This window comes from Atractosteus spatula, chromosome 15 (assembly GCF_055471065.1).
Source record: "Atractosteus spatula isolate fAtrSpa1 chromosome 15, fAtrSpa1.hap1, whole genome shotgun sequence".
Taxonomy (NCBI): Eukaryota; Metazoa; Chordata; class Actinopteri; order Semionotiformes; family Lepisosteidae; genus Atractosteus; species Atractosteus spatula.
The window spans coordinates 4,580,129-4,699,214 of record NC_142720.1 but is presented as its reverse complement, the minus strand read 5'-3'; the positions used below and the strand labels follow the sequence as shown (position 1 = coordinate 4,699,214).

The window sequence follows — 119,086 nt, the reverse complement described above, 5'->3', positions numbered from 1 at the left end:
ATCCTGCACTGGTCCACACTGGGTCTTTCGCACTGGCTTCTCTGACATAAGTTTCTCTCAAGGTCTCGGCTGCACAGACATCTGCCTCATCACTGGGACAGATTATCATCATCCAATACACTTTAAACATCATCTTGTTTAAGAGACCCTCCTTCATCCCATATAAATAACACTGGATATTAAACTGTGTATTTCATTCTTTCACTGCTGTTAAACAACTGTTCCGTGATTCTTAAGAAATAGTGTACTATGGTACACATGAACTAATCAAGAACTATCCCTGTTAAAATTCCCTTAAACAATATTGTTTTGGAAATTCAAAACATCGTTCTTGGAAAAGCAATTTCTGGAATGTTTCAAAAGATCTTGTTGCATTAAATTGTTCTGCCATATTTCTGTCTAATTGAACATCTCATCTCATTCTGGCTCCTTTGTCTCGGCTGCGACACTCGGCTTTTCTCTCTTTGTGCTGCTTTTGCATCCTGAACTTGCTGGATACTTGCCGTCGCCGTTTTTCTGCTCTCGGCTGTAGGCTTCCTGGATGCATGTGTGATCTCAAAAGGGATCTGTCATGTCAGCAGCACTGATTGAACAAAACAATGGCTGTAATTACTGGCTCCATTAAGCTCTTTACTTCTTTTTTTTCCTTCCTTGTTTAAGCAGTGTGTAACTGTCAAGTCTGGGAGGAGTCCTGCTTTCTGTGAAGAAATCTATTTTCCCGAGCACATATTCCAGCTATCTTAGACTTTCACTACGTCTGTCATCAACCCCAGAGCAGAACCTGCTGCAGATAAGATGCAAGTAGAGCTGTGAGCTGAATGGATCAAGAGGGAAAAGCCCTGTCTTGTGGTTGTTCGCAGGGCACAGTAATTTAGCGGAAGGTGTCATAAGCTCCTCGATCTCAGGTACAGGTTGTGAAAATGAGGGGAGGCCATTCAAACCATCTAGTCTGTTTAGTAGTTAACAACTGACCCAAGGATTTCATCCAGCTGTTTCGTGAAAGACGTCAGGATATTGGCTTTGTTAACATGTCTGGGTAGCTTCTCCTAGACCCGGGTAAAAAAAAAAAGTGCTTCCTGTTCTTGGTTTTAAATGCACTAATGCACTTCCACGTAGTTGGTGCTTGTGCCCTCTGGTTTGTGTTTCCTGTTCATTTGGAAGAAAAGTGCAGTGTTGACTGTATCTGGTTCCCTTTTTCTTCTCTGTTGAAAACTGAAAGGGTTCAGTTCTTCTAGCCTCTCAGTGTTGGTGACAAAAAAGACATTTCCATTTATCTCACCAGATATAGTAATGGTATCAAAGTGCAGTTCTGGAAAATACTGCTAGGTGGGGTTATAGCTGGGTGGACTTTCCTCTATGCCCCAGAATCAGCTGTTTTGCATCCTGATGGAGTGTTTCAGAAGTCAAAATGCTTGATTATCTCATCTTTCCTGCTGCCAGACCTAATCTACAGGCCAGCAGTTGTGAAGTGTCTCGTATGGCAGTTTGTGCATTGCAGTGTCACAGAGGTTCAGCACTGAAACCGGCCATCTGTCAGCGATCAACTCAATTCAACACCCACAGGAGATCTGTAACTGACAGCTCTGCCTCATCGTCATCTGGGGAATTAGAGAAACTGCCAGCGCTGGATCCTGAGGGTAATGGCAGAAAAAAATGTAGCTAACACGCGAAGGAACAGGATGGATTTATCTCTTGAAATCACACGAGCCAAAAACTCATCTCCCGGCTCCATCAGCTTTGGAGGTCAAAGCTTTTTGAAATCTGCAGTGCTGAAATTTGATTTGGTGATCTTTTAAATGTTGGGGGGGGGGGGGTATTTTTCTTTAGTGAAGCCAGGCAGCAAGCCAGAGATAATGCCGTCACAATAAAACTATATAGCTGATTAAAAAGACTCCCGCAGGCCTCAGGTCTTAAGGTTGACAAAAGTCTGCTGTAGGACAGATTGAAAAGGAAAGGTTTTTTTTTCTTCATTCCTGAACGTAGGTCAGTGCTATAACCCATGGACCAGCACAGAAGGGAGGAAAGAAAATTGCCCATGTCCCTTGGAATGTGTCGGAGCTATGTTTCATTTTCCTCTATGAACTCTGAGAGCTGGCGCCAGTTAAGGCTTCAGAAACAGCTTTTGCTAATGACGCTGCAGACATGCAGGTGTTTGGCAAGCTGGTAAAGTCAAGGCTGATGCTGAGCCCACTGTCCTGGTAGCACCAGGTCAGTTACGTCCCATTACGTGGGAGTCCGCAGCCTGAGCTGGCCTGTGACCTTGACCAGACTCAAACCAGTGATCTTTCAGCTGCATGAAGCTGAGCTGGCTTTCAAACACTAGTGTGTGCAAAGTTGCTTTAACTCAACACAATTACAAAGGAATACACTTAACGGCACGCGTGACGGAACTCGGACCCCAACAGCATTTACAAAATCCATAAACATTTATTAGAAGTGTGCAAATTTGTGTAAAGTCACATAAACAAAACATGGTACATAAAAGAGAATCCAGTGCATGAATTAATCTTCTTATGGTGGCGCGTCTTGCATGAGTTAAAATTAAATCTTGAATGGCTGCACATGTAAAAAACACACTCTGCCTTGAAACATTATCACTCATTTATCCACTTCGACAACTATGACACAGACACACACACATAAGAGCATTTTTTTTCACAGCACATCACAGTTTCTCTTCAGCTTTTGTTTAATATTTCACCGTTTCTTCATAATTGATTTTTGTGTACAAACATTTTTACATCTCACAGACCAGAGTCAATGACAGAAAATTGTAGGTGTGCTTGAAAATGGGGAAAAAAAAACAGTTTTTGGCCCACTGCTTGTAGGAAGATGCCTGATGGAATAGACATTAGAATAAATGCAATATGGTCTAATTTTCATACAATATAAATGCTATTTTAAAACAGCTTTTAAGAATTTGGCCAAATTTACCTTCTCTATCCAAATACCATAATAGGAGGTTCTTTATAAGTGCAACAGTTTTGTTTAAAACAAAAAAGAATTGCACAAGTATTTTGTTGCCACCCAATAAGGAAATTTCAAATCATTAGTAAGTCAACCTAGTTACTCAAGACGATTTCAATTGGAATATTTGTGGAATTGTTTTCAGAAATTCTGGTCGCAGATCATTTTATTTCCAATTTGACCAAAAGGACATTACTAACTTTCCCAAAAGCTGTGCTTCACCACCTCAGCAGGGACGGGCCCTTGTAACCTAAGGCCACGATCTTGAGTCTTGGGTTCCTCTGTTAAATACAAGCATCAGATAAAGCAGATGGAAGCTGACAACTCTTACATGAGTCTTTCTGGAGATGAAGACTGTTGAGCTCGCTGGTGTCACTGCAATCAGCCTGACTCAGAGGCACATGAACACACTAGATGTTAGGTATCTGAGATGGAGATGCAAGAATAAACATTTCTCACTAAAATATAGAGAGACTTTGAGCAGGAGACTGCAACCTCGTGCCTGAAGAGCCACAGTCCTGCAGGCAGTTTACATTTTTGGTGTGAGAAGACTTGAAACTCCTACTAGTGAATTAATCTGAAATGAGTTTCAGAGAAACATTCAGGTGGGCTAGCATGAAAGAGCCAGTGTACAATCACGATGCTCAGGAGAATCTGCATTGCTGATATCCCTACATCCCTGAAACAGACCTCAACTCAAAAGAACAAGCAGTGCCGGACATCAGATTAACCTTTCTTCAAACTCTGAAGTCATTGTTAGCCTCTTGAAGGTATATGTGAGTTTTTTCAACACAGTAACAAGCTAAAAGAAAAGCTTTACTGTTACTTTGATGGGGGATAAAAGAAATCTGAATATTTTAATTTGCAACACATTATTTTCAGTTAAGTATTGGATATTAAAAGCCCACTTCTCTATACACTTAAGATATCAAATTTGAATGCCTTGCTGTTGAAACCTGTGAACAGTACCAGTAGGATTAAAGCTTCTTTGTTCTTATAAATGTTGCACAATTTTGAATATAAGCCACACTCCACTCCATCAGTAGAGCACCTACTGAAATGTGTTTTTCCCTGGTAGTGGATACATTCAATACAGCTTCAGAGCTTGTGCTAGGCAGGTCCTTGAGGTGTTAAATGCAGCTCCTGCCTCTACCCTCTTGGGTGAAGGTTTAAACTGGTAAAAAGTGCACATGTTTGTAAAACAGGGGAATAGCTTCAGGAGACAATGGTCTTCTGCGAACGGTTTAAAGGACAAAGTACACAAAAATCAACAAATTACTCTACTGCCCAGGGATAATATAACAGTAGCTAACCACACAATGTCTGTAGAAACTATCATTTTAAAAATTAAGGGATTACCTACAGAACACGCTGTTCCTAGTAACATTTTTGTGAAGATTCACGTACATCCAAGTGTCAGCTATGGTCAGAGTTTTAAAAAGTAGTCATCTTTATTTTAAAATAGCTCTCTTTGTGCTTTCAGGTGTCACACTCTACTGCAGCATTAACTATAGGTCTGACAACTCCTGCGACTGCTCTTTAAACTGTGGGCCACTAACATCTAACTGTCAAGTCATGTTTTAGTTTTTCCAGTGTTTAAAGGTTAAATAATAATAATAATAATAATAATAATTAATAATAATAATAATTGCTTACACTTATATAGTGCTTTTCTGGACACTCCACTCAAAGCGCTTTACAGGTAACGGGGATCCCCTCCACCACCACCAGTGTGCAGCCCCACCTGGATGATGTGACGGCAGCTATAGTGCGCAGAACACTCACCACACGCCAGCTCTCAGTGGGGAGGAGAGCAGTGAATCCAAACAGGCCAAACAGTGTTTAAAATAAATCACTTAAAATGAGTCTTGGATGATTTTTCCTTAAGCACAGCAGAGTGCAGAAACATTTCAGTGGTTTGCAGCCCAGGCTGTATCTTTTCTTTGCTGTTTAATTTCCAATAGCAATGCTTTGAATCACTAGAAAACTGTTATTGCTAATGTTGTTTATGCATCTACTAGTGTGTTGATTTAATGAAATTGCAAAGCAACCATCAAATTCTGCAAGGAGAATGAAGAACGATTCTTCTCTCATAAAAGTGCAAATTGCTTTTCTACCCGTTATGTTTTGAGTTTTCCAAAATTAAAATTTTGAGCGTTTCAAGCCTCAAGTCTGAAAAAAGGGATCTTTAAAGAAACAGCCGACCAGGTGACATTATGGGAATTCACTGCATCCTCTGTTATCTCTTTAATTAAACCCACTGGAGTTCTGAAGATTTAGGTGGAGCTAATTAACATCAGAGTGCAGCTTGAAACGTATTTCAGATTTCAGTCTTATCAGTTTTCCTACATTGCTTTGGTGTTAATTAGCAGGAACTGAGCACTGGCTGTAATTAAAGTGTATAATATACAGTAATGTGAACATTTTTAAAACAACACAGGCCTGATGAGCTAAGCTTTTTATACCAAAGTCCTATAGCACTTGCTAAACAACAAAAATATTACCTTGACAGGACTGAGGTAATACACTTTGGACCCTTCAATTCCCTGAAATATTTTCCTGGAGAAAGCAGGCTAAAACTTTCATTGCTGTTTTGCATACAGAATTGTGAATATTATGCAGAGATGAACTATGAACCGGGTCCTGTTCGTAAAACATCGAGGAACGTTTTCCAAGCAGTCCCTTTCAAAGATCATCTGCAAACTCAGGAGATAAGGATTCCATCATCTTAAAACTTTCCTCCAACACACAATCCGTCCTTCTTTTTGCAAACTCATAATGAACCTCAGCTATTTTGCCAAAGCTATATTTAAGATTTTTTATTAATTTTTAGAATTAGATTTAAGTCTTTTCTTGCCGCATTACTTCGATCTAGATTTTTAAAAGCAGGACAGGTTTTAAAAAGCTATTTTTCTTAATTTCTCTCTCTCTCACAAAGGCTTTTTGAGTACACCACAGTATTGAAAACACAAAATGATGTTTTTTATGAACATAGAGAAAAGAGAACCTTTGTACTGAATGTTATCATGGGATCCAATTCCAAGCGTGTTCTACTTGCAGTCTTTCAGAGCATTTCAACGATGTGACAGTCACACACAGGGACAAGGGTTTCTTTTGCTTTCAAATTCAAATACAATCTCGTGTCTTATCCTAAAGAAATCTATTCATCCTGTCCACACTTCCTATATTTAGATATCCTATATGTAAATCAGTGATATATCTTTGTAATTAAATACATTCTTTGTATTTTCTACACACCGCACAAAACATCACATGCCACCTCAGTAGCCTACAGACACACACACTAACAGGGGAAAGATTTTTTTTTTCCTTTCTACGTTTCTTATATTCTTGGACAGTGACTAAGATGGACCCCGCTCTGCCTTTTCAAGAATTCACAGTGATTGTAATAAAAACAGCCCTTCAAAAACCGGCCACAGCAGGCAATGCAGAGTTCAATTTCTTCCTTGGGAATTTCAGGGGCTTACACAAAGCAGTCAATGCACTTGTGCCTGTCAATTCACATTGACATTTCCTTCCTTCTTCTTAATATTGTTTATATCTGCAAACAAATCGAGATCCATCCCCACAGCCCTGTACTCTGCACTGTACCATAAGAAGGTCCTTGAGCAATCTTGAACAGCAAATGTTGGAAACGATACACGGTTCAGCTCGAAACTCTCTTGACGATGCCTGTAGTCGCAAAGCATATCTTTCCATTTTTGAACGCTGACATTCTCTTCTGAAGACCGTGAAGCTATAAATCATCAAAAAAATGTATGGCCTACCGTCTACTTCACCTATAGTATACAGTATTTGTCCACCACTGGTCCTGGATTTGGAGATGCTACTAAAAGACAAGCTTTAGAATTAAAAAGGATCGCTGTGAAGAAACAATTCTTACAAAGGAAAAATGCCTTTTTACATTTGGGAAGAGTTAACTGCTTTTAATCAATAAAGAACAAAGTTTTCTATTTAAAGACCTTCCCTGACTTGACATTACTGATGACCAAATGGAATAAAGTATTCCATTATGTATAAGGCGAAAAAGGGTTAGGTGCATTTAATTTAGTTTTAAATTGTCCCTGAAGTCACAGCACAGCACAGCTGAACAGCATTTACACAGTGTACAGCCAAAGGGGGAACTTCATACAATCAGACATTTTTTGATTTTGTAGTTTGAGAGCTACACTCAAGCTTGTCAATGCGGACGATTAAAATGCATGAAACATAACACGACCCAGCCACTGTGATCTTCAGTCCACATGCAATCACTCGTTACTGAATAGTCCTAATACTTTTCTCCGTGGGTAGTATTTGAGTTTAACTTTTACTACAGTTTAAATAAATTGGTCGCCTTTCATCTTCTTATCTGATCAGCATTCGATCAGTATATCCTGTTTTCTTAACTTGCTTAGCAAAGTCTTTGACAACTACGTGATTCCTTCAATGGCGAGATGCTGAGACGGTATTAGACCTCTGACACACAGACTTCCATTTGCTCAGCTTAAGAGGTTCTTGCCCTTCAGAGCGATGGAACCCTTCCAGCATTCATTACTAGATTAATTTGCAGCGCAACAGCCCACTTTCAGTGGGGTCCCAGAAGGTTTTTTTTTTGTATTAGAACAGTGGCCATGAGCCAACAGACGTTTTTAGTTCTTAGCAAAAAGATCAGCTGCTGCTGCTCCATAGCCCTCCTGCTCATTTACTCGGGCCTGATAAGATTAGTCACCCAAATCTTTTTTTTTTTTAATCTAGCATCTCCAACTTGTCATTCCAATCAACATGAAAGCAGTGTAGGAGAATAATGTAAGTTTTGGTGAAGCCGGAGAACGAGCCTGGGGAAAGCTTTGTTGTTTTGAATGATTTATGCATTGGATTTTGCGTAAGACTGCATTAGAGGCCCTCCAAAAGCATTCGCCCACAAGCCCGAGCAGCAGGGGGAGATCGGAGCTGCTCCCTCACACGTCTTTCTTTCTGCTGCTTGGTGAGAGAAGGTGCCACACTCCTCCCCAGTAGCATTCGGCCATATCAGGTGACCCCTTCATGACACCCACCAATATCTGTGGTGGGTGTGGGGGCACAACGCAAACTAAGGTAAAGACTCATTTATTCAGATTTTTGTTTCCTGGGCCGTGAAAAGAAAAGGCATGTACTCTAACCTGCAGAAAGCCTTTGAAATGTAGAACGATGATCTAGGAGGGGAAGAAAATAGAAGTCACCCCCTCATGCTATTCTGTGAACGAGCCTGTAAATTTATTGTATCCAGCAGCAAATGGGACCCATCCCTCCCCACCCCCTTCTCTTATTAATTATCTGGATTGATCGGCTCTGCCCGAGACCTCAGAGGAAGGGGGAGGGGTGAAGTGACCTGTGACCAGCTCCAACGGTGACAGGTCAGAAAGAAGGTTGACTGACTCTTTTCTTTTACAATCACTTGAGTGCGTTTTACTGTACATACATTTCTGAGAAAGGGGTTGTCCGGAAAAGGGAAGTGATAGCACGACACTCCAAATGCCCTCGGCCGCTATGAAAAAGTTTAGAAAAAGTGCATCCATGAATCGTGTTTCTGCATATATATTTACTGTGAGCTGACCCTTCCGGTCTTGGCTCTTTGATAGGCCTGCCTGCTTTGTTAACACACTAGACATCATTTAATATGGATATAGATTATATACACTCATTTACACAGACGGACACAGGCGTGGGCCATTTCCCCCTACATATTCCATGAAAGTTCCCCAACGAATCTTTTTGTTTTACAACTTGAATTTAAACACATAACCAAAGTGTGGATTCAACAACAACAACAAAAAAAAAAAGTGAAACAATGTGATTTCATGTCAGTTCTCCATGCAACCTGCTCGCTCACTGAGGCTCAGTCAGGTCATGAGGCCTAACTGTGGTGGAGTTGGATGGGCGCTGAACATCAAGGACAGTCTGCGTCTCGTTTTCCTGAACGCGTTTCAGAGAACGCCCCTCCATGTTTGGAATCGGGAAGAGCTGCCTTCCTCTCTCCCATCTTCCTGATTTCCATCACTGACTGCCTTCTCTTTCCCCGTGGTGTCGGCCCCCTCTCAGTAGGTGCAGGTATGTGTGTGGGTGTGGGTGTGTGAGAGAGCACGCTTACCTGGGGGGGTGTGGGTACATGTGTGTGTGTGTGAGTGAGTAATGGTCTGGGGGCTGGGAGTCAGGTCTTCACTGTGTGGGAGAACAGTCCTCTAACCCCAAGAGCTCTCGCACCAGTCTCTCCCCAAACTGGGCCCTGCTGTAGCGCTTCACGTGGTAGGCATCTGACATCTTGTACAGTATATAGGCGTTGTTGATGGCAATGCTTATCGTCAGCCAGAACACCTGCTGCCAGGTCTTGTTGGGCTTGTGGAAGATAAAATATCTGTAAGAAAACAATTCCAACAGAAAGAAACAGGATCTTTTACCGAAACAATCCCGCAGCACGCCAATCTAGAACACTGGCAAAAGATTTGTCCTCTGGAGATGTTGATTAGTATCTGGGAAAATGTGACATTATTCTCCAGGTTCTCCAAATCTTTTGACGTTTCTGCATCTCGAATGAGTCACACATTCTTAATGATCGCCTATAAAAGCCCTTAGAAGAAAAATCGGATTGAAACGTTAATTAGGTGTCTTAGTGCTCTAAACTGGACCACTAAACTAAACTTCAGAAACACCCTCAGGTCCAGGAGCACAGACATCTGTCACATCTGCTTTAGGTGTTCACACTGTATTTAAACATCTCATTTGGGGGCAAAATGGCATTCAGTGTCATGTGCAGGCACATAATTAATGCTTTTGATGTGAGGCTGTGTTAAAAATGCTTCAGCATTTTAACACAAATGCTCTTAGTACATGCAGGGTATCAGTAGGAGTCACTGGCAGTGCTGTAAATGGCTTGGTATTTTTTACTGTTCCTCTAGGGTTTCCCTCCAGCAGTCACAGTTGTTCACTTCTGCCGGCAAAATTCATCCATAATAAAGGGCATCTCCGACAGTCACTAATGAACAGCTCCTGCCTGGTTAAGACCTTCCTAATTAGGGACCTGTCTAGGAAATCTGGGCCAGGCATTAACAGCTGCTGTGTGCAGCTGTTCTCTAGTTGGGAAAAGGGGTCTTTGGTGCCATTTTTTGACATGCAAACTTGAAGTCATATAATTACAGAAAGCTTTTTTTGGGGGGGTAATTCTGGAAAAAAACAATTGACTTTTGTTCATTAGCACTTGACTTAATTGCCCCTCTTCTCAGAAGATGATCACTTTTCTCACAGAAAGACATTTCTCTGATGGATTATTTTTATTTATAGTACATTTTTCCTTTTATTTTTTACCTGATTAAAATATATTTAAACAATGCTTTATAGAATTTTATTGTGTTTTTGTCAGCACATATTTGCACTCTAAGACTCTAAGCTATACACTATATGAGTAAATGTTTCTAAAGGCACAGGGTTATGTTTTCTAAATTGTTGCAGTACTTTACACACAGAGTGATCATGTGGATAGCATGTGCTACTGCACGTATAATTCTTCTGTAATCATGGGCATTTATTGTAAAGTGTGACTGTAGTCATAAACGTCACTCACTTGCTGTATTTGTCATCATATTTGCAGATGTAGCTGAGATGGGCTGCAAAGGCTTCCACTGCTAAGGGACAGGGGATTTCACCACTTTTCCTCTTAATGATCATTCCTGATTGGGACACAAAGACACACTGAGTTAGAACAGTAACAGGTAAAGAGGTTTATCAACTATCTAGGAGCAAGGTGTTTCTCTGTCACAGACTCCCCCAATAACCTGATTGTCACACGAAACTTCCTCAGTTTTAGGAAATTCTTTCATAGCTTCATTACATGTAATGAACTGGGAGTCTGGAACAAGGAACCCAGCCATGTTGAAGCCAATAGCCTGGTTATTTCAAGACGTAACTGGCTGAGATCCTTGGATCAATTAGCTACCATCTACCACACAGGCTAGAAGATGAGCCAAATGGCTTCCTGTCATTTATAACCTTTTCTTTTGTTCTAACTTGCAAAGGTTTCACACCATCATTCCAGGTTTGGCCAGCACTCCAACGTTTTTAGCACTGCTGCACCTGCTGACCTGCACACAGTACATTGTAACAGCAGGGTTCCCTCCTGCAGTGAATCCAATTTTAAAAGTGTAAAAGGGGATGAGAAAAATAAAGAGAGAAAAATTCTACAGTAAAAAGAGAGAAAACATGAACTATTTGTTTTTATCGTACTGTAGTTTTGGATCTTTCACAACTCAGAAATGTGATCTTTATGGGAATAGAGATTTTTTGGGGAAATAAGGGATCTTTGACTGCTGAAGTTTTATTACATGGAGGGAAGGAACTGGACATTTAAAAGCAGACATGACTGAATCAGCAAATCCGGCTTCTGAGCCTCTGGGTAGAAGGTTACTGACAGAAGGAAGCAGATGCAACATGCAATGCCTGAATGTCTTCCGAGCATTATTAGACTTTGCATGAAGGTGTGCCACATATCCCAGCCACTGCTTCTTTCCCATGGCTAAAGGGGACCTTAAGTGAAGGTCAACACACTTGTTTCCAGAGACACACCTGGGCAAATCCAGATCCCATTCTTCCTCCAAACAATTTTAATTTCAAACTGGCGTTACGCCACTGAGAGTGCCTTCTGACTGAAGTGGGACTGCCTCTGAACTCTGTGCACTGCACTCAACCTCATGACACATGAAAATAATGCAGAGGGGGGAGTGAATCTGAGCAGCACGAACAGCCCTGACCAGGCGGAAGCAAGTGGAATGTTAAAGAGGCTTAGCTCCGCTGCTGCCTAATCTGGACAAGCTGCTGCACTGAGCCGAGACGAAAATCCATCGCTGGAGCAAACCAGGTAGAGCTAAAAAATCCAAAGACAGAATGTTTTCTGCTGTCGTCCTGCTGAATTGCTGAGATTGAGTATGTTTTGATGTGGGATTCTGCCATCTGGAATGTGAAGGGGGTTTAACTTCATTAAGCCCTTCCTGTTCAACAGTAGGTGGGTTTTGGTTTTGCAGTGAGGGATCGCGGTAACAGGAGATAAATCATACTGTATCTACAGATGAAGGCACATGGGGTTTGGGACTACTGGAGCCCATCTACATCTAGGCTGATGTCCCATGTGTTCCACAGGGCTCGGGCTGCACCTCTTGCCCGTTGGAGCAGCTGAGGAAGCCTGAGAGCTTTGTCATTAGACTGGCACAGGTCAGATATAGCGTCTGCTTCTTGTGAAACTGCTGGGGTGTGAACATATGAAGCAGATTTAGGAACAAGAGCTTGAAATACCAAATTTGCCCTGAACACAGCATGCTGAAAAAAAACAACAACATTGACCCTGGGATTCTAGCTGCTCACGAACAACACCCTAATGGCTTGGCGCTTCACAGAACCTGCTGCTTATTTGGAAACATGTCCCTCCTCAGTTATCACCACCGGACAGGGGAAGTCACCTTGTTTGCTAGGCGAGTAGGCGTTGGTGAGGAAACGGAAATGACCCTTGTTGTACCAGCAGATGAGGGACATGTTGCCTTTCATTTTGGTCCTGTACTGCCCTCGCCGCTGGGGCACCTCAGGGTTCACCAGCATGGACTGGGGGAGCCCAGTGCAGTCGCTCTTCCTGGAGCTCAGGAGGCCGCAGCAGTAGATGTCTGGGGATAGAAGGAGCTCATCATCTCTTGTTTTCATCTCACTTCTATTCTTGGAAGAGCCAGCAGACGACACCTTAGCAATCATGCCCAGTAAAACAGCCTCACACTTTCTCATTCTGTTAACAAAACATGTTCAGGCCAATGTAGACTCCATTGAAGAAGAGAAGGGTGTTAGTCCACCTCATCGTGTGTTGGTACCTACAGCAGACAACATAACTCACTGCCCCCCCACAAAAATTAAATCTAGCAAAAATTCCAGATGTAGTATTGAATGGTGCACATTCAAATCTTAAAAATTGCCAGAGTGACCGATATAAACTCTCACTTCCACAAACAGAGCTAATCAACCTTGATCAATTCATTTTTGAAGCGCACTGTTTGACAGTGGGCTTCAATACCAAACACATCCTTTCAAGCCTCTCAAGAAGTCTTTTTCTCTTCAGTACTGTGTCACAGTTTAAAAATGTAAGTAGAAGTGGTTAAATCAATATACCTCAAATGGGAGGCTCACAACGTCTGTAGAAGGAATAAACAAAATCACAATTACAATTACAGTATAAAAAATAAGGAAATAAGGTTCTGTGAACATCCACCTCAGTCTAAGCATCTCTCTATCTAGAGACAAAGTCGGGTTTGTTGGAGAAAATAGCTGGAGATTCTAAGGTTTTTTAAAAAATGCTTTGATATAAAATGGTTTCAGTCATCTTATGAATTCTGAAACCATCTCCTCTCCAATCAATAATCTGCCCTTTGGCATTGATACCTAATGTGTGCAGGATCTCCCACTGAGCCAGAGGAGAGACTTCAAACCTGCTATCTTGGAAAAGGGAATCTGGATCCAATATTAGCCTGAAGAAAGAGGTGGCTCGGCACACAGCACAGGCAGGCACTGACTCCCACTCATTACCTGATGAGCTGTGGGTCCGAGGAGGAGCAGATGCTGCAGTGACTGATGACAGCCGAGGAGGAAAGCATTAGATGATACATCACACCTCCATTCGTATGCTTAGTTTTGGAACAAATGGGGTTTCTTTTTTTTAATGGATAGAAAGCATGGCTTTTCACCAATTAACAAAGCCCTTCAGTGCAAAGCTGAAAATTCTTGCACACGCCTCGTGGGCTCACAACTCGTTTGCATCCTGTCTCATGTTGCCTGCTACTTTACCATCAGTTCCCTTCACTTTCCTCGCTTTCTCTGGAAGCCATGCGGAGACATTCACTGAACTCATCCCACGTTTTCCTATGTGAAAAAGCGTGACCTGATTTTCTGGCCATTAAGTAAGGGTGAACAGAACACAGTCACCAAGAGACAGGTTTGGGACTTGAAAGTGCAGAGTAGGTCAAAGTTTTGATCCAAGCCAGCTTGTACATTTTGCAAAGTTTACTGGAGACAAGACAAGAGTGGAACCAATGCTGCCTGGACGTAAAACCCTTTTTAAAGGGCATCCCAACCGGTACGTGCAGAACTACAAGTGGCAAAGCACGAGGGCGCAGTGCTCCTGACCTTGTTTCTCAAACTCCTCGAACAGGCCGAGGCTGGTGATGCTGGGCCCGGTGAAGATGATGGAGTTCTTTCCAGCCAGGTTCTTGCACAGCTGTTTGGCCACCAGGCTGTGCAGCTGCGGTTTGTTTTTCAACGTGTCCAGCCCGTCGGGGCCTGAGCTCTCCTTCAGGTGCACATAGATCTGGAAGCAGAGGGGGAGATGAAGAATAAGTACACAGCCGAGACTGCCAGTAAGAAGGTCAGGAACCTGGTGGAGTGGTGTCCTGACATTAATCTCAATGTCAGCAAAACCAAAGAGCTGGTTGTTTATTTCAGAAAGCAAAATAGGCATCACACCCCTCTTCACATCAATGAAGTCGCTGTAGAGATAGTTAGCTGATTCAAGTTTCTGGGAACCTTTAATACTCACAGCTTAACATGGTACCAGCACATGTAACTGCAGCTACAAATGAGGCGAAACAGTATTCTTACTGCATTCCAGATGTGCACAATGGAAGTCTATTACAGTGTAGTTTAACATCAGCTCGATCTCTGACTGAAAGGATTTATAGGTTGTGATCAGGTCGGTCCAGTCCATTATGGGAGTACAGCTCCCCTCTATTGTGGACCTTTTCACAATTCACACTCTCAGGAAGGAGAAATCATTCTGGTTTCTCACATTTCTCTCCCCTGCCCTCTGGTAAGTGTTACAGGAGCATAAGGCCACGATCCTGCCGACCGAGAGACAGGGTCTTCCTGAAAGATGTCAGATTATTGAACTCTACCTCTACCACTGACTCATACTGATATTTTTTGCACACTGCATGTGTTTTATTCAAGTTCAGTTATTTCATTTCGTTGTTCTGTTTAAGTTGCTGTTTCCTTCATGTCTTTGTGTTTCCTTAATGTCATCGTATTGGAGCGTACAAACAAACAAGCATTTCACTGCCCCTGTGCATATGACAAATAAACTGAACTCTGATATATTGTACATCTTTGGAAGAGTGGCCCTTCATTAGAAGATGCACCTTACTGTACTTTCATCTCTGTAGTGCAGTAAAGACCACTGCACTACAGTGTACAAGGCAAAAGAGGCAAGGCCTCAGGCTGGAAAGAGAAATTGGTTAAAACATGTTCATATTGTGAATACCAGAGCTGATATAGTCCTCCTGAGCAGAAGGTAACGCACAGAACAAAAATAGGATTTTTTTACAGATGGTATTACTAGCTCAGACTGGCTCTGATGCGGCAAATGAACGCATTGAGATGCATGAGGTAATACTGTAGATATCTATAAAAAGAACAGAGTTTGTTCTGTGCCAGCATTGCCATTACATTAATGATAATGTCATTTAGCTTCTTAATCTGTTTTGAATATTGACATATTTTTCTTCATGTCATAGTGGAATTAAGCAACTGTGCTTTTTTGCCATTATTTACAATTTGCTGGATTTGAACTCAAATTGTATAATGTCATTAGCTGGGCAGCGTATTTTTTTACCTCGAAAGCCATAAATAAAAACATTTAATTGTTTGTTTCCAAACTAAGATACAGATAGCAAAGTAACAAGTAATAGGTTTATTCCATGCTGAAAAAAAAGAAGAAAGAGAACACAACGTTTCGGCCGTGGAGCCTTCTTCAGTATACAGATAACCTGGTGACCAGGCCAGCCTAGACACTGTGCTGGCAACAGCTCTTAAACCAGATCGATTATCACTGTTGTGACAGGGTGCAGTGGGAGAGGCGAGCACTGGTAAGATGTCAACACCCCAGTGTGAGGTTAGCAGGTTAGCAAGGACCAAAAATAACACAAAAAGAGTGAAAAAATAAACAAAAAGGCAAAAAGAAAGTGTACCGCTGTGCCTCGTGACCTCCAGGCTGGGCTTACCCTATTTAAAGGGGTCTAGCCTGGGAAAAAAGAGCCGCTAGCAAAGAGGTGACGGGACTGGACTGAACCTATTTAGCGGGGTCCAGTCTGGTGAGCAGGACGCATAAGGCAAAAAAAAATAGGAACTTTGTGCGTGAAAAAGTGTGTGTGTGCCTGCCCCGGTGAAAGTGCATGATGGGACAGTCGGAACGAGAAGAAAACCTTGCATGGGTGCAATCCCTTCCGGGACTGTCAGTGTCAAACTCCCCCCTTCCGGGGGTGTCCCTCCTCGTCCTATTGGGGGGTGTCCAGTGTGCCTCTATAGTACCCGCCCAGCCGGGGCTCATCTAGAGGCCGGGACAGCTGGGACTACAAAGGCGAGGCTCCGCCCTTCTACCAGGGCTCCGCCTCCACACTGGGCACGCCCCCCCGTCATGCCACTCTGTGCACTACTGCTGCTATTCACAAGACAAAGACATCCTGCCTGAAGACATGCTTGTTAAACTAATCAGGAGACACAAAACACAAACTGAATTAATACAGAACAACAAGAAACTGTCATCGGAGATTTGTCCTTTGTCAAGGATGCTTGTCTACATTACAGATGGGAAGGCAGAATAATAGACATCATTCTCTCCATACTGAACGTGCCAAATGAGACTGGGCTAAATACCCTCCTCTCAGTTGTAACCTTTCTTATGTTCTTAAAGGAGAACTGCAACGCTATTTTTATATTTCGGGGTTAGAAAGAACCAGCATTGATGAGTGCATTTCAAGCAGGCTTGTGAATACAGGTCTTTTAGTCCAATAGAAACATTTCTCTCGACTTTGATATGTTTTTGCTGATAAATGGAACTCACTTCCATTTGTTAACTCTGCAGATCACATTGGGGACTTTCTGTGGTGAAATATCTGCTGCACAGCCTGTACTTATTCGCTCGTACATTGCATGAGTCATTACAGTGACTAGTGAGCAGGAAGGGCCGCTTCACCTCACAAATCGTGGGAACTGTCCCGTGACAAGACTAGGGGTTTGCAACAACGTGCGACTTTCACAAAGTTCAAGATTTTGAGCTTCATTCGGAATCCGTCAAATTTTTCTATACCGTCAATGAGTTTATTTTGTTTACCGCAAATTTAATAACTGGTCTGAGAAATTGGGACTGCAGTTCCCCTTTAACAATTAACCACGCATTGCACGTAAAGAGCTTGTTCTGAGTTTAATTAAGAAAGGAATTTGGGGGCAGGACAGCTAAAGGTAGACGGCACAGTGGGGCCACTGTGTCCCTCCCACCTCAGGCCCTCCGGCTCCTGCAGACAACAATAGAGAAGTGGCTTCACACAGGGAGAGATGGCTCCTGCTGAAGCTGTGCCGCCAGTGAGGCTTTAATGCTCCTGCAGACGACTGCACCTGGAAACTCCCTAATGTGCCAATGTGACGAGCTCGGCCCTCCCTACCCCTGCCGGGACTCAATCCCGTCACTCCCAGGCTCCGAGCATGCACAGAGCCACTCCCTAGACAGTGGCTCACTCCGTAACACAAAGGCACACAAGAACACAGGAGCAGCTGAGCAGCTGATGAGTTGTGGCTCACAGCAGTTGTGGAAATGTGTACAGTGCCTTTGATGTATTTTATGCCAATAACAGTGGGTGTTTGTTTAGGGTCTGTGTCTGTTTTTCTATAGAGCTTTCAGCATTTAACACCATCATACCCATAAAACTTTCTACCAAACTCAGGGCTCTAGGTTTAGATACAACCCTCTGCAGCTGGATCCTAGACTTCCTCACCAGCAGACCCCAGACTGTCAGGATTGGCAACCTCATCTCCAACACACTCACCCTTAACACCGGTGCCCCTCAAGGCTGTGTGCTCAGCCCACTGCTTTACTCCCTGTTCACCCACGACTGTACTGCTAAGTTCAGCACAAACACCATCACCAAGTATGCTGACGATACCACAGTCGTGGGCTTGATCACTGACAACGACGAGACTGCCTACAGGGAGGAGATAAAACAACTCGCAGACTGGTGCCGAACCAACAACCTATGTCTCAACATCAGCAAAACCAATGAGCTGATTGTTGACTTCAGAAGACAAGGAAAAGTTCACTCCCCCATCTACATAGAAGGGTCTGCAGTGGAGATGGTGAATAACTTCAAATTCCTAGGCGTTCACATCTCTAAGGACCTTACATGGACACTGAACACCTCCAGTCTCATCAAGAAGGCACAACAGCGGCTGTACTTCCTGAGAAGGCTGAAGAAAATACACCTACACCCACTGATCCTCACCAATTTCTACAGATGTACGGTGGAGAGCATACTGACCAGCTGCATCACAGTCTGGTACGGCAACTGCACCGCATCCGACCGTAAGGCACTACAGCGGGTGGTCAAAACTGCCCAACACATCATCGGCAGGGCCTTACCCTCCATCCAGGAAATATACAACACCAGGAGTCTGAAAAAAGCCACCAAAATTATGTCTGACCCCACTCACCCTGGTCATAACTTGTTTGTTCCCCTACCATCTGGCAGAAGGTTCCGGTCACTCCAGTCACACACAACTAGACTCCAAAATAGCTTCTTCCCCAGAGCTGTCAAGTTGGTGACGCCCCCACTCCCTTCCACCTTATTATGATCTCTCCTAACATCCTCCTGTACCCACAACCACTGTACTCCTACACCACCACACACACATGTAAGCCAAAATTGTACTGTCCCCTCGATAGCCCAGTAAAATTGTAACAGGCATAATAATATTTAATTTTTATTAATTAACCATACTACTTTTAACCATACTATCCTTTTTTTTTTTTTGCACTGTTCCAAGAATTACCTTGCACTGTTTTTGTCCTGTTAAATTTTCTCTGTTTGCGGAATTTTGCACAGTTTTCGATTAGATGTTATTTATGTTATGTTATTACATGTTGTTACTGTTATTGCTATTGTGTAACTGTCTATTGTCTCATCTTCTGTCCTATTTATATACTGCACCTGAGTGACTAATGAGAAACACTTTTCATTATACTATGCACCTGTGTAAGTTTAATGACAATAAAGTTGAATTGAATTGAATTGAATCCCAGTGAGTTCCCCTTTAAGGGCAATCTGCTCACAGGCATTGCAACACTTCATGCAGGACAATAAAGTCACACCCATTTTGTGAAACTGGTTAAGTAAATCCATTATACACCCTGTAAACACAAGACACAATAACACAATGATTTGTCTCAGCTACACTTGGTATTGTTCCATCAAACTCTCATTAATTACCAGTTTGCAATACGCTGTGGGAGGGCTATGTGTTGAACCACTGTACTGCACTTTACTAGGAGTAATAGTCATTCCAGCGTATCAGTCACTGGGAAGAGAAAAGTGCAATTATGTTAAGTGCCTGGGTGGTTTCTCTTCCTAGATGTGGCTGCCAGTTAGACAGAGGTGCAATTCTGCTGTACACAAATGTAAATGATTGCAGGCACTAGTTAACTGAACTGCTTTGAATTTGAGCACTCATTTGAATTTAAGCTCAGATAATAAACTCCCTATGTTCTTGACCCTTGTTTCTTCTAGTAGCTTTTTACATCAAATTAAAACCCAATACACTGTACTAGAACCAGGAGGTTGTGTGAGCAGTCTCATTAAGCTTCTGGTACTAAAAAGAGCTTTGCTGCTGCATTTTGAATTGTTAACATCACTTTATTAACCCTTTACAATTTCTTGCATTAGGAATTTGTCTTTTCGCAGTCTTTCGAAGTCTGTTCTACTTCACAATTGTTGCTGTTTTATCAACATAGATATTTAGTTGTTTTCTATTTACTTCACAATACTACATATATTCAATATTACTGGGTCTTGACGGCTGGAATATATCAACATTTTGGGCACTGCATTGCAACTTTTCCTGTAGTGTGGACAAGCTGTTTCTTTACTGCAGTTCCAGGAACACTGTGTCCATAACCTCACACACACAGCTTTATACTACCTGCTGTTCCACAGCTATGGCAGCACTCAGTCATGGTGCCTAATGCAGCATATGATATGAATAAGGCTTCAGCTTTCCTGCTTCAGCGTTTTCTGAAAAAATGTATACAAATTTCAGATGTACCTTTTCCCAGTTATGTAACTGTCCTAATCTGCGCAGTACTGTTGTTACAGGTTCTTCAGAACAGCAGTTACCCACGATATTGATTTTTAAGCATGCATTCAATAATCAATTCTGATTAACAACCCCTCCCCCCCAAAAAAACCTAGCTGTCATAATCCTGCCTGTTACTCTTTCAGACTTCACAGCTGATAGAAATGCATACTCATGACCAACTGGTTCAGTTCTCAGAGGGGAGCTGTCTTCCCTTCAGTGCTACTCACTTGAGCTGCTGAATGCTGAATGCACACAGCTGACTCACCATAGAGGGAGACCTAAATGAAGTGCACTGCCTATGTCTTTTGTTCCTTACTGTAGCAGAGATATGTTGACTCAGAAAGAACATTTTCAGGTTTTGCTGGTTTTGAACCAATTTCTAGCTAAACTGTAGACAATCAGTCTACAATATTCATATGTTCCTTGTAACAACGGCAATAATGAAACACACCCACTTTTCATGGTAATGAGGTAATTGCGTCTGGCTGCAGTACTGTCTTAGCCCCACTCTCTTATTTTTCTGTTCTCTGATTATTTTTGATTATTTACTGACCGATTTTAGCTTAATGCATCTGAGTCCTCTCGTACATTTATATAACTAGTAAAAGAACTTATACATTTCAATAAACAAGTGCTATACAAAACCTGCATTGAACCTTAGATGTTTACATGGTGTAATACCTTACTTACACTTTGATTAATTGACACACTGCATCTGAATCAGTAGGTATTTCACATTAAGAAACAGTGGTTATGGCTAAATAACAGTTACATGGACGCCAACAAGAAACAAATACTGATAACATGGGAAAAATCATTATACAGGCATGAAGCGTTATTGTTTTAAATTAAAAAAAGCTGTGTAACCACTACCTGTGTTATGATTAACAGAAGACCACCCTTTGTGCTGAGTTTAGGAATGGTTTCCAGATCGTGGGTGACCAGGTGACCAGGTGAAGGCTGGATTTTACTGTTAGCAGACCCAGGTGTGAGGAGACAGAGCAGAGCAATGACCCTCTACATGAGGCCCGAGGAGACACAGAATTAAAAATGCTGGATAATGATGCAAAAGATGAGACGCTGCTGGCACGTCTTTACACAGGAGATCACAAGAGCGTGGAGCAAGCTGCCCAGCCATGTTGTGGAAGCCGATAGCTTGGCTCCCTTCAAGAAACGACTGGATCGATTAGCTGCAAAGGAACAAGTAATGTCACAACCACCAGCCAGCGGAGATCATCTCACAAAAGAACCAACCAGTACCAGCAGCGGGTTAATAATAACAAGCACCGCTGCACGTGTTAATCCATCAGCACACGCTCTACCGTGCGGCAAGCAGCGCTATTTTAACCATCCTAACCCGCTTCCCGCTGCTCGGTATTGAGCCTACTCCTTGAGAGCTCTCCCTGGCGTTTATTCTGTACCTCGCACTCTTCTGGATTCTGGACTGCCCTTTAGCCTTTGGACTGTGGACCTCGCCTCTCGTCTCGGATTGTTTGCCACCAGTGTACTTCCCGGATTTCAACCCACCTTACTCCTCTTGACTACGACCTCGCCTCTTGCTTCGGCTTGTTTGCTTCAATCGTACCTCCTGGATTCTGAATCACCTTTTTCCTTCGGACCACGAACTCGCCTTACGTATTGGACTGTTCGCCTGCCTTGTCATCTACCAACTCCGGCGCCTGCACAGGATCTCTATACCCTTTCATGGAGGATTCCTTACAAGTAAAGGATTAATCCGTGCACGAAAAGAGAAGAAAGGAAGCCTTTTTGCGACAAAACAGCTCCACAGCCGAAACGTTGTTTCCTTTTTTCTCTCTTCAGCACGGATTAAACCTTTACTTGTTCCTTCACAGCCTGCGCATGCTGACGCAGCTCCCTGCTTGAACTTCTGGATCAATTAGCTGCTAATTACCCAACTGCCTAGATGGACAGAATGGCTCCCTCATCCATAAAAACTCTCTTGTTCTTAATAACAACAATAATAATAATTATACACTTTTATCTGTAGGCACATTTTCCAAACTTGCAAGCGCTGCAGGATAACGATGCAGGCGATTCACAGAAGCAGCAGACAGAAACCTCCCTGAGGGCGAGAGTCCCGGTCCAGGGGGGCCGGGGGTCTCCTCTAACAGAACCTCACCTGGCAGATGAAGCCCGTTGCCGTGCACTGCCGCACCCACAGGCTGAACTTCCTCTTCCTCCTCTTCCGGAGCTCCCTCTCCGTGCAGGTGGTGATGAAGACGGGGTCCTCGTCGATCAGGGGCTCGTGCAGCACCTGGGGGGAAGAGCGACACGCTTTCAGAGCCCCTGCGGCAGACAAGCCTTCGGGCTGCTCCCTTCAACCGGCCAAACCCAGGAGACTGAAACACGTCGCACATCGGACCACTTCCCATTCCCAGCAGTGAAAATTCATTGGGAAGAATTATTCCCCAGCAAAGAAAGCGTCACAAACGTTTTTCGTCACTGGATGAAAGTCAAGGAAATATGCCTTGTAACAATCCAACAACTGGCCTGACCTGCAGAAAATACTTGGTACTGAGCTTCAGAAATAGGTCAGACACTGATAATTCAACTCTGTAGTCTGTATTCTCAATTTGTTACCACAACTGGTGATTTTAGATAGGGAGTTAGCTTTTAGATCCTTGCATCACTGAGATTAAAGTGAAATACTGTATATATTTTGATAGTTCATAACTATACAGAAACAGCAATAAACCATCAATCCTTACTCGCAGTGTCAGAATACGAGCCAGAATTATTTCTGTAACTTGAAGGAAGTGTGCTACTGTATATGACATGGTTAAAACACAGTAAAGTTGGTAAACTGTAGTGAAACTGTGGTCAAAGAATGGACATACAGTAAAACATGACTAAAACCATAATACCATACTATTGTAAAACCAGGCAAGAGCCATTAACTTCATTTATTAAACTATTGTTTCACTAGGCTTCTGCTGAACGCTTGACTTACATATAAAAGGCTGGAATATTTTTATCCTCCAGTCAGAAATGTCTGATTACTTGCAGGTGCTGCTAATAATAACTGTGGCTTTGAGTTTCTTAAAGGCACCAGCTTGGATTCGTTTTGTCTTTCTGAATTCTCTTTCTGTGTGACAGGCTGCGTCTCAGCTACCAGCCAGCAGCTCAGTGGGGTACTTCCACAGAGGCAGGGAAACACAATTCGGCTTGTGACCTTGCAGGGGACTTGAAGGGCTCTGCAATCATTCTAGAAGAACAGTGCTTTATGAGGGAGAGATTGCGAAACTTGAAAAATCCTTGTTGTATACACATTCATTTTAGGAGGGAAAAACTATCCTTGTTTTAATAAAAACAGTTTGGCTTTATACCCACAACAGTAAATTATGCTGTGTGATTCCAGAAAAAATAAGCAATTACAATAGTAAAGAATTTCAACAAATAGTGCTTTGTTTTGATTTGCACCAAACTCTATTGATTTGTTTTGTAAAAAGAAATTTTGTTGACTCAAATTTCTCTCAAGTTCTCTCATTTCTATCAAGATGCTCTCGATAACTGGTGCTCACATACAGAAAATTGCCAGTCCTTTTAAATTGAGGAAATCATTATTTACACAGTAAGCCTACACACAAATCCTGAAGTGATAATACATAGGATTTAATAATTGTTGTGGCATTCAATTTTATAACAGTGTCTTGCACTGATTTGCACTGTTTTTTTAGAACTGAGATATAGCTCAGCTTTTCTTGGGAATGTGCTTAGAGTTACTGTCTCCATGGAACTGGATATGCTGTCCAATCATCTTCTTCCCAGATGAGTAAGCAAGACAAACGAACAAACGGTTGTGCTTCTGCTGAACTATTTTCCATCTGTTTTTTTGGAGATAACCAGCACAAATATTTAGAAGCAGGTGGTTGTTTTAAAATAAATTTGCAAGTCACTGTATAATTTATATTTCAGCCTGGGCATGACTTTTGCAAATTCCAATTTATAGAATTAAAGATCCCCTTTAAATGCTTATTTGACAGCTAATGGATTCGGTCAATTTTCCCTCAGGCTTTTATTTGTGTCCGTAGTGTAATGCATCATAAAAACTCCATCACTTTAAATAAACCTTAGTCCTGACTCGGAACCTCAACGCTCAAGTTTGCTCCTGTCGATTCAAGCAGGGCTTTGAGGACCACTGAGTCCCATATCCTAGGACAGCCAAAGCAGCCAACCCTGATAAGCAAGTGTTGCTCAAAAGACGTCCGCGCTTGCAGACAAGCACGCAAGGATATGAGGTCAAACGACGCCGGGGCAGACTTACTGGGAGAAATTTTAATGAGGCAAGAGACGCTTCATTTGGAATTCTGGATTTCTTACAATAAATACAGTTCACTTCTTATTTAAAGATTCTGTCAAAATTCCTCAGCAACCAAGCTGAGATGTTTATGGCTTTTGTTAATAGATTTAAAAAACAGGAAATCCTTCTTTTGGGTCACATTAGCAAACCAACTACTGTGCAGGTGCAGGCACACCCCTGACCCCCTGCAGCTGGAGCTTTGATCATTCCCCAGCTAATGAGCTGTCCTGTGGATGAGAACCATGTGCATCAAAGTCTGCGTGAGCTTGTTTAACACGAGCAGAGGGAGAAGTTGTGGGGGAGGATCAATGAACAAAAACAACATAGTGATGCATATGGGCAGAGATACGGAACCTTGATAATTTCCTTGCACAACATTCTGTTTTGCAGTATTTTACTCTTCCAGTTCTTTATTTAATGAAAATTTTAATCCCCCTGTGGCACACCGCTGATCATGCTCCTCAAAGGTGGGACAGGATGGGGTGTGTTGGGAGCTACCAGCCTCCACAGGGCAGCTGGTAGCAGAAATAAGGACAGTCATTTGATTACAGGGCAGAAGTTGTTCAGTCTATCATCTAGTCTTGAAGGGCACACTGGTAGATTCTCAGAGCTTGCTGCCTCTGTTCTTTTCATCCAGGCTCTCCTGCTTGTTAGCCACCTGAATCTGACCCTCCTTACGATTTCTTTATCTTTACCTGAAGGATGTGCCAGTGCTTGTTGAGAAGCATTACGAAATGCCCACAAATTGTGACGTTTCCATTGACAACACCAAACAAGTCCCTATCTGAAACACCCAGCCTTTTCACAAACATCAGGAAAAGAGAGGAAGGAAAATCTGCGTTTTCTCTTCGCACATTAAATTCACATCACTTGACGGCACCAGTACTTGAATGTATGCTGTTTTAATGAAACTGCTATGTTGGGAACAAACTGTGCTGGGTCACGTTTCAGAAACTTTCCTTAGAGTGACCGAAACTATACGTGGGATTGTAAGCAAAGAGGGGAGAGTATCTCTTGGGAGAGGTGGGCGCTGGAATGGTCCCCTAACAGCAGAAGGATCAACTTGACAACGTACCTGGGTCTGAGATGGTCTAAACGCACATTCAAATGACTGCTTTAGGGAGTCCAGGAAGGGCTGGATCTTGTAGAGGCCCTGGCTGGCCTGGCTGGAGCGGAAGGCCACGATGTGGAAGTACTTGAGGATCTTCTCAAAGCGAGCCTGGGTCATGATCAGCGCGATGCTCTTGTTGCTGAAGAAGCCGCTACTCCAGATGCTGAGCACGGACTCGCAGCGGTGGATGCTGGTGGAGGTGACGTATCCCAGGAAGGCTTTCATCTCCGAGAGCGTCACGTTACACCACCCTTCGTCGCTCCCGAATCGCTCCTGGTACTTCTTGGCGTACATGTTGGTTTGGGTGACCATGTTCTGTATGGCGTTATCAGGGACAAAGAGCTGGAAGAAGTCCATGGCGCTTGCCGTCACTGGCATCTTTTGCGTGGGGCCTAAAATAGAAAATAAAGTTAGACCCTTCTCTTGTGGAAGCAAAACCTACACTCATCTTTCATGAAGATGTCTCCCGTTACACAGACGTTGGATCTTTTCCACATTTTACAACCCGAAATGAGATAATGAGATTTCGGACTTGCAAGATAATTGCATTAAATGTGTAGTTTTCCCTGGTGGCATGAGTGTGCTGTGGTTAGCATTGCTGCCTCACAGCAGAGCTGCTGCCATCGGTAATGTTCTTGGGGTACTATCTACATGTAGTTTGTATGTTCTCTCTGTGTTCTTGTGAGTTTCTGCGAGGTGCTTCATTTCCTCCCACAGTCCGAAGACATATTGGTCAGTTAACTGTCTTCTGTAATAAACGCTGACCCTGGTGTGACTGGCTGTATTTGCGGCCGTGTGGGCCCTGTGATGGACTGGTGTCCCATCCAGGGTGTATTCTGCCTGGTGCCCAGTGCTTCCTGGGTTAGGCTCCAGGTCACCGTGATCTTGAATTGGATAAGCGGTTATCGAAAGTGATGTGATCTGTAGTTTCCTGCATCATCGGTACAATTTGTGCAAGACCTGGTAATCCTGAAACCTGAAACAGATCCAACTTTCTTTGCTGTGCAAAGGAAAGCTAAGGGTTACCTCACTGAGAGCTTGGCGTGGGCTGGGTTTACTATCATGAAAGGATGAAAAAGACAACAGTGTGGGACAACCAAGCCATTGTGATTGCTCAAAGGACTTTCTTAGTTTGATGTGCATTAACCATTAACGTTTTCATTGTTTATTCATTTTATGACTGCTGATAATGCATGCAAATCCAACTAGACCTTATTTTTCCCCAAAATATTTTGAAACTATGTGCAAGCTGTGGTCTCTAGCTGCTGATTTGTGAGTGAATGCAGGGTGTGAGAGAGCACAGGTGACTGCAATTGTCTCCTAGCCTTCTGTCTGCTAAAAGCATACACTTTCATTTGAGTTCAACAGGGCAGCTTTACTTTCCCATGATAGCACTCCTGTGAGTAGAGATGGAGAGCTGTTTATTTAACGAGATAGCTCACTGTCTACATAATACTGAGACTGGGAGAGGCCTAAGCGGGTGAAAAGCTTCTTATTAGGTTTTCAAAAGAAGTCTTTTCCATATTTCAAATTCACTTTATCCTGGATGAGAAAAAGACTGCAAGCTGTAGCATTATGTTATACTTTCACATTTACTTTCAGTGGATGATTATAGGGTTAACAAAGCCACTGCTACGATGTACTTAGTAAGGCAAATGTATTTAGAAATGTAATTATTTAATTAGAGGTGATATTCCTTTCTAATATATCACCAAAGAGACATTCTTTATGATAAATACATAAGGCAAAGACATTACCCAAGTCAGATAAACAACCTATCAATCAAATCTTTATTTGCTCTAGTCTTTCAAAACAGTTTGCCACACAGTGCTTTACAGAATTATACAGTAGTTGAAAGTATTGCGCAAGTAATGACATTACTGTTGGATTACGGGGTTTGTGATTAAAGAAGACATAATGATCCATCATCCTCTGTAAATGAACTAACATTGATCTGTAAATAGAACTAAGCATGTAAAAAGAATAACTCATATCTCAAGTAGACTAATGTCAAGGGAATCATTTTTAAAAATGCAAAACTGCCAAACTATTCTCATCGTGATGTAACTCATCAGAGCTGTTTAATATAAAATGACATCCTTTGTACCAGCCACACACATTTAATAATTAAATCTCGGCTTCACTGCAGTGCTCTCTCTTCCGAGAACCAGTCAGCTCTAGTATTTCGTAGTGACTTTCACACAATTCTCTGAACTCATTCTAGGTAAACAGGGCTCTTGGGAATTGGCCCGCTTCTGCATTACTTCCTCCATTGCTTAAATTGGGAGCTGACAATCGCTGACTTGCACTGATTTGCCTGCACTTGATTCCAGTTCACAGTGCTCAACAGATGCCACACAGTGTCTTTCCTTCTCCACAGCTTGTGATGAGCTCCTCGCTGTAGTGCCATTATAGATGGATTGCATTAGATATTTGCTCTTACAGGACACTTCCTCTGTATCAAAGATCTCCAACCCTTGTTCTGGAGAGCACAAATGTGTATTGGTGCAGGAACTTACCGTAGGTCACCATTAATTCACTAATTTCTAAAGATATGGAACAATTCCATTCTCATCACTTAAATATATTGTATGATTTGTTCAAATATGTATTTATTTGTTAAATATTTTATTTTTAAATAAAAAATAGAACCATTCCTGTAAGCCATATTGAAAAAGGGGTTTTGGAATGATGGATCATTTTATGTAGATTAGAGTAACTATTTGCCAGAACGTGTTTGTTCATACGGGAGTTTAAGATGTGTTTCCTGGTGTATTTGTTTGACATGTGGGCTAGACTAAGGTCACTGGAAATTCCCCAGAGCTGCAGAGAGCAAGCAGCTATTCAGTACAACAGCATCCACAAAAGCATAAGAGCCAAAAAAATACTCTCCTTGCTTAACAGCAGATCTAAGAGACAGCTCCTGTAGGCAGCAGTATTGAGGATTGTTGTATTGTTCTTGTCTCCTATGCAAAAGGTTCAGCTCCCAGCTATGGCACTATTGATGGATGATTAAACAAGGTGTAAAGGGGTACCGATGTATTTTTCGATTTGTTTGTCAACCAAAGTTTGACTAAAATAAACTTCCCACGTCAGATTCTGAATAACCAGATTCACCCACTGTCCACATCCACTTGTACAGATTCTTGAATTTGTATGAATTTCCCTCAATTAGACCCACACCACTTCATCCAAACAGCTTTCAAAATACGTGACACTAAGTGGTTCTTTGATGAAAACATGACCCTAAAATGTCAAGGTATTGCTTATACTCCCGTAACTGTTTTTACCTACTGTATGTTATCTGTGACAGAATTAGTTTTACATTGTTTTTAGTATAAATAAACTCAATAAAGGCCGTATAACAACTCATATTTGACAAAGCTGCTTAAAATGAGTATATTTGAAAAGCCTCTTGAACTATAGTACCATAGCACAGTAATCATCTGAACACTGTCATAATTTTTAATAGATTTTGTTCTCTGTTTTTGCTGGAGAATCCCTGTGACTGCAAAAGCAAGGTTGACTAAGCAGTGACTCAGTGAAGTTCAGAGCATGTTGATCCTATTGAGCCGCCCAGATGTGCTGCACAAGCCAAGAAACAGCTGGATGAGATCAAATACCTACTGCCTATGTAACTGGTTGGAGTTACATTCTTTATATCTTGTCACACTCAGCTTGTGTCGAGCTTATCCTTGGTCCCAGCCTGTCAGAAACCAGTTCACCAGGCTCCTGCCAGCTCTTGGAGTAAAACAAAGGAGGTTCAGTATTGACACTGGCTTCCTGGAATTATACACGAGACGACATGTGATGACAGGTGTTAACATGGTGGTTGGCCGATACAGCCAGGATCTGCCTCGCAGGCCTCAGCTCATTAGCTTGAATGACAGAGACCTTCTTCGCATCTGCAGGGCGGTGGGCTACTCTGGGTTGCTGGCTGTCTTTGAAGTGATTAGCTGGGTAGAGAGTCGTGATGCCTCAACCGAAGCAGAACTTTTACAGAAAGGCTCTTGAGGGACTACAATTAAAACACGGGGAGATGATTACGCACATCAGCTGTGCTTGTAAAAGCGCTGTTATCCCTCCAACACACAGCACTACTTACTCTAAATGAGAATCATGAGAAGCAAGAAATTAATATGCAAAGCGCCTGTTTTGTCTCTAATATTATTAACAGCTGCTGCACATACAGTATAACGCAAGAAAGGATGGATTGCTGTGACCAGAGGGGATAGTTACTGTTTGTTCTTCTTGTAATTTGACCGCTAAAATTCAGTTTCCTAAGAAATCATGTTAGTTGTAGTTCAGGCAAGGAATTAGCATTAATGAAAAGCTTCTTCCAAACAAAGCACTTTTCAGTTTTACTTTAACAACCACTGGGCACATTATACAAGTTTGACAAGACTGAAAGCATCCAGCCAATCAGAAATTTGTAATCCTGGCCAAAATTCTCACCCAGTGAAAGAAGACAAAAAGATACAGTTCAGAATCACTAAAGGTTCCTTTCTCCCATTCCCCTTCAAGCCCTCACAAGCTATACTTTTGTATGTACAATTCTAAGCGAGACAACAATACATTTTACATCTGAACTCTGAAAAGATTGTTATGTGGATCAGCTCTCCTTATCAACTCCAAAAACCGTTTGGGCTACTGATGAAATCAGTCCAATGTCCTCAAATGAGGACTCCTGAGGTCATTTCTGACCCAAACCTCACACCGGAAGCTCATATCTTTTCATCTTTGGGACATTACACATATCTGTACACTGCTCTCCCAGTCTGATGCAGAAAAGCAAATGCCTGCTTTTGACTCTTCCAGACGTCCAGACTGTTTTAATACAGAGCTTGCTAGTGTGTCCAAGCATGTTTTTAACAAGTTGCACATTTAGAACTCAGCAGGACTTTGTTTTTTTAACCAAATCCAAAATGCCTGAACACATATCCCCTGTTTTAGCATCCTTTCACTTCAAACTATTAATAATTATTAATCTGTTATTGACTCGATGAAGTCAAGATGAAGATCAGATCACAATGTAGGAACAATTAATGCAGGAATACAGATGATTCCAAAGGGTTCACAAACTTTTTCTCACAACGGTATTCTTGAAAGGAGTTATAAAAGTAAACATTATTACATTTGAAAAAATAAAAGTAAAATATTAAAAAAACAACTCCACTTTCTGAAATGCAGCATGGTCTTACACAGCTCACTTTGAAAACAACAGTTAAGAAATACTTTAGTTTGGCAACATACTATTTTTTTCTTAAAGTACACATTTTCAGGTCTCATTCTGAGAGGCAACAGCTTTCCTTTCTTCATTGCTGACTACAGTCTACACCATTTCCACCCCTTTTCCCTTGAGGTGGCTTGACAGTCAAATGTATGTTCTGCAATGTGTTTTGTTCTGTCACAGATATGGAATGAAACGATCAGCTGAGTTGAACACTATGAGGCCTGGAGTGAAGAGGCTCTAGTGTTGTCAAAAACTGGGAGTGGAATATCTGCACTGGACTTTTCCCTGAGTGTATGTGTATGCTTAGTCTCTAGCCCCTGCTGAGGTCAGGTGATGAACTGGGAGCACTAGAGCAGAGCAGGTGACTCTATGCACAGGACATTGGAAATCGTGATGTGCAACTCATACACAAGTATTCAAAGAGTTGGAAAAAAACATAGCTTAAAATACCATCTGGCAAAGCTGTGTGGTCCATGCCAAACTCCTCTGGCAGATGGCTCATATTGCCCATGCAGCTCCAAATCTGCAGGGCCTAAAGCAGACTGTAGCTACATCCACATGTAGTGCCACCCTAACACAGTGATGTAAGATTGTCAGGTTCTTGAACAGGGTTGGTATATAGTATAGAATTGTCCTGCCCAACCCTTAAGGTCAAGCAGAAACAGACTTACATAGAGACTTTCTCTATTAGTCGCTGAAATTTGATTTCATTCCATTTGATCCATCTCAACAGAGATTTGCAAACTGCTGAAAACAAGAACCAATGCACGTTTTTAGAACTGCACTGAGCTAGCATGCCTTGAAAAATGTACCTACCTTGAAGCACTGAAATCTAGATCTAAGAAAATATTTTTTTAAGTTCCTCTGGTCTTGAAAGGTCTTTAAATTGCTTGGGTGTTAGAAGACAGCCTGAGAAGTACTCTTGTAATGCCTTGTGCGATTTTCAGTGACGGCAACACTGAAGCAGAAACAGCGGGACTGTGTGGTTTCTGGTCCAAATGAAGACACTGTGCTCTCCTCAAAGGACTGTCAGCGCAATTAAAAACTCTCCTCCCCCTGCCTCTACACTCTGGGCTCAACAGTGTTTGGTGATTGAAGGTCAGGCACTGTAGGACAGACGGGCTGATAGTTCAGGAGCTGCAGATGCTCTAGGACAGATTTTAAGTTGACAAAGAATATTCACTTGCAACCGAGCTTCAGAGCTTACACTTGCACAGTTGTACAATGTCAAATGTGCATTGATCTCTTCTAGTCAGTACATGCCAATAGTCCCCGCTGAGCAAAAAAAAGTGACAAAACTACAAATGCATTTCTTTTGACAGCTGAAAAATATTGAGATGTAGCATGTCTGTTAAAAACTCTACTCTTATATTTTCTTCTGATTTCTCTCCGAAAGAGGAACAGCACAAGGTCTTAACACTAACAGTATCCTGCATCTTCAACAGCAGCCTTTAAGCAAAGTCCCATTGGATTAATCACACTATTGTGCCATCACTTCACACACACTCCAGGCAATCAGGGAGACGGGGCACCATGGCTTTGCACTTGAGAGTCTTGTCATCCCAGGAATCCATTAACCATGGTAATACCTCATGTAGAAGTAATTTGACATTGCTATGTCAGGCAGAATATCAGTCAATACAGCAAGAGACTCTTAACTTTGGAGTCATGAGTGTAACACGGTGCGTTGCTGTTCGAAGGAAGAACCCTGTGCGGAGCTGGGGAGCCGATTCGGGAGAGATTTCACGTGATCCCAAAATGTCAGGCAGAGACGTAGCCGGGGGCGAATTCCGGGTTCGATACCAAAGGTTACCCAAAAGGAGAAAGGCAGACAAATCCAAAGCGCTAGACGAGGTCAAGCTCGAAGGTGAGTTCTGGGTTCGAAAATCCGAAAGCAAGATCCAAAGGTTTATCCACGCGAGGCAAGAAGTTCCAGAGAAGCTAACAATCCCGAGCGATGTTCAGTGAAACGGACAAGGCTTCGGGAGGTTTGGAAGTGGAGGCTGTGTTAGCAAGTGAGGCGCTCTGATTGGAAGAAGGGTTAGATCAGCGACGTTTGAGGGGATTTCCTCCAGCTGGCGTTTGATTGGGGTGAGACTGTTTGAGTGGGGGTTTCCTATTAGCAGCGGATGTGACAATGAGTTTAAGCTCCACAGTGGGTATCAGATCTGTGCTGACCTAAAATACATGGCTACTGTGGAAACAACTTCCCTGATGTTATTTCAAGAAGCAGTTGGATGAGATGAACTACGAGCTACTAAATGAACAAGGTGGATCAAATGGCCCTCTTTCTTGTAACCATTCAAATAATGTCATAAGTCATCATTCATGGCTTGGGTCAATGAATGTGTCTGGTTTGGCTATTATGTCATTTAATATTTAGTAAGTGTGGCGCTGGAAAGTGAGAATGGACATCACGAGCTGCAGATTAATGGCATCAATGAATGCTGCCTCCTGGAAACACAATCTAAGGTGAAAGAACCTCACTGACTGCATAACTTCCCCAAGACTTTCACAGCCACAGCATGTGCACAACAGAAAAGCAAACAACAGGAACTGCTTTTGACATAGCAGACTAGGACTAATTGTGTATATGATTTGGGTTTATTGGTTCATGTCCATTCTAAAACTCACTATATCTATGTCTCATACTGATTTCAGGCAATTCTTTATTTTCAAATATGTTTGCTTACAAACCAAGTCTTTATTTGAATTCAGTGTAATTCAGTATTTTTTATGAGATGTGTATTTTTTCCAATTAAGATATGCATTCAAGAAAGTACTGCACTTGACCCTTTTTAACAAACTACAAAGAACTGACCCAGCAATAAAAGACGTGACATTTTGGTCTTTTTCATGATATTGTCTTATGAAGGTGCAGAGAGTCTGTACTAGTGAACCTGTCCCTGGTTTGTTTCAGGTCTTTACTACAGGCCCATATGCAAGGTCACCACATATTACTCTTATGCAACAGAAGTGATCATATTGGAAAGTGCAGACTCTACATAAGATCCACATGACTGTGCATTTTACACATGTTTCATCTACAGACTGTTTGAAAATGTTAACATTCAGATACCTGAAGTTGATATGTTTAGGAACAAGATTCCAGCTGCACCACTAAGAGCTTGCTGAGAAACAGCCCAGCTAGTTCCAGATCTAAAAGTGTGTCGTACACAGACATGCTTAAACTAAAAACCAAAACTGAAGAGATCTTCAAGTCATCAGCACCACCTTCCCTTCTCAATCTCAACACAAAATCCACAACTTTCTTCATTCAAGATGATGTAGGGAGCACTGGATGTACTGTATAGAGAACAAATACCAATTTATTTTGTGTTAGGTTAACTGAAATCCTTTAAAAAACATATTTGATAGTTCAACTAACAACCAACACCCAAAACGTAGAGACATCCATCCTATATCTTCCTGCAAAAGCAGACACATCCTATCACAGTAAAAAAAATTTTTTTTTGGTTAAGTATCTTTAAAAGGATTAACAATTGTAAAGAACACCTACTACAGTAGCAACAGAAGACCAGAGTTTTCCTGAAATCCGTAAATATTTAACCAGGTATAGTATTTCACAGAATCTTTAAATATGTTTGTGAATACTTCAAAACCCGGGTTAGATATTTAAGGCTTTTGTCAAATTCTTGGTGTCATCTCCTCACTGTAGATATCTTTGTATGCTGTAAATATCTTTGTATGTTTAGTATCCCTAATCTTCTGCAAAGACGACTTCCACCTCAGCTTCAGCTGATGAATGAATGGCTGAACATTTTTCTCTAGAACTTGCTGATACGACATCGAATTCATGGACCCGCCAAAGCTGACAAGGCAAGTTTCTCATAGGGGCCAAAAAATCCAACTTTTGATTCGTCTGTCAGGAGAATATATTTTAGTAGTCTAAAATGGGGACAGGCAGCAAAGTTTTTTTTAGACTGCAACGGTTTCTGTCTGGCTATCTTACCACCATAAGGAAAGTTGGCCTCTAAGCATCCTGACAATTGACCTGCATCGTGATCTATGGCCAGCAGCCATATCACCCTGTAATTCACAACAGGCACCCCTTTGAAGCTCAGCAGGTGTGAACCTGGTCAGTACCTGGATGGGAGACCTCCTGGGAAAAACTAAGGCTGCTGCTGGAAGAAGCATTAGAGGGGCCAGTAGGGGGCGCTCACCCTGCGGTCTATTTGGGTCCTAATGCCCCAGTATAGTGATGGGGACACTATACTGTAAAAAGGTGCCATGCTTTGGATGAGACATAAAATTGAGGTTCTGAGTCTCCGTGATCATTAAAAATCACAGGGTGTTTCTCGAAAAGAGAAGTGCTACACATGTGTCCTGGCCAAATTTCCCCCTGGCCTTTACCAATCATGGCCTCCTAATAATCCCCATCTCTGAACTGGCTTCATCACTCTGCTCTCCTCCCCACTGAGAGCTGGTGTGTGGGGAGCGGACTGGCGCACTATGGCTGCCGTCGCATCATCCAGGTGGGGCTGCACACTGGTGCTGCTGGAGGGGATCCCCACTACCTGTAAAGCGCTTTGAGTGGAGTGTCCAGAAAAGCGCTATATAAGTGTAAGGAACTAACTAACTACAGTCATCCATTTTGCTGATGTCTGGATTATTTTACTCGAAATTGTCAAGTGGTAGCCAGCTCAGATTAAAACTGATAGATGAATCAGACGAGAATGGGAAGAACCTGAGCTAGTGTAGTGACCCACAATGTGGTCTTTCTTGCTTGTTTCCTGGTTTCTCTGTACAAATATGAGGATGGCTGAAGTAGAACATGTAATGTTACAGGCAGCCCCTCCCACAGACAGGCCCCTTCATTCATGCCAGTAGCGACCAGGTGATCTTCATTACTCAAGCAGGGCATGGTCTCCTCTCCTGCTGGTCTGGCATTGATTAAAATAACATGTTTTTCAATGGACATTTGTGCAGATTCTCAATGAACAGATTTTGGAAAGTGTAAGTCAGCACTCATGCCAAATACCAGACACTTTGAGTTTTTACACAAATGCATGATTTGAGCAATTTTGTTATCCCAAGGAACAGTAATATTCAATCAATAAATGTAGCTGCTCATCATTTGCAGCATAAATGATGCTATGCAAGTGTAACAGGGCAGGGTACACTGAGCAAGTTACAGAACTTACTCTCCTCTGAAATCTAGGCAGCGCAGGACTGACGCAGCAGGGAGCCCAGGGCCGGGAGAGCTGCACTTGTCACATATACTGTGTGCTCATTGAGCAATTCACAGAAAAACAGCCTGTTGTTTTTTTCAATGAGCATCAGCATACTTAAAGAAAACAGCTGTTGCTGAATTTGTGGAACATGCCTGTTTTATATTATATGTATTCCATATCATACATTTTTGTATGCTATTTTAGTGCTGCTTAATCAACTGTTACACCCCCATTCCCCTAGACACTAACCCAATTAAGGATGAATGGCGTTTCTGCCACCCCCAGACTCCATCTTCTTGCTTTGTCTTGTATCTGCATGTACTAATGTGCTCCAGTAGTTGGACTGAGAAGGTTCTGCATCTCCGGAACTTAAAGAAAGGCTCACTGATTAGCAAAACTCAGAATCTGGTCTTAAACCCCACCTTTATCATTGCATGCTGCCTCTGTGTTACAGCACATATGCTACAAATTGATTCGCTGGCAGCACATTAAAATCCATTTTGCCTTGCAGCTACAATCGGCCTGCAGTAACTTTGTTAGCTCACAGTATAACAGTTAGGATGCAGTTACCAATTGGTCCAGCTACTGAGTACATTCCAAGAGTAGGACTTCAAACATGCCAGGACTATCAAGAATTGCCATGCAAAATTCAGTTTGCATCCAAGGGCACTGATAAATAGACGATAAGGGTACAGTGTACATTTTCATACTGGCAATACTGGTTATTTTAGGAAAGCAATGCAAAACCCATCCTTTTTCATACGTGTAAACTACTGGCTCCTTCAAAATGCAGTAATTTGTGAAATGGATGTAATAAATGACTTAAAATCATTTATTCCAAGCGCGATAGCACTGCAGACAAAACTCAGATCACTCGATCTAGACAGTTTCAACTGGCACCTTATCCGTTTTTATTATGCACGCTATGTTTAAATGTTATTATATATTCTGCGAATACTGTGACATAAGCAGTGTTAACAGAATAAAAGCACAGACAGAAAGCTTTTTACCACACGTATCCTTGTACAGAGGCACGGTGATGTCTCGGAGAGCATCGCTCCAGCCTTCTTCCTCTGCTTGGGCGCTCGACGCGGAGCCGGGCAGACCTCCGGAGTGACTGCCAGCGATCTCGCCTGTCCTCTGCCCATCCCCGTTGCTCTCCGAGGTGTAGTTGTCGGAGCTGGAGTCGCCCGAAGTGCTGTAGAAGGGGTTTTCGCTGCTGTCGTCCCCAGATTCCCCGAAAACATCATCGGAAATCTGCAAGCTTTCGTAGCGAGAGCGGGCCGCTTCAAGGAGTGACAGCGCCTTCTGCCCGCACTCCGCCATCGTTATTGCTGCTGAACCGAGTTAAGATTAGACACGGAGCCAGGATCACCCAGGAAACAACAAAAAAAAGTGCACACACCTAATTCCTACCACGCTCACAACGTGATCAAACCTCGCCCTTATCCCAGTAAACCGCAGACGCCCACGTAACCCAAGTGCCTGGGAACAACCCTCATCGAGTGACAGTGGAGCTGTCCTCCGATTGAGGTACTGAACTACCTCCGCGCCGCCTACGAGGCAAAAAAAAATTCAATATTTATCACTGAGCCCCACATCCGGGTTGGGCGAGCCGATCTCTACTGTATAGGACTCAATAAATCCCCGGCTTTCTGCACCGATCACCTGACCGGCTTCTTCACATCTTCTCCAATAGGGCAGTTTCGTGAAATCGACGTCAAATCTGTAAACCTGCAAAACAATTGATTCTAGATGTGCTGGAGCCTGTTGAGTTGCGCGATAAAGGACCGACCATCACCGGCACTGTTCGTCACTTCGGGTTATCAGAAGTAACTCAATCACTCCTTAAAAATATGAATTTAGGAATAAAAAGGCGAAGCCTTTACTCGTTTCTCGGAAGTACAACTTCAGAATTCAGTTATTGTGTTGTGGTAGATATTCATAATGATACGGAAAAATATTTAAAATGTAAGGTTTCATTTTAATAATAAATTTAAGAGCGGCCGGAGAATTCTGATTTTATTCTGGAGGTAGGTTTGGCAAATAAAGCCTTTTTCTCAAGCAAGGCAGCTCTAGTTAAACACACCCGTTAATTAAAGATTTAAAACACTGAAAGCAAATGGAATAAAACCCTACTACTGTATGTAGAAGACTAATCTGTCATCTGTGATATGAAGATTAAATACCCTACTAGACACCCCTGTGTGTCTCTCTATCCCAGTATAACCCAGTTGTGTTTGCAATGTGTCTTGATATAATAATATTTACATACAGTAAATAGCATGGCTCTGCTGTTTCCTATCACATGGAGTCGAGCTGTTTCTCACAATTCTAGCCTCTGCAGCGAGGCTCGGATAATATAGTGAACTGTGTCACATGGTGTGACAAGTGACATAATAAATAAACAGAAATAGCATGATTGTACAACAATATAGCAATACAGGCTTTTTAACTGACACTATCATCGTATTAAAAGTGATTAAATGCCACCGATAATCTCATTTTACACCGATGGACCTACTACGGTGTTAAGTGCATAACTTTGCATAACTGGTCCCGCTTGGTCGACTGGGATCCCGGACACAGTTCAGTAATCAAATATTTATCATAACGAAACTGGCACAGACAGCCACTGTTGATTATCTCATGACCGAAGCCGAATTTTTAAAGCGGACTGCAAATACAGAAGCAAGTCATGAACAAAGCTCATTCAGGGCAACTACAAACGACACTTTTGATAGTTCCATTGAGCACTAGGAAACAAAAAGTCGCCTGTATTTGCGACGAAGAAGCGAGTTATCTCGTCGTTTCGAGGACATACTGTACATAGGATTCAAGTGACCGTATTAATGGTGCAGAGTGGTGGTGTATTATAAAGAATGGTGGTGTTATTATAAAGCGCTCGTAACTAATGGGGTGTTTCTGCCACCCTCGTCAAAGCCCTGCTCCTTTGAACACATCCTAGACAGAGCAGTCCTTAAGATTCAAAAGACCAGAAGCTCTGTATACTCTTTGCATCACAAAAGAATAGCAGATTTTGTCATTTATGATTGTGATAATATATGTTTTATAAGAGCCTTCCAACAGTGATTAATACTTAAAGAATAAAAGTTATTTCAGGGTGTCCTATAGTTGTATTAAAAATTAAAAGGGCGTTTTGCGCATAGCATGTGCGGTACGTTCAGTTATAATTAAAGTTACTAAGAATAAAGAATGTTAGCCTTCGTGTTAAACGTTTGTGTGATGTATAGTAGCGTCGGTATTCCTTTAGGAAGAGAGTATATTTCCTAAAACTGGGGGTGAGTGGCGGTGCTATAAAACAGAATTAGGACATCATGGGTACACTATATTCATTCCTTACTAACTTAGGTTCGCCTGTATTTCGCTCGGTATCCTGAAGGTGGCGCCACGCGTTCAGCCTTGAGGCGCTCTCTAAGCTCATTGCGGACTCTGTGGTGCTTAGAAATGCCATGTTGGCGGAAGTGTTACTTCTTTCCCTTAGCTGGGTTTTAAAAAATTCGCGATGTGATGCAGTAGTATTCGAGGATTGTTCTTAGTGCAAACCAGATTTTTTTGCATATTTAGGTTCATCGCAAGGAGCACGATGAACCTCCCGAAGGGACCCGACACGCTTTGCTTTGACAAAGACGAGTTTATGAAGGTAGGAAATAGTCGAATTAAGTGTGGCTTGGAGGTGAACTGTGCACTTCTATAAATGAGGATAACGTCGTTTTGTTAGCGAAATTTCGGCTGACGTACAAAAAGGAGAGGAGATGACCCTCTGAACTGATTTCTGACATTGGAAAAGTTTAGATTTGAACTGCGCTCAATGAGAATATCTGCCCCTTTTACCTCGATTATTCAAGTGATTATTACATTTAAATAAACTGTTTCCCCATTTAGAAGATCCCGTTCTGCAGACAGCAGTGCAAGGCTGAGTTTGGTTGCTAATAAGCATCATGTCTTCTTGAGCTGTGGCGTGAAATGCGGTAGGGATAGCCCATGTCTTCAGGAAGTGGCTCTTTCAATCCTAGTGGCACCTGCTCTTAATTTCGTGGTCACACTAATGGCTATAAAGCGACCCAATATTATCACAGAGTTACAGAAATACTCCGCAATAAGATCAGACTTTAATGCCACAACAACATTGTACAGAAACCGTCAGATCCGAACAGTGTACCAGAAAGTACAGTACAGTACCATGTAAATTGTATAAGCTTAATACACTATGCCAAACGAATAGTATGAGCGCATAAAAAACGGCCTAAACTTCTCTGTTATTCTTTTTGAAGGTTTCTGTCATTGATACTACATTACAGTTGATTATTTGATTTTATCACTGTTTATTTGAACTTTCTGGTCATTTCTGGCACCTTGCCGTAATTAGTAGGAGTACATACTTTCCAATAATGTAAAGGTTTTTTTTTTAAATTTCATTATGTTATGTAATTCTAGTATTTCATTTTGTTTCGTAGTGTAAAGTTATGTGCGACACAGCGGTTAGCATTGCGGCCTTGATGTGCTGGGGTCCGGGGTTCATTTTTGGGGTGCTGTCTGTGTGGAGTTTGCATGTTCTCCCCGTGTTTGCGTGGGTTTCCTCTGAGTGCTCCAGTTTCCTCCCACAGTCCAAATGCATACTGGTAGGTTAATTCGCTTCTGGGACTGTCGCCCCTGGCGTGAGTGTGTCTGTGTGTCTGCCCTGCGATGGACTGGCGTGCTGTCCAGGGGGTACCCTGCCTGGCGCCCCTGGCTTGCTGGGATCAACCGCGGCTCCCCCCGCGGCCCTGAATTGGAAGGAGTGGTTAGAAATTGGGTGGGTAGTGCCAGGTGCCCACCCCGGCATCCTGACAGCTGCCTGCTTGCTCCGCCCCAGGATGATTTCGATGTGGACCGCTTCGTGGCGGACTGCCGCCGGCGCGTGCAGCTGGAGCAGCTGCGGGAGGACCTGGAGCTCTACTACAAGCTGCTCAAGACCGCCATGGTGGAGCTCATCAACAAGGACTACGCCGACTTCGTTAACCTCTCCACTAACCTGGTGAGCCCCTGTGCCGCCGCCGCTGCCGCCGCCGCCGCTGCTGCCGCGCGACCGTGTGTCCCCAAGCTTAACCGCTCGTGCAGCACGTCGCCAGCAGCCGCGAGGCTGCCCAGTACCTGGATGGGAGACCTCCTGGGGAAAACTGAAGTTGCTGCTGGAAGAGGTCTTAGTGGGGCCCTGCGGTCCATGTGGGTCCTAATGCCCCAGTATAGTGACGGGGACACTGTACTGTAAACAGGCGCCGTCCTTCAGATGAGACGTAAAACCGAGGTCCTGACTCTCCATGGTTTTTAAAAATCCTAGAGTGTTTCTCAGAAAGAGTAGGGGTGTAACCCTGGCGCCCTGGCCAAATTTCCCATTGGCCTTGACCCATCATGGCCTCCTAATAATCCCCATCTCTGAACTGGCTTCATCACTCTGCTCTCCTCCCCACTGAGAGCTGGTGTGTGGGGAGCGTTCTGGCGCACTATGGCTGCCGTCGCATCACCCAGGTGGGGCTGCGCACTGGTGGTGGTGGAGGGGATCCCCATTACCTGTAAAGCGCTTTGAGTGGAGTGTCCAGAAAAGCGCTATATAAGTGTGCGCAATTATTATTATATCGTTATTCATATGCTTAAAACCTATGTGGACATAGTGACATTGTCGCAATTCTGTAATATTTTCATTGCATTTCAACAAGTAATGCAAATTTGACTTTGATTATACTTCCTTTTCTTATGGAGAATTCTTTTGCATTGAAGTTTTACCGTTATCCCGCAGGTGTTATGAAGTATGCCCATTTGCTTATAAATGGCAGATTCCTGAATATATTTGCATCAGCTCTCCACTAGTTTCAAGTTTCATCCCATTCATTTCATCTGTTGTGAATTAAGTCAGACAGACGACCACCCTTTGTATGAACACACACCTCTTGCCTGAATCTGAGTTCAATGAGATTTGAGGAATTAGTTCATTCTTTCTAGATGTTAAAATTATCTTCAGGTCCATCAGGATCTGAGCTATGTGCTGTAAAGATTCACAAATGATTCAAGGTGACGAGAATGTTGTCTTTTTTTGGGAACCCCACTCTTTGCTCTTGAAACAGGTTTATCACATTTCTCATGACCTTAGGAAGCTCCAGGTGTCGTAACTGTACAGGTGTGATTGTTATAGGTTTGTAGTGTAGAGCAGGCTGCAGTTTTGATTTAATAAGTTACTCTTAAAGCCAGAGCTGCACCTTGAGCAGTTGTCTCTTTTCTGTTCTTTATTTCAGGTTGGAATGGATAAAGCCCTCAACCAGCTCACAGTCCCCCTGGGCCAGTTACGAGAAGAGGTGCTGGTATGTTTCCAATGTGTCTGCTTCACTTTTTACTTTTGTTTTCTCAGGACAAACTGGGGGTATCTCATCACAAATTCCACACACTGTGTCTGGGATTTTTAGACAAACATCCAAAGAAAACTCCTGTCGCTACTGTTTCTTGTCTGGTCCATTGAATTAGTTTGTTCTGAATAGTAATACTTTTTATATTTAGAATATATAAATGTCCATTTCCGTAAATGTTCTTGTTTAAGAGAAGTACTTAGATTTTGTTTTCAGCTAATGCATACATACCCTCCTTTGACTGTAGGATTTCCCATTACATGTTAAGTGTTACCTATGGATCCTATTTGGGAGGAAACTATTGATTGTCAACTGGGCGCTGACTTCTTTTTTTCTACAAATCATTTATCAGGATCGGAATTTGCACATGTATTTATTTGCATGCATGGTTATAACAGAACATCCCTTGGTCATCTAATCGCAGAACGCACAAAAGCCGGACTATAACAAAATATCCAAAGTGAGTCAGCTTGGAGATGGAAACAGAATAATCAGGATAAACAGGATGTAACACAGCATAAATTTTGCTTTGTAAATAGAGGATTTTGGGCTTTTAATTTGTGCTGCTCTTGCTTTGTTATGTGGTTTTGTGCTGCTGTTATCTGCACTGTTTGCAGCTTGACCGGATGTGATAGTATGCTCGTTTTAATGGAGCAGGGTTTGGCAATATTCGTCTGTCCTCCCAAGTGTTTTATTTTCAGTGACAGACAGCGAAACAATCTGAAAGACCAGCAGACAACATCACGTAAAACGTTCTGTACGGAAAGCTGGTATTAATAAGTCGGCAGTTTTCAGTGTCTCTCACTGCATGCATGACATCAAACCACTAAACATTCTAGAAACATCCTAGAAAAATTGGACAAAATGTAGAAATTACCAAGCCTCTTATCCTTCATGTTAAGAAAAACCCACTGATGTGACATTCCTGATTCTAAGGATATAATTTGCTTAATGGCTTTGGCTTTCAGGCAGCATTGTAATTGCATCAGTGAGTCATTTGTATGCAGCATAATTTACTGTATAAATGTCCTTGATTTTAAAGAGCCTACGATCATCTGTGAGTGAAGTTATTCAAGCAATAGACGACCGGTTATCGAAACAAGATGATATACAGAGAAAAAAGGTAGGTTTGTGGTGTACACTCAGCTCAGAAAAAAATATCATTCTGACTGCATTCATTATAGTTATATGGGTGTCGTGAGAGAACTCGCCATCCTTTTCATCTGCTTCAATTTTGGTGTTTATTTGGGGGCAGATTATGTGACATTATTGGACTGTCTTAAAAATACATGCAATATATATGGTTACTTTTGGGGCACTTCTAGTATGATATCTGGTCTATCTTAATGATCATTCATTTGTGAATTTGTTCACTTTTAATAGATAATTATGTTTTTAAGTGTTAGTACATCTTCCTCCATTATATCTCAATTGTTTTTCATTTGTAATTTATTTTTTTATAAGATGTGTGTCCTGAGGCTCATCCAAGTTGTCCGGTCAGTTGAGAAGATTGAAAAAATCCTCAACTCTCAAAACTCCAAAGACGCACCTTCTTTTGACGCAAACAGGTGAGTCTCGTGTACTGCAGGTGTCGTTGTATGATACCTCTGAGCTTCCTGCGAGCCAGATGAGACTTAAACAATTTCTGGAGTTTGGTGTTTATGACTTTCCTTGTTAGCGCTTCCAGTATCAAGTCAATTGGGCTGAAGAACAAAGCTGAGCAGGAGGGGGATCTGCATCATTGTGGAAGTAGAGCTGCCTCCCCTTCGACTCCCTCTCTTTTCCATGTCAGCAGCACTTCTTGTCACAAGAGGGCGGTAGCGAGCCTTAAATTCACTGCCTCAGCTGCAACTCCGAGCAAGCCCTGTTAATTCACATCAAGCTCTTTTTATTTAAGCTTGGTGTTAAAGATCTTTGACGATTTTCCACAGCTGGTGTTGAAATGGTGTATTTCCATTTTTTTTTTGCTTTGAATTTGATCATCTATCCGGTTCACACTGTTTTAATAATATAATAATAATAATAACATCACTTTATTAACCCTTTACAATTTCTTGCGTTAGGAATTTGTCTTTTCGCATGCCCCAGCTTGCTCTCCATGAGACACACAGACAGGGGGAGAAGCTGGGGGTCAGAGCGCAGGGTCAGCCATTGTACAGCGCCCCTGGAGCAGTTGGGGTTAAGGGCCTTGCTCAGGGGCCCAACGGAGTAGGATTCCTCTGCCGGCTGCGGGATTTGAACCGGCAACCTTCCAGCCACAGGCACAGATCCTTAGCCACAGAGCCACCTCCTCCGACCCTTGGGAGGTGTTCATTATAATATGTCAGGGGCTTATAGACCATCCCGGGTTTGAAAATGTATAGTAGTACAGTCTTTCAGGGAACATTTGAAACTTTTTCCAGACTGGCTTCATTTTGCCTGGAAGGAAGTGAATTATGTATAATTCAGGAAGGAAAACCATCTGCTGCACTCCGGATACTGGGAATATTTCTATATAATTTTTTGAAGGTCATAGCCCTTGGCTGCTCTGCGAGTTGTTGCTGTTGCTGTCGTATTGACTTGGCACAGAGTGACCACGCTCCTGTTTTGCAGCCCCCTCCTGGCGGGACAAGTTCTGGAGCGGATTGCCACCGAGTTCAACCAGCTGCAGTTCCACGCGGTGCAGAGCAAAGGGATGCCCTTGCTGGACAAAGTGCGACCCGTGAGTGACCGCCGCAGTCATTAAAGCAGCAGTCATGATGTGGACCCCCCCCCGACATGACTGGAAACCAGTGCAAGAGAGCGTGTCTTTCCAGAGCCGCAGTAAGAGGGCAGGGTGCTTGTGAGCAGCTGCCAGAACGGACACCAGATAAAGTATCCTCCTCCACTTCAGAGGCAGTAAAAAATGACTTCCAGTTCCAATGGAAAAAAGCAGTCATTTAAAAAAATCCTTTCAAATGTCAAACCGAGATCAACAGCAGTTTGTCCTGTGGCTTGTGTTACTCCCTGTTATTGCTCCAGGTAAGATTGTTTTCCCCATCCCAAATATTAGGAGGTTTTCCAAGAAAGCAAGACAGTGCTCCCAGGCATATATCTGAAATTTAAGAGCGCTCAAATACCAGTCTAAATTCTGTGTTCATGCTTTACTCTTGAGGTATTTAAAGACTAGACGGTACGCTGAACGAAAAGTGCTACAGTATGTGGCAGTGATTTCGTTCATCATCCTTTATTCTCGCATGCGTGTCGAAATACGAGGCGTGCACCATAGCGCCTGTGGGCTCAGCAGGTGAGGAAGGGGAGTTTTGTCTCGACAGCGGATCGCCGGGATCACCGCCATGCTCCAGCAGTCTCTGGAGGGGATGCTGCTAGAGGGCCTGCAGACGTCTAACGTCGACATCGTGCGCCTCTGTCTGAGGACGTACGCCACCATAGACAAGACCAGGGACGCCGAGGCCCTGGTGGGGCAGGTGCTGGTCAAGCCGTATGTGGATGAGGTGAGGCCCGTCTCCGAGAGCCGCGCCACACCGCGAAAGACAACTACACAGCCAAGGGTTTTCACTTCCCTCGTACAATTAACCTTTTTTTTTTTTAAATGGGGAAAATGAGGGGTAAATAACAAAACACTACACCTCACAACTAAGAGTGGTTTCCTAAAAGCCTGGATGGAAAATAAAGTTGTTTTTTCCAGAGCCCTGCCACATTAATATGAGCAGGTTTAGCACACAGGTGATACACCCTTGGCTGTAGCCAACCTACCTCAGCAATGGGCAGAGCCGAATGCAGGCGGACCTGGAATCTGGGCCAGGTGAACCGAGGCTGATATAAACGCAGGAGGAGGTGGGGAAAACTGTCGGGATGCTGGAAAGACTTCAACATCCCTATACTCTTGTGTAGGTCATAGTCGAACAGTTTGTCCAGTCGCATCCCAGCGGTCTGCAGACAGTGTACGGAAAACTCCTCGAGTTTGTGCCACATCACTGCCGACTGCTCCGAGAAGTGACCGGGGGTGCCGTTTCGAGGTAAGGGGTATTTCTTGGTCAGTCGCTCGCTCGCTCCGTGAGAAGTTGCGGCTTGTTGTCCGCCAGCCAGGGTTGGTATTCTGGTCGTGACGGACGATTCTGAAAGCCGTCGACCGACGCTGCGCGGACTGCGGGCGTGGTGCCTCTGAATGAGGACTCCCAGTTTCAGCTGTGGCTTGTCAGGCGGTGAAAAGCAGTGATAAGGTGGGCGTGTTACTGGGGAGCCATGAAAACAGTCCAAGACCGTGACTCACAACCTGTGGGCTGATCATGCTGATTCATTCAGCAGGCGATTAATGAGGTTTTATAACAGGAGCTCGTCCCAGCAGTTAGCTATGAACATTTCTAGGACATCACCCATCAGTGCAGTTTTTAATAGAATTCTTTCATGGATCATGGTGTTTGTATATAAATATTTAAAATGGGGGATGTTGAGATTGGCCTTCATTACATTGCATTTGCTTAACTTTCTGTTCATTGAATGAATTGGACTTGTCTTTCTTTCCAGTGATAAAGCTGATATAGTTCCAGGGTATGACTTCATGGTGAACTCGGTTTGGCCAGAAATTGTAAAAGCTCTGGAGGAGCGGCTCCCCTCTCTCTTCAATCCGGGGAACCCCGATGCTTTTTACGAGGTAAGATTGACAAGCCCCGAGTGCCGTGTGAGAATTTCCTGGGTGCGCCAGGTAGACCAGGTGGAGAGTAGGCTCTTCTGTTCCTAAAGGATGCTGTGCTCTGCCCTTTGCAGGCTCGAGGGTTAAAAAATAAATTGGAAATTAAGCCACCCACTTGGCAAACCAAGAGCGACGTCTGATGCGGATTTTAAATCTAGCTATGTCGTACCCCAGCAGCGCAAGATCACTCTTTGAAATCTTCTCAATTTTCCAGAAATACAGCATCACCATGGAGTTTGTGCGGAAATTCGAGCGTCAGTGCGGCTCTCAGGCCAGTGTGAAGAGGCTGCGAGCACACCCTTCATACCAGAGCTTTCACAATAAGTGGAACCTGCCCGTCTACTTCCAGCTCAGGTCAGTAGCATGATTTCTAATGCTCCACCTGCGAAGAGGCTGTGTGCGGACGACACCCCACCTGTTCCTGCGCACTGGATGAGCTGCCAAGCTGTTAGATTTAATGACTCATGAGCATATTTTCAGATTTTTCCTAAATCTCGTTTCCCTTCTTTCAGAATGCTGCGTCTCGGCTTGTCAAAGGCATAGAGGAAGTAAAGAAAACCAACATTTGCAATTACTAAAAATGAAATTGTATATATTGAAACTTTCTTGTTTCTGCGGCTTTATGTTTTATTTCTGCTGAAGTGAACCCACACTAGTGAAAGTGATTTTTTTTTCCAGATGAAAATGCATTTTCTTTCGATCAACATTCTGGTTAAAAGTGCTTGGCCCGCATTTAGAAAACAGTAACATGTTTGTCTTTTTTCTGCACCCAGTTGACGTGCAGAAAGGGGGAAGAGGCTCAATTGTAGTCTAGAAATGAGTGGCTTGGAAAGGGAGCGAGACTTGGGTTTGTGCCTAATCTGTCCTCCTGTTTCAGGTTTAGTTTGACTTCAGAGACAGAGCTTGTAAAATGCAGTGGTTTGAACTTCCTCATCCTTGTGAAGAACTGAGCTTCAACTTATTATTAAGAGCTTTCTTATTTGACTAAATCCAAACAAAATCGTAACATTTTACACATAAGTGTGTATTGAGTTGAAAGATGTTAGTTCTGTAAGGGCTTTTGAAGGCATTATTGATCAAGAAGAAATAAACCTCTACATAAATAAACCTCTCAGGGTTTTTCAGTAGTGTGAATTGACAGGTGTTGTTGAGAATTTGAAATGAAATACAGTATTTGTCGGTGCCGGGGTAGAGTAAATGAATACAGGCCTTGCTTAGATACTGCCTTCCGGTGACCATAGGTCTCTTAACCCCATCTCACCGCAGCCAGCTGCTCTGTTGAGCTTGCATCATGTGCTTCCCTGCTGTTTACCTCCTTTATGAGAGTCATTATCAGGCTGATGTACTTTGGCTTCTGTGAATCAGGATTTCTCGGAAGCAGCCAAACTTTTTGTGGAAATTCTTCCCTTTGTGTGGAATTTTTCACAAAGGATCCCTTCCACCGAAGGACACTGGAGAACGTATGGTTAAATCAATTCCAAGGAAACAGGAAGCACCTTATCGCAACTCGTTTATTACAGAGTTGTAACTGAGTTATTTGCTGTCTACCATTGCTTTGTCCTGGCTGAAATGCATGCTTACAACACCATTGAACAAGAGAACTGTTCCCACTTGAGGTTCGGCTTCTGCTTTCAAAAGAGCACATTACTTATAACAGCTAATGCAGCTAATACAGTTATAATGGCATGCACTCCTAGATAGAGTACCTGGTTGAGCATTTTATAATTGAATATTAAGTAAACTCAAAGGATAAAAAAACGTCATTTTATTAATGAATTAACGTTATGCACAGTTACAGCAGATAAGGTACAGAGGTGCCTCAAAAAGAAGGGGGGATTCACAAGATGGGGTCTCAGGGTTTAGGAGTGTGTTTCCATCAGTGGAGTGATTGCTGGGATTGCAAAATTTAAGCATACTGAAAAAAACTCTCAGTGCCATCGAGCCTATTGATCGTCCTAGAGGCGACGTGAAGGTTTTGTTGATTTTCACTGTGATCACCCACACTGTTTGCACACCAGACTGACTTACGTGGGTTTTGTGTGTTTTGCAAAATAAAGTCCATTTCAGGGAAATGCCTCACAGAGAGCTACTTTCTGTTACTTTTCCATTCCTCTTGCTGTAGTGCATTATGCAATATATGAATAATGACCTATTTGTATGTGTGCTGTTTTAATTTATAGCCCAGATGGAACCCTTTTGTTTATTTTGCAATCTGTTCTTCTCTTCACTGTATACAAAACATGCACCGGCTTTACCTTCTCAGATAACAACAAGACCTGTTAGTAAATTCTACACTATGTACACCAAAGTGAGGATTCAATACATGATAGCGTAAAACTTGAATCAAAGACCCAAATTGGTCTGGGGTGGGTCCCAGGATGGTCTTGGCATACATGGTCTGGTCCCCAAAATGTGTTCATTTTAAAGCCCTCCTAAGAAAATGACCATCTGTTCAAGTACAGTTACCTCAGAGTTGGATCCCAATCATTAACCTAATCATTGACCTTTGAGAATACACTGACTGGGGACAGGGCAGGAAGTGAATTTTATTCCAGTAATTCTTATCTGTTGTGGAGGAGCAAGTTCAGGTACAAAATGGAATATTATTCGGGTTAGGAAATCTATTTATCTGTTTGTCTTTTCCAAATAGTAGACATTTTATTGATGCGATCTAGAAATAAACATTGCATCACAAATATATCATGGTAAAACACTAACAGGTGCACAAGAAAACGAACATTTTGAAAGCAGGGAGTTTTTAGCAAAATCTTCGCAGCCCAGCAAGTCACAGGCCGGATATTTGAGTGAACTTTCTTCTCGTGTTGTGGTGCAGTATGGATAGTCACGTAACGGATGGTGCTGTTTCTCTCTCAGGTTTAAGGAGATCGCAGGGAGCCTGGAGTCTGCAATGTCAGAAGGCCTTCAAGAAGCACCATGTAAGGGCAGCTGTGCCAAGGAGATTTATTCTGTTTGTATTAAACCTGGTAGTCAAGACCCTCAGCCCTCCACCCTGCAGGAGAGAGTGGCCCAGAAATCATGCAGGGAGTGAGGGAAACAATTCTGTCCGTCGGGGGAAACTGGATCTCCAAGCCAGAGAGAGATAAATCATTTCGGAGAATGAAGAGAGAGTTCTGGCCCTTCATCAAATCCTTGTGTCAAAACGTAAAGATATAATTTGAGCCCAAAGAATGTTGAGAGATTATTACCTGAGAATGAAAGAATGATAATTAAACATACACTTGTTCACAAATGGATCAGTCCAATACACCACTCTTTCCCCACAGCCTGTAGAACAAAGAGAAGGAAAAGGTGTTTCTGAGGTTGTGTGATGTTCTGCTCTTAGCCCTGTGTGTGTTGCTGGGGGTTTCGGTCACACTGGTGTCTGGGGCTGTAACTCTGGCCTCTCTCCCTGGTCCCCTGTGCAGCGGGAAGCCCATATCGCCTGCTGGCCTCCCAGGTCCTGTGGACCAGCCTGCTGAAGTGCTGGGCGGAGAGGGTCTACCTGCCCCTGCTGGCCCACCGCTTCTGGAAGCTCACCCTGCAGCTGCTGTCCCGGTACTCGACGTTCCTGGGCGAGGTGAGTCCTCCTGTCCGCAGACGATTTTACAGGGCGGTAACCTGAGCTGATGCGTGCAGAGCACTGTTGTTTTGAAAGGAGCAGCGTCTGCGATAGTAGCTGTGTAGCTGATAGTAGTAGCTGTGAGAAGAGGATTATTATTGCTGCTGCTGCTCTTTCCAAAGTGCCATACACGTAGGAGGCACCCACCTGTTCCACCCTGAGGCTCCAGCAGCCCCACTGCACAGCGCTTCAAGTGGAGCAGTGAGACTCTTTGAATATTAAATTACGACTGGGGTTTAGGCAGGCCTACCTACCTGTACTTCTCAGTACCTCCCTTCTCTTAAAAGCAGTGCCATGAGATCTTTCCTGACTAAGACAATCGGGACCATGGCCTGCCTTACAACATAGTGTCCTGGGTTACTCTACTGTGTCAGTAGATTAGGTAACTCTGGTCCTGAGGGCAGAGTGTCAGCTAATGGTTTCTGATCACTCCCTGGTTTCTTTAAAGGTCTCTCACCCCAGTGCTGTCCATGCACAGCCTTCCTTAGCTTCTGAGGGCGGTACATTAGCTGCTTCATTCAAGGCGCTTCCTTTCTTTGCTGCAGGCGCTGAATAAGATTGCGGTCACAGAAGCCCATAAGGACACGCCAAAGCCCCTGAGCAGCTCGGCTTCCTCCTCCAGCTTGACCTCCCAGGAGGACTCGGGGAGCGAGGCCAGCACTACAACAGCACTGTCTGCCCAGCAGCTGGTGTCCATAGTGGCTGACGTGGATAAGCTGCAGGACCAGGTACGAGTGCAGTACAGTTTCTCCGCCTGCTCTCCAGAAGGGGGTTTTCCCTCCTTTAGTTTTTCACAGCTTGAGCATGTAGTATTGAAATGTGAACAAATCCACTAAAGTCAATTGTACCCAAAGTTATTCTTCATATACTGTACAATAGCACATGATAACATTGGAAAGGTTACAAATGAGAGGAGGTCATTGAGCTTGACTTTCTTATTTGGTAGTTCATAGGTATCCAATGTCACTTTCAACCAAAGGATGGTTGTTCCATCGTCCTTTGTTAAGAAGAGCCTCCTGTTCTTGGTTTTAAGTGCAATTCTTTCTACTGTAGTTCCACTTGTGTCCTCTGGTGAGTTTATCAGCATTCGTTCTGAATAAATGCGCTGGGTTGACTTTCTCAGTGTCCTTGAGGACTCTGAATTCTTGTGTCAATACCTCTCATAGTCGCCTTTGTTAAGCACTGAGAAGTTTTGGTTCTTTCAGCCTGTCAGCGTATCCCATTCCCTCGAGTCCCAGAATGCGTCTGGGTGCTCTCCTCTAGACTGAATCCATTGCAGTAGAATGTTTTTCCTGGTGTGGTGACCAAACTTGTCCACAATATTCTAACTGAAATCCTCTGTGTGTGTGTAGATGGATGCCCATGCATCAGTGGAAGGAAGCATTAGGAAAGTGTTAGATATTAGAGTCTTTGAGCTTTAGGAAGAAGTTGTGGGTAGCCGTCTTGTAACTGGTGTAACTGAAAGCACATCTTGCTTCTTGACTAAAAGCATTGTTCTTTGGCATGTTGGTCTTTTTTTAACCCAGCCAAATTTCCTCTCTTTATAGATTCCACAGCTTTCAGAAATGATTAAACACCGACTGGAGCTCATTGGGTTCACTAACTTTGAAATCCTCTCAGGTATGAGTTTTTGCGTTGTGTTAAATAAAACACTCTTACTGTGGTTGAGCTACATTAGCTTCAAAACAGTTACACTACACCTACACTGCTACTTAAAGTATTCTGCAGAGGTCCATATGATATACAGCATATTTGGAAAATCACTATGTCAGATAAAGTCTAAAGGCTCCCCCAGTTTTTTGGAATACTGTGCCTCATACATCCCTTTTTGGTTAATTATTAAAGTATCCACAAGGGGACACTCTAGTAAAGTTTCAGTCAGTGCTCCAGCCTCCCCAGCAGGGGTCAGTCTTCTGTGCAACAGGAGTTGCTTTGACTTTGCAGCCTTTCCATGCCACTCTAGTGCATAGTTTTGCCACAGCCTGATTTTCACTGGCACACTATGAGATTAGTAACATAATTAAAATGCTGTGCAGCTAAGAAGTGAACTTTAAGAGCTACAGTTGAGCAGGTCTGTTGTACAAGGATGGGTGTAATCCAGTGGTGCCTGGTTATGATCTTGAAGAGCCTAGATCCTTCAGGGTTTTTAGACATCTTCCAACAGTGGCTTTAGAAGCAGTCTTCCTCTGGCTGAGCTGGTAATTGACTCTTAAGTTAATTAAGAGCTTTGTTGGAACTTAAAATTGGAAACCTTTTTTTTTTGCAAGGAACAACATTGGACAATGCTATAGGAGTCTTTGGAATTAGTGCCGAAAAAATAACAAAATATATGCATTAGAAAATGCTAATTTTAGCTAAAATCTTTATTTCCTCATGATTCATTGTCATGGAATCAAATATAGTATCTTATTGATAGACCAAATTAACTCTGGTTCCAGCAGAAATGAAGCCTTTTGTGAAGAGGCGTTGTGTGTTTGACATCTGGGCCAAGAAGTCTGTTTGAAGCTCCCCTCTTCTTTACAAACAGATTCCTTGGCAGACGCACGAACATCTTTGTCAGGCTGCATTCCGATTCTCAACAGCAGAGTGACTCAACACTTGAGCGACAGTTGCTATGGTTATCTGAAAAGTGCGGCAGAAGTCCCAAGGTTGTACCGCAGAACAAACAAGGTCAGTACGTGACCAGGTGCAGCAGGACCAAGCCAGTCTGATGTGGGCATGACTGACATTGTTGAAACGCAGAATTCACTCTTGTTCTGTGGGAAGTTTGGACTACCTAGATGATAGTCCAGGAGTTTCTTTTGAATTGTGTTTAATTATTTTATTCATTGTGATTATTTAATTTTTGTACATCAGTATTGAAATGTGTTCTTTTTACATTTTCTTTGAGGTTACCAATGCTGGGCTTTTCTTCACTTTTTTTGTTTTTGTTACAGCATAGCAGGTCCTATTTGCAACATGGGGAAAAAAACAAACAAGCTTTGATTTCATGTAGCCCAGTCGTCTAAAATAGTTTTCTTTGCTGGTAAAGCTTCACTCTTAATCACACTTGTAGAACCTGCTTTCACCTGTAGGCTGACAGCCTGGGCTGCAATGCCAGTTATGTCAGTTTCTGTACGTAAAGGCTGGGTGTGGCTGTTTTTCCTCAGGAAGTATCCACAAAAGCATCTCCCTATGTGGATAGTGCCCTGAAGCCCCTTCACCAGCTCCAGAGTGATTATAAAGATGTGCTGAAGCCCTCCATCATTCAGGACTGGTTCCGCGTTGCCCTGTCTGACAGCACTCGTAGGTAGGTTTCAGTTTAAAATGCAACCTGGAAAAAATCATGTGGTTGATGAGCGTATTGCAAGAGGCTGACATCAACAAGCCATACAGTTTCATCCAACAAGTGTTAGTCTGTTGATCCAAGGTCCTTCTGAAGGTGGTAATCACAAGGTGCTTGTGAGTCGGTGTCCACAGTATGTCTTGGTTTTATCTCCATGTCCTGCTCTATAATAGCCCCCTATACTGCTGGGTGAGAGGTGTAAATTGGAAGACTTTTAAAAACTAAAAATTGTAGATGTTTTAGCATAACTTAAAGGGCTCAGATGAATCCACCTGAACTAAAATGAAATATAGTTATCTACTGATCATGGATTTAAAGTTGCCATTTCTTTATTATAAAATTGTAGTTCTTCCTGATGATACTTCTGAAAAATCTTTCTATATTAAACATCCTCTGGAACCATGCCTAAGACCTGCTCTGTGTGGCATGATACTTTATTTTCTCTTGTTGAAGAACAAATCATAATGAACTTGCAGCCTCGGTCACAGTGACATTACCCAGACTCGAACCTGCAACATATGCACTAGGGCTACGCTCTGGCGAGCACATGTACTGGCCAAGTCAGGCTGGAGTCCCTTCTTTCTATGATTAATATTATTTTAACACCACTTACTGTATGTGCTTTAAGCGTCATCTCTGACATTGTTAATGAGTGAAAGTAGTTACTTTGGGCCTAAATATCATTGAGCTTTTCATAGCACTTCAGTTATATGTGAACTGTATCAATTAAAATGCAAGTCCCTTGGTTTTGAACCCTTTCTTGTTTTTTTTTAACAGATACTACGAAACGGTGGCCGAAGTTTTAAGCTCCGTGAAGAAAATGGAGGAGAGTCTGAAGAGGCTGAAGCAAGCTAGGAAGACCATCACTGCAAGTGTTCCTGAGACAAATGGAGGCCTCACAGATGACGGCAAGATCCGGCTTCAATTGGCCCTAGACGTGGAATATTTTGGGGAACAGGTAAGAACTCGTTCCGCCACACAGTAGCAAGGAAGTTCTACTGAAGTCCATTGTACACTGCCTAGTGCACTCAATTGAGACTTGTAAATAGGCATCATTAATCAACTAAGCTTAGAAAACTACATTGCAAAACACTAAAAATATTCAAATGTGCAGACATAATAAGTGTCGTCTGCTGTCAAAGCCAGTGGAAAATTTCTCACTTGCTCAGAGTATGATTCAATCTTATCCAGAAAGGTCATGGTTTCAGATTAGGCCTGGGACACTGTGAGAGTCTGAAAGACCGGCAAAGATTTTCAATGTTCAGAAAGAAATGTGTTTTCTCAACAGTGTGTTATCAGTAAGCAGCTTAAGTAAGGGCTAGTAAGGGCTACTGCAACCTGGAGCCCATCATGAAGGCCTGAGCCACAAGGCTCCCTGGACAATCGCAGGAAATGTGCACACGTTAAGCCACCAAGGGACCCTGCCAGCTTGTTCTAGGTGCAAGAAAACCATTGCAACTAGAGAAAGCCATGCAGACACCACACAGATGGCATCCCTTTTCAGAATTGAACCCAGGACCTAGGCTGCAGCTATGAAAGCCATGCCGTCACTTAGCCCATCCCGTGTGTTTTATAATCCCGAAATGCAATTTGCTGTTTCTGTTCCAGATCCAGAAGATGGGTTTGCAGACCAGCGATATTAGTCTGTTTTCCTCCCTTCTGGATTTGGTGCAAGGTGCGAGAGATCGGGCTTCATCGCAGCAGCCCTGAGGAGACGGCGCCCTCTTCGATCTCCACCGCGCTGTGGGGTTGGAGGAGGCGTTGCTGTGGTGTGGATGACGTTGAGAAGGACGTGCAGACTTTTCGGTTGCCTCCTGCCTTTGTCACAGTTGTGGGCGATAGACATTTTACACATGTAGCTAATTCATTTGGGAGGTGGTGGTGGAAATTGGGGAGACTTTTGAACAGCAAAAAATCGGTAAAAATAATTATTGTATATTTGAAAAACAAATATAATCATGTGAATAAAAACTTTACAGGACCAGTGTGTTCCGCACTGCTTTTTCGAGAAGATGGGCTGGTTTTGTCAACGTTGAAATGTCAAACGGAATTGGAAAAGCAGGTCATGACGTCCAGGTAGATCCGTAGGTTCCAGGTGTATGGTTTTTTTATTTTGGTTTCTGCATCTTATTCGGTACCTTATCGTTTGCCACCCTCGCTATGGTTTTTCTGGATTCTGAGAAATTGTTTTGAAACAACGTGTCTTTTTTTAATGGGATTGATTTTTCTAGTTTTGGTTTATTTTCATCTTGTTGTGAACATGTGTGGTAACAGATGCCTACAGTATGTTAAAAACAGTGATTCTTGAGAGTTCGTTCATAAAACAGCAAACAGCATGAAATCTTTTCAATCCACATCTTCCATCCAGATGTGCAGGAGTACCCTAGTTGCTTTAACTTGCTTGATATTTGTTTTACATTTCTATTCAAAGGTTTATAGTCTATTTTATTCTCTCAGTGTAGTGCTGTCTCCTTAGGCAATTGGAAGAAGCAAGCAGATCTGCGGTAGTAATCAGTCCTGCTTTATAAAAACGCACCCACAGCTTTGCCCGAGTCAGCCTGGTGCCTAACCACAGAAGGAAGCATGTGAAGTTTAGCTGTCCTGGTCAGTAAGCCAACCACTTCATTAACGATTTGATGGATGTTATGAACTCATTTTAGTTTTCTCTAGGAAGTTATAATGCTATTAAACGTACCTGAATAATTGTTTTTAGTCCATGGTCATGCTCTTGATTTAAAATGTTGCTTGTGTCCTTGGAGAAAAAAACATCCTCCACAGAGGCATTTCAAACTTTATTATCATTCAAAAGGCTAAAAAATAAGCATCATTGCTCAGGAGTTGAAGCTATGGAAACATACATAGTTTTGTGTATAGTACACTAAACAGTTCAGCTAGGCTTAGAAAGTATGAAAGAGTATTTCTCCTGAAATAAATGGAATATATTTAATCAGTCTGGAAGTCCAAGGGGTTTAGTCATTAACTATCGTGGAGTGCAGATATTGTATTGCTGTTTTGGTAAATGAAATATAAATCTGTAGGAAAACCACCATGACCCAGGACAATACAGCTGACCGTTTATACAGAGACTCAGTCCTCAGTCTTGGATCAGTCAAGGGTCCTGTTTATTCACAGTGGTCAAATACCAGCCACACAGTGAATGAACCACAATTGTAACAGATTGTCTTTCCTGTTTCTTTTTTCAATTAAAATACAAGTCAATAATCTCAAAAGTTTTAAAATAAAATATTTATTGAATCCATTGCAGTGGAGCAATGCTGTTTTTTGGTAGTACACAAGATTCCAGAGGGGCATCACGTACTTTTTAAATTCACTTGGTCCAAAAACCAATTTGAGTGACATACATCATGCTGCTGTGTTTTTATAAGCCAGAAAATACTTCTTCTATAATAATCATTATACAGGTCTGAATTTCTTGAACTGTAGTGATACTGTAAGCAAAAAAGACATTGCAATTTATACTGAGAGCTGGAAGAAGTGGACATCTCTCTGACGCACAGTATGTTATTGGCGACACGTCGGTATTCATGAAATGTGTTATAGGGGCCATGTTTAATATAAAAACATACATTTATACAAACATATATGACATTAAGTCAAGCGCATGCGTTTTATCATTTTCGTTTCACCAGGTACTTGGACTAAAATGAGAAACCTGCTCTTGGGGTTGAGGGCTCTTGGCTGGTGGAAGTCTTGTGGTTCTTGGCGAATGAGTTCTGCAGGCCTGGGGCCACACTAGAAGCCATCGCACCTGCGTGTCACCTGCAAGTGCAGGGGCGTTCAGTGTGTTCTTGCGTACACGTCGCCACGTTGGGGTATTGTACACAGGGACCCGTCACGGGCTTTTGACCATAGTCTTGGCATCGGTGCATCACTTTGCAATTAGCAAGCCAGTGTTCCCCAGCACTTTTTGTTTTGTTCTTTAAATTTTGAAGAAGTCTATTCGGGCCCTGTCATTCAGGTTAGTGTGAGAATCCTTCCTTCCCAGGGCATTAAAATGACACGACATCCTGCAACTGGCACGCTCATGAAAAGTGAGTCAGTAACACGTCACGTTTTCCTCAGAAGGCAGAAGAACTGTGGGCATCTTTGTCCTCGTGCACTCCCCGGGCTGAAGATAAAGTTTGTGTTAGCTAGTTGTAATAGGGGCAGAGGGTAGAGCACATGCTGATTGTGTTGCAGTTTTTGCATTTAAGTTCACGTTTATTTGTCATTCCAGTCATATATAAGTATACGGTGGAACGAAATATCGTTCCTCCTGGTCCACGGTGCAAATACAGACATTTTTAGTTCACAGTTGAGAGAGGATGCCATCAGTGCCGTGGATCCGTTATTCTTCCAAGTAACAAGATGGCGCCCGTCTTCCCTTCAATTACGGCAAAGAAGAAGGGCCTGTCGACTCTGAAAGGGGAGACAATGGTGCTGTTGTAGCTTTTTTCTCCGGCCTCTGATCCCTCTTCAGACAGTTCTAGCGTCGCCCCGTTCAGCACCTGTGAAACCAGAAGTGTCAAAGGGCTTTTTGGCAAAAACACAGCTTGTGGTTGTGAGTGTTGACTAGGAGGTTGTAAGATGTTTCTATTTTCTAAGCAACCACCTTTCAGCTGGGTGCAGTGGTTTTAACATGACCAGGAACATACCAAGGCATTATTCCTATTTGAGAATTCCTGCCTTTTCCTTCAATGTCAATATACAGTCTGTTTTCCAGCACCAGTTAACAGGCAAAACACAGTTTAAAGGTTTCTCATTATGTTACTGTATATAACCCTGATGTGGGAGCTTGTTAGGATCAAGTGTGTGTTCGTCAGATCAAGCATTGTCCTTATTTTCACATAGAAACTGTAACCTGTGAGTTTAAACATGAAGATAGAATTATCTCTTATTTGCTTATCTTCAAACCGGTTTGTGTCCGTGTTCTTTACACCTTCTGATAACATTTTGTATGCTCTGAAATGTTCAGTGCAATTGAAATATTTCTTAGATGCTTTTCTACACTGAAAGTAAGCCGTGAGGTCCGTCCGAGTTTCCTTTCAAAACCTTTACCTTCCCGACTGTGAAATGCTGCTTTTTACCAAGTCCTCTGAAGTCTGCAGTTTCACCCAGCACATATGGAAGATTCATGTCCGAGAGAAGGGCTTGGAGGTCGTTCACAGTACTCATGAAGAACTTGGGCAAGAACACATTGAAAACCCTGCAGAGATCACAAAAAATACAGCTTGTCCATATGTGCTCCAAGCCTTTCCCCGGCCTACACACTGCACGTAGACCTGATTCAGCTGTTCAATAGTCTGGCACAATTACACATTTCACCTGTGGCTTTTAATAAGCACATGATGTCTAGAAATAATTGGACTTGACCCACTCAATCATTTTAAATTAATTTCTTTCCTTAGTGCACAGGAAACATCAGTAAAGTTCATATTTCCTTGTTTTTATTTTCACATTCTGCATGATTTGTTTCTTTAACTCTCTTGTGCTTAATATATGAGGAATTGTTTTTTGTTCTGATCTTCTCATTTACCTTAACTGACCTAATAATTGGCTCAACTAAACAAAATTAATATTTTCAGTGCCTTTAAGGATTATTTTTAAACAATTTAAAATATTTTTGGGCCTACGCCAACATTTTCGAGGTAACTAATATAATTAGACCATTTAAAGAGTTTTTCGATGAAAGAAAGTCAGACAATCAAACCTCTTGGCCTCAAACAACTAAAGTTTTCAGTTTTAGGAAACCGGTGTATATTGAACCAGAAATACTAAAATAAATTAGACAGGATTTGAAAACAGAGACACAGGTAGTGATGATGAGATATTTTGCAGAGGTAGCAAAGAGACCTTTAACGTTATTGACTAAGATCAGGAAAGGGGCAGTACTTAAGAAGTAGGCTTGAGAAGTAATTCTATGAACAAACAGCACACCATTAGATGTGCTCTCTAATGTGATTTTGTCAGCCATACCCATCAGTCAGTCCCGTGTCCAGCTCTGAAAATTCCACTCTTTTTCCTGTAAAAAGACGTTCCTCGATGCGGTGCAGGTCGGCGCCCTCGTGTGGCAGGACAAGGAGCATGTAAGTGCTCTTGCTCATGGGCAGTTGAAGGACAGAGATGTTTAGGCCCTTCACGTCTTTGTGCTTGAAACTGCCAGTGTGAGACAGCAGGGGGACCGTGACCCTGGTGTCTTTGTCGATCCAGAAGCCCTCTGTTGTGGTCTGCTCGGGCTGGAAAGGCACTTTCCATTTTCCTGAAACAAAACAAGTTTGTTTCTCTCAATTTGAGGATCAGCATACTTTTCTGTTGTTTAGATTCAAGTGCAAAAGACTACTCTTGGCAGCTGTACTCAACAATCCAGTCTTGTAAAGCTTTATTTTTAGGATAAATATCTTAACAGTGACAGAAATCAGTATCCCCCTCATGGAGGGCAACAGAGCTGGACTTAATAATAATAACAATAAAAACAATAATAATAAACATTATTTTATACAAGGCTTTTATACCTCTCAAAGCCCTTTAAAGGAAAACATAAAAAAGGATAACGAAAACAGCAACAAAGATATGAGATAAGAAAATTAGCACAAAGGAACAGAAGGGTTTAAAGGGCAGTAGAAGATGCAAAGGGACAGACAGACAATTAAATAAAATAAGAGCCTTTATTAAGAGGAAGGTTTTGAGTCTTGATTTGAAACAGTGAAAGGAAGTTGACTCTCTGATGTCCTTGGGGCTTTAGGGCGCAGAAGGAGAAGTCCCTATCACCCCTAGAGTGCAGAAGGGCTTGGTGGATATACAGGAGACCAGAATCACAGCACATGAACGAAGGCTGCGAGGTTGAGGAATAGAAAGACAGTAGCTCAGACAGGTACTGAGGTGCCAAACCAGGCAGAGCTTATAAATCTGCATGAGGATTTTGATGTTGACACAAAACCTAATAGGTAGCCAGTGCAAGGACTCCAGGACAGGAGTAATGTGATTGTGTGCATGTGACCTGGTCAAAATTCTGGCTGCCAACTTCTGGACATACTAAGTTTGTGGATTTAGAATCCCCATAAGATGGCTCTCATAAAATATATTTAAATCGGTGGGGGGAAGGTCACCCAAAACAAACTTGAGCAATCTTCATCATTTTATTTTTCTTTTACTTGCTGTCCATGGGGAAAGGCTCATGTTGTCTTTGCTTTCTTTTGGGAGTGTTAGGGCGTATTTCAGGGAAATAGACACTGGTGCTGCCCACTAACTTTAGCTTCCCTTTGGTATCTCCACGGTCCTGGAGGTTATCCCAGGGAATATGTTTGAGTAGATTCAGCTGTGATAAGAATCAACTTCCAATCAGCAGGAAGAAGGCTGAAAACATCCAGGCCTTACGCAGAACTGCATGAGATTGTGAAAGGTTTCACTCCAGTGTTTTGGAAGTTGTGTTTTACTAGAACTAAGTGTTCGTTTATTATTTTTAGAATTTACAACCAAAGACACAGGGACTTTTTAATAATGTCATGTCTCTGTCAGTGCTGCCTGCTTCTTACTTGGCGTGTCCTTTGACTAACTTTGGCAGTAACTACTTTGCTCAATTCATCTAAATTTAAAATTAAAAATCAATTCAGTTTGTACATTTTTGCATTTAACTCACCTTTGAAATGAACAGAACTTGCGAACATCAGGTCAGAAGATGGGTCGATGGCACTGAAAAGGTTCTTTATTTTCCCCAAAGATGTCTGCTCGATGAAGGAGTTCATGAGGGGTCTGGCTTCTGAGGCGCTGGAGAAGTCCACCGACCTGATGTAGGAGGAATCGGCGAAGTTCCGCGTGCCCCGAGCAAACTCCTGCGACAGTTTGACGCCTCTGTCGACAAAGGTCCAGGCAAATGTTTTCTGCAAGTCGGTGGTTCCGTCAGTCAGAGAACTGATGTGCTGAAGCGTGGTCAGAACTTTGTAGCCATCAAATACAAACGTGCAGTTTTTCGTATTTCCCTCCTTCACTATGCCAATGAACTCCTGCAGTTTTGCAGCTGTGGGTAATGAGGCCCCCAGGTAAAAGGTGACTAGAGTCCCGAAAGTGTTCACAGGAGAGAACAGAGCGTTCCCGGTCTTCTGCTTCAGTAGGGTGCGGTATACTCGAAGACCAAGCCCATTCTGGAGCCCTGCAAGCACTTCGGCTTTTAGCTGGATAAGATTTTGTTTGGTCTGGTCGGGCCGTTCTTCTGGGCTGCTGTCCCCCTGAAAGGTGTTTAGTGGGTCTATAGGGGAGGGTTCAATCAAGTTCTCCTCCAGGAGCTTCTCCTTGTGACTCTGAAGGTTCACGCAGGTGAGATTTTCTAACGCGAAGAGTTTGAAGGGGTGAACATAGACGCGGTTCCCCAGCGTCAGGCAAGCGCAGGAGAGAAGGAGCAAAGCCTTCAGGATTTCTTGCATCCTGTTCTCTCAGTCCCGTCTTATGAAGTAGTAAACCTGTTAAAAAAAGTAAAATACTCTAGAAATCAGGACTTGGCCATTGCAGAAATTCCAAAAGTACAGCTAGTTATGATGGGCCGTTTGCAACATTATTCTACTGCCTCTTTTGAGTTTCGCCTGTGTCCATCACAGGAATGGCTTTCTCAAGAGAACTTCGCAGAACTGCTGAGCTCCTCTCTAATGTCGGATTCACATCAGCGACACAGAAAATGTGATAAAGAACCTCAACTGCCACAGTTTAAATAGCAAACAAGTAATAATGACAAGTAAATGTTTTGATTGCTACTTAAATAAGACAAACATATATATATATACACACACATACAGTATATGTATGTCTGTTGGACATACTGAAAAATAAAATTCTCAGGGCTAAAGCTGACAAAGTTTGAAAAGGGGAAGGAAAATCATGCCGGCAAATGATTACTCAAGTGACATTAAACTATATTTTGCTGTTAAAAGCAGCGCGTTTCCAAAGTGTCTTTTTTATTTACCTGTGCTTGCTAGCTATGAATAAACTCATCCATGCTGCTCCCTTTTCTCAATGCTGCATAGCCTTACTAACAGCTGCTCTTAACAGTGTCTGTAATACAGCTGGAATAAGACCAAAACCCATCGCTCACTGGGTTTTTATTAAAACTAAATCCCGTCTGCACGGACCGCCTGCTGTAACATCACTGCACTGTCGTCCCGCAGAATTCAGAGCCGAATTTAAAAACGCAGTGACTAAGTGGCTTCCTTCCAGTTTACTTTTATGATCTGCTGTCAGCTGTCTCAATTTGGTCTGTGGTCCTCTTCCGAGTCCTCGCGTCTGATAATGGACTTTGCTTTTACAACAGTTACTATTTCAACTCAGTGCACCTTGCTGTTACATATGTCTTCCTACGAAGGGGCTTTGACCTTGTCTGCAGTTTTAAACCAATTATTTTTGTTCATCTCCCCACCACATATAGGTGTTCTTATGCAGTTTGACTTTTTGATCATTTTGTTCAAGGCTACAAAGTTTATAAGGTCACCGATTTAGAAAGTTCTATATAAATTTCAGGTAAATTTTAATGGTATTCAAAGCTTGTAAAACCTTCATGAGCACTTTATGTTAATGTTTTATAAACCCATGTAAAGTATAAAACAAATTCATTTATAGAAAAGGAAAAAAAACAACATGAAAGCTCACAGATGTTTCTTAGAGCCCAGTTTTATGAAACATGATAAACGTAAAAAAAAGTGCTGTATAAACATATTGATTATTTAGTGGGAAAGGTTAGTGAACTGATCTGCACTGTAGCCTGAGGAGAAATCCAATGATGTCAAGGCCTTGCAGTCGCTGCACTACGGACTGCATGAAGTTCATTTACTGGAAAACTAAAGCTATTGTTTTTGAGTTACATATATATAAACTAATGACAGAAGTTCCAAAATTGAATTTTAAAACAAGAAGAAGGAGAATTTTTTAAATGTTTTTTAAAGAGTGATTATATGTATTTTATTTCTGCTTCTGAAGCCCTGCAGGTGAAGACTCCCCACAAAGCACACAGTGCAAATTCCGGACTGCTGTCCTCTGGAAGAGGAAAGCCTGTTAATCATTGCATGAGGTGCGCATGTCAAAATCTGTCTTGTATCACAAAAATTGTCAAATATTTTCTTTTCTCCTTTCTTTGGACACAAGATACGAATCTCTTTTTTATTTAATAAGCAAATGTGTAGAGTGCCACAATTCCCCTTTGCATGTAGAATTAAAATACACTTATATGAAATTATGATAATCAAATGGATATAAAAAATATAATCTCTCATAATGTAGTGTGATTATGAATATTAAAACAATAAAATTACACATCAAAGTGTGTTTCATATATACTGTATTACATTATATATTAGATTATAATTTTTAAAACAGTTCTAGGACAGCTTTTAAAGACTTCAGCTTCTTCTCTATGACACACAATAAACAAGCTAATCTCTCAACACTATGCTTCAAAGCAAAAAGGAATTACGTCTTTTTATTAATAAGTGCACAGTTTCTGGCAAGAATTGCATCTTTAAACAATTACTTTAAAATAACAAGGAGAACTTGTTACAAATTCAATTTGATTGTTGTTGAATTTTCTTAACAGTTTTTAATTAGATATTTTCAAGGGAAATTATTGTTTTGAAAATGTTTTTATTAAGTTGCACTCACCTTCTGTTTCTGATGCAGCTGCTGCTGGTTTGAGAGTTCCGTTAGTCTGGTGATCTGTTTTTAAAGACAAGCAGCCTTGTAGTTGCTTCATGCTTTAGCCTGCCTGTTACTCATTAGCCAAGCTGGTGAATCACTGAAGCTGTGACGATCTGTTCTCAGCGCAGTTGTGCTGCTGTCCTGATGGACCAGCCCTGTGTCCTTTCCAAGCTCTTTACGATAACTGTGTTGTAAGAGGCTTTTTCTGTTACACCTTGCAGGAAGCTGACTAACGCTACTGAAGATCAAAAAATAGGAGGAATGGGCTATTAAGCTTCTGATCTTTCCGATGTGCGACCTCAGGATTCTTTGCACATCTTTTTTTATGTTTGTTGTTCCTCTTCTCCTGCTTTGCAGTCATCATCACGGCCTCACGTTTTGCCAAGACATCCATGTGCATCGTAATGCCATCCATTGTCAGAAAGTTGCTTATTCCTGGTGAAGCCTGCAGCATCCAAAAGCCTACCCTCTAGATATAGGAAAATGCCCTGGATGGGACATCACTCCATTGCTGAACATACAGGGACAACGTAGTGACCCATTTAACCGAGTTAATGTAGCATGTTCTCGCAATATGGAACCCGAGCAGAGAGCAGAAAACATACGAACTCCATGCAGAAGGTGCCCCAGGTTGAAATCGAACCCAGGACCAAGGACCCATGAAGCAGCAGTGCTAACGGCCACACCCCCGTGCCCCTCACATCACAATACCCCAGCTGTCTTTGCAGCGTCAGGAGAGATTTTGTGACTCAGGTGTGAAATAATCAGGATCAGTAGAACCTCTCGATAGACTGCTGCCAGTCCCAGAATGCCTACTGCTGTGGGTCAGTGGGTATTCCAGAAGGAATTTATGGCTCTGTAGTGTTTTGGCAGCCATTTTGATGAGAAACACAACAAATCATACAGTCCGATGTGGAAATGTATATGATGCCCCCTGAAAGAACTGTTATTATTATTAATGCTACTTTTATATTTGTTTTCACTCCTCTCCGTTATCGTTTGTTTAGATCAAGTTCTTTTAATGCACACTTTGCTATAGATTTATTATAGACATTTTTAATATCTCCCCCCCAAGTTCATAAAGGCAAAAAAAGACTCTTTTGTTTAGAAATGTTATGTCATGGAATGTCAACGTCACTAGATTCATGTGCTGAGGGACCTCACAGTTTTGAAGAACATGACAGGATAACAACTGAATGAACATCTGGATTTATTAAGTACTGCGCTTCTGTTATTAATGTTTTTTGTGCTTATCTGCCTACTAGGAACAAAGACAAGAAGGACAGATCTATACAGTAGATATATTTGAAAAAGCCTGACATCAAGCCTCATTTGATCTGCAGTAATGCTCTGAATAAAACTAACGTGGGAAGTTTAGCTCCACACTGAAGTGTAAATTATTCTACACTCATGCAAAACATGTGGCCATAGCTATACATGTCCTGAGCAGTGATACTGCTGGTATCGCTTCAAACAGTTTGCATTGAAAAGACCGGAGGTGTTCAACAGCTGCACCATACTATGCGGTATGTCTCTCCTGGCATCTACACACCTGTACTAGACGACATTCCTGCAGTCACTCATCCCTGTGTCTCCAAGCCGGAGTAAATTCTTTTACTCCTTTCGAGAGCCAAGATCCCCCGGGGCCGCCCGAGGGATGGGCTGGGCATTCTGAGGCGAGTGGAACCTGTTCCTCCAGGTGTGGTCCTACAGGTACCTGCCTGGCGGCCAGGTGAAAACCAGGTGCCCTGCCACTCTTCCTGCGTAAAGTGCGTCTCCACCGCAGAGCTACACTGTCCGCGCCAGGGTCCGAGGATGCCCTACTCTTACCAGAACTCCTTCCAGAACAAGGGCGGCGACAAGCCGGTACAGGCTCGCCCGACCCAGTTGGACGGCAGGAGCTTCGAGGAGCTTCGCCGGGAATGCCTGCAGAAGAAACGGCTGTTTGAGGACCCGGACTTCCCTGCCTGCGACTCCTCCATCTACTACAGCGAGAGCGTACCCATCAACTTCTCATGGAAGCGACCGGGGGTAGGACATGTTTCACACCGCATAAATACAGGCTCCCAGCAGACAAGCCAACTGTTTCGGGGGTGTTTATTCGTGCTGTGGTTGCAATTAATGTTTGGGCTAAACATATTTATGTTTATGATTAATGGGGCTTCATTTTCTTGAATGAATATTGTTTATCGACGTGTAGCTGGAAACTAACTATATACATATATACTGTAGACTTTTCTTTTCTGTCAGCAGTAAACGAAACGACAGTGGAGTTTCTGTTGTTAGGTGTTTGAATTCAATTTGTTGCGATGGACATGGCGGGACGCAAAATTCGCTTGTGAAATAACTTACCGAATATTGTTTTTCTCGTTACGCGGTTTCAGATGTCTCATTAAAACATAGATCAAGAATGCAATGGTGTGCGTTTCATAAAATGCTGTTTTAATATGCGTTTTGATTCGACAAATGACGGCTCTGGTGTTTTGATGGCTTATTTTCATTTTGAAACCATTATTTATTGCTCTGTTTTCAGCGGGGGTGTCCCAGTCATAAAAAAGTTGAAGTAATGCTTAATGGAGACACATACAAAAAACACTTTAAAATACAAAAATACAAAATACAAAAATGTAGGACTGTTGTCAGTCAGCTGCATTGCGAATTATACCAGATAATTAATTACTCAAATGATGGATCAAGCCTACTCTGGTAAAACGTGACAAATCTCAGAATGAAGTACGAAAACTGTTCTGCCCTCAGCGCAGCGCAACTCCAGTGTTTCACTTGCATGTTTTTGAATTTAGAGACGAGTTTTTTTTGTTTTTAATCACCTTTTTGCCAAATATAAAATGAGAGGTAGCGAAGTATTGTGTGTAACACTCATCGTTCTCAAAATGGGATTCAGCACCTACTATTTCACATACGCAAAAGACGATTTCATGAAGTGTTCTGGAAAAAAGTGATTATCTGGAAACATACTTCATTTATTTAGTTTGGACTGTTGTCAAAAACATATATATATATTGTTTTTATCAAAACTATTTAAAAACCTGTTCTGCCAAGGGATGTGACGCGTCTTGCGCAACATCACCGAATGCTTTTTAATGCTGTCCAATAAGAGCTTGGCTGATTTCAACAAGTGGGAAACAACGCCAGGTTTAAAATTCCAGACATGAAGACCTGTCATGTTTAATCATCTAGGAAAAAATAAAACAGAAAACACCTTGTGAACAATGAACAAAAACGCCTCAGGCTATCATCGTCTTGCTCAAACTAATAGCATACGGTACACAGAATCTTACGAACTGACTCGGTCGGTTTTGTATATGATTGTAGTTCTTCCACTGCTATTTCATTTCTAGAAAAAACGTCCTATTTCATGACTTTCAGTACTACCAACATATTATTTACCAAGGGTGTGCAGAGCACAGTCCTTGACCAGGTGTAAACATGAGCTGCATGGCCTGTACTGCACTGCAGAGAGAAGCTGCCTGAATATACTGTACTGTGTGCTTCCGATCACCAGATAACCGCTGATACAGCAGCGAATCTTGCACAGCCTTTCAAACCCGAAAGCTACTGTAGCTAAGAAATGGGGTGTCTGTGGAATGATGCCCTGTCCCGTGACTGCAGTGCTGGTGAGGAATGAAGCGCGGAGGCACGCCAAGAATTTCTTTTCTGTTGACTTTGAACGGGAGTGCCGCCGAGGGCTCCATTCACAACCCGCTGAGACTATTCTCCTGCGTGGCGTGGGAGTGTCACTTGGAGCCAGTAGCTCTGAGCTGCAAGCTGGAATGTGTTTCAAGTTCACAGCTTGTCACCTGCAGAGGAATAGTAATGGACACCAGTTGTAAATAAAGAATAAGAGAATAGTAACCTTTCACGTCAAGATGTAGTGGACCTGCAGACTATACTTTACGATTTGCATTGGAGTAGCCATGTTTTCCCCCCACCGAATGATAGCACTCTTATCTTTTATCTGTTTCCCTTAGACTGAATCTTGTGTTTTAAATTTTGTTGTTTCTCCTTCTGGTTTTGATTGGAGGTGGTAATCAATATTTCCAGCACATCACTTGGCTCAATGTGAGAGGGACCTGAAGCAGTAGGGCAATGTGCTCAACTCTGCACAAAAGAACTTAAGAAAGGATCCAAACCAGAGGAGACCCTTTGACCACCTTGCCAATTGGGTAGTTTGGTAGCAGAATGAAACTACGATTTCATGCAGCTATATTTTAAAAGAGCTCTGAGTTTGGGCCTCCATCACCTTGCTGGGAAGCCTGTGTCAGACACCCACTGCTCTACTTGAGGCCTTACTGGTGCTTTGAGAAGCATGAACATACAGTAACTCCCTGGACTGGAATGTCACATTTTTCAGTGTTAAACATCCTGTGCAATGTGTCTGCCCACTCCATGTCCAAGACTTCATCATTTCTTTGCCACTCTTTGTGCCACTCATCCTATTTTTAGAATATCTGTTTGCTAGTGTGCTAGCTCTGTCAGCATGTCCAGTTATTGTCGAAACTGTAAAAATCAGGAAGAGTGACAGGCCCAGCCAATTCCTGATCCAAATGTTGTTTTCCACGTGGTTTTCTCTGGGAAGTGGCGTACAGTAGTTTTGTCCGGTTCTTGCCCTTTGTTTCAGCTGCATTCCAGTGGCATCCAGCACTACCAGGAAGCAAACGTTTCTGGATCTTCCAGCAGAATATTTGAACACACCCTAAAAAAACACTAGTTTCTCCTCCCAACTTGTTCAAAACCTGTTTTCATGAGACAAGAACCATCTGATTTCAAGCCTCCCAGGCACCTGCACTTTGACTCAGAGGTGTCTATTCTTCGTTAGAAAGCTTGTGATGCACATACTCAGCAGAGAATGGTGATCACTGTCTAGTGGTCTTATCGTCCTGTAAAAGATGAGCTGTCGGCCTGACACCTCCCTGTGTCTTGTACAGGCTGGACTGTAAAAAACACAAGATATTCAAATGGGAATATTTTTTACCAAAGAATAAATTTGCCAGTAGATCTCCCCAAGGTCTTTGATGTAAGCTGGAATTGGAAATATTTATTTAAGGAAAATTAGTAACAAGATTTCTTTTAAAGACATAATGCGCCTGAGCAAAATTTGCCACAAGTTTTCTGCAAGTCACAGAAAACATCTTACTTTTTTTAGTCAAAACTATGAAATGAAATGTACATACTGTATATATTTCTGTACAGTACATGGTATATTTATACATACACATCGTGTATTATCAGATTTATCTGTTTCTAGAAGCTGATAATGCCCAGTAACATTCTAACTTGCCATGCAATCTCCCTGGTGCTGGAGGAATTGGTCAAAATTAGACAAGAAATGATTACTTCAATGATAACAGATTCAACAGATGAAATGCAGAACGGTCCTGCAGGTTTGGACCTCTGTGCTGTTGGCTGTGTTGATGCAGCTCAGTGGGTTTTACAAACTGGGCCCACCTCCAGTCTGTGACTGGAGTCAGGATTGCCTGCACATTCCTCAGAGAGATGCTTGTCGTGCTCTGAAGCCATACTAAGGCTGTGCAGTGTGGTGGAGGGTGTGCCTGAGACCTGCTCACTAGATAGGACAGAAAGTATGCAGCGATGCTTTGTTCCTACACTGTACTCAAGAATGAGGTGCTACAGTCTACAGTCCTGTAGGCTGGGCGAATGGGTGCTCCAGTCTTGCTACAGTAAAGAAGTGAAAAAACCCGCCTCACCAGCCTTTGTGCTTGGTGCACTTACCCCTGGAGACAGTGAGAAATCATCAGCTTTAATGCGCAATCTTCATCTCCTTTGTGAGCAAATTGGAAATATCCCTGGTCCGCAGCCTTGAAACTTAGAAACTCCAGATGTTCCGTTCATTAAGGCTTATGTACGGTACAGTACCACTGCTGCAACAGCAATTAAACTCTTACTTTCCTCTTGTGGGCAAAGTTATTTTGTGTGAAACACTACTGACATTTGCCAATGGGTCTCTTTCGAGAACAATTTCCTTTTCACACCCTCATGGTAGACAAAAGTGACAGGTCTGAGCTGAATTTATGAAAGTAAACCTGAAAACAGCAATAATGATTGGTTTGCTTTGAAAGCCACTGTAAGAGTTTTATTTTAAGTCTGGAGCTCTGGTCCAGTTCAGGGAGTAGCCTTGTCTTCTAGGAATGTCTACAGGTTTTCACGACTCTTGTGTGACACATTTTTAAATACATTTCGGAATGCGCCTTGAAACCACTGCCAGCTGACGCACAGCTCTGCAGGTTCCGGAAGTGAGTCATAATCAATATTAATTGGGATCAATTAATCTTATCGGAATGTAAGAATGACCCTTCAGCTTCTTCTTAGACAGGTGAACAGACTAAAATCCTTGTTTCTCATTCTGATTGAAGATTCTGTGTTGTGTGGATCTCTGATGGCAAAGTTCTAACAAAAGCCCTGTGCTTTTTCACTCCTGCAATTCTGTCCACCAGTCTCTTATTATGTACAAATGCTGGCATTTGTTTAAAATTGGGCAAATGGCAATTGTTCTGTTTCCAGAGTTTTCTATTACTTTTAGGAACTGTGATTTACTACTCTATGAATAACACATACGAATGAGCAACATAATTTGCTCAATGTTTTAAATAGCTTGAAATGGAAGCATTTTGTGAAAACATATCCAAATATGGCAAATTGAATTAGGGTGTTTAAGTCAAATCGGATTAACACACTTCACAGATTGTGTAAAATGATTTTGACTAGCTACCTCCTGCAGAAGTAGTATGTGATTGATAGCTGACAGGAATGAGGGTAGTGTCTCTCTAGTCCACGCCCTGTTTCACTGGAAGCTAGGAAACATCTTGAACATCTATTGTTCTCTGATATTGTGCTCCTACCTTAAATAAGACTTTGTACCTGGTATGGAAATATTTCCAATCCTACTTTTATTTGGAGAGAGGACAGTAGATTTCTGTTTATTTCCTGCTTTGTTTTGATATTTTTCAAATAAATCCTATACAAATATATCCTAAACTCTTTACCTCAGTTCCCTACTCCCTTGACACTGATTTCCTCTCCTAAACTGTTAAACTCTGTTAAACCTATTCATTCAGCAATGAGAAGCTCCTGACCCAGAGACACTCAATGCACGGATCACTGATTCAGAGCATAGGATGTATGTGTCTTGTTTGTGTTGTTGTCTTTCAAGAATTGTATAGAAGGTGATATCAGTCATTGTAGATGAGAATGAGGATGAAAACTCCTTTTAGGGGAACTAAGAATTGGTACACCACGAAATCACCCCATAATGATCAGATTGCCAGAATAGGGCACTAGCTGCAGGTCAGTCAGCATACTGTGGCTCTAAATAAGGATGAGTGTACAGGAGCTATCTGTTATGAATGTTGTCATTTATGCACTCACTGAAAAGAAAAATCACAGTACAATACCTTCCTTGTGTTTTACCTGGGTGCTACCAAGCACTGACCATTTGTTCACCTTTCGATCTTTCTGTATCTTTTTTAGGAACTTGCACAAGATCCAAAGTTTATCCTCGGTGGAGCGACCAGAACCGACATTTGCCAAGGAGAACTTGGTTAGTATGGCATAGTTCACAGCATGTCGCATAAAAACATTCCCACTTTTTTAAGCAACGTAAAAGGCAGTACTTCAGGTATACGAGTACAGGCACTGAATTTATTTATATTTAAATTGGGCTGACTTTTTAATTTTGTATAGGTGTGATTCATTTGCCCATTAAGGCAAAAATATCAATATTTCAGCCAAATATACAAACGTTTCTGCAAATAAGACTGTAAATAAGAAAGTGAGCAATTATTTTATATAACTCTGTATATCCCCTATTTGCTTTTACAATGATGAGGAACCCCAAAACAAGAGGAAGCCCTCTGTCTGTTCACTGGGCAGGATATGAGGAGGTAATGAATGCCACCTTTCAGTCACGGACACTGTCAGCCACAGTCCGAAATTTACCCACCTAGATGAGCCTGACTTGGCCTTTATAAAATGTACCCTGGTATACTTGGTGTGAAGTCTGTCTACAGTTCCCACTGCTCTGCCTTGCTTTTGCTATACTGTACCTTTCCTATGGTTGTGCATTTCTACACTAAAACAGTAGCATGGTAAGTTTTTAAAGGCTTGTAGTCCCGAAACAATGGCATTACCGTCATGTAGAATAATCATTGTGTTGGAAAATAATCATGTTTAGCTTTAGTAGTGTCAGCATGAATACTGGGCAAAGACAGTGAGAAATACAAACCCTTGTTGATGTTTGTACTGAAGAGCTATTGCTGTTTAGACCATGCTGAATTAAGCTTTAGGACACATTCAGTCATTTCAACAGACCTGCATGGGCTGTTTCTATTTGATCATCCACCTGTGAAATGAGTATTGTATAGAAATATTTAGCATACAGTAGTATCTGCCATTTTGTGAGTATTGCATGCCATTTTTATTAAAGAGACTGTAGTTATTCATTTTCACTAAACCATCTTACATGCAGCCTTCTTCAGGACCCCAAACACAGCTGAACATGCCTTGGCAGTGTATTTTGGGTGGTATTCATTAATAACATACAATTAGTTCATGATTCTGATTATTTTACAGGACCTCCCAGAATTTTAAGAAAAAAATTGATAGTTTTCAACGACAGACAAATGGAATCTGCAAATGTGTTGTTGTCAAAAATGGCTGCTACTCTGTTTATAGAAAGCAACAATCAAACTTTTATTGTCATTAATTTGTTTCAATCAGGTGACTGCTGGTTGCTGGCTGCCATAGCCTCCCTTACCCTTAACGAGCAGACGTTAGCGAGGGTGGTTCCTCCTGATCAAGATTTTGATCAGAACTATGCTGGGATATTCCACTTCCAGGTGCAGTAGATCTGATTGTGAACATGTCTTGGTCGCGCAGTTATTGAATTCATAGACGCTCATAATGTGAAGTAACGCCGGCTTCCTTCTGTCTAGTTCTGGAAGCACAATGAGTGGATCGACGTCGTCATCGACGACAGGCTGCCCGCAGTCAGGAACCGGCTTGTTTTTCTGCACTCGGCGGAGAACAACGAGTTCTGGAGCGCTCTGCTGGAGAAGGCCTACGCCAAGTACGAGTCATCGTCGTCGCCAAAGGGCTTGGGACTGACTCCCCAAGGGCTCGGAACCAAAGCGCAACTCCTGTCGTTCAGCTTAGACCTCAGGCCTGAGAGCTCCAGCGCTTCGTCTCGCTGCGGCAGGAAAGAAAATAACTTGTGGCAGACTAGCGTCAAAGTTTCCTACAAGTGCTTGAGGAAGTGCAGAAATGTCAAATGTTGTGAAAGTGACACGACAACAACAACAAAAAAGCCAGAGTATTCAACTAATCAGATGGAATATATGATTTTGTATAACCTTTCATTTGAATTTGCGTTCAGGTTGTATGGGAGCTACGAGGCCCTGAAGGGAGGCAGTACGGTCGAAGCTATGGAGGATTTCACCGGGGGGGTGGGAGAGATGTACGACACCAAAAAAGCCCCCGACAACCTGTATCAGATCATCCAGAAGGCTCTCGACAGGGGCTCCATGCTGGGCTGTTCGATTAACGTAAGTGTCTTTTTTTAGTCCCTTTAAGCTAGTTTGAAAAGGCAACCGCAGTGCTGGAGTTTTACACACATTCAGAAAATCTCGTGGGTAAATGCAAGGTGTGGGTCTGGTATGTGTATGGTAGAGGAATGCTCTTGAACTGGATGCTCCTGTCAGAAGCATGTTGTAGTGGGGCAGAGAAACACAGTTCCGACGCTTGGTTGAGAGGCTGTTATGAGCCATGTCTGCAGAGTAAGAGAGATGAGATAAGATCACTTTATTGGCCGTATACAATTTCTTGTATTAGGAATTTGTCTTTTCACATACCCCAACTTGCTCTCCATGAGGCACACAGACAGGGAGAGAGAAGCTTGGGGTCAGAGCACAAGGTCAGCCATTTATATGGCACCCCTGGAGCAGTTGGGGTTAAGGGCCTTGCTCAGGGGCCCAATGGAGTAGGATTCCTCTGCCAACTGCGGGATTTGAACCAACAACCTTCCAGCCACAGACGCAGATCCTGAGCCACAGAGCCCCCGCTCTACCTGAGTACTTGTTTGAAGAGCTCTCTGTATGGTTGCACACGGTCTGATTGTAATGCCCGTTTGTGTTTGTGCGTCCTCAGATCAGCAGCTCGGCAGAATCAGAGGCCCGGACCACCACGGGCCTTGTGAAGGGACACGCCTACTCCATAACCGGGCTGGACGAGGTAGCCGACGAGCCGCGCTCTCCTGGGGGGAGGGGGTCCGTGTGCCCTGGGGCTGTAGCGCGGGAGGGAAAGCTCTGGTCCTGGCCGCGCGTCCTCAGTTGGCCTTTGTGTTGCAGGTGAATTACCGGGGCAGAAAGGTGAAGCTGATCCGGGTCAGGAATCCCTGGGGACAGGTGGAATGGAACGGCCCTTGGAGTGACAAGTAAGCGAAGGCTTTCTCGCTGCTGCTGGGATTTGGGCAGCAGCTGCTGTCAGCTATGGGAAAACCGCTATAGTGTTTGTGCACTGGTGACCCTGTTCTAAACTTATGCTAGTAACACAAGCAGCATACACAGAGAGAGGCCATTCTTTGTTTTCTGAGGGATTTTTCATACTTCTTTAATCTTTAGTGCTTTGGGTGTCTGTTCGTGTTTTTTGACGAGTGTTGTTGTCGCAGACAGATAAGGAACATTCACCTGACACAGGTGGAAGTGCCAGCCCCAGGTTGATTCAAGTCAAGGAAAACAATTTGTGATAAAAGATCAATAATAGTTGTACTTTTGTTCGTGCCTGATGCAGTGTCTTCCTGGGCTTTTCACAGCTCTAGGGAGTGGAGTGCAGTTGACAGAGAAGAGAAAAAGCGTCTCAACCAGAATGCTTTGGATGATGGAGAATTTTGGTAAATCGGTTTTTTTCCATTCCTGCTACAGTCCAAGTACTCATTATGGGATATGAAAGCTAAAGTTCAAGGCAGTCTTTTTCAGTGGCTCTGCACATCTATCTGAGGTAGAAGCAGATGATAGAAGCACGGTGCCCATGCTGTATACCTTCTGGGTCCTGAGTTCGAATCTGGACTATGCTGGCTGCCTTCTGTGCTTTTCCTCATGTGTTTGCATGGCATTTTGTGTGTGTTATTGTCCTATGTTTCCAGGAAAGGCTCCAGGTTGCTATGAGCCTCACCTGGAAGAAGTCGCTTTCTGATAGTGATCTATCTTATTCAGTACGATAAGGAGTTTAAATATATCCAGACACTAAACATTTAGTGTATATACCCCATGCCAAACATACTACAAATTAGTAAAATGGACAAAATGCTTGACATCAAAATCTTAGACATATACAGTACTTCCAGTTTGATGTCTGAGAGGGCAGCTTCACACCCACATCTACTAATTAATTATAGACGTAATTACAGTTTTATGTAGACTAATGTACATAACCTTTGGAATAGGTCTGTAATTGTTTTTTCTGAATAGTGTTCAAAAGGATACGACCTATCTAAGCATCAACGATTTTAATAAAATATGTTTTAAGCCGTTTCATATCAGCAATAGGCTGTGCTTCAGTAAATTCCATTTTCCTTACCTTGTACTTGTCCAGAACTGTAGTTTGTAGTTGATTTTCTCTTGTGCTTTTATTAAAATCGTACTTTTTTATTTGTAATTATTGTTTACCTCTCTCTGGCCGGATGATTCAGGATGGAGTTTGAGGATTTCAAGACGAATTACGACCAGATCGAGATCTGCAATCTCTCTCCTGACGCTTTAACGGACGACACCGCGCGCAGCTGGGAAGTGACCTTATTTGAAGGAAGCTGGGTTCGGGGTTCAACCGCTGGGGGCTGCAGAAATTTCATTGGTAAGCAATCAGCAGAAGGATGGGCCGTGCATACTGATGCTAAGAGTAGGAGAGTAATATACTTATATAAATCTACATATTTTATTTTAGATTTAACTTTATTAGCCATATACAATTTCTTGTATTAGGAATTTGTCTTTTTGCATACCCCAGCTTGCTCTCTATGAGACACACAGACGGGGAGAGAGAAGCTTGGGGTCAGAGCACAGGGTCAGCCATTTATACAGCGCCCCTGGAGCAGATGGGGTGAAGGGCCTTGCTCTGGGGGCCCAGCTGAGTAGGATTCCTCTGCCGGCTGCGGGATACAGCAGCCATGTCACCCTGCAACTCACAACTGGCAGCCCACTGAAGCTCAGTAGGTGTGAGCCTGGTCAGTACCTGGGTGGGAGACCTCCTGGGGAAAAACTAAGGTTGCTGCTGGAAGAGGTGTTAGTGGGGCCAGCAGGGGGCGCTCACCCTGCAGTCTGTGTGGGTCCTAATGCCCCAGTATAGTGACGGGGACACTATACTGTAAACAGGCGCCGTCCTACGGATGAGAAGTAAAACCGAGGTCCTGACTCTCTGTGGTCATTAAAAATCCCAGGGCGTTTCTTGAAAAGAGTAGGGGTGTAACCCCGGCGTCCTGGCCAAATTTCCCATTGGCCCTTATCAATCATGGCCTCCTAATATTCCCCATCTATGAATTGGCTTTATTACTCTGCTCTCCTCCCCACTAATAGCTGGTGTGTGGTGAGTGTACTGGTGCACTATGGCTGCCGTCGCAACATCCAGGTGGGGCTGCACATTGGTGGTGGTGGAGGGGATCCCCATTACCTGTAAGGTGCTTTGAGTGGAGTGTCCAAAAAAGCGCTCTATATGTGTAACCAATTATTATTATTATTATTATTATTATTATTCAAACTGGCAAACTTCCAGCCACAGGCGCGGATCCTTAGCCACAGTGCCACTGCTTTGCCAGAGCTTATTGATCAGGAGAGTGATCAGAGAGTTAAAATTTCCAAACAAAATGATCTTTGTGTAAACAGACCTGTTGAACAGCACTGGTGGATCAGTAGGTGGCACTCTTACCTCTGGAGCAGAATTTCCAAACCACCACTCCACTGAGGTGACAGGAGACATGATATTGTAGGAGGCCCCATCCCTTGGATAAGACGTTAAAGCGATGTCTGACTGGTTGCTTGGTTATGAAAGGTAACCCATGGCACTGCTTGTAAGAGCCAGAGTGATATGCCTTGTGTCCTGGCTAATCTCTGCTCCAGGCATGCTCAGTCTTAAAGTTCATTCTTCATTCAATTGCTGTGCAGTGGGGCCGCACTTCAGCGCTGGATGAGTGGGTCTCCATCTTTATGTAAAAGGCTTTTGGATCTTTGGGGATGAACAGTGCTGTATCAGTTCAGGAATTATTATTATTTCTGATGCTCATTGCACCACAGCTGCAGTCCTGTCCTCAGATTGTTTCTTTTTATTTCTTATTTCCCACTTTTGTGCTTTTCATTTTACTCACGTGTGTGCACACATGTATGTCTGCCCCTTTTCGCCAGACACGTTCTGGACAAACCCGCAGTTCAAGGTGACCCTGACCGACGCGGACGACGATGACGATGATGTGTGCACCTTCATCGTCGCCTTGATGCAGAAGAACCGGCGCCAGCTGCGCAAGGAGGGGCTGGACCTGGAAACAATCGGCTTCACGATCTATGAGGTTGTCCGCTTGTCCTCCTCCCACACTGTCCACATCACACACTGTCCACACTGTCCACATCCCACACTATCCACACTGTCCACATCCCACACTATCCACACACCACATCACACACTGTCCACACTGTCCACATCACATACTGTCCACAGTGTCCACACTGTCCACATCCCACACTGTCTACACTGTCCACCTCCCACACTGTCCACATCACACACTGTCCACCTCCCACACTGTTCACATCACACACTGTCCACATCACGCACAGTCCATATTCCACATTGACCATACTATCGAGATGTCATCCTGCCCACACTGTCCAGTGTGAGGGGAGAGTCGTGCCCCGCCCACACGCACGTGGTAGGGGCAGGAACAGACCTTGCTAGGTCACCCAGAGGTCAGTGTGATGCAAGTGGATTGTGGGATTGCTGGCTCAGAGGGCACGGCCTCTGTGTTGCCGGTCTTGGATGGAGCCTCTCACTCTGCGCTACACCTGTTTATTGCTGTTGAAATATTAGAGATAAACAAACCTGACAGTGTGCTACTGTACCCAACCTTAGCAGGACTGCTGACATCCCTGTTGCGAATTCCAAGAGCAAACCTCTTGCTGACGTCAGGGCCCATTTTCTGTTCCAGGCCCCCGAGGGGGAAGATCAGGCCTCAAAGGATTTTTTCCGCTACAACCCGTCCAAAGCCAGGAGCAAGACCTACATTAACCTGAGGGAGGTGTCCGAGCGCTTCACTCTTCCCCCAGGGCAGTACATCATCGTCCCCACGATCTTCCAGCCCCACAAAGAAGCCGACTTCCTGCTGAGGGTCTTCTCCGAGAAAAAAGCCGAGTCTGTGTAAGCAGCGCCTTCTTGCGTGTGACAGAAAGGACATTTTGAAGTGGGAAGGCCCTGTGTGGCTCAGACATGAAAATGACCTGCCTGCACGACTCTAGAACACTGGCTAATGTACTTCACCATGACATTTGGACATGAGTTCACATGTTGTTTTTACTGTTCACTTTTCAGCATGGATTTAACCACTACTTGTTGCACAACTAGTACAATAAATATCCTACAGAGTATTTCAGGTATTCTGGAGCTTTGAGGCAATTCTGCTTGTCATTAGCTTTTAACTATCTATGACTCATTAACTTATTTTTCATTATACAGTTTCTCTTATTTTCATTCTATGTTTTACTGAAAAACAATTATATATTTGAGACAAAGTTTTAATGTGTGGGTGGGCATTTCTCACATCATGCTCTTCTCCACAGGGAGATGGGGAGTACAATTGAAGCAGATCTACCAGAAGTGAGTCAAAATCGACCGTTAATTTGATTAAGGATAAGGCTAATTAAGCCTACTAATTTATATCGAGTGCTAGCAAGCAAAAATGTACAAACACAAAACATTCTTTTTGTGAAAAACGCAATCAGATGGGAATAATATTGTCTTAGTACATTATCTTTATGCAGATAATTGCTTTAGCATATCATACTAAGAAATTGATCAACATTTCCCTTTTATGTGCATCTGGTTTTAATACATTTTACCTTATGTAAGTTTACCATAAGAAATGCCTGATGTTTTTTTTAGTTTTCACTAGCATTTCAAATTGGAATTTCTCACTTACCATTGTTTTTGAATATTTTGATATCTTTGCTTAACTATGTTGAAATTGTAGTCCTATGATTGTTGTTGCCAAGGACAATACAGGACTGTACTGGACAATACACGTGTTGCAGCAGTACATAGTGACGCAGTTTGAGTCCTTGGTTGCTGAGCATAGCTGTCTCAGACAGATAATAATCTATCCCACTTGAAACAAAGTAGAAACATGTTTATCCCCAGTCCTCTAGTTGAATCTAGAACCAGATCATTTTTCCGTTGAAAAACTCACAGCAACACTTATAGGATAAGACAACATGAATGTGTTTGGAACTCTTTTCGACTCACAGAAATAAATGAGTGACTGAAACCTCTTTTCAGTTTAAGATACATTGTTTCTTGTCAGACCTGTTTCCAGATCTATTCCATATTTTAATTGTAAGACAGATCTCCATCATTGGTGACTGTGATTTCTCACTGTGACTGTTGTGTCCTCCCAGCCGCCCAGACCCAGCCTGAAGGAAGAGGAGAGCAATGAGGAGAAAGGCCTGAGGAGACTGTTCGAGCAGATCGCAGGCCCGGTAAGACCAGCGGTGCGGACAAGGCTCGGAGGCTGCAGCAGTGTCCTCTGGTAATGCTGGGACGTTATCCTAAACCACAGCCACTAAATCACTGTGGGAGCCTGCTCTCCTGACATTTCCTTCAGCTGAGCTCTTGATTTCTTCATTCAAGTCCTTATATTCAGAAAGTTTTCAATTTAAATCCCCCCAAAAATAATAACAATAAAAAACTTTATTTTATATAGTGCCTTTAAAAGTGGGTTCTCAAAGCACTTTACAGGAAAAAATAACAATGAGAGGAGACAGCAGTATAACAGTAACAATAAGGGCTTGGAAATCAGTAGGAAAGCAAAGCAGTTACATGAAAACCCTTCTGAGTTGGATTGCTTTTTTGGAGAGGAACTCAATTTTACACCCATCATTAGCTAATAGAAGTATTTTAACAGTTCATTTGAAATGCCAAGGCCTGTGCGAAAAGCCATGAGCTACCCTTTCCACTGAGGAACCCTGAGGAGTGTTTCAGTGTCCAATCTGACAGACATCCATGCAGCCAGCTGAAGGTGTCAGTTGTGTAGCTTGATATCAGACATACATGTTTCAGACTGCGTTCCAGGTGTGTTCCCAGGTGTTTGGGAACAGCTGAGAATTTCTGACAACAGTTTCTAAACTAGAGGGATCTTTGCTAGGATTAACCACTTCAGTGGTTAGTGTAGACAATGCAGAGCTACATCTACTGTATATGTTATTCTGTTCTGTGTATTACACTGTGACTGACAAATGCATCAGACAAAATGGCTTGTCATTTGCTTTCACTAGGATTAACAACAACCAAGAATAAAGCGTCCTGAGAGGATTATAGACTGAAAATTTGGCTCAATCTGCTTGGCTGAGGGCTGACCTCCTGGCCAAGGGACGAGGAGGCCATGACCTCCTTCCAGAGTGAGGAGTGACCCAGGGGCAGTGGCAGAGGAGGAGATGGGGTGGAGGTGGGATGCAGGAGACATATGCGAGGGAGAGAACAGGATCCCGTCCAGTATTTAAAGTGTTTAGGAGAGGAAATGATTCGAGAGTGATTGCTAATGACTGACAGCTGAGTGATTGAGCTCGGTTGTTGTCATCCCTCCCCAACTTTCATTACAAACTCCATGTAGTGATGCAAACTCTGAAGGGCTCATCTGAGTCTGTTTCATACTGCTGAATTCCCAGTCTTGTGGATTTGCAGGGGGGTGGGGTGTGGCTCTGAGGGCTGGTCTGTTAAAAGGACTGCGAACGAGTGAAGTGAATGTTTCTCTTTACTTCCTAGGATAAGGCTATCTGTGCAGAAGAACTTCAGACGATACTGAATGGTGTCCTGAGCAGACGTGAGTAGTGAGATCGGAGATAAAGACCAACAATATAACATAAGCATGTAATAATTCCACCAACTCTGCTTGTATTCTGTCCGGTCAACTGTTACAGTGAAGAATTTTGCCAGTTGGATAAAGAAACACATCATTTTCTTTCATACCATAAACTTTCAGGTTATGAATATAACATCTGTTCTGATTTTTTTTTTTGTAGGGAAGGAGATCAAATTTGATGGCCTTACTCTTAACACTTGCCAGAGCATTATCAATTTGATGGATGTATCCTTTTTGAAATTGCTTGACTGGAAATGTTGGATAAATGACCAATGATTTATTATATAATATTTTGGAGAGCCAAAAGTTTCAAGGTAGCTCGGAGGACCTGCAGATCCTCTCCTGACCTCATGTTGTGTTGAGCTAATTATTCTTTATTATTACAATCGAATTATTGAGACCTGCTCCCTCTTGAATCATTTGTGACATTAAAATGTATTTCCCAAGTAGAAAGTTATGTCTATATTATAAATAATTGTATTATATATTATATTTATAATATGATATTATAAATTTGATGTGAAAACAGGATTAAAAGTATAGGTGGCAATATTATATAACATGCAAATATATATCACATTGTGATAATATCAGTTGTGCCTTATTTTTGAGTAGTTCCTTATTTTTTATTCACTGGAGTATGAATTTTGCTTGACCAAAAAAAAACAGGCTGACAACACTGGAAAACTTGAGTTTCAGGAGTTCAAAATCTTTTGGGATAAGTTAAAGAAATGGATTGTAAGTATGAAAAAATAATACTTATAATAATATAATAATAATACAAATGTGCACGGGATTTTCATTAATCCACAGAGTCAGCCATAGGACCCTCTTTGAACAGAGTGTAATGAATCTGGAATAGTCCTGAAACTGTTCTGGTGGTAAATCCTGTGGGAGGAGATGTGAACACAGGGCTGATATTAAATAACTGAGAATGCGTCTTTACTGCAGTGATTGCCTGCTGTTTTGACAGTCAAAGCTACTGTAGCTTTGAGCTTTGAGCAGCTGGCTTGGTGGCCAATTTCAGTCCACAAGATGGGCACCATACACCGGTGCTGAAAACTCTCCGGCTCCCCAGGCTGTGCTGGGTTCACCACTGGGCAAGTTGATGGACAATTAAAGTTGAAGAAGTCTTATAATATGACCTAATCACATTTTGTTTTGTTTACAGATGTTGTTTCTGACATTTGACACAGACCGATCTGGCTGTTTGTCCTCTTACGAACTGAGAGCAGCTCTCAGTTCAATAGGTGAGAAATTCAGTAGTGAGGAGCTGGATGTCAGGGGCCTTCTTTGATTTAAATAATATTTACTGAAACAAACTTCTAGGTTCCTGTGGGTCTTTCTGTTCTTAAAGATCTTGTAGCTACTTAAACGTAAACAAGTACCCTATTCTTTCTTCTTTCTATCCATACCCTATGTTGTGATTAAACTGTTTTCAAGTTTAATCTGATGTTTAAATTGTGTCTGTAGTCATTGGTAGTCATTACATTCACCCCCTTGCATTTGAATGTATTTTGTTTCCTTAGGTGATATATTTAATTTTGTTCAGAGTACTAAGGAATAGATGTCCTGCCTCTAAGCGTGCCTAACATTCTTCTTAATAACAAAATTATTCAATATGTAAGGCCATACACAGAACTGAGCTGACTCAATACCGATGCACGTCAGGGCAGTGTTAGGAGAAAATAAGATGATTAAATGTAGCATTTTCCCAACCAAGAATCTTGTGAAATAACAGTAATTCTGTAGTTCTAAACAAACCCATTAAGAAGCAAGGAGCAGAAAGTGAGGCCCATAACAACAGAGTGAATGCCACTCTTCAAGCAGCCTGACAGAATAGAGTTTATTCTCATGTTGATCAGAAGGAATCACAGCTGTCAGGTCAGAGTACGGATGAGTTCTTCGGCAAAGGCTCTCTGGAACACAAGAGACAGAGACGTGACAGATGTTATAATTCTGCACACTGGGTCATCCTGTGAATGTCCTTCACTAGACACACGTCTTTAGTCTCTGTCATTCACAGTCAGTGGCTTCCCACTCACATTGCTGTCCCTTAGTTCGGTGGATTGACTCTCAGCCAAGAAGAACAAACACAGCGCTGGATATTTGATTCTGGTTTGCACACAGCCACTCCACATGCAACAGAACCTTGCATTTCACTTAGCACTCAATCTGTAGAAGGAACATAGGACGGTTAAAACTGTAATGACATGCCCACAGACTATTCCCACAGGAACATGATCTTAGTGCAGGCTTGAATTGGACTCCTCCTCAGTCTCCACGTGCTTTTTTGGGTCTATCCAACAGGGGGTTAGGGGGGCACTCTGCCCCATGCGAGACACTCTAGACATCAATGAGTTGATGGGCAGGGGAGCCTTGAACGTTGAGACCAGGGCTATAATAAACAGCTAATCACTTGGTGTCCTAATTCTTCTACTCTGTTTCATGTGATGCGGTTTAATGAAGTCTTCAAAAATTGTTTGTGTATGAGCACAGCACGGTACTTCCTGAATTGTCCGTGATGTGTTGTCGTTTTTTCACTTGCAGGGATCCGTCTCAACAACAAAATCCTGCAGCTGCTGGCCTTGAGATTCGCCGACTCGCAGTTCAACATCGACTTTGACGACTACCTCACATGCCTTGTTCGGCTTGAAAACATGTTTAGTAAGTTGCCTGTTTTAAACAGACCTCAATGTTCAAGCTGGACCGAGCAAAGACAGGATAAAAAAATCTCAAATAAATTCCTTTTCCTCATCCATAGGAGTTTTCCAGGCACTTGACAGAGACAACAGCGGGGAGATCTCCCTGAATTTCCAGCAGGTAGGACTGACAGAGAAAACCTCCGAGCAGTACAGCGTGGCGAGAGTGTGACGAGAGTGTGGCTTGTGTGAAAGTGTGTGCAGCCAACAATTTCTTTTGCTTTTCCAGTTCTTGCACCTGACTATGAACATCTGAAGAGTGGAAGAGCACAAGAAGAATGTGAAAGACACTGAACAGTGTTTCATCCTGGTGGAGGAAAGCAAAGAGATCTGTAGTACAGCTTGGTTTGTAAGCTCACTGGTTCTAGTGGACACTAGAACAATATATTCAATGTTTGGGGATCTGAACCTTTGTTGGCACGTGGCTACAGCCAACTAAATAACAGTACTTCTGTTCAGCTCCATATATTAAACACAATGGTTTTTCAATTTGCTTAATAACATGCTTGTACAGTGTTCATCTAGACACAACACAGGCATCCCAGATTGATCAAAGGGGAATAACTAGGTTAAATCACTAGTACTAATGTATTAATCCCCAAGGTGTGCTTTGGAAGAAAAAATAATAAAATGCAGTTCCCATGGATTCTCTTTGTCTCACGTATGAAAGAAATGTATTTCCAAGGAGTTTTATGGAAACTTTTCCACGCTTGTTACTGGACCTAACAAAGGGAAGATCCTTGAACAGTGTAATACTATTACTCCAAAATCAGCTTGCTAAAACTGGGCGAAAACATCTAGTGTTCATGAAATTCATCTTAAACTCTGTTCACCAAACTCTGGGTCAACATGTAGTGATGACTGTTTTATTTTCAGAGACTGTTTTCTTCAAGCACAATTTGTTGCTTTCTTCAAAGCATAAGAATTTACGTGTCCTTTTGTTAAAATGTTTACACATGGATATTTTCATCATTTGGTTTAAATGTGGAAACATTCTTAGCTTTCTTAATGAACATAGTTTATTGGTAAATAGAAAAGCACACTGTACCTCAAGGGTAGCCATCTTGACTTTCCTTTTCTCCCGTGGCTAAAATGAAGCGTGACAAAGACTTGGGTGAGAGTATAACATTTGATGTGAGGTGTGTTCATAATCAACGTATCAACAGCAGGGATTCTAACAGGAAGAGCAACACAACTTCCTTCATACATGACTCAGGGAGGGCAGGCTTCTCAGTCCTTAATGTTGCTTTCCAGTGAAAAATGTTTATGTATTTTTTTTAAGTAAGCAATTAAAAGCAAGAAGCATCAGGTAGATCTTTGAATTTGGCTTCATGACATTAAAATGCCCGTGGGTCTTCAGTGTAATCTGTAACTCCAGACTAAATGTAGGTCCCTTCCTTTTCCACAATGCGCTCATACTCCCCCTGCTGGTAGGATACCACAATGCTATACTTACTAAGTATGTAGTATACAGCAGAAGAGTCTGGGCTGCTGGGACTGTAAAATAAAGACATGTCCATTGGTAAGTGTACAAATAAAGGGAATCAGAGAATTATCTACCAAGTACTCTTCACAAGCAGAGAAAATTATTTTTTTTCAACATAATCCCCCGCCCACTTGCACTGCTGCCTCATATAGTAAATGTGTGAGCGCCCTCATAATGAAATGAAATTGTTCGGTCCCCACGCCTGTCATGCACTGCAGCTCAGGTCCCATGAACGTCACTGAAGTCCAGACCCCTGAGAGCTTCCTTCATTGTGATGGCTGCTGCCCTGCAGATGAAGGCAACTCTTAGAGACAAAGGACACCTTTCTGCTCCACAGCTGTGCGTCCACAGGGTTGGCTCATAGAGCAGTTGGGTTTTGCACCACCTACCTACCTTAAAGTCCAGATCAACACACCATTGACCAATGCGCTGCTGGTTTTCCAGCTGCTTGGCCCAATGAGGTCAACTGCAGACTTACACCAGGGCTGAGAAGCAATGGCTCAGGGATCAACCAACATTGTTTTCTTCGAGGGCACATCCGTAACTTCGTGAGGTGGTGACAAGAGTGTGTGGAGGTACAAGGAAACCATGCTGGTTGATAAATCAAGATTCCCCACTTGCGTAGCATATTGGCTGAATATCTCAGAGAAGTGCCTTATTGATTGACTTGCTGTGGCATTCATAGTATAGTTATCAAGAAAGTATGTAGGTCCCTTTTCAGGCCATAAAGGCCCAAGGGGGAATGGGCCACCATTTTCCTTTGACCATCCAACACCAGAGGTGGAGGTGATGTGGTCAGGATCACAGTCTGGCCAGCCTATTACCCCCAGAAGGATTAACCCCCGGAAAGCAGGCTGAGTGGACCTGGGAGCCATCTGGAAGGAATTAGAGCAAGTTACATCACTTGCCCCTACCTGAGATTGAACCCGGGACCTTCTGGTGAGAAGCTAGACACCCCTGCCGTCTGAGCCACCACAGCTCCAATCAAAAAAGTACTGGCATCTTTTATCTTCTTACCTTTGGGTGTTTTGGTTATTCTGGACATTGACTTGTGGTCCCACTGTGGAATGAAAATGGGTGTGAATTAGAAAAATATGAGGCTGCTGTTGAAATTTTCCACTGTTGGTTAGCTGCCAGGGAATGCACAACAGAGACATGACTCATTAGTGAAATCACAATGTGAGGTATTCACCTGCTGTAAAGGCCATTAAGCTACAACAGGGAGAAGAAAAGGGTTGGAAAGTGGAGGAGGTGGTGGATTGTGAAAAACATTAGAAGTGGATGTGTCTTGTGTGGGTTGAATCCCTTTGTGACAGTTCAGAGGATGGTAGGTTCACGCAAGATGGGGGTTCTTGTTTAAAACCACATTCCCCAGAAGGCAATGGGGAATGACCCGCCATCCTCTGTCACCTGACCCATTTGGAAGAAGACAATTGGTTCAGTGACACGTAAAACAAGGAAGCTGAGGCCTCCATGTTGGCAGTTAGCCTCTGTTATCTAGGAGTATCTAGGAGTAGTTAGGGCCTCTGAAATGTGCTGCATCAGGGGGAGAAGGACATGATGGGCCTGAAAGATGAACCCAGGAGAGGAAACTTGAGGAAAAGTGTCTGTTTTGCCTAGACTCGCCCATTAAAATCCCATTATGGCCCCCGGTCCCCTGGTGTGATACAATACTTACCATTATAATAAACATCGGCATTACAATTAAACCTGCAGGAGAGAGAAACATATGTAATGAAGGCCTGAACATCTTGTAATCTGGAGGAGATATTGTGCTTAAGAAATTCCACACTTTTTTCATATTGACTTCTGTACTTAATATCTGGGGGTGCCTGTCCCATTACCTACAGTACTTCTTTCACCCAACTATCAGTGGTAGCATGGTGATACAGCAGTTAGTGCAGCACCCTCACGGCTCTGTAGTCTCTTAAGTTGGGGTGCATTCTGTGTGGAGTCTGCATTTCCGTGTGGGATTTCTCCTGGTGGTAAGTGTGAGCTCTCTGAGCTGTCCTTGTGTGGCTCTGGCCCTGTGCTTCCAGATTGGGATCAGTGTGGCTGCTCCCCTCACCAGAGCAATCCATTTTGTGATGATGGATGGATTGTACTCAAATAAACATTGCATGTTTATTTAAACGAACCTAAACCTCACAAATACATCTTCCCCCTACCCCCCTGCCCACCTCAGGCTGCAAATACTGACTTTGTTGATCAATGTTTCTTTTAAAAAAGAACGTGTGTAGTGTCCAGCATGCCTGTGCAAGAATAAAACTGCAATATTATTACCAATTGTCTATTACGAATAGACAGGTTACCATTTCCAAATGCTTTGATACTGAAGTGACAGAGGGCTCCTCTTCACTAGTCTGCAGTACTGCTGCCTAATCATTGTTACCTTGTCCGTGTTGTCGGGGTTCTCCTTGTCTTCAACTTCCTTAACACCCAGAATGTGACAAGGAACACACACAAGAGTCCAGGTCCTGCTACTGCCACCACGATGATTGGAAATGTGTTACTACCTGAAAAAAACAAATCATGCAAAGTATACAGTATTAATATGTAATATGTCACAATAATATTAGAAGGAAATGTAAGAAATTGAACTAGACAACTAAAAGTACCCAAGAAGAGTATAAAGCAAGCAAGAAAAAATATTTCCGGGGGATGCCTGACTTTGCATATTCTACTCAACGCTCGATTGCAGGGGTTAGGCAAATGCAGTAACACTCTAAAGTAAAAGGGCTCAGTAATTCAGGCTGATGCTCTTCTATATGCATTCACTTTCTCATAACAATTTGAGCCAATTCACGTATAGTATAGTGAGCTCCAGACTGTTGCATAAGCCAGCACCTGGAGCTGGATGTGCTGCCTTAATTATCACACAGTAAATGTGCGCAGACAGATGTGTCCAGTCATAACGTTCATGGCATAGTACTGTAACTGCTTTCATTATTTTGTCCGAGCAATGGATACGGGACCCCCCGAGCTTAGAAAAAATGAAACCGCTGACTGGAAAGTGAGTCGGGGACCAGTACAGGGCCCGCCCACTCCGGGTGAAAGCCCCCAGATTTCCAACGGAATTCTCCAGAAAGGCTTGTGCTCTCTAAAGAATCAACAATGTTCCTCCATTCTGCAATGAAACCTCTTTAAATTGCAAGAGGGCTGGAAGATTGAAAAGCACAGGCACAGTTGTACACATTCACCCTTGCTAAGCACAGGACGACCGCATACCTGCTACCTGAAGATAGACGGAAGAGAGGCTCGGTGATGACTGGATGGATCCCTCACCACTGATTTCACAGGAGTAGGTCCCTTCGTTCGCCTTGGTTACTCTCTGAATAATAAAATCGTCTCCTGATTGTCGTCTGTTCCACTTGTGGCTCCCGACGACATCTCCATCCCGAAGAAGATGGATCATATAGATGGCGCTGTGATTTAAACTGCTGTTTCCTGGGATCTTACAGTGGAAAGTCACATTTCCTTCTTTAGGCACAGGCTGCTTCTGCAGTAGCCGGATCTCTGGCAAATTGAATTATTAATCAGAGCCAGACAGGAAGACATTAAAAACAAATCTTTTGTGTACTGTACCTAACATCACTTCAGGTGAAGCTGGGAGCTCACTGAAGCGAAAGCACTTCAAGTCCAAAACCACAAAAAAACAATATCTAACAGGAAGCAGGCTATGTATTTTTGTGTATTTTTTAAGGAAATGAGATATTAACAAAACTCTTTCAAAAGGTAGTATGTTCTGTTAAAGTTGCTCAGCGTACTTCTACCTCATTAAGAATACTGTGTTCAAGTTCGATACAAAAAAGATATTGCAACTCTGGAATCAGTGCATATAATCTCAGACAAGTAGAATGTCCTACCCCGACAGCCTAGGAACTCAATCTCTTTAGTCTTTAACAAGGTTGACAATAGGGTAGCCTAATTCAAGCGTTCAAAATCCTCATCAAAGGCACCTGGATAGTCAGCCCAGCAGAAGTCTTCAGGATCTTCAGTGAGACATAAACTGGAGGTCATAAATGGAAACTACTGGAAGTGATTTAAAGCCCAGAGCAGGAGGCACTTGTTTACACAAATGGTTATGGAAGAAGTATGGAAGAAGCTGAACAGCCATGTTATTGCAGCTAATATCCCATCTTCTTTCAGGAAACAGATGAGATCCTTGTATCAATTTTCTATTAACAGTGAATCTATGTGGGTGAAACAGTCATCTCTCGTCTGTAGTCTTTATGCAGTTACTAAGAAAGGGCGATATACAGTAACTGTACAAAACAATCCAGGACTTTCAAGTAGTTTAAGCCAAAGATAACATTTTCACATTTATTACACAGCTAACATATTTATGATTTATTGTTGGAATATTATGATAATGTATGATGAGTGAATACTGAAACATTAAAAAGATGCTCGTTAAATCTGAGACTGTTTTTTTGCAGTGTTTTCCGTCATGATGTTCAGTAAACATGAAAGACCTTGTTCTGAAGCCGTATTGAAACTGTTATTTCCATCACACGTCAATTAAACGAGTGAAAGCTTAACACTAGGAAAACAACTATGGAGCTTATAGAAAAAAAACATTTTTTTCTGTTTCCATCGTGAACTTCTAGATATGACTAGAATTCTAGCACTTCTCAAAATACCGGACACTAAATGACAATTTCCACAGTGATTCAATCTATTATACTGTTTTTGTAATGCAGATACGTGTACATTTCTGTTTCTTTATTGGCACAGTATACATATTTCATACTACGCTAATGCAGTCTCCACTATTTCCCCAATGTATTTTTCTCATAAATTTGTTACGGTGTAAAAATAATATTGTACCATCAGTCTCTGCAGAATACCCGAAGCTCGATCTATTTCAATAACAGCGCAAGCTTTCATTAGCAAAGACAGTGGAGCACCCAGAGTTGAACTGCTTCTGGGGTACCTTTCTCCCACACAGACATAGGTCTGTGCTTTAGTTCAATGAGGACTGAAACCTCACTGCTGGACACAAACCAAAAACCAGAACTTCTTCAGACTTTGCACTCTCAGGTAGCGACATCTTGAACCTTGCATGCAGCTCTCTCGCGGTTTCTGTTCCGCTCGAATTAAAACCCAGGGGAACTCACAAAGGTAAATTTGTTTTACCTTTATTAAAGACGGACAGCAAAGAAAAAGAAACCACGTCTCTTATCGCGTTAGACTGAAGCTGCTGTTTGGAGTGAGTGAATTTTAGTCTAATGTAAATACAGAAACGAAGCGGAGAAGGAGAATCTCTAGTACTAGTGCAGGATTCTAATCCTCTAGTCTCAATAACGACAGAAATAAATCCTCTCTTGTATATTCGTTCAGTTAAGACATCCAGAGGCCTGTGCTGTTTAATACTCAAGGGGTGGAAACACATCACGATAGTTTATGAGCGTTCTTGCCCCAGTGCAAAACAACAACAAAAAACAAAACAACACAAACATTTCCAAAAGTAATTTTAAGCCAAACAAGTAAAACCCTCCACGTCGTATTGTACATAGTGCCTAATGCCAGACCATTATCTGATTATTCTTTTATTTTTGTTTTGTTTTAAAAGAAGGTGAAATGATTTGTAATGCAGCTTTTGGATAGCCAGAAGCCTTTTCAATGCTGTCTTTACTTCAGTCACTGGAGATTGGCGACAGTTAAAGAATTTAATTTTCTTACCTATTCGATGCCTTTTCTCCTGATCAGCCACACTATCTTTGGAGATAAAAAATGAACGTTGTTAGTTAGATAGAAACATTTGTAATAGTTATGGGTTGTAGTTCATTTTTTTAAAAATCACATTTCAATATTTAAAGACTTTTTGCCAGGTCTGAAAAGAGCACTTGCGGATACTCACAGACGATGAGTAAGGTGGTGACTAGAATTCCACAGGAGTTCATGTCCTTAAGGGTACCTTGCTGAAAGAGAGCTGACTGAAAGAAGAACCCTTCGTTTCAGGAGGGCTGAACAGGAAGAGGAATACAGTAGCAAAAATGATCTTCTCTTAAACGTTGCTGTTCAATTGACCGCTTAACCAATGGTGTGACACATCTCAATGTTCATCTCAGAAACTGATTATTCTTGAATCGCCGCACACAGACTAATATAGGAAGAAAACTGTCTGTAAACTGAGTCTCCGTTTGCAATAAGAAGACTGAGGTTAATTGACAGCTGTGCTTATACAGTACATACAGTATATACAGTGCAATGGCCTTCATAAATATGGAGACAGTGAAGTCAAAACTGCTGATTTTACTGTATACTTAAACAATCTGGATTTGAGATAAAAAGGTAAATATGAGCCAAATGTGCCGAATGTCATATTTTATTTCTGTGCTTATACAGTATTACTGAATAACAGAACTTTTTGTGTTCAATCCCCTCATTTCAGAAGAGCATAAGTAGTGGGACAAAAGGTGTTTTCTTATTGATCAGGTGTTTCCTGTTGCATTGATTGTGCACAGAAAAGAGCTGGGAATGTGTCGTGTGGGATTTAGTCCGTGTTCTTCCCTTTGAAGCAGTGCCGGATTTCCCATTAGGCATGCAAGCACAGTGCCTGGGGCCGACGAAATGTTTAGGGCCTATGAAGGAGGGAAACACTGATGACTAATGACAACCAAGCTGAAACAACAAGCTTGCGATCGACTCTAGGAGCTCCAAATCAATAGTCATACACTCTCTAGCGGCTGTTCTAGAAACTAGAAGTATCGGATGGATGGTCGCTTGACTCGCTCCATCAATCACGTGGTTTAGCATTAGAATAGTTTAAAGTCCATCATGTCAATCGACGTCATTCAATTGGCGTTTTCCCCTCTTTTTGCACATTTTGGAGTGAAAGTGTCTAGGGCCTACGAATGCCAAAATCCAGCCCTGCTTTGGAGTCAGAAGGCCTAAACCAACCTAAAGACTAGAGACCTGTCTATGAAAGAAAAGAAGAATTCAATTAGAACCCCAGCACAGAAACTGGCTATAGCAAAACGAATGATTTGAAATATCTGATAAAAGAAAGAAGTCACTGGTGTACTTAGCAACTGGCCGTGACCAGATCAGCTGAGGAAAACAACTGCAGCTGATGATAGAAAAATTATCAGACCTGTGAACAAAAACTCTAAAACAACTGTGGCTAAAATTACCAACAACCTCACAGCGCAGGGGTGAAGGTATCACAATCTGCTGTTCTCAGAAGACTAAAGCAGAATTATAAAGGCTACACCACAAGATGCAAACTCTCATCAACACCAAAAATAGAAAGGCCAGATTACAATTTGCTAAAAAGTGCAGAGATGCGGTAGTAGTGTTCTATAACAGAGTGTTGTAGACAGATGAGACAAAGATCAACCTCTACCAGACTGATGGCGAGGTGATAGTGTGGAGAAAGGATTGAAGTGCAGACAATCCGGAGGACCACTTCATGTGTGAACATGGTGTAGGTAGTGTCAAGGCATGATCATGAATGGCCACATCTGAAACTGGCTCACACCTCTGTACTGATGATGTAACTAATGATGGTACTAGCCAAAAGACTTCAGAAGTGTACAGGAACATCTTGTCTCCCTGTGTAAAAAGAAAATAGCTCCAGACTCATTGGTTGATGCTTCTTCATGCAGAAAGACAGACCAAAAACACATTGTCAACACAACCAAGTATTCATCAGGAGAAATAGTAGAAATAGTCTTAGACTTGTCCAAGTTCTCTTGATTTAAGTCCGATCGAGCATGAATTTCACTTGCTAAAAGGAAACTGAAGTAAAAAAAAACCCAACTGAAAAAGCACAGGTTTGGCAAAACATTTCAAAAGAACAAACCAAGAGTTTGGTGATGCCAGTGGGTTGCAGACTTGAGGTATCTGTTGTGCGCAAAAAATTTGCAGCCAAATATTTTTTTTAACTACTTTCGTTTAAGTTAATTTGTCCCCATACTTATGGGGGATGGAACACAAAAATGGATGTTATTCTAGATCCTTAAAGCATATACAGTATTAACAGAAATAACCAGAAATACAGCACTGTCATACCTTGAACCCACAGCCTTCCAGTCATATCAACACTGTGCTAGTTCATGTGTTTAATTTCCTTAAATGTGTCTGCTGAAATGTAGCCAATTAGAGGGAAAATTATTTGGGAGTGTTCGATACATTGTTCATAACTTGATGACCTATTTAGAGCTTTTTAGTCACAAATGATGGAGGAAATTCTTAATTAATAAAAATTTCTTACACTTATATAGCGCTTTTCTGGACACTCCACTCAAAGCACTTGACAGGTAATGGCGATCCCCTCCACTACCACCAGTGTGCAGCATCTACCTGCGACACCAGTACAATCCCCACACACCAGCTCTCAGTGGGGAGGAGAGCAGAGTGATGAAACCAGTTCATAGATGGGGATTATTAGGAGGCCATGACTGGTAAAGTCCAATGGGAAATTTGGCCAGGACGCTGGGGTAACACTCCTACTCTTTTCCAGAAGCACCCTGGGATTTTTAATGACCACAGAGAGTCAGGACCTCGGTTTTACGTCTCATCTGAAGGACAATGCTTTTTTACACTATAATATCCCCACCACTATACTTAGTCATTAGGACCCACATAGACTGCAGGGTGAGCGCCCCCTACTGGCCCCACTAACACCTCTTCCAGCAGCAACCTTAGTTTTTCCCTGGAGGTATCCCTGCTCTCCAGCTCTCCAGCTCTCACACCTGCTGAGCTTCAGTGGGCTGCCAGTTTTGAGCTGCAGGATGATATGGCTCCTGGCCTAAATTACCCAGATGCTTAGAGACAGTATAAAGGTTTGTGTGCTGAAATTGCTGGAAGTCTTATAAATGAGGTATGTCTGAGTCCAAGAACTGAGCACAGATGGAAGTCTAAACCAGTGTCTTGCAGTACATTGAACTGACTGATGTGGCTGGAGTTGGCAGTGTGGGGAGTATTATAGACACTTGGCAAAAACTACTAGCGTGTATGAAACTGGAGCAAAATAATTCTGAAATTCACAAGGACGTAAATCCAGACCTAAGAGTTTGTTTTCAGCCCTAGATATGTGGGTGAACTGAAACAATTGCCAACCAATTGCACTGCAATGCAGGGTGTTTTCCTGTAATGTCAGTGCAAAGAATAAGTCTGATGAGCACAGGTACCTGTAATCATGACATTCATACCTGCTCTTTGTATGAAGGTGCTATCCAGAACATGTTGCTCACTGCTTAAAATCCTCAGACACTTTGTAAGTCTGCAATGATTTCAGCTTTACTCTTTGTTCAATTTTCTGTCATTAAAAACAATTCATAGATAAAATAATTTCAAGGAATTTTCATGACTGATACTACAGTATGACAGAAGTCTTATTGTTAACATAGGCAAGGGGCAATTTTATATTAAATACCTAAAGAAAATTTTGAATGATACCCATGAAAAGCAAAGTATTCATTAAGTGTAAGTTCCAGCATAAAGCCTTTTTAAAAATGTCTATTCTAATATAATAAAAGACAGATTTTTAAAGAAGACAAATCACTATCAAGCTCAGGAAATGTATTATTGAAGTGAAAAGGAGTAAACTGCAAAGACATTACTGAAATAAAGTATCTTCAAAGTCCAGTATATAAAAGTTAATAATTAAATAACAACATTGTAATATAATGACAAACTGTTATTTATTAAATACATATTAGATCATCTATAAATATTATAAAAGATTTATAAATAATTGGTACTGTATTTCTGAAGCCCAGCTGTTTTTCAGTGGAACACAGTTCGTATGTAGCGTCCCCTGGTGGTCTCTTGTGGACACTGCAGGAATTTCAACCCCTGGCTATGATGGCGTGTTCCCCTGTCTTCCCCCCCACCGTCTCTTCTTAGAGCTCTCAATGTGAGGGGCAGGCCTCTGCTGTCCGGTGGCTCTCTCTGTATTCCTGAGGCCTTCTCTCCGCACACAGCAGGGGCAGGGCAGGCTCTGGGACATGTGGTCACAGCCCCGTGAAGGGAAAAGCACCAGATCTCAGGCTCACGTTGTTGTCATCCCAGGAAGCAGTGCTGAGCATTGCACCAAGCTACTGTACACTGGAGTATAATTGTCTGGTTGGGGCCATCGATGGGATTAGCGTTAAAATACTGAAATATGGTCCAATTGATCTGATTCAATGAAAGGACATAAAAAATACAAAAATCTTTCTTTACAAGGAAAAAACAACAACTTTCAGTCCCACCCCTCCATTGCAAACCAGAGCAGCTCAGCCTCAATACTGTCTGTCCATTATCAGACAGCTGCTTATTCCTGACAAGGGTCGAGAAGACCTGCTTGGGCACAAGGTGAAGGCAGAACCCAGGAGCTTTGAGGTACAGTAGCAGCAGCTCATCACACTTCTGTGCTGCTCATCCTGGCACCTGAGAACAACCTGGGATCTGGGAGTCTCTGAGTTGCATCAGGTTATTCCTGTTCCTATTAGAGAATATCCTGCGGTCTGGCACTGTGCTGCTCTCCTAGCTTGTGGAGAAAGAGACCTCCAGCAGGTACTTCACTACTTCACATCTGGGTGATCCATTAACAGTCCCCGTTTCTGGCTTTTCAAGTTTGGAACACAAAGACGGAGGTCTGCACACTGAGCCAATCCCACAGGAAATTTACTGTAGGCCCCCAAACGAGCCAGTTTTAAATTCAATAAAAACCATTCAAAATATTAAAAGGGTCCGAAAAACACCAGTGGATCCCCTGGAACATCTCCTTCAGGTATTAGTTTTGACTGTTTGACAAAGTGTCCCTGGCCTGTTTCAGTGTGAGATGTTTTCTGATCCAGACCAGGAGACAGCCCAGAGGATGAAAGAGCCCAGAGTTCTGCACTCACAGACGGCAGCCTGTGCTCAGTGTCTCTCTGGAGAAGGGGCCAGGGTCCTTATATTCTGGGCTCAGCTCTGAGGCCTCTTCCCTGGGCTGCGCTGGCCATTGATGAGGTCATTGATTATCAGTCTGCTGATTATCAAGGGTTGATGATGGACTTTGGGCTGATAGGAATGGAATTACTTAAGTAAACGAACAGTACGGAAAGGGTTATAGGCAAATAAACTGGTTTATTATCTGGTTTTGGTTGTGATATTAAGGAATTGAAAAGCTTTCAGACTGCAGTAAGCCGGTAGCTGCAATTTTAAGGACATTTAAATCAAAGGCAGGATGTACACAATAGCTTTTGCGCTCAGTGAACAAAATAACTGTCTGCCCAGGGCTAACAAAGAAAGATGCTGCAGTGATGGAAAACAGACACGAGCCTATTTGCCGCACAAAATAAAACAATGGAAACTCATCATCTTGTTGAATTTAATTTCTTGTCTAATATTGCTTAGTATGCTAATCATGGGGGATAACGAGTGCTGAGTTGCTTATTTTTGCGGGCAGTGGTGTGGAGCGGAGATTATGGTTCTGCAGCTGAGAAAGTCATGGGTTCAAATCTCAGGTGAGACACTGCAGTTGTACCGAAGACTAAGGCTCCCCACCCAGACTGTTCCACTGAAGTACCCAGCTGTCGAAATGGTCCAAATGTGTGTTGTGTTGGATAAAAGCATCAGCCAGATATATTAGTGATGTTCACAGAGAAAACAACTATCTCTTGTCACTGTCGCTAGTTTATAACACTCGGTGCCAACATGATGTTGCCTACCACTGTATCCAGCTCCAGCTGCTGTCCACACAGCCTGCACTGCTCCTCTTCCTCTGTGAGCATGAGCTGGACTTTCCTGAGAGGACATTTGAGGCGACTGGGGCCTTGTTTTCATTTGCAAAATACCCTCCCTACACCAGGAGCCCGAGGGCTGCCACCAGAGTCATCACTGCCTGCCATCACTGCCTGCATCTTCTCTCTGCCAAGCTCAAGCACTAGGTGAAAACAATGCACTTTAAAAGACTGGAATCTTGATGTCAGGCGTTCTAATGACGTCATAAACGACGTCCTGTAGTGTAACAAGATGACATCACTACAGAAACGGGAGCGTAAAGTACTGTATTTTAAAGAAACAGTATACAGAGTTCACGGGGCAAAAAGTCTTTTCAAGGCAATCTACTGGATGAACAAGAGAGACAATACTAAAACGTTAGAATGAATGATAACGTGAACTAATTTTGTGAAACATGAATGTATAAAACGGTACTTGTTTCATGACGGCATGGTAGTAAATTAAATCATGTCCAATAGTTTGCACGATATACAGTACATGCGTGGTACTCCCAGGAAGCGCTACGGGGAGCAGGCTAACAGAGTAGCGCTCTCTACCACTGATAACTGAGCTTGAACAGGCCTGGGCCTCCCGTGATAACGGGCAAAGAGCTTGAGAAGCTCCTGACCGAAAGTCGGTGTAAGGTTAATTTTGTCTGAAATGAAAAGGGGCTTTGTGTTAAACTGTCGTTTAGAAAATGCGCTGTTGAATATCTGATTGAACAACATTTAATGAATGGACATACAAGACCCTGAATGAGACAGAAACTGCACTGTGTACTGTCCGGGCTTGGCCAACTTCACTCCTCGGGCACCCGTTTTGAGGTCTCTATAAAGCAGCAGAGCCTGGAGCTCTGGGGGACTGAGAGCAGATACGGGTCGTTAAGAGCGGGGAGTTAGCACAAAATCTCCCGCACCCGGAGCAGGACCAGCGTCATCTGATTAAATCGAAACTAGCGCCTTGAATCGCAGGCGCTGTTGCTGCGCAGCCGCCGGTCTGTGCGAGTTCAGACGGCAGACACGGGGTTAACCGGTTGTGGGCGGGCTTGTGCTGCCTGAGGCTACTGTCTTCTTTTTCACACACCGCCGAACTTTCCTCCCCCCGAGTTTACAGAAGCGGTGTCGCCCGGCGAGTCTGCTTCGGTCTAAATGGCGACGGAGGAGCGCAGTCCGGACGACAGGGCGCAGTGTCCCCCGGTTCGCCCTCTGCAGAGGGTCCGCTCGCAAAGCGACACGTCGGGGTTCATACGGGCGAGGATCCTCAACAGGCTCATCACCGCCAGCTCAGGTGGGACCGGGCGGCAGCGGAGTTCTCTGTTTGAGAAACGCTGTTTGAGTCGGAGATCGTGACAGAGAAGTGTGACAATGTTAACACCTGCGCCTTTTGTGTTCAGAGCAGGACGAAGTTCAGCCGTCCTACGGCATCCTCATTCTTATATACCACCTGTGCGTATTGGTGTTAAAACTGACACACTGTGCGTTTGCTTTAGAATTAATGCATACAGTAGTATGTTAGTTTTAATTCAGTCAGTAGACCGGTAGACGCGGTAATTATGCGGTTTGCCATGCAAACCGTTTGCAGTTTATTTGAAGTTTCACATTAGACTGGGGAGAGCCCTGAGCAAAGAACTCAACTTTTTTCAACTCTTGTGAAGGAAGTCGCTCAGATATGATTCATCAGGTGTGCAGTGGTTCGCATTATTTTGGTTTCATCCGTGGTTTCTGTGCAAACGCATGGTATGCAACAAAGAGCATTTAATTATCGAAATTCTAATGAACGAACCCGAGCTGATGAGAATGTGTTGGTCACAGGCAGAAGCCAATCAAGATTTTGCATGTTTGCCCGAAGTCCTGATGACAAATGCATTGTGCTAACATTTTCTTAGGTTTGGGGCCTGAATTAAAAAAAAGATGCGCGGACGTTAAAAAAAAAAAACTACCAAGCTGACGAGTTTGAGTAGCGTCTTTTTTAATATACCCGTGTTTGAAGATGGGATTCAAAACTGTCGTTTTGTAACTTGTTTACTATGGAATGTCCGTTTTGTGAAAATGTCAGAAGTTTTCTGAACGGTAGTTTTCCCCACTTGTCGGTGTTACGAGGCGCTAGCCCCTGTTTTAGCTACCTATTCGAGAGCCGTGGTCGGAGGGTGTGAAATTCTGGAGCTAATTAAAGCGGACGTGTAGAGCCGTCCTTCAGATGGCGTATAGATATTTTTGCCATTACTGTAAACGGAATTTTTGACCGGTGAAACATCTAGTGTTCTTTTGTCGAGGTTACAGTGTAATACTGGGGGTCTTCAATAACATTTTCTAAACTTTTCTGAAAGCCCCTGACTGTCCAAAGTTACAGTATATACTGTAGGTCACGGATGCTAAGCACACATTCAGTGTAATAAAGCGGTGCAGCTCGGTATAACTGAATGCAAGGGCTGTAAGAAGTACAGTGTGCGCGTCTTGCAGACCGACAGCGGTATCTGTTTCATCTGAAGGGCTTCTGTTAGACTTCATGAAGAGCTACGCACGCGATGCACGGATACACTTTCCTTGTGATTATCTGTGTTATCCCCATGCTTACATTTAAAATGGAAGACTTCTTTGTGTTACATTTTGAACGGAGATTTAGAAAATAAAGCAAAGTAAAGCCTTCTTATAATTCCTTTTGCAGCCGTTTAGTATTCTGGGTGTATGCATTAGTGCAGATGGGTTCTTTATCAATATTCGAAAACATGAAGAGTAAACACGCCTATACTGTAGGTCTGGCTCTTTGAGAGTGATACAAACATTTAAGAAGTGATGCACATCCGGTAATAAAGCCTGGCTTAGAACTCATTGCCTATTGTACCTAATAAAGTATACATATCCTGCATGTTTCACTATTTCAGCATGCAGTACTCATCTACTGGCATTTGGCAAACTGTTTCTCAGTAGTAAAATAGCCATGCCTGGAATACAAGGTTGGCCTTTCAATTAGTGTTATTCAGTATTCAGGAGCCTAGATGCTTGAGCTCAGCTCTGCACTATAGGACACGATACTCTGTGTATTAACAATGCCCATTTCTTCCTTCGTAGCACAGGGACAGTGTCTTAAGGTGCAGTTAATGTCCTTGACTTTATCAGGGTGGCTGGAGAATCCTGGTCTGTTGGATCTCATCTGTTGCTTCCTGTAGAAGCATATTTCTGATGATGCAGGGGTGTTCATGGTGTAGCATGTATAAATAGGTTCACAGGAGACTAGTGGTTCAGGACATTGGTAGAAATGACCCAGTAACGTGGTCGCATTGATTATTAAAGTGAACTTTAACAAAAACAAAACCTCAGAGGGTCTCCATTGTAAGAGATATGTTCTGCTTTGCCTGACTTCTGGTGTCCTCTGTTTGGAAGCTCGTGGGGGTAAGAGGGGGTTTCAGTAGAGAGGGAGATGATCAGCTTTAACACTGAGTCATGAAGCAGTTGTTTTTCAGTGTTGAACTGATATAGCAGTCTACTTGTGATCTTTTGTGCTTTGAGAAGCCTTGTAATCTTGTACTTGTAATCTTAAGCTCTTTGAGAAGCCATCTTTAAAGGTGCTATATAAAATAAAGTTTATTATATTATTATTATTATTATTTTGAGACTTTAGAAAATAAGAACTTGACCTGATCTCTGTGCAATCTGTGTTCAGTATCTACAGTACTGTACAGTGTGTACCTGTCTGATAATCACAGCATTTCAAATGTGCGTGTCAGCACTTTCGAAATGCTGTGATGGGGCGAGGAGTTTATTTTTGCGTTTTATCTTTTGAACTCAGAAAAACAACTTTTCTGGAAATAGAAAACCATAGCTCAAGTCAGTACCCCCCCCCCCCTCACAAAAAAATAATGTACACTAGCATCCAAAATCTCTACAGTTCTTTGCAAAAGTATTCAAACCCTTTAAAAGTTTTCAGTTGTTGCTAGATTCCAGATGATACACTTTTTTTTTTCAATCAGTATTTTTATTGTAAACCCATATGCTCAAACAGATTTTTTTAAAGACAAAATTGGTTATCGGGCAGCAGAAAGTCAAAAACTGGAATATGCAAAACACTGTAGTACAAAAACTCTTGGTGCATTGGCTGGTTTTTAGGTTTTGTGCTCAGCATAACTGTTATTGACTTTACGTGCCAATAGTTAACAAGAGCATGATTACAGTGGACTTTATAGATACATACATTTTTATTGAAGTGTTGCTGGTGTGTTTCATAGGAAATGCTTTAATGTCAGAATATGATGCGAAACTAGAAAAAGCGTTTTGTTCTCTAGGGCAGAACGGAAGGTTTATTCTGGAGAGAGAGACACGACCAATTTGAGCCAGAATGGCCTAGCTGGCATCACTCTGTCTGCAGATTAACTCTGAAAGTGCTGACACGATTAGACCGTGTTGTTATGTATAATTTTGGGGACCAGTGCTATATGGCCTATGTCTCATTTCCACTGAGATCTTGATCAGCTCGGAGCATTAGGCATTTGAGGGGCATTCCCACTGTTTGAGAGAGAGGTGATCCCGGCTCAAGCCTGGAGAGACCAGCTACTGCCCTGCTGGCAGAAATGACCAGCAGGAATGGTGCTGGTAATGGCGACACAGGCTTGTTCCTGCACTGGGGGACAAAGTTGGCCGAAATGTTTTGTTTCGCCTTTCTGTAAAATTAACCAACACCCAATCGTAACTCAGCAGGTCGACAGATCGAATACTCAACAGCTGTTGGCAGCAACTGCAGCTGTTTTGAACTGATGGTCCTACCGAACTTCCCTTTGCATGAGAGCTGTAAGGACACCAGGCCAGAAAGAGCAGCAACAAGACTGAGAAGAAGTCACAGTATATCGAGCTCATCCAGGGAAATGGGGGTTGAAGAGTGTCAGTGTTTTAATGTGGTTTTTACTGTTGGCATGTCTTTTTCAGGACATCGCATGTCCCTTACAACCCTCAGTAGTGCCCTTAACTGGAGAGTGCTGAGGTAGTGAAATCTCAAAACCAAGTGATCACATAGACCACCTTCAATAAATAAATCAGATTCATTTTGAGTGATTTCAAAAGTACTATTTCAAAATAAAAATTATTGAAGGTTAACCAAGTGCTTACATGTATATATGCCCAGACTATTCCAATGCATGGCGTTGTTTCCAATATGTGGGCCTTTTGGGACTGTAATTCCCACAGGTGGTCAGTATACCTACAGGAGTGTGACAGTACACCTGGGCAGGGGTTTGTTGGTTTGTTGAAACAGTCTAAATGTGTTACGAGTGACCACATTCTGCTTGGTGGATTGTCTGTTGCATATCACAAGAGAGTGCTGACTCCACACTGGAGAGGTACATAGGAAACAGAAAGCCATGAAGCCCAAAATAGTTTCAATTCTGCCATATTTCACAAGTTCATCCAGAAGTCAGAATAGACCTTAGTTACTTTCCAGTCAGGCACAGCCAATCGTATGTGATTTTTCACCACAGAAATTCTTTAATCCTAGCTTTACCTTCTGTAGCAGGCTGTTTGAACTGTTTGAAGTTTCGGTAACAGGAAGAAAATGTCTGCCTTCTTAATGGCGAATTCTCTTGCAGAAAAAGGCACTCTGACTGTCTTCCTGCAAATATATTTAAGTACTCCAATTAGACGCATACTTTAAAATTAGTTGCTCATGGTCTCTAGGAGTTATTTTGGAGTTATTCCAACATGTACTGTACACTTGCTCACAGACTTCATCGCCAAAGTTTTGGCTTCAGCTAAGCGGACACTTGTTGAAAATTCCTCTCTTTTTTTTGTGTGTACCACCCAGGCCTCAGTGTGGTGGGAGGGGAAGTCCCAGTTTTTGTATTAAAGAGGTGCAATTTAAATCTAGCTTCCTGTGAGGCTGTGCAAAGCAGGCCAAGTTACCAAAAACCTCTGGTACAGCGTGCACACAATCTGCTTAATCAGACGGCTGACAAAAGCAGCTGTTGAGAAAATTATTTAATTCTTCAAAGTTGTTTGCAGGTTGTGCTGCTCTCGCGTTCTCTAGCTGTGATGCAAATATTTGATTATGGTTATGTGCTCTGCACAGATTAAATGCCAGATGTGGTGTTCTGTGCAAGACCAAAGCTGCTGTTTGCATGTACTGTACTGACATTGTGGGGGGAGGGAGATGCAGTTATAAGGGAACTAGGTTTCAGGTCAAACCCTGTATCGTCTGAATCCGCAGAATTATGTGTTCTGTAACCTGATCAAGATAAAGCACTGAGTAAAAATTAAGGATAAAGTTTTACAATGTGGTCTCACTTCCAGATTTTTCTAAGAAAGCTACAATGATGCTATCTTCTTTTCACACTTCTTTTCTCTTCTTCAAATAGCCTGGTTCTCTCTGTCTGGGACCTGTATGCGGCAGCTCGGATCATGGTGAAAACTCAGGTTAGAGCTGGTGGAATTAGATGCACTGCCTACCTCTGTTACGGCTCATTGTAGAGGAGAAAAAGAGAAGAGCCAGTAATACTGTAAGACCCTACAATCCACTGCTGTCTGAATTGCAACATTCATTTTAAATAGGATAGTCTGCAGTTTCAAAGGCTTTGGTATTTTTATTTTCACGCCATTTTGTTTACTCTGGTCCACTTGAGCTCTTAAGTAATATTCTCCCAGACCCCACTTGCAGGAAGATCTGGAGTTGAGTTCAACACGTAAAGAGCATGCAGTTGGGAGTTAAGAACTGAAATAATGAGCTAATACTTCAATAGCCTTGTTAAGCAATGCCCTCAGGGATAAATGCGCATTTGATAAATTAGGTTTTGCTGAAAATACGTAAAATTAAGCTGCTATACTTGTCCATATCTTGGCTTGGTTGTGAACTCGCAAGACTGGAATCCAGTGCAAAGGCTTTCAGAACGTTAGTCTGTTGGGGGCAGCGCTGGTGTGTCCTCAGAGCTGCTGCCGTCACCTGCCGCATGGTGGCGTTGAGCGTGTGGTCACCTGCAGCAGCCAGTTACATGAGATGGGCACCTCCAGTCCGTGCTGACTGAACAAAGCCTGGGCAGAAACCCGCTTTAACATTTGTTCCGCCACCAGTGAAGTCTGCAAAATGATGTACCTGCAGCCAGAGGCCACTGTCTCTGAGTTTCGTTTTGTGTTCCAACATGGCCACCATTATGACCTTCGAGTGGCTCAGGCAGTGCAAGAGCTTGCCTGGGAGCAGGTGGCTCTGTGTGGTTCCGGGTTCGATCCTGGGTCATGTCGCTAGCCGGCTGGTACTCCCTTGTATGAGGACTCATCCCTCCCCCGGCTTGCAGCTCACAGCTGACCGAGTCCTGCGATGCGATTGGCCAGCTCGTCTCCTGGGTGCTTGCCAGCTTGTGGTCCCCTCGGCGAGAGACGGGCCTCTCCTCTGGTCCAGTCCGGTAGTGGAGGGAGCACCCATGCTTTCTCTCTTTCCCCTTCCCAGTGCCCGAGTGCAATGGTCTGAGTGCAGACGTGACAAATGCACAGCTGGCTTTTCCTGATTGGGAGGGCGGAACAAATAATTGGCGATTCTATAATTTTAAAAGCACCAATCTCATTTCGCAAAACAACCCAGATCAAAACACCTACTCTTGCTTGTGATACTTTGATACACAGGAGTGCTACATCTCAGTCTTTTAATATAATTAAGATGATTTATTTAAAGGGGAACTGCGGTCTTAATTTCTCGAACCGTTGATTAAATCTCGGTAAAAAATAAATTCATTGACAGGATAGAAAAAAAATTACAAATTTTGAATTAAGTTCAAAATCGTGAACTTTGTGAAAGTACTGTAAGTAGCGATGTTGTTGCAAAGCCCTGGTATCGCCACGGGCGAGAGCAAGCATTTGTGAGAATTATGAAGCGATGCGGCCCTTCCTGCTCACTAGTCACTGTCATGACTAATATAATGTGATGTACAGGTTGTGCAGCAGACATTTCACCGCAGAAAGTTTCCAATGTGATCTGCATGCAGAGCTAAGAAGTAAGGAGAGCAATATTTGTATTGGATTAAATGAGATATATTCCCAGGCCTGCTTGTTTGCAATGTAATAAGGCCTCTTCATGTCACTGGAAGTTTTGTTGCCTCATTCTGAATCGCAGAGCATGGCGCTGCACAAACCTGGACATTATTTTGTCATTTATTATCATCTGTTTTGTGATGTAAATTGGAAGTTTTAGAAGTTACTGTGCAGACATTACTTTGATTGTGGTTTTAAATGCACTCATCAGTGCTGATTCTTTCTAACCACCAACTATAAGAATAGTGTTGCTGTTCCTCTTTCATAAAAAAAAAAATGGTGGGTCTTCTATACAAGAGAAACAGTTTTGGACACACCACCTCTTTCTTGTAGATCCAGTCTGTCCTTGCAAAAAAAGACTAGATTGGCATGTCTCTTGGGCTCACAGTATCCCCTGTAAGAGATGCCTGCTATATAGTGTATAAAACTTTGGTCACCTGATTCGATTGTGTGAATTAAGCCCGAAACAGAGGGATGTTGGAATACGTTCTTGCTCTTTGGCCTTCTGTACCAGGCCTCTCTCCTGTGAGATCGTTGTCAGGTTCACAGTGTGAGCTCCGGGCAGTACCACAGATGGCAGAACTGAACTGAATGGGTCACAAATCTGGCTCTTTCTCCTGCAGCCTCTATGACTGGAAGAAGGTGTTGTTCGTTAGCACTGTGATATGTAATATGCAAGGCTGTACCTCTGCTCTAGTTGAATGTAATGTTTGTAAGGTCAAGGATGAGTGCAAAACTGTGCAGGCTCTGTAACCACTTCCTCCTGCGCTGTCAGGGTGTGCTGTATGCCGGCTGTTCAGTGCTGTCTTCAGTTTGATGTGGGTTTTCTTAGGTGGACATGTTATTTTCACACCTATTGGATGCTTTTTGGACTAGTATTTTCTGGATTTTTTTTGTCTTGTTTATCCCCTTAAGGTATTGGATTTTATTTGGCACCTATATTATAATTGCTAATGCTACTACTACTAATAAGGCCAGTGATTTGTCACTTCTATGAGGATGATTGAAAATTGGCATTCTTGCTGTAGTGCTGAGTATCAGCTGTGTATTTGAAGCACCTGTTGAAGTTTGAAGTCGACTGTTGGTGCTATGTGTGTTCTTTGGCAGCGATTGGTTTAAGTGAATTATAATTATCAGTAAACGCTTTACCTGTCACACCTAAGGTGTTTTGATGTTTAAACATATAACGTGTGCAGGATTTTCGTAATGTGATGATTTAGACTTTACAGAGTGGAATTAAGCATACTGTAGTTCGAGTAGTTACATACTGTAATTAGTTTAATCTTTCACCACATTTCTCCCTCCGGAGAAGACGACGATTCACAGAACAGCCAGCAGAGGGCAGTCCATCTCCGTTAATGCCAGTCGCGCCTGGAGTTCGTTGACGATCACCCCAGTTCGGACAGCGGATGTCTTGCATATCCCCTTCTTTCTGCTTCCTCTTTTGCGTGAAAGCTTCTGAAAGTTGAAATCCTAGTTTTCTTTATCTTTCTAGAAGGAGTGGTCCTCTTCTCAGAGCTTCTTCGGCAGCTGTGAAATAAAACGTGTCATTAGAAACAATGTTTTCAGCTGCTGCCAAGATTCTAGTTACACCTGGCTAATAGGAGACTAAAAACAGCAAAGGGACTTCTGACGTTTACTGGAGCTCTGAGTCAGACTTGAGCTGTGAATTCCCATTACTTTACCTGTCCGTTTTGCTTTTGACAGCGGAGAGCATCTTGTTGGCGTTTTAAATTAGGTGCTGTCTCTGGGTTTTCAGCTGTTCAGATGTGACGCACAGCATGGATGTGTTTAATTGCGTTTGTCCTTTCGGGGGCTCTGTGCTCAGAATTTTATCGTATAGCGCCTCGGGATCTTATTTTATAGCAAAAGGAACTATGCAAAACATGAAAGTGAAATACCTGTTTGATAACAGGAGCATTAGGTTACATCATTTCTTAACCAAGCTGCAGAAAGTCTTGATGCGTAGAACTGAGTAAGTAATGTGGACATTGAGATAAAGGAGGTACTGTAACCACGCAGATGTGTAACGCCAAACTTGTGTGATGCGTATGGGAACATCTGCATTTATTCTTAGGTGATGAGTTGTGTCCAGTATTTGTGCAGAGCTACTGTAGATAGATACTTTATTGATCCCATGAGGGAAATTGCAGTGCAACAGCAGCTTAACACAGACAACACAGCCACAGTGTAACGAATGATACAATAATAATAATAATACAATCCATGCAATACAATCAGTACAGTGAGAAGTGCACTATGAAGAGTTACTCACAGTCCAGAACACACAAAGAACAAACCAGAACAGAACAGTACACAAAAAAGTTGTCTTGCAGTCGATATAAGCCCACTGACTAGCCATGTCTTTTTTTTGAGCTCTTTGATTGCTCGGTATCTCGTCTGGGAGTGAAGGCTGGGGCCCGATCTTCAGAGAGAGAGAGATCAGGGCAGTGGTGTGACACAGCTGAGGTCCTGTAAGAGCTGCCCTCCCTATTCTCCCTGTCCTCAAGTCTTCCCTTTTGACTGACGCTGCAAGACGGATCCGTTTCCAACACATGGCTCCCCCACGAGAGCCTTAATGAATCCGAGTCTTCTTGTCTGAACGCCACCGATGTGCCTATTCCAAATTTAGCCGATGCAGTATGTGAGCGTGACGCAACACTCATTATCCTCGGGAACCTGTGGAGGCGAGAAGGGCCTGCATACCTTCCTGCCTGTCATTCCTGATTTAACACCATCGCTTGGAAGCCAGTTGGAGCCTCTCTGCCAATAGACTGGAACGGCGTGGAGTGTGTGGGTGTCATCGCAGAGCAAACACAAACCAGGCCACTGCTGAGAGTCTGGAAGTAGACATTCGATTCAGATCGCCACCAGGCATCCTAAAGGAACGACAGTTATATATTTATTAGACCTGGAATATCTGGCTTTTCTAATGTCCCTGTTTTTACAGTGTTTCTGAGGAGTATAACGGTCGTGCACGACACTAAAGTTAAGCCAAAAATAACAAACCTGACTTCACAGTCATATACAGAATTAATTTCTGGATTTTACAGTTTTATAATAGCTGTGTCTCGTGGTTTATTATAAAAGCTGCAGTCTGTGCGCAGTAACGTTTCATAATGGTAGGAGGTGGAAAATGTAGGGGAAAAAAAACTGGATTCAGTGCTAGATTTTCTGATGTTAATGAGCGGTAATTACTGTTCACTTGTATTGTTATACAGCTGTTCCTCAAAGGTTGGTCATTCTTACCATCCAAGTCATACAAGTTAAATAGTGCGCAAATGTGCTTATCTTGAGCTATGAATTACTATGTCAAGATACCAGTTGACATTCCACTGTTATCAGCCAGCTGTAGCGAAGTACTTGGACTCTGTAAGATTTTTCACGTGAGTGTAGCTGACAGTGTAGAATTTTAGTGTTCATGCTAGGTGATTCAGTTCAACCAGGCGATTCACTTGAATATTTGTGGTTCATACCTTGTCATAACCAGAAACCGCTTGTCGAACAGTAACCTAATGCAGTTAAAATTTTACTCAGACTAACATTAATGTCAAGAAATCTATTTAACTAACTGTAATGTGCAAAGTGCTTCATAAAATCCCAGGACATTAGTATTAACACCCTCTATGGGCATTTTAACTTCTGGTTGATTTCTTTTTTGGGAAAAGAAATCCGCTTTTTCTGTGGCTGAGCGCAGCAGGGTTAAGACTGAACAGGTTCTTTTTTTGCTCTTGCCCTTGAATGTGGTTGTGTGCCAAACATGCCCAGATACTGTATGAACAGGGAAAAAATTGGTTTCTGTTCTTTTTAACGGAAAAAAATAAAATGCATCTAACGAGTTCTTGATTCCAACAAATGAACGCTTGCTGTATTGCAATTGAACTATTTCCTTTTTCAATAATGATTTAAATCTTTCCCCCCTCAGTCCTTGCGTCTGAACAGCCACAATGCTGCAAGACCCAGCTTTAAATGGCGGAGGAGCCTCTTAATTCGTAATTAAGCAACTGATCGATTCAATTAGGCCCTTCAGAGCTCGGCTGGAATGAACACGAGCCGTCTCTATGGCTCTCCCTAACGGGACTTGTAGACTCCTGGGCCAGGCGTTCCTGTCTTGCGCCTTGATCAATCTCAGTCCTGCGATAAGCGCGTCTCGATCTGCTGTCCGCTTTCCTCGGGGAGTGTGAATAGCAGGACTGGGGAAGCTGACTGGTGACTCCTTGGCTGGTGTGCCGGCAGTCAACTCTTGGTTTGCCCTCCGAGTGGGGACGGCAGGTTAAAGGTAAAAAGATTCGGCGTTGTGTTAAGGTGTTGGGTTCAGTAATAGTTTGGGCTTGATTTTACAGAAAAGGGGTTCTGTTAACTGAATCAGTATCTAAGCATTCGGCATTCATTCAGTTAACCCGGGGACAGACAAGTCCGTGCCGATGTCTGCTGACAGCTGTGTGGCAGGGATCCCCAGCCCTGATCCCGGAGGGACCAGTGTCTTCAGGTTTTCGGCACGTTGGGACTCTTAGTGGTCCAGCCTGGCTCGTTCATTGAACGGCTGGGGGTTCAACAGCTTCTCCCAGCTCTGTGGTTTTCTGGTGCTTGAAAGAGACCGAGAATCTGCAGCTGCTCCTCCCTCCAGGACCGGGACCGGGGAACCTGGCTGTACAGTATAGGGGTGTGAGGGGGGCCGGTGGCGTCCTTGTGGTCTCCGATACCAGTACCACAGGCGGCGCACAGGTAGGACGGACACAGACGAGGTGTCGGGCAATGTTCCCTCTAGTTTTTTTTAATGGCCTGTGTGCGCACAAATTTCAAGTTGTGCAAAATTTTTTCCCCAGTGACAAAAACCTGCGTGCACTAAATTGCGTGTATGTGAAACTGTAAACCTGAAATTATTTTTTGTTAATATAGTCATCCTCATAGAAGCATAGAGACTCAAAAGAGCAGGACAGCGATTCAACGAGCCCAGTCATAGAGACTGAGTGCCGAGCAAGCATGAGCAGGGAGGTACGAGACTACGAGAGCAGAGAGATCGATGATCGAGTAGCAATAATAAGGCACACAGCCAAGTTGGGCCTCTCGCAGCCGGTCTTATGTGGTCAATTTAGCATTTTTTTAATTGACGGCCATGTTTGTTTTATTATAATTTTTTGGAGGAATTTTATTTTTTGTGCGCAGTTCAAGTGCCTATGTGCGCCGATTTCATGACCTGTGTGTGCGCACACGCGCAGAGCTTAGAGGGAACATTGGTGTCAGGTTCTGTAACTCCAACCCAGGGCAGGAAAAAAAAACTTGCCTGAAACGGGCGAAAGACAGCACCTTGCCCTTGTGAGCTAAATTCTGACACAAGAAGTTGAGATATTTAAAGAAGCTCCTAATTAGGGAAGAAAGCGCTCAGATAAAACGAGTCTTCCTAATGAAGGTTATGGAGTGTTTTTAACCCCCCTCGCTGCAGGCCTGAGCTGCAGCTGAAAGCCCTGGTGGATTGGAGGTTCCTCTTGATAGGCTTGAGTTCGCTCAATCGGCCTCTAATGGAACTAATAGCTGTTTGTCATCCAGGGTTTCCTGGAGAGGTTTACTGCAGTCAATGAGAGAGGACCGCTCTGAGTGTCAGCCCAGGCTGAAGGCAGGGGAGGGGCCGCAGGCGCTGTGCACTACAGGGGAAGAGAGAGAGAGAGGGAGAGAAGGACTCACTGTTTTAAGGAAGACCGGTTCAGACCTTGATACTAAACATGGAAAATCGTGGTGAGTTCTTTTAAATCACTTCTGTGTTCCCAGTAGCGTATGTGCCAATTAGAAGGCGTTTACTTCAGATTTATGATAAATATCAACAGGATTCATTTGTTTAGCTCCTGTCTGCTGACATTTCTGTTCAGGTGCTTTTTTCTGTTGTCATTTGCAAACGTTTGCATGTCGCTTGCCTTGTGTTGGAGTTTGAGAAGGTTGTCTCCAGTACTGTATAGTGCACTTTCACATTTCGTAAACCAGAACATCTTCTGTCCGACCCCTGAAAAAGTCCTATTGGATAACATCACCTGATGCAGAGGTTGACAAATTCGTCGCATTTTCTTTTGTGGTTTAAATAAGTTGCTGCGCAGCTTCTCCTTTGAATGCTGATTTATCGAACAGTAGACAGCAATAAGATTTTTGTATTACAATTGGGCAACCGATGCTGCTTGTACCATTTTGTTTTTCTGCCTGATGGTAGATTGCAACAGTGGTGCTGATCCACGGTCTTTGTCAGCTGTTTTATTTGTGAGATGCTCTGCTGTTGTCATGTGATGTTCCCAATTAGCTCTGTGGTTCTGCTTGAAGTCCGTGTTATTTCAGTCCGATACTCAATGTAGTGCTTTGTTTCAAGTGAAGAATTCACTTCCAGCTCCACTGAGTTGTTTTTTAATGCCCAGTCAAGAAAGAGGTTTGTTCAGCTCCTACAGAATGAAGAAAACAGCTCCAGTAATTAGGAGGAAATTGCTTGTAGCCCAGGTAGTATGCAGGAGGTGTCCGGGAGATTTATGTGGGTACAGCTGTCATGAAATTCTTAGATTCACCCCTTCACCATCACTCTTCGTATGAAATAATAATATGAAAATGCAAAAGAATGATTGTCATAGTGTCCCACAATCCCCAAAAGTTTTTTTCAAATCGTAAATGTACCTTGTACTGAAGTTTTCAGAACCTGAATTGTGGATAGTTGATTCTTAAAAGAGATTGCTAGAACAAATTTTTGTGTCAGAGAATCTGTTAAAGGAAAAGAATGTCAGGGTATTAATTTGTGAAAAGTACAGTAGTTTGACATAGAGAGTAAACAGAGTGAGGTCACATCCACGATCAAAAATGTGTTAAGTTGTTGGGTGAAGGTTAGCATGTCCACAGATGTTCTGTAGAATGTAAAAACTTCAGTGTGCTATAAATTGATTATAATGGTTTAATAAATGTTTTATTAATATATCCTCGTGTAAAGCATTAATGATTTTCCTAATGCTCAGCTGCTTTACTTCCTGAACCTGGTACTGTAACAATATGCCTGCTCAGCTGTCTGTTGTGTGGAGTATTCATGCCACACCTTGTTCCTGTTGTCTGAGGACTGTGAATGGGTTTTGAGTGAGAAAGGAGGTTGTCATCTGTGCTTGACTACTCCACCTGGGTGGTCAGCACTGCGTGATGCCATTCACTGGCTCCAGAGGTGCACAGGAATTGTTCTTGGAAATGGACACAGGGCGCATGTCAAAACGAGCAACAAGACCGGGCAGAAATATTGCTGAGTGGTGTTGCACAGGGCCAGACACTGATGATTGCATGGAAGGCTGATGTTTATGCATTGGAGAATGGTGGGATGTGGGTCTGCTGAGCTTTTCCACTGTGAGAGGGAAGCTCACTATAATGTTGGGCGTCCCTGTACACTGTGCATTGTGTGTACAGTGAAACCACCCACAGCAGACAAATTCAACATGAGATGCAGGCTGTCCAAGACATTTTCTAGAGGTGTGATGCTTATGTATATGTAATGGGTTTAAATTAAAAATAGTAGAAACCTAGTACTATACCTAAGGGCAAATGCACAGAGATAGCTGGCTAAACCCTATTCTCTAAAACCTACTGAAATATTCATCAACATTTAGATGCCAGACAATTTACATCTTATGTATATGCAGGCATTCTTTAGGGGGCATGTATTAATCTGGAGTATAGCCTAAATCTTCTCCTCAAAATGCTCTTTTATTTCTCTGCCCCTGATAGAGAGATTATACAGAGTACAGCTAATCCTCATTGCCACTTTCTTATCTCAGTTTGCGCTTGGGGCTCATGCACTGATAGTCCTGTTTATTTCGGTCCATGAATGGTAAAAAGTTATAGGCCAAAAGCGTTTAGCGATTCAGTGCTAAACCTGAGTATTTGTGCTGAAAATCCGTGGAGATTGGGGAAAAAAAAAATAGCCTTATTCAATCTGGAATGTGATTTTTAGTAAATGAGATGTACTTTGTGTTATTTTTTACACTGGATTACTTACAGATCAGTTCTCGAGCTTTTGTGGTAGCTGCTGCTATAGCTGTTCTCCCTGACAATGTGGCAAAACTCACTGGGTATAAGGTCAAAAGTGAAAGGTCAGCTCTTCTAGCTCCTGTCTTATCTCTGCTGTGCAGAAACCTTGTGTGGGTATTAAGCCTCCTTTTCCAATGCAGTAAAATATAATGCATGTATTAGCTCTGTTTATGTTCTCAAATCTCTCTGCAATGTGCTATTATTAAATGCCCTACTTTACAAATTAAGGATCCATTCACGCAGGGAAATGTCACTTATGTTGGCAATTTTCTATCTAATGGCAGGGATGTCTGGTATTGACTGGCAGAGATCATGTAACGTTGTAATGTCCTATTAGTGGAGAAATTGCTAAACGCTGTCAAAATACAATTTGTGCTTTTGAAATGCATTGTATCGTGTAACACACTGGTGCAGGTGGTTATGAGAACAGTGTGCTTCTGTGCATCAAGGTAAAGAAGAGTAACTCTATGCTGAGGTGGAGGTGCTGTGTCCTTCCTTTCCTGCACACATCCAGTGAAATATCACCTGCTACAAGGGTAATCGCTCGTGTCATTTGCTGGGGTCACTGCATCTGTGATGCCTCCTGGTCTCATGGCATTTTTCTGTTCTTTTAAGGATGAGCTGTGGCTGATCCATCTTTCTGTGATGCATTAGGAATGTGAGGGATATGTGACATTTCTTCCTCTTACAAGGTGATATAGCACTGAAAGGAAAATGTAGGTTTTTTCCTCTGTAACTTTGCTCTGGGAAATGAGAGAAAAGCACATGGCTGTTATCCCTGTACAACCTGTTCATTCTTTTTTTTTTTCCTTTCTGTCTTCCAGTTAATGGGAAGTGGACTGTAGCTCAGTATGTCCTTTTTGTGGTGAGCTCAACACCACGGTTAATATGGCAGAGCGGTAAAGTGGTTAACGCTGCCTCCACCTGCCTCTTGGGTCCTGGGTTCGAATCTCGACTGGTGCATTTGGGATTTGGGACATTTGTTTTACAGCGTGCTCCCAACACAACACAGTGACAGTCAAACATTTTACCAGCAAAGAAGTCAGTGAAACAGTGTTACAGTGAGATGAGGGAGGAGATAGTTACGATACGTTGTTTGAAAGTGATATTGCAGTGGGGATGAAAGATTTCCTGTGTCTATTAGTACTTTACCTGGGGACACAGAGGTGCCTCCATCCACACTGGAGGGGATGGAAGACAAAATTCATAATACACACTGCTTTCTTTGCCACTCTCTGTTTGCAAAAGATACGTAAGGTGATTTGATTTGCCCCAAAATTAATTTGCTACTTATTTTGACTAGTTTTTCAAGCCTATTAGAAGCAGTGCTACTGATGTTTCCAAACCAGGAAGCGAGACCGTACAGTATGTTAATACACTTTCAATAATTTATCCACCCACTTCTGAAAGCCATGCTGTCTAAACTCGATGGGCTATTTGAGATTAACCCTTTCCCAGTGACCCAGCGATGGACTGCTGTCCTGTCCTGTGCTTCTGGGATAGATTGGGTAGGCACAACCTTTACAGGCCTAAACCTCTTTCTGAAAACCAACTGGACAGAGAACAGGTGATGGAGAGCTAGTCTGTCTTCCCTCTGTCAGAACACTGATCAGTACAGACAGGGGTCTTCTCTTGTCTTTTCTGAGGAAAAGTGAAATCCAATTTCTGTGAGCCTGTGAGCTGCTCTTCGACATTGTGCAACAGGGATGAGCAACTCCAGCCCCAGACCCCTGCAGTCTATTTAGGTCTTCTTCAGAAAGCATCTGAGCTGAGTGAGATGGCAAATGAAGTGATTTAACCTCGTGATTCGAATTTTTAATTAACATCTGAGCTATGCTCATCAGAGGGTTGCATATATAGCTGAAAACTTATCATTTAGATCCAGTTGTGCTGCTTTAAATCATTATATCAACAGGGGTCAAAGTCGGGATCAAAGATATGGCCAGTGTGTAGCTGGGAAACTTTACAAGGTTTGTTGGGAAACCTTGTAATCATGCTTTGGAGATGTTTTGTGATGCAGTGATGGTAAAGGAAGTGCAGCGTCACTTACTGTATGAAATCCTTGGCTGAAATGGCAAGTCGATGAGCTAGATGGGCTTAATGACCTCCTGCAGTTCAGAATCTCTTGTTTCTTCCTTGACAGTGGCCTGGCATCGCAGCCTTTCTTGAAGTGCCTGGAAGCAGCAGTAGCTGCTACTCAGGATGGCCACTAGGCCTCGTTTTCATTCCACCATTCCTCTTAGTGACTGTATTTGTATCAATTGGTCTTTATTACCTCCATTTCCAAGACCTTACCTGTTGAGAATTTTAAGTTACCTTTAGACGCCAGTGGACTCTGGCCCTCCACGATTGTGGAATGTCAACCTGTGAGTCTAGTCTAGTAATAAGTTCACATTGACTAAAATGAGACTGTCCATTTCGGCAGGTATATTATCTGGCATGAATGTTATACATTTTGGAGTTTGTTTTTCCGTTATAATACTGTAGTCGTATGATTTCTTTCCTGCGCTGTTGTAGAAAGCTATTCCAGTTACTTTGCTTTTGATATAGTGAGATTCTTCTGTGAGTGGACTTAAGATCTGGACAGCGCTGTGTTGCAGTTGCCAAGCTCTAGAGATCCCCATTAGAAATAAACGTGTACAGCAGTTCTGTGTTCAGACCCAATCAAGAGACAGCCACTGCTCACAGTAGGTGCAGAAACTCTTATCTGAAGGAGTCAACATAACATTTGTTCAGGTTTTAGGCTCGGAAATGATTAAAGTGCTACAAAGTTATGACCGTTATGACCAGCTGTGTGAGCAATGGAAATATTTGCTAGGAGGGGTATGCTGTCGCAATTCTCAAGGACAGGCAATTTATAATTTATTAACTGTAATTATCTTCAGAACTTTGACCCAGGCTTTTTGGCTAATAAATAAATCATTTTAAGAAAGAAAAAAAAAGATGAAGGCAGGCGGAGTTCATTTAGAACCACTTAAACAATAACTGCCATGCTTTTGACCTGAGAAAGTCTCATAAAATATTAACTGGCTCTTCAGCTGTCGATGTGCTATATTTGTCCGAAGGAAGTCTTGTATTGACTTTCCTGTGTTCCTGTACTTGGACAGATTGAAGTATGTCTGAGATGAACTGATCCTTGGTTGGACTGCTTCATTTTCCACTCTCAGGACATGAGTCTTTAACTGCACTGGATACAGGGCCTGAAGCAGAAGCTCACGAACATGACCGAGGTTTATTCTCCAGGTGTGAGAGTGGAAGGTGTAGTGGGGACACTCCACAGTCTCACTGTGTTTGTGGCAGGGTGGGGTGGCAGCTTTAATCTGGCAGAATTTAGCTACTTACTCCCAGAAAAGGGGCATGTTGGCACCAATTCCAGAAGAACTGGGGGAACTAGACGGTACCAGTATCCTAGACAGTGCCCTAGTCCTGTGGTTTCTGATTAAGCCACAGGTTGCTGGCTTATTCTACTTGAGCGCTTGGGTACATAATGGAGCTCTTAATTGGCCTCTAAAGCTTTAAATTGAACTGTTAAAAATACACACAAACGCATACAAGAAGCAACATTTAAACATTGACATGAAGCAAAAGGTTTCGGCAGAGGCTGTGCTGTGCAAGGTGGCGTTGAAAAGCAGGAAGGTTCTTGCTGTCGGTTTGATTTCTGTGTTGGGCTCAGGAAAGCATGCGATTCTGACAGAACTGGTTGGAAAAGAGCAGGAGGAGTAAAATGGACTCAACAGACACATGCAGAAAAGGTGCCTTACACAAGCTCTAGTGAGATTCACCTGTATAAGATTAGATCACTTTATTGGCCATATACAATTTCTTGTATTAGGAGTTTGTCTTTTCAGATACCCCAACTTGCTCTCCATGAGACACACAGACAGGGAGAGAAGCTTGGGGTCAGAGCGCAGGCTCAGCCATTTATACGGCGCCCCTGGAGCAGTTGGGGTGAAGGGCCTTGCTCAGGGGCCTAACGGAGTAGGATTCCTCTGCCGGCCGCTGGATACGAACCGGTAATCTTCCAGCCACAGGTGCAGATCCTGAGCCACAGAGCCACCACACCGCCACCGCCACCCGTACGTCAGGGCCTTAGTTTTGATTTGGAATCTCCTTCAGTTGCGTTTCTGATCTCCCTTTGCCTCAGTTCCCCGTCCTCTGAGACCTGGTTTGTCCCATCACCCCATAGGTGATAGCCTCCAAATTCCCAGTCTGGTAAGGAACCATATTCATCAGTCTCTGTTTACAAATCCTCCCTTAAAACCTGTTTGAACTGGCATTGCATTTTGTTTACTGCACATCTGAAGTTATTGTACAGCAGTATAATTTATTTTTATGGTAAATATTTAAAAAAATGGATTTGTGTTCATTTTTCTTTAGTAGTTTGCTTGTGGCAAAATGGCAACAGACGTAAATAGGAGTGCAGGTGGACCAGAAGGTGGCGCTGTTTCCTCTGAGGTCAGAATCTACAGGTTCTGATCAGCAGCTTTATGCGGAACAGGCACCTATGTGAGGCGCCATTTCTCGAGGAGAAATTGCCACTTTTTTCCTTTTTCCCTAATGGATCAGCTCCCTTGTCTGGAAAACTATAGGACCAAACCAGGTTATGTATCATAAATGATCGTTTGTGGTATCTCCAGGCATCTTTAGTTGACCTGGGTATGAAAGTTTCTTCCTGGATTTTGCCGGGTTTGTTTTAGGTGGTTTTGTGTTTTACCATAACATAGCAGTTTGCATTTGGCATTGTGGGGAACATAAAAGCACAAATGAAGGGGATGAGAGACCGACGCACAGCCACATCTCTTTTCTGCCTCCATGAAACTGCAGAAGCGGACCATTACTTCCCCTGCAAACGCCCGGCATTGATACAGTACATGAGATTGGATGACAAGAATACTTAAAGCTTTTGCAGTGCGACAGCCTTCAGCCTGGAGCAGTAATCAGCACATGGTCAAAGCTGTGGGCCGTGAGGTCCTTGTGCTGTGAGCAGAGCAGTGCTGGGCTTCACTCACAGACCTCCTGCTCTCTTAGCTGCTCAAGACAAAGTGGGAGCTTCCTCTTCCACAGAACGCAGAAACAGTCCACTCGTATCATTTTCCACTGAGTGCCACCAGGCCATATTTTATTTCTGTTCCTGTCCCAGGGCCACAGGGGTGTGTAACAGGTCCCTGTGCTTGTTGCGGTTTGTTATCTCCTGGCTGCTCCTGAAACGCATGCTGCCAGAGAACAACTGCAGAGCGCCAGTGGAATTAAAACTGGACAGAAAAAACTGAATGCTGGATCTGAACGCGTTTGAAAAGCTTGAGATGCTGTAGTCCTCAAGTGTCTTACCCCAGTGTCTTGACATATACA

General features: G+C 42.7%; 5 protein-coding genes across 5 annotated transcripts; 2 read left to right on the top strand and 3 right to left on the bottom strand.

Moving 5' to 3' along the window:
• Positions 1-2,413: 2,413 nt before the first annotated feature.
• Positions 2,414-37,622, bottom strand: pgbd5 (piggyBac transposable element derived 5). The gene is made up of 7 exons (XM_088933917.1): positions 37,010-37,622; positions 25,536-25,963; positions 22,280-22,414; positions 14,152-14,332; positions 12,450-12,647; positions 10,565-10,670; positions 2,414-9,361 (listed from the first exon to the last, which is right to left on the bottom strand). The coding sequence occupies exons 1-7, from the start codon at positions 37,323-37,325 to the stop codon at positions 9,166-9,168; spliced, it is 1,560 nt and encodes a 519-aa protein (XP_088790043.1). The 5' UTR covers positions 37,326-37,622; the 3' UTR covers positions 2,414-9,165.
• A 1,832-nt stretch (positions 37,623-39,454) lies between these two features.
• On the top strand, positions 39,455-55,994 carry cog2 (component of oligomeric golgi complex 2). The gene is made up of 18 exons (XM_088933958.1): positions 39,455-39,663; positions 40,876-41,037; positions 42,290-42,355; positions 43,440-43,520; positions 43,862-43,965; positions 44,990-45,098; positions 45,691-45,870; positions 46,271-46,395; positions 46,904-47,030; positions 47,284-47,423; positions 49,944-50,005; positions 50,495-50,646; positions 51,234-51,416; positions 52,236-52,308; positions 53,216-53,358; positions 53,838-53,977; positions 54,791-54,971; positions 55,622-55,994. Exons 1-18 carry the CDS (start codon positions 39,607-39,609, stop codon positions 55,721-55,723), a joined length of 2,187 nt encoding a protein of 728 aa, XP_088790084.1. The 5' UTR covers positions 39,455-39,606; the 3' UTR covers positions 55,724-55,994.
• A 2,251-nt stretch (positions 55,995-58,245) lies between these two features.
• agt (angiotensinogen) lies at positions 58,246-64,698 on the bottom strand. Its single transcript, XM_088933959.1, has 5 exons — positions 64,649-64,698; positions 61,650-62,466; positions 59,990-60,272; positions 59,072-59,219; positions 58,246-58,521 (listed from the first exon to the last, which is right to left on the bottom strand). The coding sequence occupies exons 2-5, from the start codon at positions 62,428-62,430 to the stop codon at positions 58,345-58,347; spliced, it is 1,389 nt and encodes a 462-aa protein (XP_088790085.1). The 5' UTR covers positions 62,431-62,466; positions 64,649-64,698; the 3' UTR covers positions 58,246-58,344.
• Positions 64,699-66,379: 1,681 nt separating this feature from the next.
• capn9 (calpain 9) lies at positions 66,380-85,169 on the top strand. Its single transcript, XM_088933740.1, has 20 exons — positions 66,380-66,715; positions 72,191-72,260; positions 73,439-73,557; positions 73,654-73,787; positions 74,094-74,262; positions 74,864-74,947; positions 75,064-75,149; positions 75,528-75,605; positions 76,404-76,564; positions 78,106-78,266; positions 78,900-79,108; positions 79,528-79,564; positions 80,362-80,442; positions 81,725-81,782; positions 81,982-82,046; positions 82,491-82,559; positions 82,993-83,071; positions 84,372-84,488; positions 84,586-84,644; positions 84,753-85,169. Exons 1-20 carry the CDS (start codon positions 66,500-66,502, stop codon positions 84,777-84,779), a joined length of 2,079 nt encoding a protein of 692 aa, XP_088789866.1. The 5' UTR covers positions 66,380-66,499; the 3' UTR covers positions 84,780-85,169.
• LOC148819876 (uncharacterized) lies at positions 83,649-91,986 on the bottom strand. The gene is made up of 9 exons (XM_088933741.1): positions 91,873-91,986; positions 91,695-91,730; positions 89,238-89,525; positions 88,402-88,525; positions 87,688-87,719; positions 87,027-87,069; positions 85,980-86,020; positions 85,572-85,610; positions 83,649-83,740 (listed from the first exon to the last, which is right to left on the bottom strand). Exons 1-8 carry the CDS (start codon positions 91,913-91,915, stop codon positions 85,573-85,575), a joined length of 645 nt encoding a protein of 214 aa, XP_088789867.1. The 5' UTR covers positions 91,916-91,986; the 3' UTR covers positions 83,649-83,740; position 85,572.
• Between the last annotated feature and the right edge of the window lie 27,100 nt (positions 91,987-119,086).

What these genes read in the sequence shown, in the direction of transcription:
- LOC148819876 (XM_088933741.1), bottom strand. Translation starts at nt 91,915, where the DNA reads ATGAACTCCTGTGGAATTCTAGTCACCACCTTACTCATCGTCT. An exon ending in CACCACCTTACTCATCGTCT is followed by an intron (nt 91,731 to 91,872) that starts GTGAGTATCCGC and finishes TTATCTCCAAAG; the next exon opens with ATAGTGTGGCTGATCAGGAG. An exon ending in TGCTGTATACTACATACTTA is followed by an intron (nt 85,611 to 85,979) that starts GTAAGTATAGCA and finishes GCTTCATTTTAG; the next exon opens with CCACGGGAGAAAAGGAAAGT.
- cog2 (XM_088933958.1), top strand. Translation starts at nt 39,607, where the DNA reads ATGAACCTCCCGAAGGGACCCGACACGCTTTGCTTTGACAAAGACGAG. An exon ending in TCAAGCCGTATGTGGATGAG is followed by an intron (nt 45,871 to 46,270) that starts GTGAGGCCCGTC and finishes ACTCTTGTGTAG; the next exon opens with GTCATAGTCGAACAGTTTGT. An exon ending in TGGATAAGCTGCAGGACCAG is followed by an intron (nt 51,417 to 52,235) that starts GTACGAGTGCAG and finishes CTCTCTTTATAG; the next exon opens with ATTCCACAGCTTTCAGAAAT.
- pgbd5 (XM_088933917.1), bottom strand. Translation starts at nt 37,325, where the DNA reads ATGGCGGAGTGCGGGCAGAAGGCGCTGTCACTCCTTGAAGCGGCCCGC. An exon ending in CTACTCGCCTAGCAAACAAG is followed by an intron (nt 10,671 to 12,449) that starts GTGACTTCCCCT and finishes TGTCCCAATCAG; the next exon opens with GAATGATCATTAAGAGGAAA. An exon ending in TATGATGACAAATACAGCAA is followed by an intron (nt 9,362 to 10,564) that starts GTGAGTGACGTT and finishes GTTTTCTTACAG; the next exon opens with ATATTTTATCTTCCACAAGC.
- agt (XM_088933959.1), bottom strand. Translation starts at nt 62,430, where the DNA reads ATGCAAGAAATCCTGAAGGCTTTGCTCCTTCTCTCCTGCGCTTGCCTG. An exon ending in GACACGGGACTGACTGATGG is followed by an intron (nt 59,220 to 59,989) that starts GTATGGCTGACA and finishes TGATCTCTGCAG; the next exon opens with GGTTTTCAATGTGTTCTTGC. An exon ending in AGCATTTCACAGTCGGGAAG is followed by an intron (nt 58,522 to 59,071) that starts GTAAAGGTTTTG and finishes CTGGTTTCACAG; the next exon opens with GTGCTGAACGGGGCGACGCT.
- capn9 (XM_088933740.1), top strand. Translation starts at nt 66,500, where the DNA reads ATGCCCTACTCTTACCAGAACTCCTTCCAGAACAAGGGCGGCGACAAG. An exon ending in TCGGCTTCACGATCTATGAG is followed by an intron (nt 78,267 to 78,899) that starts GTTGTCCGCTTG and finishes TTTCTGTTCCAG; the next exon opens with GCCCCCGAGGGGGAAGATCA. An exon ending in GAATGGTGTCCTGAGCAGAC is followed by an intron (nt 81,783 to 81,981) that starts GTGAGTAGTGAG and finishes TTTTTTTTGTAG; the next exon opens with GGAAGGAGATCAAATTTGAT.